Source organism: Trematomus bernacchii, unplaced genomic scaffold (assembly GCF_902827165.1).
Source record: "Trematomus bernacchii unplaced genomic scaffold, fTreBer1.1, whole genome shotgun sequence".
In the NCBI taxonomy this organism is placed as follows: Eukaryota; Metazoa; Chordata; class Actinopteri; order Perciformes; family Nototheniidae; genus Trematomus; species Trematomus bernacchii.
In genome coordinates, this window is record NW_022987313.1 from 2,573,777 (window position 1) to 2,716,775 (window position 142,999).

The 142,999-nt window shown below is 39.7% G+C and overlaps 11 protein-coding genes and 1 long non-coding RNA gene across 18 annotated transcripts; 6 read left to right on the top strand and 6 right to left on the bottom strand.

Moving 5' to 3' along the window:
• The first annotated feature begins 1,224 nt into the window (after positions 1-1,224).
• On the top strand, positions 1,225-4,751 carry yju2 (YJU2 splicing factor homolog). Its single transcript, XM_034125877.1, has 8 exons — positions 1,225-1,338; positions 1,630-1,730; positions 2,338-2,482; positions 2,646-2,780; positions 2,869-3,050; positions 3,184-3,337; positions 3,768-3,939; positions 4,054-4,751. The coding sequence occupies exons 1-8, from the start codon at positions 1,315-1,317 to the stop codon at positions 4,173-4,175; spliced, it is 1,035 nt and encodes a 344-aa protein (XP_033981768.1). The 5' UTR covers positions 1,225-1,314; the 3' UTR covers positions 4,176-4,751.
• Positions 4,752-5,830: 1,079 nt separating this feature from the next.
• On the top strand, positions 5,831-13,734 carry shda (Src homology 2 domain containing transforming protein D, a). 3 transcript variants are annotated; one of them, XM_034124843.1, is made up of 9 exons: positions 5,831-6,040; positions 7,309-7,567; positions 7,744-7,845; positions 7,993-8,155; positions 8,726-8,983; positions 9,072-9,246; positions 10,820-10,939; positions 12,612-12,822; positions 12,875-13,734. In XM_034124843.1, exons 2-8 carry the CDS (start codon positions 7,313-7,315, stop codon positions 12,796-12,798), a joined length of 1,260 nt encoding a protein of 419 aa, XP_033980734.1. In that variant the 5' UTR covers positions 5,831-6,040; positions 7,309-7,312; the 3' UTR covers positions 12,799-12,822; positions 12,875-13,734. The 3 variants fall into 3 exon arrangements, with proteins under 3 accessions (XP_033980734.1, XP_033980725.1, XP_033980741.1); XM_034124834.1 differs by having other exon boundaries at positions 12,612-13,734; XM_034124850.1 differs by having other exon boundaries at positions 7,309-7,558; positions 12,612-13,734.
• Positions 13,735-15,693: 1,959 nt separating this feature from the next.
• On the top strand, positions 15,694-18,630 carry theg (theg spermatid protein). The gene is given in 7 exon segments (XM_034123894.1): positions 15,694-15,760; positions 15,834-15,895; positions 15,990-16,047; positions 17,019-17,262; positions 18,078-18,237; positions 18,313-18,424; positions 18,427-18,630. Coding segments are annotated over 7 exon segments (825 nt in total). The 5' UTR covers positions 15,694-15,698; the 3' UTR covers positions 18,554-18,630.
• Positions 18,631-19,287: 657 nt separating this feature from the next.
• Positions 19,288-45,054, top strand: LOC117476801 (interleukin-6 receptor subunit beta). Of its 2 annotated transcripts, XM_034123555.1 has the most exons (16): positions 19,289-19,447; positions 28,356-28,514; positions 30,228-30,387; positions 31,167-31,220; positions 32,050-32,219; positions 32,301-32,470; positions 34,083-34,266; positions 35,451-35,533; positions 36,197-36,428; positions 37,479-37,667; positions 37,799-37,903; positions 40,522-40,668; positions 41,257-41,388; positions 41,529-41,625; positions 42,291-42,372; positions 43,291-45,054. In XM_034123555.1, the coding sequence occupies exons 2-16, from the start codon at positions 28,457-28,459 to the stop codon at positions 43,951-43,953; spliced, it is 2,526 nt and encodes an 841-aa protein (XP_033979446.1). In that variant the 5' UTR covers positions 19,289-19,447; positions 28,356-28,456; the 3' UTR covers positions 43,954-45,054. The 2 variants fall into 2 exon arrangements, with proteins under 2 accessions (XP_033979455.1, XP_033979446.1); XM_034123564.1 differs by lacking the exon at positions 37,799-37,903 and having other exon boundaries at positions 19,288-19,447.
• On the bottom strand, positions 21,080-26,482 carry LOC117476811. 2 transcript variants are annotated; one of them, XR_004555284.1, is made up of 6 exons: positions 26,089-26,482; positions 23,865-23,999; positions 23,182-23,236; positions 22,989-23,071; positions 22,732-22,821; positions 21,080-21,826 (listed from the first exon to the last, which is right to left on the bottom strand). It is a non-coding gene; the product is annotated as an uncharacterized LOC117476811 (long non-coding RNA). The 2 variants fall into 2 exon arrangements; XR_004555285.1 differs by lacking the exon at positions 22,989-23,071.
• Positions 45,055-49,831: 4,777 nt separating the features above from the next.
• On the top strand, positions 49,832-66,689 carry plpp2a (phospholipid phosphatase 2a). Its single transcript, XM_034122683.1, has 6 exons — positions 49,832-50,106; positions 61,370-61,521; positions 61,624-61,886; positions 62,472-62,529; positions 63,622-63,798; positions 65,507-66,689. Exons 1-6 carry the CDS (start codon positions 50,046-50,048, stop codon positions 65,675-65,677), a joined length of 882 nt encoding a protein of 293 aa, XP_033978574.1. The 5' UTR covers positions 49,832-50,045; the 3' UTR covers positions 65,678-66,689.
• A 1,144-nt stretch (positions 66,690-67,833) lies between these two features.
• LOC117470711 (TLE family member 5-like) lies at positions 67,834-76,606 on the bottom strand. Its single transcript, XM_034115581.1, has 7 exons — positions 76,217-76,606; positions 73,517-73,614; positions 72,918-72,981; positions 72,415-72,459; positions 72,255-72,317; positions 71,942-72,016; positions 67,834-71,399 (listed from the first exon to the last, which is right to left on the bottom strand). Exons 1-7 carry the CDS (start codon positions 76,241-76,243, stop codon positions 71,160-71,162), a joined length of 612 nt encoding a protein of 203 aa, XP_033971472.1. The 5' UTR covers positions 76,244-76,606; the 3' UTR covers positions 67,834-71,159.
• A 1,556-nt stretch (positions 76,607-78,162) lies between these two features.
• gna11b (guanine nucleotide binding protein (G protein), alpha 11b (Gq class)) lies at positions 78,163-101,794 on the bottom strand. Of its 3 annotated transcripts, XM_034124885.1 has the most exons (8): positions 100,673-101,794; positions 90,322-90,506; positions 89,408-89,562; positions 87,717-87,845; positions 86,660-86,788; positions 84,270-84,399; positions 83,964-84,117; positions 78,163-83,201 (listed from the first exon to the last, which is right to left on the bottom strand). In XM_034124885.1, exons 1-8 carry the CDS (start codon positions 100,806-100,808, stop codon positions 83,011-83,013), a joined length of 1,209 nt encoding a protein of 402 aa, XP_033980776.1. In that variant the 5' UTR covers positions 100,809-101,794; the 3' UTR covers positions 78,163-83,010. The 3 variants fall into 3 exon arrangements, with proteins under 3 accessions (XP_033980776.1, XP_033980793.1, XP_033980784.1); XM_034124902.1 differs by lacking the exon at positions 86,660-86,788; XM_034124893.1 differs by lacking the exon at positions 87,717-87,845 and having other exon boundaries at positions 100,673-101,790.
• A 449-nt stretch (positions 101,795-102,243) lies between these two features.
• LOC117478016 (protein ALP1-like) lies at positions 102,244-105,754 on the bottom strand. Its single transcript, XM_034124872.1, has 4 exons — positions 105,486-105,754; positions 103,979-104,527; positions 103,724-103,884; positions 102,244-103,079 (listed from the first exon to the last, which is right to left on the bottom strand). Exons 1-4 carry the CDS (start codon positions 105,648-105,650, stop codon positions 102,650-102,652), a joined length of 1,305 nt encoding a protein of 434 aa, XP_033980763.1. The 5' UTR covers positions 105,651-105,754; the 3' UTR covers positions 102,244-102,649.
• A 419-nt stretch (positions 105,755-106,173) lies between these two features.
• On the bottom strand, positions 106,174-109,121 carry tpgs1 (tubulin polyglutamylase complex subunit 1). The gene is made up of 2 exons (XM_034122485.1): positions 107,751-109,121; positions 106,174-107,063 (listed from the first exon to the last, which is right to left on the bottom strand). Exons 1-2 carry the CDS (start codon positions 108,137-108,139, stop codon positions 106,412-106,414), a joined length of 1,041 nt encoding a protein of 346 aa, XP_033978376.1. The 5' UTR covers positions 108,140-109,121; the 3' UTR covers positions 106,174-106,411.
• Positions 109,122-109,407: 286 nt separating this feature from the next.
• LOC117476098 (inositol-3-phosphate synthase 1-A-like) lies at positions 109,408-118,792 on the bottom strand. The gene is made up of 11 exons (XM_034122473.1): positions 118,637-118,792; positions 117,141-117,265; positions 116,888-117,049; positions 115,907-116,036; positions 115,387-115,580; positions 113,454-113,603; positions 112,620-112,835; positions 111,758-111,922; positions 111,556-111,669; positions 110,593-110,810; positions 109,408-110,329 (listed from the first exon to the last, which is right to left on the bottom strand). Exons 2-11 carry the CDS (start codon positions 117,252-117,254, stop codon positions 110,134-110,136), a joined length of 1,659 nt encoding a protein of 552 aa, XP_033978364.1. The 5' UTR covers positions 117,255-117,265; positions 118,637-118,792; the 3' UTR covers positions 109,408-110,133.
• A 15,100-nt stretch (positions 118,793-133,892) lies between these two features.
• On the top strand, positions 133,893-141,692 carry LOC117477588 (programmed cell death protein 10). Its single transcript, XM_034124293.1, has 8 exons — positions 133,893-134,082; positions 135,786-136,008; positions 136,260-136,313; positions 137,520-137,637; positions 137,821-137,947; positions 139,376-139,454; positions 139,555-139,637; positions 140,827-141,692. Exons 2-8 carry the CDS (start codon positions 135,919-135,921, stop codon positions 140,906-140,908), a joined length of 633 nt encoding a protein of 210 aa, XP_033980184.1. The 5' UTR covers positions 133,893-134,082; positions 135,786-135,918; the 3' UTR covers positions 140,909-141,692.
• Positions 141,693-142,999: the final 1,307 nt, after the last annotated feature.

Sequence of the window (142,999 nt, forward strand, 5' to 3'; positions counted from 1 at the left end):
GCAGTAATTGTAACCGTTACTTTTGAAAGGTTAGATTCGTTTTAGATTAGTCTTTATTGTCCCAGAGGGAAATGTGTGCATGCTTCATGGAGCTACAGTAGCTACAGTAAAGTATACCTACAGTATAGCTTCGGTAGCTACAGTAACTATAAATTGTGAAAGTAAAAGGCTAAATAACTACACAACATGTATAGCCTAGCCTATAGTATAGTATAGTATAACATCACTTACCAACAGGGGATGAGCCCTGAACCATGAAAATAACTTAATTTATCTGTTAGTTTTTCTTTTTCTTGAAGCAGCCATTTTGTAAAGCTTGTAAAATGGCCTAAGTCACAAGACAATTATCTTTTTTAAATATATGGCCTAAGTCACACTCTTGACATAGGCCATTATACTATCAGGGTAGGAACAGCACTATCCTTTCAATAAGGATAATAATTTTACCAGAGGTGGCCAGCATCAAGAAGATGATGATTTAGGCAAAAAAAACATTTTCTCCAAAATATGACTTAGGCCATTAGTTTAAGAAGGTGACGATATTATATATAGGCTACATATGTATGTGCCAGAACAAGCAAGTACAGCAGGCTATGTACTTTTGTAACTGAATTTTGAAAACTGATTTTTTTCATCCACATTTTAAGATGTCTATCATGGTAATGTGATGGTTTTGAGTGGTTAATGGTTTTACAAACGCCAGTATTGATTTTATTAGTAGAAAAGACAGTAAGGTGGATGTTTTTGAATTAAAAAAAGGTGACTCAATTATACTTTTAATCAATGTAACATGTATTATATGGATGAATGTAATTGTGAACCTAAATAAATAAACGCGCATCTTATCCTGATTAAATATGAACTGAAACCTGTTGAAGGAGTCATTCAAACAGACAAGATTCAAAATTCAAAGGTTTAATGTCCTATCATATCAGTGTAGTTGTGTAATAAATGAAAACTGTGGGTCACAGATTCCTCAACAATGCAATTACAAGACATTAAACAAATTAATATAACAAGTCAATATTTCTACTTAATACACTTGTTTAAAACAAATCACTTCCCTGTGATTGTCTGCATGTATCTGATAATTTCCCTATCCCCCTGCATTTTGCAAGAATTCCAAAATCATTTAATGGCTGTGGTTGCAGTTCCTCACTCCCGCCTGCAGGGGGGCAGCAGCACACTCTGAAGCTCCGGAAGTGAATAATGACAAAACCGGAAGTGCCCAGTGCAGCTAGCAGTGTTGTGGAGATAATTCTCAATCTTTTTTAACGTTTCATTGTTCAGGTTGGGTTTCTAGCACAGGGAACAATGTCTGAACGAAAAGTATTAAATGTAAGTATATAAACAGTCTGCCTCTCTTTTTAAACAGTTTGAGCAGTGTAAGAAACCAGGCTAGTGTTAGCTTTGAAGCTAAGTGCGGTGTTAAGATAATTACACAAGCTATTAGCATTAGCGATGAATGTGTTAACTTTGCGTTGTTATGATTGTTTCAACTTTGCATTTGTGACATCTTAAGTAACTATTGTTACCACTGACGTTTTTGAAATAATAAAATGCCTAAAGAAATAAAATAGCGCCACATTGGCTTGTTATTCACTTTCATCTCTGTTTTGTGTTCCGCAGAAATACTACCCCCCGGATTTTGATCCATGCAAAATCCCAAAGCTTAAACTCCCCAAAGATCGTCAGTATGTGGTCAGATTGATGGCTCCATTCAATATGAGGTATGTGTGTTTCATCCATGCTTCACAGTAATGTCAAAAATATAACATTACACAGTCAAGTGTGCTGTTTTCAATACACACAAAAAAAACAACACAGTACAATTGATTTAAATATTTACATCCTGGTGCAATTCCATGATTTGATCTTAATAGCTTGGGGATATAAGGTCCGTACACCTAAGTGTCTTTCATTCTCTTATCCTGCAAGTGTAAGAAAGAAAGTGAGCAATTGTTCGATTATTTAATTTGCTGCCTTAATTGTGCTCTATTTACCTACTTTCACAGTTAAACCTTAGCCTGTGACATCAAATCACAGGTTCTGTCTATCCATGTCCATTAATGGTATAATTCAGGATAACCCTCTACCAAAATGTGATTATTGAGGCCAATGTCAATATTGAACAATAACATTTGTTAGCTACCATGTATTTATATTCACCATCCAACCCAAAGAGATTCTGATAAGCTAAACTTGGTAAATAATGTCATCTTCAGCTCTAATTCTGAATATAGTTTAAAGAACGTAGTACACTGAAAGGGTGTTACAAATTGGTAATGAACACATTGACTATGGTGTCTTCAGTAATGCTTCTCTGGTTGTTTGCAGGTGTAAAACATGTGGCGAGTACATCTACAAGGGGAAGAAGTTCAATGCACGTAAAGAGACCGTTATGAACGAGCTGTACATGGGACTGCCCATTTTCCGTTTCTACATCAAATGCACTCGATGTCTTGCTGAGATCACATTTAAGGTGAGAGTATTTAAAAGACTGATTATCACTGTAATATTTATTCAAATTAGACAAATACTTCTACATTAAAGGTTAATGTAGAGCTGTGTCAGTGCTATTTTTATCAACTTACAAGCATTATGCATAAAATAATCTCTCACACTTTCTTATCACGTGACCACAGACTGACCCTGAGAACACAGACTATGCAATGGAGCACGGTGCAACGCGGAACTTCCAGGCAGAGAAACTGCTTGAGGAGGAGGAGAAAAGAATCGTACAGGACAGGGAAGAGGAGGAACTGAACAACCCCATGAAGGTCAGTGTTCAAATGGAATTTACGGTTTGTGTGTTTTTTTATTTGGCAATTGGAATGAAAAGTTAATGATTTCCCAATCCTCTTCCAGGTGTTGGAGAACCGCACAAAGGATTCAAAGATGGAGATGGAGGTCCTGGAGAACCTGCAGGAGCTGAAGGAGCTGAACCAGAGGCAGGCTCAGGTGGACTTTGAGGGCATGATCGACCGCTACAGAGACTTCGAGAAGAGGGAGAAAGAACGAGAGAAAGAAGAGGATGAGCGAGAGACAAAGTGAGTGAGGAAAGGTTAAAATACACAATGCCAAATGCTTTAGATACATAGAAACTTTCATCCTTTAGTCATGTGTATTCTTCTTATAATCAGTGGGAATCACTTGAAACTGAGTGTGTGAATTGTTTCACAGAGAGATGTTGGATCGTGCCCTCGTAAAGAGACTCAGAGACTCTGACTCTGATTCAGAGAAGGAGGAGGAGGACAGCAGCGGCCCGCAGGCAAAGAAACCCAGCACAGACAAACCCACAGACATCCTCACCACACTCAAACCCACAGAGGCATTGGTACGATGACCGCTCACATTCAACAAATGAATCTTCTATACTTATATATATATTGGTCATAGCTTGTTTAAGCCTATTTTTTGTTATACTCCTCAAGATATCCATCCTGTTGCATGAAAGTCTTCATCTAAAAACTCATTATGCTCTCTTTCTTCTCCTTCTTTGCCAAAAAAGAACCATGTCTTGTTTTGTATACACATCATTGATGAACTATTGCCCTTAGTGCTGAACACTGTGACACAAACATCGCATTACCAGCAAAGTTATAATAGTTTCAATGAGTTTTAATTTAGATTTAATTGGAGAATGCTGTTTTTAGTTTAGTTCTTGTTTCTATATTAGCTAAAACATTTACTGAAATGGGTTTAACAGTAATGCTGCAGTGTTGACAATAACAACGATGCAAATACTAAATGCCATGTTTTCACAGGGACCCTCAGCTGGAGGAGTGAAGAAGGCCAAGGTGGAGACTTGGGAGAGGAGTGTGGGGACACTGGGAGGTAAAGGGGCACTTGGGTTGGTGGTTGTGCGAAAGAAACCAGCAGCGATTTTCCTCAAACCCCATCCAGTGGCAGCAGCTTCAGCCCCCACTTCACAAACAGGTAAACATCAGTATCTCACACAGCGTAAATTAAAATCTTCTGATATATAAGCCATTATCTACTTTATTTCTTCATTAAACCTATGAGCACATCTTTGTGTGTTTTGTCTTTCAGATTCAAAGGCATCTACGACTGACTCTAAGAATGCCTCCAAGCCTGTTACCACACAAAATGGGTCATCGTCTCTCAGCCTGCTGGGGGCGTATTCAGACAGTGACAGCAATGACAGCGAATGAAAAGTTGCTCGGGTGGTTTTTGATTTGATTGATTGACATACAATTGTATAAATGATGCATCAAGGATATTATGATGTGGACCTTTTTGTAATCTGCACAGAAAGCAGCGTCATATGTTAACCAGTCTGTGGGTCTATCCTATGAAAACCTTTCTATAAAGAAGTTAATGATGAAGTCAATGTGTTGGCAGGCATTCATTAGTGGGAATTATATTGTCTGTGGACCAAACCCAGTGAACAAAACAATGATTTCTTAGCCAATCCACTGTTTCATGGACACGTTGAATCCATGCAAGTGGTATTCGCCCTGTGAGAATATCAGATTTAAATTGTAATGTTTATTAAAATGGGTTGTATTCAACCCGGTGTCCTTGACATGCTTTGACGTCCTTTAATGTCTCTCATAAAACTTAAATGTGGAATCTGAATATGTCGTTTTTATATTGTTGTGCCACAAAATGTCAGTTGGCACACAAATACATTGATTTATGTACGTCAGAGACAGGAATATAAGAAGAATCAACTATAAACTTGCAATGATTCCAAAAAATTAATAAAAGTATTATGTAATTCATCATTCTTTTTGCATCGTTGATTGTGATTTTATATTTTATACGGCTGGGTTAAATTCAAAGAGATAATGTCTTATCTGTTTGTCACATGTACGCCATTTTCCTCTTATAAAACCCTCCTGGTTTAGTCTGAATACAGAGGGGAATCTCCAATGTCATATTTTACTTTACTGTAGTCAGTTTCTTACATATTTATATTTTGTGTAAAATATTGCCTTTTTTTACGTGTTACAATAGTCTTTAAAAATAGTTTTGTCAAATAGCTTTCATAATAGTACTATATTTTGCTCCTTTCTTTAAAATCCTTTCTTTTCCTGTAGTATAAATCTATTTATGTTGCTGTAGTATTTTGGTCTTTTATAGAACATTGTAATTTATCCAGAATATTATTACTTTTATTATGTATTACTTGTGATATGTGTATTTTCTACTGTAGATATGTTTATATTTGCTGTTGTTTTTATTTGTATTATGTTAATACTGTATTCCACCTTTTAAGTATGTTAATGCATGAACACACTATGTACTTCAGTATTTTCACATTATGCTACTTTATACTTTTACTTCACTACATTTTGTAGGCTAATGTACCTTTTTCTCCACAACATCTTTTTTTACATATATAGTTACTAGTTTCTTTGCAGATTTAGGTTATTAATACAAGATATAAATCAACGCACACTATATTATAATAGTATAGGTTTAGCTACCCCATAGTAGTGTATAAAGTCATTAAAGTAAACCCCACCTTTACCAAGTGCAACATTGAAGAGATTAACACGTTAATGCAGCAATCATGTTTTAAAACAAACTAGTGCTATCTGGTGCTTAAAATGGCTATTTTCAATAACGAGTACTATTACTTTTGGAACTTATGTTAATGCTAATACTTTTGTACTTTGTCTTGTAACTGAGTATTTGTACACTAGTATTGCTACTTTTACTTACTTCTTTCCACCAAAAACAGTCCACATTACGGTCTCTGCATCTGTAAAACAAATGGTTGTAATTGTGGATCAAGCCACAGTGATATCTGCATTAATGTCGTCACAGTTAAAACATCGCAGTGTTCCCCTTTAAGCCCGCCGTCAGTGAGTGTTGTGTCTCGGTCTGCTCCACCGTCTTGTCCGGCTAACATTAGCTGACTGACCTGCTTGGCTCAGAGGCAGCAGGACGGATTTCACGGATAACAATGTTTTATTCTTAGTCCTAAAAACGTGAAAAAAAAACGAAACGCCGGATGGTTAGCAGAAAGACGTAACTGGACCGGGAACCGTCAATGCAACGAAAGAGGGTGAGCGTGAAGAAGTAAAGCCGTTAGCAGTTAGTAAATGGTTGGAACGCTTCGACGTTAGATGCTATCCGGCTAACTTGGCTAAGCTAGTTTTGGCATATTAACAACAGTGTTGACTATCAGTTGTACGACTCATAATTCTTTAACCCTTTATTTTTTTTAAATATATAACATAACATAAGCGTTTGTCAAATATTACGCTTGGTGCTGATACTTTGAAAGGAAATCTTGAATCTGCTGTTATTAATATTTGATTGATTGAATCCCCTAATTTACCCCCTGATGCTAACTAGCTATTGTCAATGGTTGTTGTGATTTTCTGATTTAGCAAGATTGCTAGCGCTGACCTTTAAAAGCTCACTGTCATCTTGCATTTAATAATGTTAAGTCTGAGGTGCTGGACATTTTATTTCTCCTGGACCTGTTGATTAATGCCAATACCTTTTTATTTCTCAGGGCATTGCCAGATTTTAGAGGGATTTAACAACTCTAGCCAATGATATGTATGCTAACTGAATACAAATCTCGTTGTGATCATTAGCCTGCTTTACTCAGAGGTGGAAGAAATACTCAGATTATTTACTGAAGTTAAAATAGCGATACCACAATGTAAAAAATACCAAGTTACAAGTAAAAGTACTGTAATCAAAATTGCACTTAAGTAAAAGTACACAAGTATTGGCATCAAATATATACTTTATGTACCACAAGTATTTGTTATGCAGAATGGCCCATTTAGGCACTTTTATATTTTTATAATAATATATTATAATTAGTGGTGCATTAATATGTTCATCACTTCAATGTTGCACTTGATCTGGATTACTTTATACACTACTGGGTAGATTAACCAATGGAAATACACGATAATGTATTAGTCGATTTATATTTTATAATAATAATCTAAATCTGCAAAGTATCTATATCTGTAAAATGAATGTAGTTGAGTAAAACAGTACAACATGTGCCTATAAAATGTAGTCTGGTAAAAGTATAAAGTAGCATAATGTGAAAATAGTCAAGTCAAGTACAAGTAGCGCACTCAACGGTACTTGAGTAAATGTACTTAGGTACATTCCACCGCTGGCTTTACTTATAAGACTTTAATTCAAGGTTACAGTTTTACCATTTGTCTGGTATTTAGTTCATTGTTCTCGATACCATATATCCATCATTAATTAACAGAAGCAACTTATATTGTCCCAATTGATTATTGAAAAAGATAATGTAGATTATTCTAACATATCTATATGCCACTTCATTCCCAGATCCATGGCAAAGTGGCTGAAGGACTACCTAAACTTTGGCTCCAGGCGTGACCCTCCGCAGGTCCCAAGGCCAGATTACAGTGAGAGTGACATTTTGAGGGCCTACAGAGCTCAGAAGGAGCTAGATTTTGAGGACCCGTATCAACACTGTGATAAGGAGCGTCAGAATGGTGGTTTCAGCCCCTGTAAGGCCACAGTGAGCCTTCCCTCTTTCCCTGCATTCGACTCAGTGCTGCCTAGCGGTCTGGAGGTATGGCATGTATGTTTTTACAGTCATTTACGTGAATACAAAAAAAAGTTTGCATTTACAGCAAAGTTTCATTGTCTTGAAAATGTTTTACCAGATACTGTTTAGATGTTGACAATGTAGACTTTCATCTCACTTGGACAATGAGTGTTGAAGATTAATTTAAAGTTGTGTGTGTTGTGTTTCAGGTGAAAGTGGTATCTCCCAAGCACAGACTTATTAAAGTGGACTCTCAGGAGTTTGGCTGCAGTAAAGTCCCCCTCAGTCCTGTGACTATACAGGAGGAACCTGTAAGAACCGTTTTTTTATTTGTGATCAGCTTTCATTTTTTCTGGCACATCACCCTCCTTGCTTTTTCCCTTTCATAATTCACAAATATACACACACACACAGCACACACACAAAGTGAGATGCTTTGTTCCTCTCTCCATTTCAAGGTGGTTCCCTCTGCCCCAGCAGCGTCGGACGTTGAAACCGACTACTCTGATCCATTTGATGTCCGTCCAGACCCAAGAGGCAGACCAAACTGGGAGCCAAAATCTGCACCAACCGACTGCTGCAGTTATATGGAGCCATTTGAGGCCCAGAGGATTATCTCAGGTTTGTTTTGCGATCTTTTCCCCCCTCACATTTTAGGTTCCTCTTGGAATATTTACAATTTTAGACTATATTCACAGTGCATGCATGCTTTTTTTCTTCTGAAAGTGACATTTTTATTCTCAGTTTCTACTACAACAAACACAGTGTTTTCGTATACTGTCTGTCTGAATATATCTGTATTCGCCATCTGTCTGAAAAGCTCAGTTTTATTTCCCGTCTCTTTAATCCCCCTCTCAAAATAGCTCAGTCTGCTCTGATTGGTCAGTGTTTTTCCAAATATGCCCTGTGGCCTCTGCTACATCCATGCAGCCAGGGAGTGATTATAGCAGCACTGGAGTGGCACTTCTACTTATTTGTAGCATAGTTGGTATAGTTGGATATCACAAAGTTACAGAAGTCTGGCCTGTTTAAAGCATAGACTGTATGGGTTAAAGGCACTGTTTCTAAATTAGCGCTGCGTGCACTTGTCATTTTTGATTCAAAGTATTAATTTATCACCTAGTCCTACCTTAAAAAAAAGGGACCTTTAAAATTGTGCTGGAATTAATGTACTCTTTGTTTACTGTGCAGAGCTGCAGCACAGCATGATGACTAACAGGTCTGGGAGTGGAGATGGGGGCCAAATCTACGATAACCCGTACGAGGAGAGGACTCGCCACCAGCACCGAGCCAATCCAGCCACACAGCAGCTGACTCAGCGCGTTGAGGGCGGTCTCCCCCCGATAGACGGCAGGGAGAGCAGGCTGCCTCAGGATGATGAGAGGCCGGCGGACGAGTACGACCAGCCCTGGGAGTGGAAGAAGGACAACATCTCAAAAGCTCTAGCAGGTAAACTCGATGTCTCAATCTGTATCTGTTGTCTTGAATACTCTTTTTTTTCTTTTTTAACATACTGTATGGTTCTTTTTGGCCATAGTTCAGTTTGAAGGGGCAGAAAGGGAGCGCTCGCGGGCTCAGACAGATCAGACCAGGCTCACCAAGACGGGCACTTGTTCTACAGCGTCTGAGTCCACTACACTGCGTCTGGTGGGAGACACTCCTCCTCTCCTGGGAGAGAGAGTGGACCCGTTTATGCCGCTGGAGAGACAAGTGTAAGTGTACATCTGCAATGTTCAAAGATCATTTCTGCTGTTTTTATTTCAGTGCCATTTTATTTGATAACCTCACCCACATCACATAGATTTAAAAACCTGGATTATTGTTTTGTTTTTTCTCCCACTGGGTAAACATTTTTGAAAATATAATTTTTTAGAGCTTCTAAAAGACTTACTCCTATATAAGTTGATTTCTAACACTTTTCAAACAAAGAGGAAAAGTGTAGAACATTGGGGAAAGAACTGCATAAAAAAGAAAATGTAATCAGATTTAAAAATGAAAAAGATAGTATACTAATGCATTGCATAAATTAGACAAGGTATATCAAAGTTCAGCTGAGATATCAACCAATCAAAACAACAGAGGAACATGAGAGTTTTTAACATATGTTGGTTTGTAATTGCACATACCAATGGAAGGTAAGGACTTTAGGCCGTATTACATTCATTTTTCAGCAAGAATTGTGTGGCAATTTAAGCAAACATGCTGCTGAGAAAACCTTTCTGGCTCCAATAACACTACTGTATGATGGTGATGTTTGAAGGGTTATGGATGATATTGATTTTCTTTCCCATGGTTCCTTAGTGGGCTTTCTGTGTCGGTGGGGAAATGTGGTAATGTGTTATTCATCCTTAGTGGGGAAATATTAGCTTTTAATGGCTTCATGACTCGACATATGAGCATAGAGAGGAAATGACTTTACAGTGTGATATTGATCAAAATAAAAGGTTTAATTTCTTTATTGTTTTCTTATTACATGTTTTCCTCTGATTAATTTTTTATTACAATGATTGTTCAAGAGCAATTATCATCTTTCTTCACTTTTGTCGTACACTGTTATTTCTCCATTTTGTTCTTTATGGAAATCAACTGTGTGTGAGCTTTATGGTAAATAAAGGAAGCTTACTTTTTGCAGTCTCAGATAAAACTGTTGCAACATAGTGGGAATGCACATTTACCGGATACATGAATCACCAAAATCACTGCCACATATCGCAATGTCCAACAGTCAGTCTGCTATTTAAGCATTCAAACGACACATTTAGACAGAAAATCAGTGAAAGTTGTTTTGACGCTGCTGAAAGCTTACCTGTAAACACGGGTAGATGTAACACACTGAACACTTCACATGCAAAGTGGAAGCTGCAGTAACTCCTATGGAAATCCAAAATACTTGGCACATATTTAAGTGGGATCAAGACCTGCTTGCTGTTTTGTTATGTTTCATTAACTTTTCTTCACAATATTTAATTTGCTCTAATGAGTTCAGCATCCTTTTGGGAGGGGACTTTTCAATTACGTTTTCCATTGCTAGGAACAGCTTACCGTACCTTTTTTTTAATTTGCATTGATACAATAAGATCTGTTGAATTCAAGAGTTGTTTTTAAAGTATGTCGACTTACAACTCCTTCTTCTTTCATGCCTGTTGTCATCGTCGTAGTGTATTGCAGACACACAATGTTTGTACCATGTAGCGGTTTCAGTATTGAAGCAACTTAGCTAGCAATAGTCCCTGAGTTACACTGCATGGATCTCAGTGTTCTGTTGTTTCCTCCTGGTCTCTGCAGGTGGTACCATGGAGCCCTGAGCCGCTCGGAGGCAGAGAGTCTGCTGACTCTGTGCAAGGAGAGCTCGTACCTGGTGAGGAACAGCCAGACCGGCAGGAACGAGTACTCGCTCTCTCTCAGGTAAACTCTCCTTCTCACACTCTCACAGTCCAGCTGCAGATCGTTGCTGTCCCACATTCGTCCTTTCAACGAGTTTAATGCACATTCTGGGTCTCATTTACAGTTGTAGCCTCTTTTTGTTTTATTGCAAGCTGTACTGGACTCCCCACCCCCCAAAAAACTGCTTCTCATATTGTCTCAATTCAAAATTGCATTCTCTTAAAGGGGAATCCTATTCCACTGTAATGTCTCCAAAATGATCCGATTTGCCTCATTTGCTTCTCTTCTGGTCTGTGGGTGGTGCTAATCTTCTCAGACTTGAGCCCTAAGGCAGCTTTTCATTGTTCGCCCTTTTCCCTTTATCTCTCTTCCCATATAGGCGCTTTTATCTGTGTTGCTTTTTCCTTCCCCCATCCCCCACTCCTCTCTGCAAGTGTGTTTTACTTATGAACACTTATGAATAATTAGCATGAAAGCAGCTGTTTTTCCAGTGATCCTCTGCGTGCTGGGACTTATCTCTCGTCTGTACTCATTAATGTTAGTGGATTAAACCAAGCTGAACGCTCATGTATGTAGCCAACCAAAACAAAAAGGCATGAATAGTGATCGGAGGTGTCCAGTGAATAGATCAGATTACAAATACAAGATGTTTCTAGGATCTCTGTGGATTATTTTCTAGTCCAGTGTTATAATAATTATGTTCAACAATCCTCTAAAGAGCCAACAAAGCAGTAAGAATGTTAGATAAAGTTGATAAGACATATTCATCAATCTGAGTTTACATCAGTGTTATAAATATTGATGACATTTCGCAAACGTCATAGGAGATGAATATAATAACAACTAGGGCTGTGCGATTATGGCAAAAATCATAATCACGATTATTTTGGTCAATAATTGATATCACGATTATTAAAAACGATTATCCATTTACTTTGAAAACATCCATTTATTGAAAGAAAAAATGTGAACAGTATGTTTTTAACAGTTGATTACCCTGAACTTTAAGTATAATTCAACTGAAAAACCAAAAAAAAAAAAAAAGTGATTACATTTTTTTTTTTTTTTTTTAAATAAAAATAATCGTTTTATTTCGATTACGTTGTTTTCGTAATCGTTGCAAGCCAAAATCGTAATCGAGCTTAAAATATGATTAATTGCACAGCCCTAATAACAACATGGTAATGATTCATGGTAAAACTCTCCAAGCTAAAGTACATTTGTTGCAAATTACAAACAAATTCATTCCACAGCCATTTGGGACCCCACTGAGTCATCATTTTTTATTTCGGGTAATGTATGCCTTTTAATAAGGGAGCAGTAGTGGAGAGATGACGGGTAACAAGTGGCATGAAAATATACAACAAAGCCCCCTGCAGTATTTGAACAAAGGGTGTTGTGTTGATGTTTCGCATATACATCCCAGCCTAAGCCATAGGGACGTCCTAACAAGATTAAGAACATTGACACATTTTCGGTAACAACTTTCGTCTTTCCCCAGAATAGAATGCGTTCCCATAATTGTTTTCAGAGGCATACCTTGACATGTCTCCAGATGGTTTTACTCGCTCGCCGCAACACTTCACTCCAAGAAACCACATTTGGTTTTAGGAATGTGTGTTCCCATAAATGCCCTTTTGTAAATGTCACAAACAACAAACACATATTAATCCGTTTCCCTCCTTCTTCACAGGAGCTTTAAGGGCTTCATGCACATGAAGTTCACTCGCTCTGCAGACAGGCGCTATGTGCTCGGAGAGAACAGCCCTCCCTTCTCCACCATCCCCGAGGTCATCCACTTCTACACTACACACAAGCTGCCAATCAGAGGAGCTGAACACATGTCTCTACTGTATCCCGTCATAGTGCAGACCCTCTGACACTGACACACACACACACACACACACACTCACACTCTCTCACACTCACACTCACACTCACACTCACACTCACACTCACACTCTCTTTCTCCTGGTGCTACTGAATACGATATATACTCAATATTTACCTACTACCTTCCTGTTCTCCTACATGCCTTTTCATCGCCATTCTACCTGCACTGCCCGCAAGAGATTGGACTGTTTGGTGCCATCTTCTCCTTTTACTATAACCCCAGTAACTACACTGGCAGCTCAATAAAACATCTCAGTGCCTCATGTATAATCACCTGTGAACTGGTATTGTCACTGAAATCCCCTTATTTTAATACTATGGAATCCTCAAAGCAGCAATCATTCAAAGAAAGATTGATAACTAAGTACTTTAAAAAAAATGTGTCCTGAGAGAGTAGGATCTACACTACATTGCATGAAGACTGGTCTCTTTTACTGTAGAGCAAAGAGTGACTGTACCACTAGGTCACTTAAAGGATAATGGAACAGGTGTTTTTCTTGGTATAGGTAAAGAATATCAAGCAAGATGATGGATATGGGGTGTGGGCTTTTAAACTAGATTTCGACAGTGTACAAAGCAGTTTAAAAAGTGCTCTGACTGCAAAACAACTATTATTATCATCTTAAGTGTTAGTTACAGTATCAACCCTTTATCCCTGGCCTGTGATTTGTTATATAGCTGCTTCCTTGCAGTGTTTCCCTGAGTTCATGTTTCCAGTGAACAACACAAAGTGACAGCATAATGTCCCAAAGACATGACACGTCACTCTCTTTGCAATACTAGTTTAGAGATCAATAGCAGTATTATACCGAAAGCTTATTGCTTTGTGATTATGACTATTAAAGGAGCTTTGGTAGACTATGGACTGTGCTGTTTTATAAGATTTTAAATGTGTGTTGAAAATAAAAGTGTTTGTTTTTAAATAGTCTGCTGGTTTTTATTTTTGCATCCTGAAGTCGGACTGTGAATTTTATATGAGCATATTTTTGATTGTGTCATATAAACAGATGGTTCTGGCAAAATATATATTTAAGTTATTTCTCATCTAAAGGTGAGGTAAGTTAAAGGTGGGGTAGGTAATTTTGGAGAAACCGGCTCGAGTGCGCTAGAATTTGAAAATACACAACCGGAAAAAATCTGCCACTTCCTTACAGAGCCCCTCCTCCAACACACACGAACGGCTAAAATGATTGGTCGTGCTTTTTACAGTACTACGGCTTCCACAGATTACATTTTTTTATGGATTTTTTGTCAAAGCACTTAAGATATTCATTGCTATCGGGATGTTAAGAGCATTCCATGGAATATAACAAAAAGTGTATCTCGAGCCGGTTTCTCAAACTTACCTACCCCACCTTTAAGGCGATGACAGGTAAGTTCCTATTTAAATATTTACAACCAGAGAAAGATGTTTTCTATTCTAGACAACACATGCTTATTTATTGCTTTTTTAATGTGTAGTTGATTGAAACCACCTTTTGGATTAATTCATTCTCAGAGATAGCTGCAACCATGCAAGATGCAGTTTCTTTACAGATGTGTTGTTGAGATCAAAATGAAGGTTGAGGTGGCTCAGGTGTGGTACGTTTTGCCGTTGGTTGGTGTAATAAAGATGGTCTAGTGCTTTGATGCATTTTATTTTATTTTATTTTATTCAGGAAACCAGGAGAAATGGAAACTGGCATGTACGTGGCCCATAGAGATAAATCTGGTAAAAAATATTTTAAACTTATCATAGGAGCTGAGGTTGAACTTCTAAAAAACAACCATTGATAAAATGTATGGTTCTTGCATCAACACAGACAAAATGATTGGGAATTTGTTTGTTTTTTTAAACCTAAAATATCCATAGTGATGCCTTAATGCGGCACACAGTAAAGCGGAGTGGGACATCGCCTCTCCCTGCCCATAGAGGATCTTTTGTTTTCTGTACCCACCAGTGTCACCTGATATACAGCCTATACACCTGATCCCCTAGCAACCAGCAGGTGTCGGTGTCACCACGAGAACCAATAGTACAGGTAAAAACTATTATTGCTTATAATTGTGTAGTTACTTTTACAGTAGAGAAACAGTAACGTGATTAGTTAAAGATAAATACATTTGTCTCTATGTGTTATTAATGGGGTCAGCTACAGATGAAATGTGTGTGTGGTTGGTGCATTGAAGGGTTAAGCCTCAACAGGACATACTCAATATTTATTTTCACGGGCTACAGCACTCTTAAAATGGATTAGCCATTACCAATAGAGTGTATTACATGGCAAAAATGTTTAGCTAAATTAAGGATGCAAGTTATTATTATTACAACTTCCTTCCCTTTCTATTGGTGTTTTGTGTTTAAATTTGTTGTGTATAACTCACAGACTAAATATATCTGAAAAAAGCAATTAATCCGTACATTTAATGTTTTAAATGTCTGCTAGATACATTAGATATGGCTTAAAACCTACACACAAATATTGAGCTTTGAATTAATATGTGTCTGATGTGGGGTTTTTTTCTCTAGCGAGAAGATTCAACTATAGTTAAAACATCAAAATGACTTCTACTTATTATACATCATTAAAAGTATTCAATGTAACCTTTACTTATGTAAAAAATAATATAAAAGTCAATCCTGAATAGTTGGGCTTTACAGTTTTTATGTCTTAGTATCAATAATTGTTTCAGGGCTATTTTATTCGTAATTTTGAAACTGAAATCACAGAATGACATTTCTACTCTTATAATAAGTAACACAACTTTCAAAGCCTTCACTTGAGTTGTTGTTGGCACACTGTGTAGTATGTGACAAACAATGTTGTTTACTGTCATGTTTGTGAAGGACAATGGCATTGTGATGACTATCCTCTGCTTCCCTCGCCAGCCAGCTTCAACTATTTTCATGGCAACTTTCACGAAGAAACTTGCTCAACCCAAACCCAACAGACTCAGATATCCAGACCGGTAGGCCCAACTGAATCCTGTCTTTCTCTCTCTGTCTCCGTTTGTATTCTGAGTCCTCTCTTTTATTTTCCAGTCGTTCTGTTTACTGGCTGGATCAGATGCCACCAGAGAGTACTGGATCCATCACCAAAATCGGTACATCATTCACATCTCTCCAACATTTTCTTCTATTTATAACATGCCCTGAACTGCTTTTTTGTGATGTGTGCATACATGTTTTTCTTTTTAGAGTTAACCCCTCACTGGTCGGAGCTATGTAGAAATAAAACATTCTACAGTCAAGTCACGTAAATATGAATTTATGCATTATACTAGTGATGAATGAACTGCTTATGCATGTGTGATTTGTGAGAGGCAATGAGAAAAAAGTAAGTCCTGTGATGCACTTTGTAAGTCTGGTTTAAATGGTTTTCTCTCCTGTGTTTATGACTAAAGAACACATGTGAATACAGGTTTTGCCAGGAGAATTTAGACATACAGTAAATACATTTTTACAATTTACATTTACCATTTACAACAGCAATTAATTGGAAAAAATCCTGACAAAAATTACTACCATGAAGTGTTTTCCCCACTTGCCAGGAAACACAGCAATGCAGCTGGTAACAATGTTAAATGACAATAATATTTAAAGGGGACCTATCATGCAAAATGCACTTTTGTACGTCTTTTATACATGAATATGTGTCCCCGGTGTTCCAGGGAACTCACCAAGTGTCAGAAAACACAACCCTCTCTATTTTCCTCCATACCCAAATCTCTAAAAAAGGGGCTGCAACGGATCTGATAAAAACTGATCCAGATTTGAACACTGTCCTGACGTTAGGACAGTGGCGCTACGGCTATTGGGCCAACTCCACCAATCAGGAGGAGATAGCCACGGCCATTGCCGTTCGAAAGCGCTGGAGACGCTGTAGTACATATGCCAGGCCTGTAAATGGTGCTGTTCTCACAGAATCAGCCCTTGCAAAAACAGGGGTAAAAATGTGCAAATTGAGCGAAATGAGGCATGGCTAAAATGCATGATCTGTTTGGTATTTTGAAAAAAAAATAGTATAAATATGCCTTATATAGGTATGGTCCTACACTATATTATTATAATATAGCATGATAGGTCCACTTTTAAATAACTTTATAAAGATTTAATGAGGAAAAAATCAAGTTGTTTAAAAGAGAAACCTCGCTGTGAACTTTTTAGATCTGAACTCATCTCCATCTGGCTTTAATGTTCTACTTTCTCTTCTTGGGTTTTTGCTAGTGTCTTCCCCCTACCTTCCTTTCCCTTCCTCTTCCTCTTTTATGTCTTATCAACTTCCTTTTTAACTTTCTGTATCCTCATTTATCCACGCTCTCATTACTCTCTTCCTTTCCTCAGAATTTCTCCCGAGTGGGCGGTGAGCGGCGCAGCTCTCCGGGCCGTCCCCTCAGATCGCCTCTGTGCTCTGGCTCTACCTCCGACTCCTGCGGTCGGCTGGCAGCCTGAACGCCCTCTGCTTAGCCCTGTGAGTAACACACACACTATTTCCTGAGGAAATGCTTATCACGAGGTAGCTGGCCGCTTTCCAACTGACCTGTCGATATGTCTTTAAAACTCCACAGCCAACGGTGTTAGTAAGGCAGGAGCATCAAGTATTTAGGAAGACGACTGAACTTACACGTTTTCTTTGAGTCCTCTGAGTGTATTGCTTATTGGCGTGTTGTCTCCTCGCCCACTGTTGTTCCAGTGGTTTGGTGTTTTCTTGCCTGAAATGCCTCCATTGGCCTCCTTGTTTTATATCCGTAACATAGTGACATCAGTATGTAACACTTGTACGTCTATTGGCTAGCGCTCCAACACATTATACGTGATATGCTAAGGGCCAGGACATCTCTAAGCAGTTGACCAATCACAACAGAGTCGGCCAGCTAACCAATCAGAACAGACAGAGGGTGAAAAGAGGTGCTGCAGCATAGGCAGTATGAGAAAAATAAAGAGCTTTTTGAACATTAAAACATGTGAACATGTCACAGTCGAGACACAAAAAACATACAACTTGAGTTCATACATACAAAATATGACCTTAACTTTAAAGTTGATCCCTTTTTAGGTTGACGGCAACAGAATGAGTGAACTAAGAGTCTAATAAGTGGCAGCAGACTGGATGTAAATTACTTTGATAAGATGTTCTCTAAACAAAATGTATCTGTTGTTAAACCTTCTTCACTGCATTGAGAGTAAACAGCAAACTTATGAATGTACATTTGTTTGATAGCTTCAGAGCAGCTCCTGTCTGATATGGTGCTTGTGTGTGTATAACCTCCTTTATGATGGTTGTAGTTGAACAGAGGGACGCAGACGGCAGTCGCCACTTCACGAATTTGCCAGCTTGCCCAACCGAAACGAAGGCCAGTTCTGGAGGGTTGTAGCCCCAAATCTAAACTTTTACCTTTGACCCACATACCCTACAAAGCATCAGCACACATAGAACTACTGGCTAGTAAGTATTTCAATTGTTTATCTATCGTGGCATTGTTCTACTTGCTGTATGACATAATTGCTTTTATGTTTTCAGCCCCTAAGCACGACCACCCTAAGTTTGAAGGGCAGCGCTCCGTCTGCTGGCCCGTCTCCAGAGCGGCGAGAAACTGCTCGGCCAGCCATAGACTTCTCGAGCTGTGCGGGCCCAAAAGAGGAAGGCTCTGTTCGAGGGGTACGACCCGAACATCGTTAGCCGGGCGGCCCGCTCTGCCAGCCCCTCGCCTCGGATTCAACAGCTGTGTCTACCTCTGCCTCGCAAATGCGCCTCAAACTAGGAGGGATGGGGTTTGATTCCAAAAATGTGTATTGTTCTCATTTTCCTCATTGTGATAAAAGTAGTTTTCAGTCAAAATCAAATGCCTCTTATTTAATCATATACCAGGTTTTCTTGGCTATACTAAAAACTAAAAGTTGATGGTTTTATGGGCATCAATCAAAACCAGTTGTAATGCATTACACACACCAGTGGTTGTTGTAATGCATTTTTAATAGTGGTCTCATGGGTGCCACTAGTTGGCTACATTATGAACAAGAAGACCCTGTACCCCTCATTGCAGTCACTTCATTGTTAGACCATGAGATAAAATAGACATAGAGGGAGATATTGTTCACAGCAGCTGAAATTGTTTTGAGACGTCCTGCAGCGCACATCCTGCTGCTCATATCCTTCACATCTTATTTGTTTTGTTATTATTATTGTTATTGTGAACACAGGCCAATGAGTCAGCTCTGCTGAGAAATGCTGAACTATAAATAATACATTTCCAAAAGGCTTAATGAGCCATAACAAAAGACAGCTAAGTCATTTTAATGTTATATAACACGATCACACACCTAAGTTACTGAGTGAGTAATAACATTTAGTTTTAACTGTGTGCAATCTACTGAAAGTGAGGGTTTACTTTATATATATCCCTTAAAAATAGATTGTTTTGTTTATCTTATATCACGTGGATGGAAATGATTGTAGGCTACGATAAAACTTGATCTATAAAAGCCTAATATCGGACAACTCCACGGTCCTCCAGGCTCCAGCGGTCCGCGACCCGCAGTTTTGAAACCTCACAATTAACATGTGTTGACGCTGGAAGGCGGGTGTTAGTAATCCCTCAGATCCATCAAGTCGGTCATTGGACTCGGAGCGGCGCGTGTTGGTCGAGCTCGCACCGGTAAGTGATTTTGACTCAAACCTTTTCATGTGTTTTATTTAGCGCTCGTGTCTTCAACTTTTCCGTGAATGTCTCGCGAAGCCTGAGTGGGTTGTGTGTGTAAGTGAAGTGTCAAAACTATTCAACAAGTACATGTAGTCACAGAAGGACTCACTCAGACATTCAGATGTGTATTCCTAATATAGCTTGCTTGATGTGATGGGAAGTTGTGGGGTTTTGGATGTATTGAGATTGCTTTGACTGTAATTAGACCTGAGAGGATACGTTGATTAATCGACTGGTTGATTGAAATATAAATTTATTTTTGCGACACTTTGTATTTATATTGTCACGCAAAGAAATGTTGGTTCAAGCTTCTACACTGAAAAAAAAGTGGAGTGACATTTACTTAGAAAAACCTCTGTAACAATATTCCACGCAGAAATTGTAAGTAAATTTAACAACCTATATTTCAAGTAAATTCTACTTACAGTTCAGAAGTGTTTCTAACAACAGGTACACAAGTAAACTTTACTGTGCTTTCTGTTTTTGTTATTTAAGTGTACTCACTATTGCATAGTATTTTTTACTTAAATATATAAGTAATATTTACATAATATTTCTTCTTCTATTTAATTTTACTCACTATTGCATAGTATTTTTTACTTAAATATATAAGTAATATTTACATAATATTTCGTCTTCTATTTAAGTGTACTCACTATTGCATAGTATTTTTTACTTAAATATATAAGTAATATTTACATAATATTTCTTCTTCTATTTAAAAGTGTACTCACTATTGCATAGTATTTTTTACTTAAATATATAAGTAATATTTACATAATATGTATTCTACCTTTAACAGCAATACCCTGTTAAATATGGGCATACAAAACATGAAACAATGTACTCTTTAAAACAGCAACTTTATGTTTTGAAACACTGGTACCAGCCAGGACTAAGCAACAGTTTACAATGGTTTAAACATATGCAATCTGGTGCACACAGCACCTACATCGGTGCAGCTAAACAGAATGGTTAGAACACTTTTTACCGATAGTCTCAGTGAAGATGAAACATTCTTAAAACAACATTCTCTGGCTGATCCTGAGGACAGAATTCACAGTGATCTATTTCAGTACATCTCAGATAAAATGTCCAATGACATTTACAAAAGTGTCATTTTTATGGAATAGGATTAGGGCCATGCTCAAAACATTAATTATTTTAGTTTTCAAGTCAGAATTCCGACTTAAAAAAAATAAATCACATGTGGCCCTGATCATATTCAGCACATCTATACAGTACAATGACTTTGCAAGAAAACTAAGTGCAATCACTCATCCCTGACATCCCTTGCTTTTAGTGTTATAGACAGGGGTGCACATAACTGGTACGCAGGTACGCATGCGCGGCAACAATCTGAAATGCGTACCGTCACATGTGTCACAAAGCGCATTTGCGTACCGACGTACATGTGAAGCTTTTCCAGAAGGCGGTTAGATCACCGTGTCTCCGTGTGCACAGACAGGGCTGCTGTTAACGTCGGTCTGTACAGCAGCCCTGCGCTAAAACAGCTGATCACAACGTGCACACTCTGTAGCTCCGAAGCTCTGTACTCCACTACCCCCCCCCCCCCGTTGACAATCGCCAGAAGTTGGAGTACCAAACACTGACTCCAGGTACTCATCTGAGTACCTCACTGAGAAAGTTGTGTGCACCCCTGGTTATAGAGAATAATTACACAATATGAAGTTGTACAGTGGCCCTGAGAATTCAACGCACTCAAGAAAACATACAAAACACAATCAAATGAAGAAAAAATCTTCACCAATTTGACAAGTGCCTCATTGAGCTGCAAATACTCAAAGCACAACAAATGAAACTGTTTCCAGGGGAAACTAAAAAGTGCTGTGTCAAGAACCCCCTAAACAAGGTTTTGAAACATTATCTTAACAATATACAAAACATGTAGTTGTACAAAGTGGGCTCAGGCAAATCATATGAAAAAGGTCACTGTTGCTCGACACCATAAATACCAAGTATTTCCTCTGAACTGCAAGTTGAAGAAACACCTTTGCATACACTTAGGCTACAAGTTTGTTGCACAATGCATGGACTTTTGGAGACATCTTCAGGACATTTAGCTCAAGAAAGAGCTTCTGAAATACCTCAAAAGTGTATTTCATCTTCGGTGGATAACTTAAGTTCATTGCATATATGAAGCCCATGAGCAGAAGGCAAGCCTTTGACACACATCTGCAGTCATCAAGAACCTCACTTCCCTCGATGATGATGGACACATCGGCAGGGCCTTCGTGTGCTGCACTTCCACGGAGGACAACTATTTTCATGACGTGCTCAGCATAGTCCTCTGACGATTTCTTTGCTCACATCCTGTCAAAACATGTGAATTGGTGTTGAGATACACTATACTGTACATGTTTTCTTTTAAGTGACTGAATATGCAAAAGGTGATTCATTAGGTTAAAGTGCTGAACAATCAATCAAAATGTTATCGAAACTGCAATATTGCCTACAACAATTTTCAAATCGCAGCAGGTGCGATATTTGTAAAAGGAAAAATGTGTGTCAAAGTAGCATTTTAAATGTAATATTGTCGTGCTGCAGAGATGCCTACACATCATATTCTACAGTCTAAAGAAAACATTTTTGTTTGCTACAAATCCTCGCAAAAATCACACCATGATCATTTAAAAATGTTTCAATGAAAATGAGAATAATGATGATCATTTCCTGATATCGCAATTGCAATATCAGTTAAAATAATTGCAATTACATCTTTTTTTTTTAATCGTTCAGCCCTAGTATTTAACTAACTATTGATTTTATAGTTCCTTTCCTTTTGTAGATAAAGACGAGGTAAGTTATGTAGGGAATTTGTAGTCACTTTTTATTTCTTGGTTTAAAAAAGCTGCTCTGTTCCAAGCAGGAAGTAAAAGCTGGTATAGTACTGGATTCAGTTTAGCAAAAATGAGGTGGGATCGGAGGTTTAAAGGCTCAAATCTTCAATTCTACTGAAAACCAAATTATGAATCAGAATGTAAAAAAAGATCATTAGAGAAAGAATGAAAAAAAGAATGAATGGAATAAAGTAAAATGTTTGCTTTTATTTTAAATATATTAAATACCAATTTATTTCATCTAAATGTTAAACTTAATTAAAAAGACATGCCTTTTCCACATACTAGCATGAGTCACTAACCTGTAGAGATATCCATTTACAAATATTGAAGAACAGACAACATGTTTATGGATACAACAATCATCAGAACATTTACCTGGTAGTCTTTGATGAGTTCCTCTGTAGACTCTCCAAGGAACTCCATCAAGCAGCGGATGATGGCATCTCGTCTATCTTCTACATGTAGCTGTTAAAACAGACAAGTACATTATTGTAGAGAGAAAGCAAAAGATGTTGCGTAATGGTCAATTGAACCTGCTACAAAAGAAGTCACCAACTAGGTGCAAGGATGCAAAGCAGGATCAAGCTGTGCATACAAATGAGTTGATAAACATTTAACTTAAAACCAGTTACATGTTTTAGCCTGTAGTGCTTTAACAATCCTGTCCTTTTGTTAGATTCAAAGCTACATGTTTTGCACACCCATCTAGTGGAATCTGAAAAAAACACAAATTAATTCAATCTTTAAACCTCTTGAAACTAAACCATGTTACAAAAACATTTATGTCAACTTAAACTTCTAACAGTACTGAGTTGATCAACTTACTCTGCATTAGCTGTCGAAGACAAAATTGCTGAATGACTCAATTTCCCTTGGTAACCTGTGAAATATATAGAAAGTACATTATAAATTAATTATGTAAATTACAGAACTTACTGTCTTGCAATTTATTGCTTAAATATGAACACATCAATATACATTCAGAGCCATTTTTATCATGTAAAATGTTATTTAAAAAAATAATTCTATCACACATGTATACATACAACTTGTCACTGCATTCAAGGCTAATCAATACGCAAAGTAAAAATAACGTAATAATACTTTTATCCAAAATACAACCCTTCAATACAATGACAGACATCCGGTTCTTCATAACTGCTTTATCCATAGCTTCTTAACCTCCTTGTGTTTTTCAAATTTGAGTAAATGTATCACTACATTTACTCAGACAGCAGAATTTATACCTCTCTGAGCTCTGCCACACCATCTCCCTTCCTCCGCCACCCAATGCACACTAAACGCTACTTAAAGGCTGTGCTAATCTGCTATTTTTCGACAGTATTTACATTTAGCTTTGTTTGTATGGTGTTGGCTGAAGACTAAGTGTGACCACATAACTTATCGATGTGACTGAAATTTGGTCGGTAACAGATTAAGAATGTTGGTTTTGACGACTTTTTTAATTTACCTAGCCCTACACAATATACAATTATTTGTAAAGTTACCTCCATGGTCAGGTGTCTTGTCTTGCTGTTGTAACTTGATGCTGTTGTACAGTGAGAGGGCACTGTAATTTCAACAGGCTGCTGGAGGAAAACACCAACCATCAAATGAAATGTTGCCTAAGAACAAAAACAAAACTGAAAAGGGAAGGGAACAGATAAGCATGATTAGCTAACATAATGCAAGCACATCTAGTTAGCCCTATATCATTAAAGTCACTGTTACTATAGAAGACATTGCAATTAATATAAAGTAAAAAAGGATGAATATATATATATATATATATATATATGAAAGGATGAATATATATGAGACACAGAAATAGTATTGTTATCAGTGGCGGCTGGTCAATAAAGGGCGCCGACCTTTTCCTCCCTAGTGGAAAGTGTTTTGTTTTTCAAATAATGAAATAAATAAAATGAAATGTCACTAATCATCAGAATGTAACTTTAATGTACAATAATGTGTTTTAAACCGTAGGAATACATTCTCTGAGTATGGCGTTATTTTTATCTCTTGTCCTGGGTGGCAGATTACGTCACTTCCGCCGCCTAAAACCCAGGAGCTAATGGTACATTAGCAAAACAAACGCAATTTGTTTGTGTGCAAAAGGTGCACGTTCCCCTCGACTGTTTCAATTGTATTGTTTACTCTCAGTACAGCACCACTTTCCGAACAGGAAATGCACGCTAATACAAAATAAAATCGCAATGACACTTATTATATATATATATATATATATATATTTTTTTATATAAATAAATAAATAACGATATCTTGTATAGTTACACCCGCTAGACAACAGTGGCGGGTTCGACAAACAACCGTGTTGGCCGGGTGCACCGCGGCGGAGGTGGGGAGGTTCCAGCCCTGAACCTCTACCCCGCTGCGGGACCCGTGGTGGGACCAGTCAGACCGTGCGTCGTCGGCCGGCCGGGAAGGAAGAGACACGCAAAGTGGGGGAAGTCCCCCACCCCAACGCAGCACACCCTCCCGGTCATCAGAGTCTAACCCGCAGTTCGGAAGAACCAACCGCCAGAGCAGCAGAACTAGGCCGTGGGCATGGTGGGTCGCGTTTGCCATTCGATCACAGAGCGGAGAGGAGAAAAATGCAACAAAACATGTCAAAATCTGTTAATATATGGATGAGTGGGAGGGGGGGCTGGACACTGGCCGTGGGGGGACACCCGGACCGGGCAGTGTCCCAGTTAGAAGGAACCGGGTGAAATAGCCAACAAAATAAAAATGAATAGAACCGGGGAAAATGTGAAAAAAAGTGTCCGAAAATAGGCACTCGTGAGGCGGGGAGAGTCCCCTGTCAACTCCCGTTACATTCTTCCATGGTATCATTTGAGCGAAAAATGGCTTTTACGAGAACCAGGCTGGGGGGGTCAAAAGGGCTTGACCAAGGCCGACCCAAAGTGCATGGTGAGCGGACTCATCACCTCCGTGATGAGTCCTTCGGGGGGCCGGGAAAAAAACGTGTTCAGGATCGTCACTTCCTGTACTGCAGGAATCTTCAATAGCCGCGTTCACACCGGAACATCAGCCGTTAGCTGTTAGCACTCAGAGCTCACAGCTCCTCATATTTGTTCAGAAACTAGACAAAAGTGAAACAAGTACAAACCGCAGACTTGTCAAAGCATTAATTCATGGTTTTTACTAACCGGTATCAGTATGTTGTTACGGGCCGGGACAAACCAAACTGTGCTAAGTGCTGCACTGGAAAAGCGCCAACAGTGAATCCATCGAGGCAAACACACAGACACACTTACCTTTTAAATCGCGCTGTTCATATTTAATTGCAAATATAATATTCCTTGACCACTTTGTCCTTCTCTAGGCTGCAGTGAAACTGACCGCATCACGTAGCGTCGCACATACTGTTGAGTATTTCTTTTGTCGAGCTGGAGCCATGAACACCCCCCTCTCCCGAAATAAAAAACTATTCAAATTTTAAAAAGTGCGCCATAGTTTCCATTATAAACGGCGAATGTTGTCGTAGCCGACAACTTTGAAGCTTCAAATAAGCCATTAAAAAAAATATATTATATCTGATGTGTGCAACTTGCATGAAACCGGGCTAAGTTTGCTAGCACGATAATGAGCTAGTTAGCCAGCTAATGTTAGCTAACTTAGCCTTACATTTTTAATAACCAAATACTGACTTCAGTTGACAAGCTAATAGGAATGTAACAAGTTAACCAAGCACATAAACATACTCACATGACTCCACATCGATGAATATTCAAATGAAATGGTCGACCAAGCAGTCTTCAAGTTCCACTCAAATGTCAACCTTCTGAGTAGACTGTCCGTGCATGTCTGCGGGGGCAACGTGCGGGAAATACTCTCCTATGACGTCACCCACAGTTAACTTGCATTTCCCATGTACATTTTAATAGATTTAACAGGTTGTACAGTCAATACAATAATTTAGGTAATATTTACTTGGTGCTATTGTTAAAATTCACTTATCAAAATGAAGATTCAAAATTACATAGAAACACAAGTAACACATTAAATAAAAGGAGACATTTGGAGTAAAATTACTGAAATACTAATGTATTGTAGAATTTAAACATATAATCAAAGTAATATTTACAAAGCCAAAAAGTCCTTTTTTTCAGTGTAAGATGTTAAGATTTGAGACTTGTTATATAATATATCCTTTCAAATGTAATGTACTGCTAGTCTTTTGGAGGCTGGTTTGTTGGAAAACTATTTAAACATTTAAATATGTAACACTCTTTCTGGTTTAACTTCTCCCCATTCATTCACCCACTCACCTGTTGCACAAGTAGTGCCATACACACACCTGTCCGCTCAAAAAAATGACATGTAGGAAGTAAAATTACTCCTTAAGGCGACATGAAGTAGGAACTCAAATGCTACACATGTATATATATATATATATATATATATATATATATATATATATATATATATATATATATATAAAAGATAATGCAATAGTTATTGTAAGTAATAATACAACTTTATTTGTAATTCAAAGAAAATAATGTGGATTTTTCCTACTCGTATATAAATATGTGTCTACAATATAGTGTAAGGTTAGTAAATGACCTCAAAAACACAATGTGTACATTACTAAGATAACAGTTTCATTTTATGATCAAGTAGCTTGTGATGGGAATTTGCTCAGAATACTCGTTTAACAAAGAAAAAAGTAGATGAATGTATTAAAAACGATATATTGCAGCTTTAATTGTACTTATTAAAAATAGAAAATTCAATATACATATATTTCTGTATATATGTAATAAACATCACCTCGACCAGCTGCAAAATAAACTGCTGCTGAAATGTGCAGTAATAATAATCCAATAATATGAAACAGGGGTCATTCGTTTGTCCAACAAGTGCTCTGAACTTTTATGGTGAAAAATTATAAATACAGGTTAGTCGTTGTATTTCTGCTTTTAAACAAGAAATAGATGTGAGTGTTTTATAGAAAGAGAGAAAAGGTGTATACTTGTGAAGCTTGCAGTGCTCTTGTTTTGTTGACACTGTATCAAATAGATGTAGGGGAAATAAAGGAAAGTGTCACCAAGCAGTCCAGTACAATTCTACTTTAACCAACATCTCCAAAAAAGAGTTGAATCAAGATCTTTCAGTGTGGGGTTACATCAACCGAAGCGTTACAAGCTTCACAAAGATTGGATTCATTGAAGAGCTTTTACTTTAGATTTATATTATTTATATTACACCTGTCCTTGGGGATGATCCATAATAAGCCTGAACTCTCTTGAAGTTAAAATGCTAATAATCATAAAAGGTTAGACCTGATGTTTAGTCTTTATTATGATGGATGAACCAGAGAATTGTAAACACAAACACCCTTTAGACCCACCATAGGAAGTCAGATAGTCTCTTCTTGTACAAACTGCTGCATTTTGTATACTGACACATTTCCTATGTGGCAACGCCAATTTGAATAACAGCTAGGGCTCAAAACAATCCAAATGTTGTAGTGAACTACTACACAGGAAGCTTTACAAGCAAAATGATGAAATGTATCCTCTACACTGAGTCATTCTTGGACATCTGGCCCTTTCACCGGGTGAATCTTTGTCAAATTTGACATTATGTTCTCACTGTTGGATGTAAGGTAAATGTATGTAAATAGCATCTTTCAACACAAGGCGATTCAAAGTGCTTTCCAAAAATAAAGAGAGCCTTAAGATATAGTGCAGCGGAATCACAAAATATAAATTGACATTTAAAATCGTAATTTAAAAGAGGTGAGAGTTGTAGTAAAGTACATTTACTCAAGTTTTGAGTAATAATAGGTTAAGATCAGCAACAAAGTCACTTAAAATAGCTCCACCTTTAGCTGTGATAGACACATTAACGCATCAAAAATCTTGTGGGACTTTTACCTGTAACAGTATTTTTACAATTTGTTATTGGTACTATAAGTAAAATATGTGATTACTTCTCACACCACTGTATGTATTTCCTGTTCTAAGATGTTCAACATGCAGGGTGTTTGCGCTGAGAGCTTGTTGGTGGGATGGCAGACAGTGAGTGAGCAGGACTGAACCCCCAGGATATACGGGGGGGGGAGTATATGGAGTGGCCCCGGGCCGTGCTGTGGACCTGCCTACTGGGGGCCGGACTCACTCTGGGTAACATATTCCCTTTTTTTAAATCCAGAGAAAAACATGCAACTATGGAGATATTTGGGACACTGCCATAAGAACTGGAGGATGCAAATCCTTATTATTTGAGACGGGTGTTGATTCATTATGTAAATTAGATCATGTCAGCAGGCTGGAGGGTAGTTACTACCACAACTAATCATGGTGCTGTCTGTTTTTCTTGTTTTGACACGTACAATGCATCAATGGGTTGGATAAACACCGCCTACCTTTTCATCTGGTTTTAAAGATGCAGTTCATCAGTGTGTCTGGTGAAAAGAAGCTTAGCAGTTAAGCCTAATAGGAACGTTGTGACGCCAAATTGCCCCAAAAATATGAAATAGTTTAAAGAGCAGTTTACTTCTCAACATTTTAGAAATAATTACGTTTTTTATTTTGATTCTATTTCAGAAAATTATGAAAAAGACAAAAAGCGTGATACTATTAAATATTGACCATCAGGAATAAATAAAACATTACATTGTGACACAGCTACAACTGAATATTTCTAATTGTGAAATGACTCACCATCTGAACATTGTCAAAATGCAGAAATCTTTCATTAATAGAATACATTTGTTTAAAAAAGGAAAACTATATTAAAATACCCGTTCGTTAAATCGTCACGCAACCCGTGCAGTATTAGTCTTATTTACCAGTCATATGCTCACAACTTCTCAAACTCATTTGAGAGTTTTATCTGTTCACTTAGGAGTCATATGAGAGAAGAAAAAAGAACACTGGTAACACTGGAGGAATTGATTTATAAAAATAGTCATAGCGTTGGTTAATTATTCCTTCAACAGCAACAATCAAATTATAAAGAAAAACAAAGAAGTAAATGGTAGCAAATATTGACCACCAGGAGCAAAGGAAACACGTTGAAGTTAAATCAGGGTAAAAAGTATGCTCTCAAGCAACTGGTTTGTAAAGCGTAGTATGATCATGTTGTGAAATGAAGGCAATCATCTTGTACAGTCTTGTCTAAGAAGGCCTCAGGCCAAAATAGCAATGGCATTCTGTGCACAAGTATTTGACAGAATATGAATCATGTTCATCCTACGTGCCTGATTAGATGGAGATAGTTCTCCAGGGGTTTGTTTCAATAAGTTTGTGGAGGATTGAAGGGCTGCCGTTTAGCAACAGTTGGATGATGACACAGATTCACAGACACCTTATCTCTCCCAAGTTTCTCCTTCTTTTGTTTCTTTATTTGCTACCAGTTAAACCCACGTTCTCCCCGAAGGTGTTTCCTATGCCAACGTTCTCATCAATGACTTGCAGAATGTTCCCCTTAAAGACAGATTCTCTGTCTGTTACTTTAGATGAAAATAAGGAGCCACTCCCCACGCCTCTCTGAGAGATATATGGTTAAAAAGAACACAATGGTGCTCTAGGAGGAGATTCAGGTGATAAGGTGGGGGGGGGGGGTTACCTTGGTTGGTTATTGGCTAATGGTTACACAAGCCAAAAAAATCGTTGTGACATCATAAAGTGGCCAAAATCTGATCAGCTCATTTTCAGACAGGTTTTTATATAAATGGATCAGGACAAAAAGTGAGAGAATCTTTTTTCCTGAAACTTTCAGAATCTCTTTACACAGAGGGGACACATGTTTATGTATAAAAGACATGAACAAGTGGATTTTGCATAATAGGTGACCTCTTAATGTCGTTAACTCCAGCCTCTCTCCATGTCCAGCGTTGCCTCCAGCTTTCTCCGTTACGCCCCCCGAGGCGCACCCCCACGCCCCGCGGCTGCTCCGCTGTGTGTTCCTGAATCGGGCTAACGTCACCTGCCACTGGGAGGCCGGAGACAACCACACGACTCAGTACACTCTGCAAGTTCAACTGGTCTTTATGTGAGCAAAACATTCCTTAAATATGTTGGAAGTCATGATCAGCTTTTTGTTATAAAATGTTTGTTTTTATTGTCTGGGGGATACGGTTGTTTTCTAGTCAATGTGTGACTTTAATGGGATAGGATTATTCAGTCAGACGAGGAGAGACTGGTTTTCTGATGAAAGATTATTTATTGAGATGATATAAATATAAATATTATTTGACGACCCCATTTGAGGACCCCATTGTGATATCATGTATCTGGGTAGAATAGGAAGAATTTGTTCTTGAACTGTCTCTCAATTCTTTTCCCCAATTTGTCAGCAACACACTTTTCATCCTAACCTTTCTTAATTTTTTTTATGACCTATCATTTAGTTATGTTTTTTCTAAAGAGTGTTTAATTCATTATCATCAGTAACATGTGCGACAGTGGATGCAGATACCACAGAAAAAATGACAAACAAATTACATTTTTTAACATTTTACTTGATAAACCGCTTCCATTTTACATTTCTACAGCCTGTCAAGATTAAACGTCTGAAACGAGCGTTTTTTAAACTGAGTGGCTGGTAAACAGGAAACACATAGTATCTGATAGTGTCTCAGATGTACCTTTGATATCAGACAGGATCTGTCTATGCTGTACTTGGAAATCCTTTCCACTAAATTAATCTGATTGCTTCATCGTAATGTACCCTAAAAGCCCAACTCACCTATCACCTATTATGCAGATAGCTTAACTACTCTTCCTTCCAACCTGTACCTTCTAACCCAACATTTATTTTTCTGCCTGCAGTTCGACACAGGGCATCCTCTCATCAGACTGCACAACAGATTCCTTCCTCCGGCTGTAAGACTCCTCAACTCATCCTCCGTACTCCTGCTTAATATTAGTTTTTTGTTGTTTAGCATCATGGACTAAAACTTAAAGGGGCCATATTAAGTTTTGGGGGGGGGGGGTCCCCTTTTCTGTAGTGTGTTATATAGGTTTTTGTGCACATGAGAGGACTGCCAAGGCTACAATCCCAAAGTTCTTTCCAGTGGGAGTTTCTCCCTTTCTAAAATAATTAATGAATTAATAAATACAATTCAAGTCTTTAGTTTGCGTTCAATAGTATGAACCCCCTCTGCCGCCGTCAGTTCTCTTGGGAGGCTGTTCCACATTCAGGGGCCGTAATAATTCCGTACGAGGGTCTTTGTTTTGAACTTGAGGCATGATTAAGGCCCGCACCAGAAGACCTGAGGGTTCTATAGGGTTCATAAGAAAAGCAAATTTGATTTAGTTTGTGTCTGCATTTTAGCTTGTTATTATTCTGTCTGTTACATGCGAAGGCCTCAGTTTATAATCTGCTTTGAATCTCACATTGGTGTGACTGTTGGTATGCTGCACTGAGATGATAAGAATCACACAGCGTCCACATCAACTCTTCAGCTTTTTTTTGGTGCCAAAGTGAATGTTGCAACATTTCAGATGGTATTGAGTGGGAGACATGTGTGTGTGAGCAGTATTGTGATGTGTGCAAGGTAATGTGTGTGTGACTGACAGGGCTTGTGGTTTTGTGCCTGTTTGTGTGTCTGCTTGTTGACTTGAGGACTCGGATGAACCTTGTTTTTAAAATGCTTCTGTTTGTGTTAATGGGTATGTATTTCTATTTGTATGTGCATTTGGGGAAGCACAGACCACCAAACAGCTCTGACAAAAAGTTCACCTGCATCACGCCTAACACCCGCTGCACGGCGGCGTTAGAAAGTACTGACGTGAGGAACTGCTTCTGCATCAGCATCACAGCACACGGCCCCAAACATAACATCACGTCCCGACCCCGCTGTCAGTTAGGCAGGACTGAAGGTGAGGCCCTTGTACTTCTTTCTACTAACTATGTTATTTTTCCTCTTTTCCATCTCACTGATTTCTCCCTTTCTTTCTCAGTGATGTTGCCTCCAGCGGATTTGACAAGCACAAAGTCAGTCGGCGGAAGTCCTCGGTGTCTGACTGTAACCTGGAGACGCACCTTGTCCGTGTTTCCTGTGGCTCCCTCTGAAATCAAAGCGGGAAAACTGAACTCCCAGATAGAGTTCAACTTCACAGCACAGGGGCAGGTCTGACACTCCCAAATACACACAAAACAAAATGACACTTGCATAAAGGAACACATTCAGCAATAAAGTTAAGGGGCAGGGTGTAGATTTTTTTCAGAAATGGAAACATGTTGCTCAAAGTCGAGACCAAATTTACAATATCTAGATACCATGGCAGAGTGTGGGAGAGAAACTCAGCCTTTGCAAAACCCTATATAACACGGTGGGCCTCTCCGCTCACACGGGGTTCAATGAGGGACGGAAAGAGCAGGGTTTGGGTGTAACACAGGGGTTTATTGTTAAACATACACAAAACACGTTGCCCGTGCGGGATCCTTCACAGGTCCTTTGGCGTCCTTCTAGGATCCAGCTTACTGCAAGACAGACCAGAACCAGGTTACCACATGCTTTTATTCAGTGACTGATTACCTGATTCTGATCAGCTGTCTGGCCTCCGGCCGAGCCACTCCCTTCACTCCAGCAGCCGGCGCCCTAACCACACCCCGCTGCCACAAACACACTACAGGAAAGGGAAACCCCCAACAAAGAACAATAGGGCCCCTTTAAATGTTTTGGGATAGATCCAAAGGATGTCCCAACAAATCTAAGAAACTGGGACAAAATGTAAAAACCTGTTAGGCTTCCTTGCCTGGTTAGTTAAAACACTGTTAAGCTGTTTTATTAATAAAGTTAAGTAGTACTGTTTTAAAATAAAGACTAATTTAAGGAAAGACTAAATGTGAAGCTTCCTCTAACGCGCACCTTACTTTTCCGTATTATTTATCATATCCTCCAGAGACCCACCCATTCATTTTTGTCCTCTGTGGAGCATCTTTGCTTCAAGATGTGGTTTTTGGTCCATTACTTTGAGGTTATACATGCCACAGCATTAAGTCCAATTGTACTCCACACAGGACATCCTGGGCTTTCCAAACATATGACATATGTGGGGGTGTGGCTTTGAAAAAGATAATTTCATTGTATTTCAAAATGGCGTCCATCAACACAAGCACTGTTTATAGAAAGAGAAATGGTAAGTTTGTAATTTTGTAATTACCAGTGTTTTGTGAGTTCAATATTTTTAATTAATTATAGTAAGGGAACATCTTAGGAGTTAGTGTAGTGAGTTTTCAGAGCAGTGTAATACTTATTTGATCTAAAACTACATGTTTTTATGAATGTCCTCTGAGGAGGACATGGGGATTTGCTAACTTTTTATTTCCCCCATTTTACACAACACAAATGGAGTCCACTATGGGCCAAAACGAACACTTAGGTTTCTGTAGGGTTCATGGCAGACGGATGCAGTGGGAAAGCATACATCAAGTGCCTCAAGTGTCAGATGTATCTCTGCATTTCAAAAAAGGATGGAGTACTACAAATGAGGGCTCAATATGTGTTGCATTGAGTTGTTGTGCTCTAAAGTTGTCTAAATGTACTTGTATGTTAATGTTGTTTGTATACTATGCTTCACATAACTAACACCCAATGTCCTCTACAAAGGACACACAATAAAACAAAAATAAAAATATATATTTTTAGTTTTTGTTAGTCATAATGTTTATACCTCCCTAAAGACTTGTGTGATCAAAAATAAAAGGAAATTTGAAACCTTTTTCTTTCTGGGTCTCAGGAGGCTATACAGATCCATCCTCAGGTCCAAAATGTGACGGTGACAGGTGACAGCGTCTGTTATGAAGTTTGTATCTTCAGGCCGGACACTTTGTACAACATCCGGCTCCGTCATCGCTTCAGGGGCCCAGAGAGTCCCTGGAGCCCGTGGAGCAACACCTGCCAGGGGAGGACAGGAGAGGACGGTGAGCGGAAACTGACTTTACAAAATGGTGTACCGTGTGTTGAAACTCTTTATCGCTGTAGCTCCTACTCTATAAGAAAGCCAGTAGAGGATATTACGATGAAATAGTTAGGGTTGAAACTACAGCTATGCTTGCAGCTCTGCGGTTAAAGGTCAGCATGCTAATTATGTACTCATTGGCTGATGGTAATGTCATGTTTCTCAGGTATTTGGCCATAAAACCAAGTATTTGACAAATGGAAAATCTGCCCAGATATAATGGCAGGAAAGTAAATTCATGGATGTGTGCCATGTTTTTAAGGCAATTAATCCAGCACACTTACTTATTAATCCAAAATTGTATTGGCTACATTTTAAAGTATTTTTAACCTTACTAAAATCCAAGTAAGGTTGGATGCCACAAATGTTTTAACTACTATCCAAATGTAGTTGAAACTTTTGTGGCATTCCCTCTTTCCTCATTGATGCTGTCTTTTTAATAGCTTTTTGTCTACGTGATGTGTGAATACTAAGTCCTCTTTAATCCGTCCCAAAGAGACATTCCCCATGAAGCCACAAATGTCACATCCTGTTGATGCTACGTTTAGGACTTCTCCTCTGGACACCATGGGTGTTTCTCAATGTCGAGTAAAGCTGCTCCAGAGCCACTATTTCAAGCATACTACGTCATCGAGTGCCGCCGAAGGACTGTTCCAATGTCCAGGATACTTGGAATTCTACCGAGCCCGGCGTACTTCGTAGCGAGAAATTTCGAGGCTGCACATGTGTAGACTCCGCAGTCTTAAAATCCCCCAAATCTGTGGCAGAAAATGTAAGGCGGGGCCTCTCATATGACGCACACCTGCACACTTGCTCGCCTGTTCCACTCTTCGTTTTCCGAATGCCAGGAAATATTCTTGCCTCGCTTCTGAAGCAAGACGCTCGGCAGACATGTGCTACCAAGCAAGCATACTCGTCATTGAGAAACACCCCATGACTGTCTAGAAAAGCCTGTGCCAAGCCATTCAGTGAATGTTGGCACTAGAGGAAGTCCTCACATCAGCAATGTGCATAGTCATCAATTTTCTGTGGAACTGCAGGGTGGGGTCCAGAACAATATAATATCTGAACTTGTCTGAACTTGCTGTTATCTCTTGACACGTTCTACTGTACCTTAACTTATAGTCCCCTTCTTCCATTTACCAGCTCCATCTGCAGCACCAGCCTTCTGGAGGCAAGTGAGACAGACAGACAAGGAGGGTTGGAGGCTCATCACACTGCTCTGGAAGGTGTGTGTGTGTGTGTGTGTGTGTGTGTGTGTGTGTGTGTGTGTGTGTGTGTGTGTGTGTGTGTGTGTGTGTGTGTGTGTGTGTGTGTGTGTGTGTGTGGGTGTGTGTGTGTGTGGTGTGTGTGTGTGTGTGTGTGTGTGTGTGTGTGTGTGTGTGTGTGTGTGTGTGTGTGTGTGTGTGTGTGTGTGTGTGTGTGTGTGTGTGTGTGTGTGTGTGTGGTGTGTGTGTGTGGTGTGTGTGTGTGTGTGTGTGTGTGTGTGTGTGTGTGTGTGTGTGTGTGTGTGTGTGTGTGTGTGTGTGTGTTGTGTGTGGTGTGTGTGTGTGTGTGTGTGTGTGTGTGTGTGTGTGTACATTTGCATCATGACTGACTCCTTTCATTGCTTTGAGCTTTAGCGTTTTTCGTTTTAATAACTTTCGGATCTGATTAGTTTTTAATCACCATCACTACATCTCCTCAATGCCAGCCCCTAATTTGTTTTCTATCTGAAACTACCTTTTTATTGCGTTATAGTCTGATTCAACCAAACTGAAATAGCTGGAGAAAGAGGGAATTTAATTTCATACAATCTCTGTTTATATATAAGGATATTCTGATTAAACCTCCATCATCTCACAGCTGCTCACATGTTCTTCTTGCTTGTTGTTTTCTCTCATGGTTTACAGCCTTTGCCTCACTCTCTAGCAAATGGCAGAGTCCTTTTCTACAACGTGACGTGTCAGACAGAGGGCTCTCACGTCCTGAATGATCACAGGAGCTGCAGAGATTTGCACCTTACGAGTACTTCCTGTAGCTTGCTCCTTCCTGCTGGACGGTGCTCCTGCGCCCTGACGGCCTCCACCTCGGCAGGGGCCTCGTCTGAAGCCCGGATATGGTTCAGTGGAGCCTCTGATACAGGTGGGGTCGCACTATATCAACCATGGGTCAGAAATCAAGGTGTAGACATGGATACTTCATCACCTGAGACTCTTAACACTCTTGTTGACACTTTGGTCAAATGTATTAGTAAATGGACTGCCTTTTTTATATAGCGCTATTTCATTCTTTACAACCCCTCAAAGTGCTTTTATTAAAGGTCACCTATTATGCAAAATCCACTTTTTCATGTCTTTTATACATAAACATGTGTCCCCTCTGTGTAAAGAGATTCGGAAACTTTCAGGAAAAAACATTCTTTCTCTTTTTGTCCTGATCCATTTATATAAAAACCTGTCTGAAAATGAGCTGATCAGATTTTGGCCACTTTATGATGTCAGAACGATTTTCTGGCTTGTGAAACCATTAGCCAATCACCAACCAAGGTAACCCCCCCCCCCCCACACCTTATCACCTGAGCACCATTGTGTTCTTTTTAACCAAATATCTCTCAGAGGGGCGTGGGGAGTGGCTCCTTATTTTCATCTAAAGTAACAGACAGAGAATCAGCACTTTTGAAACAGGGCTGAAACGGAGGGGTTTATGGGATGCTGCAATGATCTGTTTGGTGTTTGGAGCCAAACACTTCAGAGGCATGTTTGTATATATCTGAGACCTATAATATATTGATGAAAAACAGTATAATAGGGGACCTTTAAGTCAGGATTCACCTATTTACATTGGGTTATGTATTTAGTCCAAGAATACATTGACATGCTGATTATAGTGGCCACAAGAATACTTTGTTACTTTGATACATTTAAATAGGTATGCTTGCTTCAAGATGGGAGTCAAAAGGAGGAAAATCCATTACAAAATCCCATAAAAAGTATTTTTTCCACTTTGTCACCAGAATAGTTTCAGTGCTACTTTGCATAGATTTCCAAGTCTCTAGAACTCTACTGGAAAGATGCATACTTTCTTCCATTGGGATTAATAGAAAAAATACTGAAATCAGAATATTAAACCTCTTAACGTTCATTTTTTACAGTTTATAATGCCTTTTTCATTTTCTTTCTTATTTCTCTTCAGATCCAGCAGCCCCGAGCCAATTCACTGTAAGTCCCCTAAATGACAGTGGATTGGATGTTCGTTGGACGGCTCCAGTGGATCCGTCCATGAATGGCTTTGTGTTGGAGTGGTTTGCAGTCAGAGAGAAAAACAGCAGCGTCCTACACTGGGAACTGCTGAATCGCTCCTTTACACAGCGGGTCATCACAGGTAATCCAACAATACCTCCAACAGTTAAACGAGTAAAACATGACACGCCTTTATTTAGACTTTTTGGAGGGATACATCTTAGAATCTATGATTGCCAACTGATTAGTTATTTCCTCTCTGTGTTGCTTTAGAGGGAGTGAAGCCCATGGAGTGTTACGCTGTCTCTGTCAGAGCGCTGTATGGGGAACGAGGGGCGAGACAGAACAGGACCGCTCACGTTTATACTCGCCAAGGAGGTACGTGATCTACAGGAAATTATTTTTTATCTCATTCCAAGCTGTACAAATAGATTCAGACCAGGACCGCACCATTTCCTTTGAAGGTGAAGGTACCTAGGAAGAGACATGAAATAATAAAAGAGTAAGCACTGTAAGCATACCTGTACCGACTACCAAGGGAAAGGTCAGAGAATTTAAATGAATGTCTGTATTCATGTATCATTTGCCAAGACTTAGAAGGAAAGGGATAATGTATGTATGTGTATGTGAGCAATAACGTGTAGATTCGAGTGAACTGTAAACTGAGGCAGGTGTGCTTTGTATGTACATCTCCATTTATGTTATATATTTGTGGAATAAATACAAAGTTATAAAAAAAAAAGTAAGCAGACATTAGTAATTCAATAAAAACAAAGACAAATAAGTAGTGCACAACCATGGCTAAAAAATGAGTAGCAGCAATTTAAGTAAACTAAGTGTCATAAATACAGCAGCATTGAAGTATTGTGACCTTAAAATAATATAGGTTTGTAAATAAACCTATTTTAAATCAAGGCATACTATTGTTCTTCTTAATAATTTAACATCAATACTTGATGATAAAAAGTTGCCTCTAAATGAGAGATTGATTAGGGCTTAGTGTTCCAATATATTAGCTGATCACCTAATACTGCTGCTGGTTTAAAAAAGCATCGAATGGTTTAGGGCCAAAATACATTTCGGATCTCCTGCTAAATTATGAACCATCCAGAACTGTCAGGTCTTCTGGGACGGAGAACGGAACACGGAGAAGCAGCGTTCAGTTATTATGCTCCAAATATCTGGAACAAACTACCAGAAACATGCAGGTCCGCTGCAACTTTTACTATTTTTAAATCCAGGCTGAAGACTTTTCTTTTTGCCGCTGCTTTTAATTGAACTAATCATATCTTACACTGCACTGTAACTTTTATTCATGTATTTTATACCTGTGTTTTTCACGTGTTATGTTTATCTTTGCTTTTGAATGACTGTTTTTATAATGGGTTTCAGCTGCACGATTTCTTAACGTCTTTCATTTTTGTAAAGCACTTTGAATTGCCTTGTGTTGAAAGGTGCTATAATATTAAACTTGCCTTGCCTTAATGTTGTGCAATGAGGTGGTTATGAGGTGATTCAATTAGAGCTCGACATCTGTTGATTCTTTATCTAATGGTCCCAGTCATGAATTGTTTGATTCAATAAGAACATCTGCGAGATGTCAAACATGACAATTTAACTTCAGAGGAAGAAAACAAAAACAAGGAACAAATGGTTTCAAATGAATTCCAGCTGGGGTTTAACTTTAATTGTATTGGTTTCCGCCTCTGCTGCAATTGTGATCACAAAGAAAACATCACAAAGATCCTGAGCATAACATCTTGTTTGTTAGAAAACAATAAAACTGTTGTTTAATTGTAAGCCGATATTGTCAGATCAGACAATATCCTCACAGCCGGTTGATGCAATACCATACAGAGTTGGGAGGGTAACTTACAAAATGTAATCCTTTACAATTATTAGTTAACGGTGTAAAAATGTAATCAGTACCCTGATCTGAGGATCACAATATAAAAGTAATGTAACCTGATTACTTCTGTTACTTTTGGATTAGCTGAATATCAAATGCAATGCAAGTGATTGCCAAAGGGAAATAAATATCAAGTGTAAATGTAAGAAGAGAAGAATCTCAATTTAAAAACCTGCCTTTCATTAAGCATAATTAGGTAGTAGTCTATAAACAATCCCAAAAATAAACCAGTGAAACTGTAAGGGACAGTTACCTTTTTGTGTAACCTAATTATCCCTCTACATGTAATCTGTTACTCCCCAAGCCTGTAACCACATCAGTTGTTGCCAGAGGTGGAAGAAGTACTCAGATCTTGTACTTGAGTAAAAGTAGAAGTACCAGAGTGTAGGAATACTCTGTTACAAGTACAAGTCCTGCATTCAAAGTCTTACTCAGTTAAAAGAACAAAAGTATTATCATCAAAATATAATTAAAGTAGCAAAAGTAAAAGTAGTCATTATGCAGAATGTCCCATTTCAGATGAATACATATTGTATGTTTTGATTATAATTATTGATGTGTTTATCAAAGCTGGTAAAGGTGCAGCTAGTTTTAATTACTTTGTATACTGCAGGGTAGCTTGTGAACTTACTCCAGGTGGAACTCTTAATTTTTTTGTTGATTATATTTCACATTTGTAATCCAAATCTGCAAAGTACATGATTTACCTCTGAATTGTAGTGGAGTAGAAATACAAAGTAGCACAACATTGAAATACTCAAGTACAAGTACCTGAAAATTGTACTTAAGAGAATGTACTTAGTTACTTTACAGACAGGGATCCAGTCTTATTCTCACTACATTGAGATTGTTGATTGTTGTTATTTTATTAATGTCTAAATGTGTGCATAATAAATGTATCGGTTGATTGTGTATATATATAGGTATATACATATTTTTTAATATATCTTTGTTATTGTATTCGGGATTGTGGGAAACGATATTTCGATCTCTCTGTCTGTACACACAAACTGAAAGATTGACAATAAAGTTGACTTTGCCTTTGACTGACTTTGACATGTCCTGTGTCTCTTGTCCCTCTCTGTAGCGCCCTCAGCTGGTCCTAAAGTGTCGGTACAGAAGATCTCCGGCAGCAAAGTGGATCTCACGTGGATCCCTGTTCCTGTGGAGCTGCTCCACGGTTTCATCCGCAACTTCACAATCTTCTACATCACACCAGACCACTCAACTGAGAGTGAGTGACACACACACATTTAAAGTTAACGCAGGCCTGCACTTTACACATGTATGAATACAGTTGAGTGTAAAAGGAAACACTTTACTCTAACAGGCCTGTTGAAAGGGTTTGTGAGTAGGATGATTACACACTCAATGGCTCACACTCTTTTTTGTCAGTGATCTTATTTCTTTACACTTCAATTGTAGTTCTTTAGGATTAAGTATGTAGTTTGTGTCCTTTCCATTTGCAGTTGACTTGAAAGATAGATCACCATTAAGTTGACTGTTAACACATGTGTATTGTTATGTTTGTGATGCATTCAGTGCATCATTTTAATCCTATAATACATCTCCCATTATTCTCAATACTAATCTCAATCTAATATCCAATTTCCAGCTTTAAGAATAGAAACAGAAAAGTTACAGATGATATGACACATGTTTCTAAACACAATGATATAGACTACATGTAACCTGTCAAATGTTTTAAGATTATAGATATTATTCTTATTTTTGTGTCCTTGTGAGGGTAATTGAACTTTGTTTATAGATATCAAATTTCATTATATGTTGTCACATGCTCTTTCTTTTCTTTTTAAATCAGGAGTGACTGTGCCTGGTCAGGCTCTCGGGTACACTCTGGAGGATCTGTCACCGGGGAACTACGACATCTTCATGCAGGCCAACACCGACGCTGGAGCCGGAGCAGCTGGACCCAAAGCTAGAGTACACATTGGTGATTACCACACACACACACACACACACACACACACACACAAACACACACACACACACACACAACATCACCGTATCCTCAAAATAAGAGAACACACATTGCTACTGTATATCGTTAACTGTGTGTGTTTGTGTGTGAAGGCTCAGAGGAAGTCTCCATAGTGCTGTATGTCGTCCTGCCTCTCATCCTGACTTCACTGGCGCTGGTGTTGATGGCCTGCCTGGCCCAGAGCAAGAAGTAAGATCTCGACACAAACACATACCCAGAGGTGGGAAGTAATGGAGTACAAATACTTCGTTGCTGTACTTAAGTACATTTTCCTGGTATCAGTACTTTACTCCACTACTTATTTTTCTGACGACTTTTTACTTTGACTTCTTACATTTTCAAAACAGGCTGGTTACTTTAGTTTTAATCTGTGTTTGGTTGCGTGATCATTATTATTTAGAGTCATTGCGTTTGATCTTAACACGATCCGTGTATCCATCATTACCTGACCAATGAAAACGTTGTCATTTTGCCGTTGTTCAGCATGGAAACATTCATTAGCTAACGATGACATGATTATTCTATTAATATAAAGGCAGGTCAGTTACTTTTTAAAACAGTTGGTAGTTATGGGTACTTTTTACTTAATTACATTTCAAAGCCCATACTTCTTTACTTTTACTTGAGTAAAGAAGTTTAGTCAGTACTTCTACTTTTACCAGAGTATTTTTAAACACGAGTATCTGTACTTCTACTTGATTAAAGGATGTGCGTACTTTTGCCATCTCTGCACATTCCTACTCCAAGTTCAGTGTCACACTTTTACTGGTTGGCCTACTTTGAATATTTGTTCATCATTTCCGGTAATTATTTGGTTGATTCTGTAACGTTTATCCTAACAAATAACCTTGCAGGGTGAAACAGAAGCTGTGTCGAGACATCCCCAACCCTTCCAAAAGCAGCTTGGCCCGCTGGAGCCCCAAAATTAATTTTGAGGTAAACTATAAACCCTCTCCTATCAACTGTCTGCTAAATCCTAACACACTATCAATGGTGGACTTTTACTCTAGACATTTACCCAGAAACATTTTCGAGGAACTTGTACTATACTTAACAATAATAATAATAATAATAATAATAATAATAATAATAATAATAATAATAATAATAATAATAATAATAATAATAATAATAATAATAATAATAATAATGCAGTTTATTTAGCGCCTTTCAAGGCTCTCAAGGTCGCCGAACGAAATACAAAAACACAAAACGAAACACCAGCAGAAAAACAGGACAATATAATCAATAAGAACAGAGTGTCATGTGATCAGGGGTGGATATGCCAGTGGGAAAAGATATGTTTTGAGACGTGATTTGAAATGGAGAGAGATTTCTGTAATGCAATTTCAAGTTAGTTATAGTTTGACATCAGGATTTTTACTTGTAGCAGAGTATTTCTACACTGTGGAATAACTCATTTACATAAGTATAATATTAATACTTTGTCCACTGCTGCATACTGTAGGCCCACACATTAAGAACTGCTTACCCACCACACTGACATAGTTGGAGACTAGTTGTCCAACAAAGTGGATAATTTAGCAGCTGACGAGCCACATATTTCACTCAGAATTTGGTAGAGACCAAAACACGAGGTAAAACAGAGTGCATTGAAGTCACTAGATGGCCAGAAGCAAATTTCGAAATTAATAACAATCTTTTCTCTGTAAGTACTGGATGTGTAAATATGCAAACATGTTTGCAATATCAACTTAAAAGGTACGATAATAAATAAAAAAAACTGTAATGTTGTGTCACTTGATTGTGCTGCTCCCTGCTTATTGCAGGTTTAACGAGCAGAAAGTTAAAAACTGTTAACCCCCAAAAAATCCTTTTGTCTCTTCACCTCAGAGTATTAAGCGGCCTACGATGGCGGAAAAGGCTGAAATCTTATACTCTGAAGTTATTTTGCTGGATGAATGTGAGCTACAGAGCCCGGACACAGATCAGGACTTCGACTATCAAAAAAGTCTCCAAACGTATTTCTGTCACCGCAACTCTTCGCTGCCAGTTTCAGGAGCTCCGACACCTGGAAACACCAGAAAATCTGAGAATGACTGTATCAAAAGCCCAACTAGAGCCAGGACGACCTCTGACACTGATATATCCTCCATCTACGCCAAAGTCGTCTTCCCTGAGATGCTCCAAAGTGTCCCTTCACCCCTCACATATCTCCAATCCAACACCTGGCAGCACAGCTCTGTCAGCGTTACTGACGTTAAGCGGCAGCTAGGTGGAGACAGTGAACCGTCTGTGAGCTCCAGGAGATCTGAGTCCCCTCCATACCAAACAGATGAGCTGAAAAACGTCCCTCTTCACAAACATCAGAGCCCTGTCTCCTCTCAATCCTTCTCAGCCCAGGGCACAGCACCCAGACACCCTTCTTCTCAAAGTCTGTATAAGTCTGTCCCCTCGCTCCAGGCCTGCCCTCATCTCGATGACATTTTGAGTGTGTCGGGATCACCTTCTTCCCACTCTATTTTTGTCGATTTCTCCTACCTCCCTGCAGTGTGACCCATCTCCCCTGCTGTTTGATTTAATTAAAGGGAAATACAACTTTAATTGTTTGATCACAGTGTCAATTGATAATATGTACAACCCCATTGACTTCTTATAAAACATTTCTTTGCATCGAGAGTGAATCAACATTTTTAAATGCTCAGTATTATGAATGTAGAAATAACTGAGAAGACTGGATTTTGGATTAGTTTTTAAATTCAAATAAGGGAGCTAAGTATTGTGATTTTTGCACCCTCCCCAATGTAAAGTAATGGTGTACATTTATTGCAAACATACTCCTGCTTTCTTGCCAAATAATAGGTTCCACAGGTAAAAAATGTAGTATGAACTGTGAAACAAAGACGTTTGTAAAAACAATCATTTGTGGTACAATAGGTATTTTTTTATTTACCTTTGGACAGAGGCTGGCTGTTTTCCCTGCTTCCTCCCTGTCTTGATGCTAAGCTAATTGTCTGTAGAAATTGTATAGTCATGACTTGACGTCAAAATACTATTTTAATTACAGTCGCGCTGTATGAGTAAGACATGACAAAACATGAAAAGAATCAAAGTTTTATTTGTAAATGACTTGTGATACTTTTAGTTTGATCCACTGTGAAGGTTGTATAATGTGTTGTGGACATTGTGCTACCAGAGACTGCTGATTCCTATACTGGACAGTTTGTTTGAGACATACTTTGAATACTGAGAAATGTAAATAAGAAGAATGCTGCTTGCACGCAACAACATCTTCTGTAAATACTGTTTACACGGATGTTTGAGAAGGCCTGTTTTAACTTTTCGTGCTAGTATGCAGCGAAACCCAATAGGACCCACTGTGACACAGGTGTCACATGACATTTAAATGTTATGGAAAGTTCCTCATACAGCTTTAGCCTTGTTTCTATCTGATGAATTCCCTAAGTGACACGCACTGAACAGTCTGGTGGGTCATGGGCCAGGTCATGTGATTTTGTGTTCCCATAACAACATGTCCAAGATGTCCATGTTTCAGACTAACACATGTGACAGAACTAGCTACATTTCGAAAGCTTTTTATTTTTCTTGCTAAAGGTAAAATTCAAGCCATTTAAGAATTAAAATACTTACATAACATGTCCTTTATTACATTTAACCTGTTGTGGAAACATTTCTTGATCAAATTGATATGAAGCAAATTAGATAAATATCGCTGTGACACTGGTGTCACATCGGGACTTTAACCCTAAACTTTCGCAGTAAACCCGGAGTGACATATATGCACAATTAGAAATATGATTATGATCTGCTCAGTTAAAGGACAGGCGTCATGGCCATTTCCACTGATCATAATTACATTGTTGAGGTATACTAAAATAGATTTATACTGTGCAATTGTGTATTCAGCAGTATTCACTCTCTCCACTAAACGGCTCGTTGGAGCTCTTGCCCCCCCCTCTCCCTGTGAGCCTAGTGTGCTCCGATTGGTCAGCTCGGCCACTCTGTTCTGATTAGTCAACCACCAGAGAGGCTCCGCCCATGTCTAACAGTGCTTTTTTTCGGCTCGATCTGAGCGGAACATCAGTCTTATAATGGCGTCGGTACAGCCGTATATTTTATACGCTAACTAACCGAACTGTACCTACAACTGTTGTTATAGAAGAGTAAGTTATTTTTACCTGTAATAAACTACTACTGTTTGATGAGAAATCAAATCATGGTTTGCTATATATCAGCGGTTTTCAAAGTGTGAGGCGCGCCTCCCTGGGGGGGCGCCAGAGAGCTTCAGGGGAGGCGCAGCATGAGAAAAAAAAGTAACGAGAACAAGATGAGTAAAGTGTCACTTGCACACTTTTGGCTGTCTGTGGAGACCGAGTTCCCCCACCTCGCCAAAAAGGTTGTAAAAGTGCTCATACCCTTCACCTCCACCTACCGGTGTGAGTGCGGGTTTTCCGCATTGACTTTGATCAAAAGCAAGTACCGGTCAAGGCTGCAGCCAGAGGCTGATCTGCGTTTATTCCTGTCTACATTGCATCCCCGCCAGAGTCCTGCACGGGTCTGATTTTCAAGACCCGCTCACGCCCCGCACCTGCAACGTGCAATACCGAACCCGCCCCGCCACCCGCACATATTGCCAATTAGTTCCGCAAACCGACCCGACCCGTCGGCACAAGATCCGCAAACCGACCCGAACCCGCATATCCTAGGAGCACTGAAAACATGCAATTATTAACACACGCAGTTGCGTATTTGGCTCAAAAAGCGTGGGATGTTGGTTATTTTCTCCATGACACCAAAAGCCTCCCAGACGTTGGATTTCGCTCTTGAGGAAGAGTTATTTACAATGCTGTATTCTCCGCTAGAGCTTCACCTCAGCCATTTCGAATGTGGCGCGCTCAGCAGCAGATTGATGCGGTGCAGAGGTTATGATTATGCGCGGTCCCGCGGGGAGAGGTCTGAGGAAACTTACCACCCGCGAATCACTTTTTTTGCGGGTCACCCGTCGGGTACCGACCCAATGCAGGACTCTGATCCCCGCAGGACTCTGATCCCCGCAGGACTCTGATCCCCGCATCACCCGCATGTGCGCATCAAAGACGCAGACTCATTGTTCCCAGCACTAAAGTAGGGGTGAGTGTAATAAGGAGGCAAAGTTGATGTTCAGTGTGTTGCCGGGAGCATATAAGGATTCATCCACGATGTTGAAAATGTAAAAAATGTTTAAAACACATATTTAAAACATAAAGATAAAAAGGTTTTAAAAAGTTATTTTTTAATGTTTTTAGGAGGTGATGCTACTCAGCCATTCAAATCGGTGCAGTCAGTGAGTCAGCACGATAGATTCAAACACACAGAGACGAGACAAGAAGAGAGAAACAGTTGGAGTAACTTCAAATGGCGTGCTCAAAAAAGAGAAAGGTAGACAGCGAAAACAGAGCATTTAATGACATTTGCTCTTATTGGACCTCTTTGAAATGCAATTGAATACCCCTGCATTATAGCAACAACAACAATAATAATAATAATAATGATAGCAATAATAATTGGGAGGGGGGACGCGGCTGTTCTCATGTTCTCTGAGGGGAGGCTCACCTTCCCAGACTTTGAAAACCCCTGCTATATATGAATGATATGTTATAGGAGCAAATAATTCAGGGAAGAAAGGATAGGCCTACTAAGTATTTCCATCAAACTTTATTTTTAGAAATGTACAAAATGAACATAAATATACATATATACACGGTATATCATCCATTCCTCCCCGTTGTAGGCATCTTGCCTATCGCAGCCGGGGCTTTTTAGGACGATGCATCAGTGTGGTAGTCCCGTCATGTATTGTCCGCCAGGATCTGGCTGGACGAAATCAAATGCAAATCACAAAATATTAGAGAAACTTAGTTGTTTTAGATTCGTTAGTAGTAGTTGTGGTAGGAGTGTGGATCTAACTAATCCATCTATCTAATCAACACAGTAAGCTTGCCAGCTAATATGCTAACCTAGCTTTCTTGTTTACCTTGGTAGCAAACACGATATGAACGGTAGCTCGGAGGAACGGCAACTAATGTAGTGTAATAAAACTATGAACAAAAGCTAGTGGTTCATATTAGGCTAGCAATAACGTGTTTATAATTGCAATCTTATACGGTTAGTCTGCTACGTTCGGTCATTCATTGTAACTGGCATGAATACAATGTTTTCCGCTAGCATGTATAGCTAGCCTCGTTAGCTATACATGCTATCAGCGTAGCTCGGAGGAAAGCCAACTGTAATGTACTGACCATACGGTAAATCACCCGGAGTATACTGTCTATGAGTATTTCGTGTGTGAATGCAGACATTCTCCTGCTATGAGATACATGTATGTAAGGCCATCTGCTGATATTAGAGTTGATATATGGAAACGCTAGCAACTTAGTTAGCACTGTGTCAATGGCTTAGCAGTCCGACACACGTTTACACATTTAAACAGTCTTGTTTGATAAATACACAAATAACAATGCAAACTTACAGGTTGTGTACCCGAATCTTCCGCTGCTCCAAACGGTCGAAACAAACTAGGAATAGCATCGTCCTTCAGTTTCAAATGCTGTGCCGCTGGGTGTGGCCATAGCTCTTCCGGATTGGTCCATTTTGTTCCGGGTACCGCATGACATCATGCCATACCCGGAAGAATCAAATGGACAGTGACGTATCTCCAACGAGGCGTTTTGGGGAGGTATTTTCTGTGTTAGAGTTTTACTCGCTACAGGGTGTACTTTGAGGGTTTTGACTCTGCACACCGTTTACATGCATAAAAACCTTCATAACACACAAGGGGACGGGTAATAACCGGAAAAGCATGACACCTCTCCTTTAATTTAGCTGATTCAATTATATTTAGTTAATATATTCTTTATTCTTCAATTCAAAGAATGTTCAAACACATTTGAAACCAAAAAATCATCCTCATTAATTAAGTTATAAAGAAGAGTTACTTTACCATTAAAGCCCAATGTGACAATTATGTCACTTTTCAGATGTTTCACACTAGGGGGGGTTACTTGTCAGAAATGTGTTCTATGTGGTCTAAATGATGTTCCCCTTAATTTCCCCAAAAGTAAAAATGGGTCTGGGTTCATATGATGCTCCTGGAAGCTTCACTTTTGGTAATGGTGAAAAACCAAAGGCAAACTAAAACCGTTTTACAGAAATGATTACTTTAAATTTGAAGTAACTTACTGAACACTGCAAACAAAGAATATTTAAAAGTCTGTGTAACAGCATCTCTCATCCTCTAAACGTCATATCCATCATGCCCCTGCTGGTCAGTTTCACATATCATTTGTATAGTTTGTTTGAATGTTAAAATGTGCGGTGAATGCATGTACCACCATTTCTACATTTGATCAGAATGCACGCTTTGTGTAAAAGTTTGGATTCATAACTTATTCACCCTGCATAACACTGCTCCATTCGAGTGTCCCAGTGAGCTATGACAGTGTGACAGGAACCTGAAAATAAATGGATTTCAGCCCCTATTCTCATTATTATCTACATGCTTCTCCTACTGTGACAGGGCGATGCATCTCAAGTATGAAAGTACAATTATTTTTTTCTATAACTAGAATAAATAGATAGCTTTAAATCAATGGATTAAAAATAAATGTCTTACAAGCAACTTGGAACACGTGGCAAAAAACTGTGATTAAATACTGTGACAGATCCCCACTGGGGCCAAAACGTCTCTAAAGCTACTCACACTGGATTGATTTTTGGATTCATATTTTTTCTGAGTTTATCAGCAGAATGCAATATTAAGATAAGCCATCCACTGTTATATGGCCATATTATATCAACTGAGCCAATATGGAAGCACTTTTCTGCAAGAAATACATCTCAGGAAATACATCTGAAATTTGCTTTTCTTAGTTTTATGACTTTCTGATGCTTTTAACCTCATAATACCTTATGCCTTAATATAGCATTCTTACTTACTCCATAATTATGGACATGAATACATGCTATATCTCTCTTCTCTCTGAAAAGCTACACATTTGCCAATTGTATTAAAACATTGAAAGCCAAATCAATCAAGTAATGAGTGACCTTTAAATATGTATTGTTCCTATAGTGGAATTTAAACTCTTCAATCTGGCAATTTTAGTAGGACATCTACAATTAAATTATTTTCATATGGTATTTTAAATGCGTGTCGTTTACCCACTAAAGTTTAAAAACTTGGTTCGTTTGCCTTCTGAATCTGTACACCCAAATCCAGAAGCGAAACCAGAGAAAGGGAAAGTCGAGAGAAAGTTGGGATTTTCCCTGCAGTGCACAGGCAACATTTCGGGAAGTCAAATCCTTAGTGAGTACAGTTCAATGCAGCTTGGTTTGTACGGAAAGACGCGCCCCCTTTGCGTAAAAAGGCAGGACCGAGGGCGCGCAGCTCCAAGTCCCGTCCGATGCTCTCACCTGAAGCAGCCGACACACACACAGGTAGAGGAGCCGGAAGAACAAGTCGACTCGTCCTCATAGCATTGCTTTCCATAGTAATTTAAGGCGTTTCTGAAATCAAAACTCCGCCGTCTACTTTGTTATGTTTTAAAAACGCGATTTATTTATGAAAGTGCAGCGGCATCGGAGGAAACATGACAGAGCAAGGAAAGAAGTTGATTCTGATCGTGGTGGATATTCTGTGTGTCTTTGTTGGTGAGTGACATGCCCTCCGGACAATATGGCTGAAAACATATGACTATAGTTTCAGGCTGTGCAGCTCCTCTGGTCTGCGTTAGTAGGCCTATGTGATCTGTATTGGGTTAAATCAGAAAACAATTAATCGATACTTTAAAAAAACGTTCTTATGAAACAATTGCATAGTGACGCATGGGATTGCCCAACACAAACACACACAAACACAATTTATAGATGTTTGACAAACAATCCACTTCATTGTTTTATGAAGAAACTACTGACATCTATATAAAAGGTGACTTGCACAATTTATTTTCTGCAAAAAGATGCATATTAGACTCATGACTTGGCAGTTATTGCAGTATAAATAAACGTTGTAACTCGGCATTGATCTCTATCTTGTTCAAACAAGCCAAACATTGTTTCCCAACAGTGAGTGAGAATGTTGCTGTTGCTTTCTGGCTGTCACTTGTTCTCTGAAATCGTTTGGGTTCATATGGGACATGTTCTCCTATCTTTCCTACTATCTGGTGTGTGTGTGTGTGTGTGTGTGTGTGTGTGTGTGTGTGTGTGTGTGTGTGTGTGTGGTGTGTGTGTGTGTGTGTGTGTGTGTGTGTGTGTGTGTGTGTGTGTGTGTGTGTGTGTGTGTGTGTGTGTGTGTGTGTGTGTGGTGTGTGTGTGTGTGTGTGTGTGTGTGTGTGTGTGTGATGTGGTGTGTGTGTGTGTGTGTGTGTGTGTGTGTGTGTGTGTGTGTGTGTGTGTGTGTGTGTGTGTGTGTGTGTGTGTGTGTGTGTGTGTGTGTGATGTGGTGTGTGTGTGTGTGTGTGTGTGTGTGTGTGTGTGTGTGTGTGTGTGTGTGTGTGTGTGTGTGTGTGTGTGTGTGTGTGTGTGTGTGTGTGTGTGTGTGTGTGTGTGTGTGTGTGTGTGTGTGTGTGTGTGTGTGTGTGTGTGTGACACCCCAATTGTCAGGCTCTGTGATTGCTTTTTCAGCATACGTTTCCTCTTGCACCCTGTGGCCCCCTTCTTTTTAAAACATAGGTTTAGGAGGAAGAGCAAAGATCATTGTCAATGAATCTCTCTGTGACAGTTAAAATCCTGTTTTGGAAACTGGAGACCAGGTGTGTGAGAGTACGGGGCTCTTTTTGTGTATGTGTGTGTGTGTGTGAGAGAGTACTATACAGCGAACACAGCAGCTTGTTGTGACTTGTTTCTGGACTCCGGTGAAGACACAAAGACCATTAACAGAAATGACACCTTCCAGCTGTTTGTCACATCTGCTCACATCCCCGACACTTGGATGCTGACAGAGGTTATAATTGAGATGATGAAATATGGAAGGGCATCAGAGATGATCATTTATTTTACAGATTTCCTTTAGATGTTTTTTGAAGGTGAAATATGGGGTTAAAATAGAACTTGCCTGCAGTTAAAACCATGTGAGGACAGCTACAAACGATGAATACTTTTGTGGATCCATCTGTTGACTGACAGGGAGGAATGATAATGACCACTCTGCTGTGAAACCCCCTCCTCACGCTAGGTGTATTTTCATGTGTGTGCAAATCCAAACGTCAAGTCCACTGTCAACACCCTGCGGGTCCATTAGAGGGTTTTAAGCTTAAGGGATGAGCTCGGTTTAGGAAATGATTGGCTGGTACAAGGCGAGGTAGAGCTGTATAAGGCATGATGTGCTACTTTAATTAAGAAAACAAGTTGTGTTTTTCCCAGTTGGTCAGGACACAAATCTCCAATGCAAGTGATTGTTCAATCTAAACAAGTAATAGTTGTGAAATCATAGATGTGATGATTAACGATTTGTCAAAATAACATTCCTACAATTTCCTCGACTCACTCAGTTCACATATTAATCATCCCACAATTGCGGTTTTTCAGAAATGTGAAAGTGTGTGTCACTTTTTGAGGTAAGTTAGTCACCAGCCTTTATAACAGTGAAAGTATGATAAGTGGATCATTTTGGTCAGAGTCTCAGATGTGGCGTGAAAATATATATTTTTTCATTTATCATATTTCCTATGAATTCAATTCAGTAGACTTTTTTCAGTTGAAACGATCAGATGAAAATCAGTACTACTGAACTCATTGAAATGAAATACCTCATGAGTACATGATCTTAGGGAAACACTTGATTTGTAATGTGACCAAATAAGAGCTTTGAAAAGTAGTTGATCGCAAGAAAATGAACTGGCAACCATCAACTTGCAGGCAAAAATTACAAATATTTGATCATCTTAGTCTTTGAAAAGTCTAAATTTAGACTCTAGTTTTAAGAAAAAAGTTTGATTTTATAACCTGGGGCTCTAGGAAACTTTGATTTACAGATGTGTTTACTCAATATCAAATACAGTGATTAGCTATTGCACAAGACCAAGGCTAATGCTTTGCCTGCTTGTGTTTTAGGTTTACAAGCTTGTTGTACAAAACTAACACTTTATCACACATCATGTTTAAAATGTCCTTTTTTTTTAAACTGTTGCATCTTTTAGTAGGGCTATTCTACTCCCTTGTTGCTTTGTGTATGTTTTTATCATGATTGTGATTCCCCCTCATTTGAAAAAATGGTGGGTGGGTGTGATAGATATGGCAGGAATGTGCTGAGTGATCAGATGGTAACTGATTCTGTTTAGTGTTTTATTTCTCCCTCTTCCCCTCTGCAGTCAAATGGCCATCCTGCCATTATTCTTTATCACTGCACACAGTAGATACACACACACACACACACACACACACACACACACACACACACACACACACACACACACACACACACACACACACACACACACACACAAAGCAGAACATATTGTGTTACATTTCTATCAAGGCAGTAGTTACATGTACTTTTATCAGAACGGACTGCTCTGTTTCCTTTGTTTCACTTTTTCAAAGGCAATAACTCTAGCCAGGCTACTACAGTTTGTGTAACATTGATCTTATCATTTAGTGTTTTCTTATGTTAGGATTACTTTAATTTTGGCAAAATAAGCATATTTGCTTTCTTTGGCGTGACACAGATACCCCTTTCTCATGTCTGTGTAATGCATGTCTGACTACAGCCAACAGTCGATTATCTTAGCCTAGCATTAAGGCTGCAGACAGCTATCCTGGCACTCTGGCCAAAAAATAATCCAAAACATAACCCCCCCCCCCCCCCCCCAAACTAAGTTTTGTTTTTACTTTATACTGTACACTTTGTTCGTTGTCCAAATTCAACACAAAACATATGAAGTGTTACTCAGGGATCTATAGAGATGCTAGTAAGCAGATTTGGCTAACTTTAGAAAGCAACAAGCGACCCTGTTTGTAGATTTTGTGCTAAGCTAACTGTCTCTAACTGTTTATTTTTAAACACAACTATTCTGTTTAGAAAGACTTCCTGTTCCCACAAAGCTGAACAAATCTATCTGAAGAAGCAGTCTGAACTTTAACACTGGTTTAATGCTGATGGTCTCAGTTTTAATGGTGATTTTACATTATGGGATACTGAAGAGCTGTTGTCTTTCCGGCTGCCTGTCAGCAAAACTAGCGGGTGATGAACTCAAGGTCACTGGATTCATAGTTTACAACAGTATTTTCATTTATATTTCGGTTCAGGTACTTCGATCTGTTCCAGAGTCTAATATTGATGCCAATAATATGCCATAAAACGCATTTTGTCCCAGTTTTGATCTCAGGATCTACACTCTACACCCAGTCCGGGATATGGGAGGTCAGCGACCTACTACAACTGATTTCACGACTCACTTCCACATCAGTTAACTGTCATTTTTATAAAAGGGAGCATCATTTAAGATAAGATAGTACTTATTAGCATTAAGACGTTTTTCACCATAATATCAATTTCACCGCTTATATCTTTTGGATTATTGACTAACCCATTGAAAAAGTGTTTGAAAGCTTTCTAATATGATGTACTGTATTTTTGGCTAAAACAGGATGTTGGTTCAAGACAACTTGAGGTTAGACAGTTAAACACTGCTTGCTTATATGATGACATGTAATTGAAAGAGGCAAAAAATAGTTTAACATAGAGTTGTTTCATATGAGTCGTGTTATTAGTGTGCGATCTTTTACAAACCTACCATTGGATCGTAGTTAAATAACATGGAAGTGGTGCTTGATTTTAACCTTTTATTTTGCACATAAATTGAAGACATTATTTATTAGGATAATTGTTTGTCTAGCCAGGCAATAGGAACAATGGCATAACAAGTTCCCATAGTGCCATAGTTTTGTTTTAACAAATCAGCATTACAAATCCCTCCAAATACTATGTACTGTAACAGCAAATATCACAGCGCTAGTGTTTAACATGATTAAAATGACTAACTTATTAATAAACATGGTGCACATTCATTTTCTGTCGATCTGTTAAGCATTGCAACTCCTTCAATTGTTGTTGGTCAGGTGAGAATCAGCAGTGAGGAAATGAAACCGTTTTTATTTAGTGTTCTTATAAATAAAGCCACACACGTTTTCGTAACAGAGCTGTTGTGCTGCAAAAGCGACACAGCGAGCGACCGAAAACCGCAGTTATTTATGTGACAATTTAACATTTAGCCACAAGTATCTGCTTCTGCCAAATAAGTGTCAAAGTCAAGTGGGAAGTGTTGACTTTTGCTTCCTGACGTTCCTGTGTGAAAATGTAAAAGAGATGGTGTGTGTGTGTTAAAACGCACCATCGTGTAGTTGAATTTATTAACCGTGGTGGTTTCAGAACATGTTTTCAGTAATGAAGTGGGTTCATGTGAGAGTCGAGGTCAAAGTGAAAAGTGAATTGTTCCTATTCACACACTTTCGAAAAGTGAATTGTTCCTATTCACACACTTTCGAACAGTGAGTATGTTCAGATTATAGACATCTATAACATAATGTCAACTAGAAAGTATTTGCAACCACATTCCAACCAGCTTTAACCACAAAGTGACTTGATTAATATAATCATGGGACAAAAGAGATAGATTTCTTTCCTTAAACTGCAAATCTTCAAATAAGAACCAGGACATTTTGGAAAATGCTTCACAATTTTATTTTAAAATGACAGGATCTGGATGCACACCAACAATTGTATTACAAGTTTTGAAACACATTTGACACTGAGATTTTCTGCCAACTATAAACCGCACAAATGAATAAATGTATAAACTGCTCCTTTGTGTGACCATAAATTCGTACCGAAGAACAATTCAAACACAAAAGTATTAAAGGGAAAACCCCAAAAAGCATAATAGGGCCTCTTTAACCAACTTCAGACCCAGTCTCCATTGTAATGGACATCACATGTTTTTGGTCTAAGACAATGACATATGAACAATAAATGTCTATAAAGTTGGACATACAGTTCACTTTGCCCGGTCAGCTAGGGTCATGCAGGACTTTCCCAGGAAAAATCCCCGGCCTCTCAGGAAATGATGCACCTTCTTCCCAACAACAGTTTCAATGTATTGAGTAAAAGGTCAACCCAGTAAAAAAAGAATAACAATGATAGCCATTAATAGGCGAGTTCACACCAAGTACTTTGCCGTATTTAGTGCCGGCACTCAGTGCCCCGGCACTTATTACCCCAGGGCAATTTAGTACAGATCGCGTTCACACCGGAGTACTTTTCCCTGAGGGAAGATTACGCAAATGAGCCGCTGACGTCACTTCGTCTTCTTCTGCTTTGGGTTTACTGGCAGGCCGCAAACAACTTCACGGCGTATACTGCCACCCGGAGTCCCTGGCCGGAAGTCCCCGGAGTTGGGGACTGGCTTCAGTAGAAGCTGCTGCCGAGTAAATCGCCAGAACGCCGACACCTCCACATCTCCACCGCTCCCATGTTTTATTTTGTGTTGCCATAAGTTAGTCTCTCTGCGTTTGTGCACTGGGCGAATGCTAATGCTAATAATGCTAATGCCAGGATAATAAAATGGCGGCTCTACAAAACATTTCAGAGTTGTACGGGGCGTGGTTTGCAATTCGCCCAGCCAATCAGAACTGGGGCACTTTTTTCCCCCAGGAAAGTACCATCTCTCAGCAGGCACTAAAAATGGGGGTAAAAGTTCCCGAGATTAAGTGCTCTTTTTGGTGTGAACGCGACATAAGGGGTACTAACGGAACTAAACGCGAAAAGTACGGTGAAAAGTACTTCGGTGTGAACACGGCTATTGACAGAACCGACAAAAAAAAAAAACACTGCTGAGTCCCCACAGCGATGAGCACCAAAGTTAAGCCAAAGTAAACAAAATAAATAGTTAAATATTGGATTTCTGAGCACCTCAGTGTGATGTGAAACACTGCTTGTGAATCCCCGCTAGCTGCAGACTCACAGCCGTCTGTTGAGATTTGACCTCAAATAAATCCTCACCTTCCACATGGTGACCTGTTTCCATTTCCTATCATGTTTCAGTTATGAGGATGAAGACTCATCTTGAGGGCTGAATAACAGGAACACTTCCCACTTCCCGCTGGGGTCAGGGGGAAGTTGTACTTGTGTCTGATCCCAAATTCCATCATGTTTATTTTCTCAAAGGGGAATCGGGGGTTTGCTCTTGCCAGAAGAGATTGTGAAAGCGTAAAACAATACTTTCCCTTCTTCCTTTTGTATCTCCCCTATGGACATTTTGTTAGTGAAGACAAAAACTGTGTGTGTGCGTGCCTCTTTGGAAAGAGAGAGGCTGGAACTCATTTCTACATTGTTTGCAGCTGTAAACGTTCATCGAGGAGAAGACACTCAACAGCTACATGTAAAATGTCAGAGTAGGATGATACAAGCTGGGAAAAGCACTAGATGTACCCAAAACATTTTTCTTTTTCAGTAGTTCTCCAATGCTTCACTCTATTCAAAGCAATTTCAACTACAAGCAAATGTCATCCAGTCAAAGATTCACTTTGAGGTTCGGCATACGGTTTTGGACATTTCAATTCAGTTAATGAAGGAAATGACAGATGCAAGGAAAGACAAAAGCAGGTAATAGGAATTGAAATAAGGAAGTAATGAAAGTCTTACACAGATTGAGAATATCTTCTACAAGATCAAAAGTGTGTGGGAGAGAAACTCCCTCTGGAGGGAACTTTGGGATTTTAGCCTTTGGAGACCATTTACATGCACAGAAACCTGTATAACGCACAACAGGTAAGGGAACCCCCCCGCAAAAAAGCATGATAGGACCCCTTTAATGTATGACAGTCATTGGGATATCTTGAATAACATTCATCCAGTCAACTTTGCACTTCATTGGTGCCAGCAGCCCTGCTACAGTCCAAGCAATCAGCCTGTTTTGTACGATTGTTTATCAGAACGTTAACTGTTCCTAATCCTTCTTAGTTCGGCCACTGAGCAAGAATAAACTGTACACATAGTTTCTGATAAGATATCACGTATTTTCTGTCTTTGTTTTTGTCATGGAAACAAAGACAGTTTTTTGAGTAATTTTGGGGAATTAACCTCCTGACGGTCCCCCTCAGCTCGACCTGGCCCCCAGGAGGGGAGGCCCCCCCAGCACAGGCCTATAAAAACATACCAGGTCTTTTGTAATAATAGAGCAGATAAATACAGTCGGATAATAGGAACCCTCCATGGGCTCGGCTCCCAGAGGCTGTTGGAGCATGTTTGATGCAAAGTGAAATCGACTTCCTCACTGATTCTGTTGTTGAATCAGCTCAGCGGTGGTTGTTCTCTGTGTGTGTGTGTGTGTAAGGCCATTGCCCAACTTTGTCCTCTCGCATCTCCGCCCTGGCAGCAGTTAGCCACCAGAGACTTGTGTCAAACAAGCAGCAGCCTCTTATCTAAATGTTATCCTTGCACCCTGCAGAATAAACAATGGTGGGCCTCACTTCAAAGAGAAGCTGGGAGCGTGCTCGCCCTGCTGGAATAATGAACTCCGAGATGTAAAGAGCAAGGGAAGGGCCTTTCATGAAAATAAATGATCTTCAATGAGGAAACTGCTTGTCATCAAATACCATTAGTGTCACTCAGAAAACAAATATTACATATTAGGCAGTTCCTTAGCGGTGTGTAGTGATCTAAACTAATGGCATTCTACTATATACTGAGACAGTCAGTGGAAACCCAATAAAGCAATATCATAGGTGTTGGTGTATATGTAACTTCAAGCAAGAAAGCTCTCACTCTTACTTTTACGGGTATGCTATTAGATTTTTTTTCCCGATTTCCAATTGTTTTACTTCTTCCTTTGGTTTTAAGTACTTGAAGTGTTTTACATCAAACTGGTAATATACAACTTTGCAACTTTCCCCCTTCAAGTGTTTCCAAGTGGTTTTATTCTTGGAGCGGATGTCGCAAAGATAACCAAATCACTTTCTGTTTTCATCGAAGCCTAGCAACCAACGACAACACAGGACTATGGTGGCCAAATCATTTCGATTTAGCCACTTTCAGGAAATGCTTAGCCAAACATTTACTGAACATGAATGCACAATGTCATCCCCAATATGCAATTGAGCATATGACATTATCTGGCAACTTTTAGCGACTATAGGAGCTATCGCTTTCCATGTTGTTGGGAAATAGTTGGCAACACTGGACAGGACACACATTTTGTTTTCCTCAGAAACTTCAATTGTTCCACCTCACTTGTTGACGTACTTCCTTTGTGCCATAAATCGAGCATTAGCTTTCCCAGGAGATTTACCCAATGGCAGACAGAAAATCATATCGAAAGCAGGGTTTATAACTAACTAATCAAAATTCAGCAATTTACTTTGAAATGATGAGTTAAAGCAATACAAGAACTTAATTTGCCACTTTAATATTCTTGTGTGAAGCAGCAGGTAGACAACGGAAAACACTGAATGTTCCCAGCTGACAGGCTGCCACAGTGTGTCGGACCCCAGACTTAATTCTCCTGGCCTGTACCCATCCACATTTGGACTCATGACATCATGTTGGAATTACCTTTCCAAAATCACCCATCCTGAACATGTTTTCTTTTCTATGTTTATGTGTCTTCATGTGGTCTCATTTAATCCTGCCTGCCACACACTGGAGGAAGGAAGCTCTGTGTTTTCGGAGAGCCACTCGTATGGCATTGCCCGGTGAATATACAGTAAAACTCCTGCTTGCAAAAACAAACAATCCTCACTCTCATTAACTGCAGCAGTTCAGTGACAGGCTCTTCAAAAACAGGAAAAGAGGTTCCTGACATCAATCCTGTAGATTCCACTATTGTTCCTGCTCAGATTTAAGAGACAGCTTTATGTGTTTCTGCTTCTGTTGTGCATCATTAAACTCAGTCTTTTGTTTGCACTTGCAGAAAAACACACAGGGTACTCACACTATTTGTTAGTTCAGACTATTGAAAACATGCATTTCTTTTATAGACCCCATTTGTATCTGTCAGTGAGCATATGGTGCTCTTTGTATGAATGTGAGTGTGTGTGTGTGAGTGTGTGTCCCGGTCCACTCCTCAGCTCCCAGGCCCAGCGTTGTGTAAACGGTGCCCCAGTGTCAAAGGTCATGGCTTTCCGCTCCCCGTGTTTCCATGGTGACACTCCGAAGAGTGACCGCGGCCCGTAGAGGTGAAGTTGTTGCCACTGAGCTCAAGAGATGACAAATGAATGGACTTGGCAGAGTGGGACCTTCTGCCCAAAGCTGAAGGATTAATCTATTGGTGTGTTTTTAGCTGTTTCCTGAACTCACTCGTCAACATAGAGCTGAGAGTGATACACAGTGGCTCTCAACGATTGAAGCATCAAGGTCTCTGAAAGTTTTTTTTAAATCATCATGGGACATCATTTTAAAAGCTCAGTGTACTCGCATAATTTACAATTACTTTCTTTATGAAGTGTGTATGACACTTTTCATGACATGCTAAACCATGGCATTTGCAATTATTTGTTAAGCATACTATAAACTGACTTTTTGCCAATTTTATGACATAGTGTTCAACAACACTCTGGATGAATATTATGGCATACTATAGCCTACTCGGATATTTTTTGTTAAAGTTATTTGCATAATTGAAATCATTTCAGTGTTAGCAACAGGGCTTTTCACTTGAAATATTTTCTTAAAATCATCTGTCATGTTATGCTTGTGATCCACTTGTTTGTACATTTTAACATGCTGTGCCATTGGGATGAAAAGTATGTGTCGCATATATACAGTGGCGGCTCCAGGGTATGGCTGGGGTAGGCCAGAGCCGTATAATAGAATTCTATTCTACGGCTCTGGGGTAGGCTACAGCCATACCAAGAAATGGCTTAGCCCCACGCCCCCACCATGAAAAATTATGTTAAAGTAAGCAAAAAAAAGTCCGCCAACTCGCGCCGAGTAAATTGCACAGACAGCAGCTAGTAAGATTGATTTCAGTAACCATTTTGTCACGTAGTGATCGTCTTCTCAATAAAATATCTTGGCCAATCAGAATCACGATAACGGCGTGGTGTTGTTGCAGGAAGTCCCGACGGAGAATACTTTTGCAGAAGAACTTCTCTTTATACATCCATGCAACATTACGTGTTGATAGAAATCAACACGTAATGAAATAATAAGACCCCACGGTTTGATGATTGATAGGTGGGCTGTCTTTCATTTTGACACACAGAACAATGGGGGCTATCCACCCTTATCCACAATGTAATGTAATTCACACAGCCTCTTCCCTCTTCTCTCTGTGAGGTTCAGCTTTCAGAACAAAGTAACAAAAAACAAAAATGGCATTCATTTTTTTAAATATGTCGTGTAGTAATAGAATAATTTTGTTATCTTCTCAAGAGAGTAGCCTACCAGAATGTGTATTTTATGTTAGTATTTCAAAAAATCTCCTGGGGGACAATCCCCCCAGACCCCCCTGCAGGGGATGGGTTTTCAGCATGTCAACTCTTTCACCTGTGGGGAAATTGCAGGATTGGCTCCAGGTCGCCCTTTTTTATTTACTACAAGACAAATGTGCCTTTTTATTTCATACAGTTTAATTTTGATTGAGACAGGGAAATAATCTAAACCTCGCGCATGGCGTTTCACTGTCAAGGGGGGCGATATAGCGTGTATGTAATTACATTGCAAATACTGACCTGAGCCCCACCACTGTATGGGTTAGCCCTACCATAGATTACCCAACAAAAATACTCTGGAGCCGCCACTGCATATATACCATGATTGTCTGTAAAAAAACTGCTTTGGTGAATGTCCATGCTCTCTGATGCCCTGTACTTCAACATTAAGAAGGTTTGATGTGGTCATTGTATAATTTGAATGTCCTTTTTTCTTTAGCAGTCGAGTGAATTTCATCCTTATTGAAGTTGTCTTTTCTTCCTGCAGCGGCTCTTCCCTCAGCCATCCTGACGCTGAGGTTCATTCCATACCAACGAGGAATCTACTGCGATGATAAGAGCATCAGCTATCCCTACAGGAGAGACACAATCTCCCATGGAGCCATGGCGGCCGTCACCATCACCTGCTCCATCGTTATAGTTAGTCGCAAAGTTTTGTTAAACAGTAATATAAACACATTTGACCTAACATTTTTCCCTAATTTAAGTGAAAAACTTATTTGGTCTCTTTTCTCTGCGCAGATCACCACTGGAGAGGCCTACCTTGTGCACACAAAGCGCCTGCACTCAAACTCTCAGTTCAACCAGTACCTGTCAGCTCTTTACAAGGTGGTCGGCACCTTCCTGTTTGGAGCATCCGTCAGCCAATCACTGACCGACATGGCCAAGTTCATTATAGGTCGCCCTCGTCCGAACTTCCTGTCTGTGTGCGCCCCGCTCAGCTGCAAGGGCTACATGCTGCAGATCAACTGCACCGGCTACCATCGCAATGTGACTGAGTCCAGGTGACCATACAAACCTTTATTATGGAGAGAAGTTTGATATAGATTAAAGGTCACCTATTATGCAAAATCGACTTTCATGTCTTTTATACATAAACATGTGTCCCCTCTGTGTAAAGAGATTCTGAAGGTTTCAGGAAAAAAGATTCTCTCTCTTTTTGTCCTGATCCATTTATATAAAAACCTGTCTGAAAATGAGCTGATCAAATTTTGGCCACTTTATAATGTCATAACAATTTATTGGCTTGTGTAACCATTAGCCAATCACCAACCAAGGTAAAGGCTTTCAAATGTATCAAAAATACACAAATATTGTCTTAACACTTTGTTTTTGGCAGGGTGGTATAATATGATGTAGACATTAGCCATGCAATAAAATGATACGTGTATTTTTATGGTGTTAAGGACAAAGGATATTGATATATGCAAATCACACGTTACTACAGCACATTACATTTCTTATAAGAGCTTGTGTTGTTTGAAAAAGACATGTAAACCTCAAAATACTAATACATAGTACTTGAATACTCAAAGCAATTTAGGTGAATTGTGTTCATGAGTTGTATTTGTTTCTGTTTTGTTCCTCAGGTTGTCGTTCTACTCCGGCCACGCGTCCTTCGGGATGTACTGCATGCTCTTCCTGTCGGTGAGTGTGTCTTTGTCATTGTTTGTGAGACTGTCGCTGTCTGTGAAATGTCTGTTTTACCAAAAACACACAAAAGTGACTCAAAACAGGAGGGGGAGGGGGGGAGTCAACACAGACGCACGGCTGATGTTTGGAAACATCTTTGTTTAATGACAACACTGGCCGGAAGATGACGGATTCAACAGTTTAATCCCTGTTAGGGTTTATGAGGGAGTGACTGGAGGTCATTTTATATACGGCACTGTTCTGTAGCTGACCTCTGACCTTCCTGTGGAGGCTGGCTAACGGGGAAAAAGACAATAAAATCTCTCCTTCAGCGAAAACATTAAATTCTCATAAGTAGGAGAAGAGCACATTTTCAGTGTATGAAATACCTTTTAACCTTTTTTCATTCAAAATAAATCATAAAAATGTCATGGTATAGTATTTTATAAAAGTGCCATACAAAGTATATATAAAAATCGATACATTAATACAAATATATATATATAAATCATAGCATGTCACAACATGTTTTTCATCATATAGTATGTAATTGAAAAGAAAAAATGTAAAAAAACGTTTCTTAACATTTATTAAAGGTCATAGTATAGCATGTCTTAAAAAGTCCAAATAAATAGTTTGTAAAAAACAAAAGAACCATGGTAATGTCATAAAACAAAAAAAAGCCATAGTATGTCAAATAAAAAACATGTATAATGGTTTGGCACAACTTTTTTTTTTTAATGTTATACTATAGTCTATCGTATAGAATTCCTAGTAAAGTGGGTCATAAAAAGTAAAACAAATAGCATGTAACGAACGTTTAATTAGGTTTAAAAAAGTATAGTATATATATCACAAGTTTAAAAATGTCGTACTATAATGTGTCATTAAACATAAAAAGATCATAGTGTTGTAGGTCAAATATTTGTATGCATTATTTTGATTTACAAAATTACTTCTTAGTAAAACATATTTTTTGTGTACTTTTAAATTGTAGACCAAAAGAATGTTAACAGTAGTCTCCTCTCTCAGTACAGTACAGTAAATACCAGAATTTACAAATCAATAGTTTTAAATCCAGACATGAAATTTTGTTTGTGTGTGCAGCTCTACGTCCAGGCCCGGATGCAGGGGAAGTGGACACGCCTCGTTCGACCCACAATCCAGTTCTTCCTGCTGCTGTTCTCTTTCTACGTCGGATACACGCGCGTGTCTGACTTCAAACATCACTGGAGTGACGTTCTGGTGGGGCTGCTGCAGGGAGCCCTCATCGCCGTGCTCACTGTGAGTACAACAACATGTATCTGTGACGTCTGGACTGAAAGACAGATTTTAAAATACAAAGTGGTTGCAGTTGTTTTAAAGCCCCCCCATGTGCAGGATGTTTATTTGATTATAGTGAAGTACAGTGTATGGTCAGAAAACTCAAAATCCTATGGCTTCTTTTGGTAAATTCAAACAGTTTCTAGTTTACTCACAGAAAGTTGCACCATACTCACAACAAAGTATTATCGATTTCCGATTTTAAATACATAATGGGAAAAACCGAAATGGTGTACAAGTTTATGAAAAATATATGCATCAACTTCCATCAATTACCAGTGCCATCATCATTGTATTATTTGCGAAAGATTGCCTAGGCACTCCATTTAAAAGAATAACTGGTATGCAATATATTAAAGAAATGCTACACACACATTTCCTGCGCTCTATATAGAGGTAAAAATGCTGATTTCTTGCTTCTTTTGTGTAAAGTGGGACAGGTTTTGTTAACTTAAAGGTAGGGTAGGTAAGTTTTGAGAAACCGGCTCGAGATCGCTAGAATTTGAAAATACACAACCGGAGAAAATCTGCCACTTCCTTACAGAGCCCCTCCTCCAACACACACGAACACGCACATGACCAATGAGGGCACGAGATAAGTTTGTGCACAGATGGAAGGCTGACAGGCAGGTAGGCCATCCAGTTACTTTAGCCGGGCCGGCTAAAATGATTGGTCGTGCTTTTTACAGTACTACGCCTTCCACAGATGACATTTTATTATGGATTTTTTGTCAAAGCACTTAAGATATTCATTGCTATCGGGATGTTAAGAGCATTCCATGGAATATAACAAAAAGTGTATCTCGAGCCGGTTTCTCAAACTTACCTACCCTACCTTTAATGTAGCATCGTTTGTAGTACAACGCAGACCTTGAAACTAGAAAAAACATGTATTAATCTACAAAAAAAATAGAAACACCTGCAAACAATACATACTTTAACTGTTGGTGAAGACTCAAGTGTTGGTTTTAAATTGGACTCTATTCAAATCAAATGTCATTTTATGCAACCAAAAATATGACTTAAAGGTCACCTATTATGCAAAATCCACTTTTTCTTGTCTTTTCTACATCAACATGTGTCCGCTCTGTGTAAAGAGATTCTGAAAGTTTCAGGAAAAAAGATTCTCTCTCTTTTTGTCCTGATCCATTTCTATAAAAACCTGTCTGAAAATGAGCTGATCAGATTTTGGCCACTTTATGATGTCATAACGATTTTTTGGCTTGTATAACCATTAGCCAATCACCAACCAAGGTAACACCCCCCCACCTTATCACCTGAATCTCCTCCTAGAGCACCACTGTGTTCTTTTTAACCAAATATCTCTCAGAGGGGCGTGGGGAGTGGCTCCTTATTTTCATCTAAAGTAACAGACAGAGAATCAGCACTTTTGAAACAGGGCTGAAACAGAGGGGTTTATGGGATGCTACAATGCATGATCTGTTTGGTATTTGGAGCCAAACACTTCAGAGACATGTTTTGTATATATCTGAGACCTATAATATATTGATGAAAAACAGTATAATAGGAGACCTTTTAAGTTGAGTCAACATCTCTGTGACTGTGGATGTATTACAGGACTGGGAGCAGCAAAGTTGTTATGAGTTTTATCAGCTAAAACCTCAGCTCATCCTATACTCTGGCATTGATTCCTCTTCTGTCCTTTCAGGTCCGATATGTGTCCGACTTCTTCAAGCAGCGCGCCCCCCCCTGCACACACACAGACACGGCGTGCACACACACAGACACGGCGGAGATCGAACATCTTGAGCGCAAACCGAGCCCCCAGCCTCCCGACCCTCAGCACGGAAACCACTACAACTACACCGGACCTGTATGAGCCCCTCACAGCAGCTCCTCTTACTAACCTGGGCCTTCAACCTCTCCCACAGCAGCTCCATTATCCACGGACCTGTGACTTACCCACAATGCAGTAACCACTAGCCAGGAATCCAGACTAGACCTGCTCCACTCGGCGACAGCTTCCCGACTATTTTTACAGCTTTGAAAACTCAAGAGATTCCCTAAACCTGTTGGAACAGCAGCTCCACCGTCTGTGTCTGTCACTTAGGGCGTGTGCTGCGGAAATATGTGATTGTGTTGTTCTGTTTGACGGTGTGCAATGATATATATTGTTGTGTTGTTTTTAATTCTGTGTTGCATTTATGAGCAGAGTTTTTAGAAGTTGATGCTGTGAGTTAAACCGAAAAGTGAGCAAAGACTGCGAAAGAGATCTGTCAATTTCAAAAACACCAGCCAAAGACTTTTCTGTCCTTCAGAAAAAAACCTTGGAGGCATTGTTTTCCATTGTGTTGCAGTCAGATGAGAATTGTATTTGAACTACACTGGAGCTAGATTATATCTGCCTGTCTCTATAGTTTACCGTCTTTTAGAAGATAAGCCTGTGTAATGGACTGTTTTAACTAAATACCTGATTTTATGTATTACTAACATTTTCATTATGTGTATTACTACTGTATCTAATAAACTGTGTAGCTTTTTAAGAATGGCTTACCACTGCTTTGCTGTGACGTTGCAACACAACTTTTAGAGCTGGCAACTTGATGATTTCTTCTCTTTATAGAGACTAACTTAAACACATAAATAATTGGAAAAGGACAGACAAAACAAATGAAGACGTTACTGGGGAATACTCATCCGATAAACCATATTTTCTCCAGTTCTCTTGAACCTCAATGCTTATACAACCACAATTTCAAGTCAAACTGGACATCTTCCTTACATTTATATAAGATGTGTAACCTATTGTGAAACAAACATAATGTAAACATTTATTTTCTTCAGCCTGTCGGATGTTTTATGTAATTCTTTGCCATAAATGTTAGCCAGCATGATGTCTACGAGTGCTTACTTCAACTACAAGAAAAAATACATTTCAAAAGAGTCTTTGTGGTGAGCAAGGGAAGGTTTCTTGTTGAAAATACGTGTACATAACACCCTGACGCAGGGTTCGTGTCTGGACCTGCAGCTGAGGGCTGTGGGATTCCTCAGAGGCGCAGGAAGGAATGGGGCTGCTGGGCCACGTCAGAGGTGTTCTCACTTTAATTGCTTCCAAGTTAACACACTTGCTAGATCAGAGTGCTATGAATATATATTTTAAATTGTAGGTGTATCTTCTCATAGATTTTAATTTCATAACCATGCCAATATCTGCTTCAAAAGGGTCGGTTTATACCTCTACTAATGTAGTCGTGTAGATAGTTGGAGTTGTAATCACCTTTTGGAGTTATCCGTTACACTGGATAATCAACACGACTTGCTGATGCTACACCGATAAAAGAAAAAACAATCAAATACTTATTTTAAATAACAATATCACTGTTAAAACCTTTGTCCACCAGAGGGAACTGACATGTTTATCTGCCAGAGATACTTCCTGCTTAGTCCTTAAAAAACATTTTATTATGTTTTCTTAGTGTGCTTCAGTACAGCAAGTTGACATGAGTGTGTAGGGTTTAGTTTTGTGTGTGACTGACTATGCGTAAGCGTGCATTCCTTAGACTTGAATAACCAAACACAAAATAGTAAGCGAATATCAAAATAGTGAGAGTTTGTATCGCTATAAACACTTTGTTTATAAATGATGTGTTTCTATTATTTTGACACTGTTAATCTACACTTCTGTTTCTAGACATTTTTTTATCTGCCATTTTAGGTTTTCACATTTTTCCCCATTGCATTTGAATTGAATCCCTTTTTTAATTTTCCTTGCGAACAGAGGTTGTCTCTTCTTCCTTACCCTCTGTCATGGGATCGTACATACAACACCTCAAAATGGATACACTCAATTTATATCATCTAGTTGCAGAGGAGTTGACTATCAAATAAACAGTTTATTATCAGTTTCCCAAAAGCTACATTTCATGACTAAGCCTCAATGAGTCATTACAATGATTTGGATGTTCTTTAATGTTTCCTTGTTGTCCTTCAGACTTCTTCTATTCCCCCCCATAGACACCAACCAGAGACAAAGGACCACTCTCAATCACATCTTTTATTTGTAAGGCACCAGAGAAGCTTCCTTACTGCTAAAAGGTTGATTCATTCTCATTAGAGTACACAGTTGCTTGTTTACATCTTTGTATTTTTTTTTTTTTGCCCCAGGTATCTTAAAATGAGACCGTGTTCATAAACACATTAAACTGTTTTTTCGTTTGCACAAAAGAAAAAGAGATACATTTACAAACCTAGAAAACAATGTTAAGTGTTACTGCCTACTGAGAGAATGGGGGAGGAAAAACAGGAAGAACGACATGGTATACAACATTGTGCCTCTCTTTAACTGTAGGCTTGTAATGCACACATACAACACCAAAGTCTTCCATGATACACACACGTTAAAAAGCAGCTTTGAAACATACAAAAATGCTTTAAAAAATATGTATATTGATATATTCATATGTATACAAATTGGCCCTTCACAGCAAAAACAAACACACATACCATTCATATGTCTGAGTTTTGCCAAAGGAGGTTTTCTACAGAGACTGACGTCAACATAGGGAGTGCAACTGATGTGTTCTCGCACTCCATATATTAAGGTCGAATCTCCAGGGAGGGAAAATCATCAGCTCCCAAACACTAACACAGACAGGAAGGAGAAAAATAAAGAACACTGAGCCACAACTTGAGTGGCTTTCAAAATAAAATACAGGAGAAAAGTTCTAGCCGACCTCAGACGTGCTCAGACGTTACGGGGTGAAGTGTCAAAGCTCTGGAAGCATTACAGGACAATAACAGCTCGATCAAAGTGAACCTGGACCTCTTTAAAACATCTGTCCTGTGAATGTTACCCCATTATACTGATGATCAATGAGAGAGCACTGCTGCCCTCTGCTGCCCTAAATATGAACATTACTATTCCTCAAAACCTCAGCTGTCCCAATTCCATACTACCGACAGTGAATACCAGACTGTTTTGCAGTTAGTACACAAAGAAAATCAATATATTTCATAGTTTTATACTTACGAAAAACAAACAAAATGTGCTCCATTGTAGGTCAACCACTGCATTTGGAAATGAACATGAAAATGTATTTTCCAAAAAGAATTCTGAGATGTTATTGGATCTTTCTTATTGCCAATAGCTTACATGTATCCAGCTGTGGGCAAACGTTCCGCATTTCTTCTGGCATTGCATTATGGGGGATAAGAGTCCATCAACAGCACTATACAGAAATCAGTAAATATATCTTAAGACCGTATTTGAAAGAGTTCTTATAAAGACTTATTAAGGACTGGTAGGATTATTAGGAATGGTAGATGTTATCAACGTGCAATGCTTTAAAAGTTGATGCCAGGAATTGTGGGGCTGCATTTTCTTCTTTCTTTTCAAAAAGTTTAGAAAGGAAAGGAAATAACTTTTCTGAGCAATAAAATAATTAGAGCAGCTCTTTTTATGGCTGCTAGTTAAGATACTTACGGGTTGTTTCACTTCGTAATAGAAACTCCAAAGCAACAAAACCTTTGATAGCACCATGGTGATACTTCTTCAAATAATCAATGGCATTGATAGAGAAGCAATTGTTGGACCATCCATATATATATGTATATATATATATATATATTTTAGTGTGGCCTAATCTTTATAATGTGGGGTGGTTGCAATGGTAACTTAATCAAATGTTGGTATATCATTTGCATGGCACCATTATGTGTAGCCCAAACATCGTCTTATTAGGGGCTGTATTTAAGTAAAGATTCAGTATACTCAAGCCCAGTGTACTTCATAGAATATGCATGTAGTATGGATTTGGGAAAATGCTCTTAATATAAATCCAGCTTGAGTTATTTTGCAACAGGAACAATAAGTTGGTTACCAGGACAAATTCTGACTGTGAAAATCTCATTTAATACGCTGTTTTCAGAGGGAACGCTTGTTTGAGTTGCTTACAGAGCTTTAGCAAACTCACCCCGGACACATTCTTCATTAAAACAATGCAAAAATAAAAAAAAGGGGAGAGGATGTTCCCCTGACAATCACACACAAGTTAAACAAGACAGGAAAAGACAGGTGCTTGATACAGTCTCAGTATAAACTGAAGTGCTCTTCTAACTTACAGAAGTTCAGTACTCGTAAGTCTTTTACGACTCTCTGGTTCTGAAGTTTAGATCCTGTTCAAGTTTGTCTTGGTCCGTTAAAGAGTGGACCAGCACGAGGGGGGGGGGGGGGGGGGGGGGGGGGGGCAGGAGCAGGGGGCGGTGTGAGGACAATACAAAAGGTGCTTTAAGAAAAAAACTAAGTTAAATGAAACAAATGTTTTCTTCTCTCCGATCACATTCACCCAAGCACACAGACACATTGTAATGTCTAATTAGCCTGTCTTTAACTTCACGAAAACCACATGTCAAAATAAAGTCAACTTTTTTCAGAACTTTAATTATTGTCATTTGAGTCATGGTCCGTGCCTTGTAGCGTGCGCAGCAGCAGCAGCTAGGCCTGACACATTAACCCCCCAAGATGGGTATACTACCATTTGTACAAAAACTTTAATGGAATAAAAGCCCATTTATTGGGGATTGAGGTACAGAGCTAAGGTAATGCATCCAGTGGTTGGTCGTATGAAAATGCAAGAAACGGTGATAAGTTAATGCTTGAAGGGTTTGAAAGCAAATGTCCCTTTGAAAACATCCCATTAGACTAAGATTCAATTTGGCTCCAAGTACATCAATGAATGGTATGACTCTCCACACAGCTCAACATTTTTCTTTTGGGGGAAAAAGGGAAATGGAGCTGTACGTCATGAGTGAAGGGACAGCGACAAGAGGAAACTGAGAGGTCATTAAACTGCTTACTGTGACTGGCAGACGGCCCAGTAAGAAATCTAAGGGACAGCGGAGGACATGATCAAAAAACACGGGATCTGATAACAAAAAGAGTTAAGAAATATAAACCAGTGAGAGGCAGATCTGTGTAAGGGACAATGCTGTTAGCTTTCATCCTCAGCTCTCACTCCAAATGGGAAAACATTTACCTTGGTTAAGCCTCGCAACAGTGGCTCACACTTAAAAAAGCATCTATTTAAAGTCTAGAAGCCTGAACTGATTCTATTACCACTAAATAATAAGAACATTTAACTCTCACTCTCAGCCATTCAGCAGTTTTTGTTCTCTGCACATCCAAAAGTCTGTCCTCTTTGCTCGTCATCATCCCTGCAGTGACTCTTCTACATCAACACTCAGCAGCCAGACTTACATCAATCTCCATTTACAGTTACAGTTTTACCTTTCAATTTTTTATTTTTTTTTTGTTTGTAGACACTTCACCCCACAACAGCCCCCTCCAAACCTCCTCGTCGGCACTAGTCTGATTTGTCCCCGTCCTCCCCTCGGCTCGCTCTCTCCGCAGCTTCCCGGGCCTTGTCCTCCTTCACCGCCTGGGCCTGGCCGTGGGAGTAGTTGGCCAGGATGGAGGAGAGGGAGAGCAGGCCGGAGCTGGAGGAGACGGCGGGCAGTGAGGGGGGGGTGAGGCCCAGGGGCATCGGGGCCACAGGTAAGGCCAGGCCCTGCAGCTGGGACAGGTGCTGCACCTGGAGCTGTTGCTGGAGACACAGGCATGGTACAGACGTGTAAGTGAGTTGCTAATAATGCAGCAAAATGATAGGGTTTCCATTCCGTATATCCCATACTGTGAACCATTTCTGCAAAAACCCTACCCCTCTAAAGCAGCTCAGCTCTAACTCATAAATACTACACCTTGTATTTTTCAGAGCAATTTGTCATATTCTTATTTAAAGTACTTTTTTGTATATTAATGTTTCTTTTAACACTTTAAAAAAAACATAATAGTTTTATATTTGCTCTTATTTTACATGCTGTATTCCTCTTACTGTATTTATGTATATATGCATCATAACAAGCCAAACTTGCATTTGTAAACCTCATGTTTACATGATTTTTTTCCATTCAAATGTATAATTATTTGATTTGTAAATGATTTCAATAACTTTTGTCATTTGAATTTTGAAGTAACTTTGCCGTCTTGACAATGACTGGCTTTACATATGGTTTATTTCATGTTTGGCATGAGCCACGATTCCCCCCCCCATCATCTATAGCCGCTTGCAGGGAGAAAGAAGCTCACCCGTATAATGGAGTTCATCTCAGGGGGCGTGACTTGCTTGGCTCTATCGATGGCGCCCATGACTTGCTGTTGATGCTGAAACAAAGACATCACATGGTCACGCACAACTAAACATGCAACTACAGGAACACGGCAGAACATCTAAAAGGGTAACTTTGGTATTTTCACATGGACATCAATTCCCATGTTTTTATGTCCAAGTGACCGATGGGAAAAACATTTGGGTCAATGTTGACCAGAAGAGCTTGTTTTGTAAATTTAAAAAAGGCATAAAAGCACACTGAGAAATATTCAGGAAAATGTGTGTCATTACCTCTTGTGACAGGTAAGGCAGCACCTGAGCACAGATTCCATTCAGTCTCTTAACTATTTCAGCCTGAAAAGAAAAAAGGGAAGTTGAAAAAGGTCAGACCATCAAACTATTGGATCTAAGCTACAATGAAGAAGTATAAATCGTAGGGGGAAATTGTTACCTGTTTGTGCATTTCAATATTCAGCCCGTAGGACATTTCATAGTACTACAAAAACACAGGAGAAAAAGACACACATTATAATAAACTGGAGCTTTAATCTTAATGTACATTTTTAACACACAACCAGAATGCTTCTATGTAAAGTACAAAAGGGCAGACAAATGCATACATTTTTTTTTTATAGGCACGGTTCATGTATTATTCAATGTGGATTATGGAATAATATGTGTAGTTGTCATGAGATTTGTAACTGATCATTGGCTATGACAGAAGCTTCAAAAACATGTATCAGTTACTGATCATGTGATGAGTGAACACGAGGAAGCCCCTCAGTGTAACTCGATTTGTCATTATGTATGACTGAACTAATAATCAGCCACTACATAGACATTCCTGCCTCCATGTCTATGCTTATACTGCAAAATGTACTTTAGTCGGTATATTAGAGGAGATGAGATTAAACAAAGCCACATGTCACTGACAAGGATTATTAGGAAACGTACCATAATATAGTGACGCTGCATCTCTGACTTTTCAGAAGCCAGTTTATCACACTCCAACTTCAAACTGCAAATAACGAACACAAGTATTAAACAAAGGTTAGTGTAAAGGCAAATCTGTCCTGTGATGATAAGTAAACGGTAAAGATAACAGTAAACTAAGATGACCTCTGGCTTGCTTCGGCTTCATGTTTGGTCATCATATTTCCCACAAGATAACAATGTCTATCAAATGTAATTACTTCTTGGTGAGGCTCCCAATACTAGTACTAATTTGCCTCTAAAATCAATTGTGATTGACTGGATTAGAAAATTATTTTTGGGCCGATGCAACAAATCTGCTCTTGTTCCTAATTCCGAAGACATATCTAAGGTAGAGCAGCTGACGTGCGAATAACACAACAGTTTTAAGATTTACACTCTTAGAAAAAGACAAACAATAGCTTAAAAGGTAGACCAAGGCAAAAAGAAAATGAACTCTGCAAAAGGCAGAAATGCTGGCTTACAGGGAACTAAAACAGCACTGAAGTGATTTGCATTTGGCATAATAATAAACTCCGGAAGTTAAATTAAGTTAGGCTATGGCAGTGTTCGCTGCATACCTGTGGTACTGTGCTTGGAGGAACTGGAACTCATCCTTGATGCGGTCGCAGGAGTCAGAAGTGGTGAACTTGAGAGGTTGACTGGACTGACCGGATGCCTGGAGAACAGAACATGATCAGCCTCTATGAATTCACACAGAGGCATACATTCATTCGAACTGAGCCCTGCATCCAGGTACATGCACTCAGTCTAAAATGAAGATGCACTGATACTGATTTCGGGCGGACTCAAATAGCTGGATCGGGGATCGATGACAATGGGGCAGATATATCAAATGAAATGCTTGGTTTGAATTCTGTCTACAATATACTGAAGTTGCAATTCCTTCTTAAGGTTTCACCAGCCGGTGGATCCATCCCGAGTCTGAAACATTACATTTGGATGGTTAAATAGTTGCCGAACAATTTAGAAATAAAGGAATTACAGAAGACCTTTGCCATTTCTGGTTAAGTATGTGTTTGTTTGGAGCCAGTAGTTTGACCTCTGAGATTAACCCTTTGAGAGGATAGTTAAAATGAAGGTCAGCCTACACTGGGCTTCATGTCTGAGTGCAAGTGTAAAGTATAAATTGAGACTTAGAACACTGCGCTTACATTTGACATCAAATTGTAACCCAGCATCTGCCTTTAAAATACCACGGTCCAAAGCATTTTAAAGCCAACAGAGTGCGTTGATTGAGGAAATGTGTTTAAAGAAGGAAGATTATAATGTGCTACTGCTGACCATATGTGAGACGTATTAAGGCGCTGCATTAGAAGTCTGGTTATGTATAGACTACACTTAAACCATCAATCCAAAGCTGTAATCCTGGGGTTTATCCAGTTCCCTAAACCTCATTACTCTCTAAATAAGTGGCACAAGAGCAAGAGGTTTCCAGTGGGATTATGGGACTGGACCGAGAGGACGGAGTGACCCTGTAGACAGTGCACGAGTGTACTGCGTTTTAGAAGCACACAAATATAGTATAAACAATTGATTTTACATTTTAGATTGTAAAAAAAGTAGCATATATTCACACTAAGAAGTTGGAGTTTTTAGCATCTTGGCTTGAAAATGTGCACAAAAGATAAAGCAATAGTCCATCATATTGTTGATTAGCTATTATGATTATATGTTTTTAGTTCTGTAATTCATCAACTGAAATATGCTTAGCAACCAATGTAGTAATCATTTGAGTATTTTTCCAAAAACAGGATTTTCTGCTTTTCTTTGTTTTAAGTCCAATCTGGTTAAATAAAGGTTTGATGAAGTCAATTGTAAACTGGATATATTGAGATGTTTGCCTGATGGTACCTTGGAAGAGGTCTCCTTGGACTTTGGACAACTATGATAGGAATGTATCACTATTTTCTAGCACTTGCCAGTCCAAATGAGTTGTTTCACCTCTATACATTTTTACAAAATATTTTAGTGATTAGCATGTGAACTGCTATTATATGCTCAACTATGTTGCGTTTAGGAGTTTCTTATGTATGCACATCTTAACTGACTTGTTTATAGTTTGAAAATCACATTGTTGTTGACAAGAAACCGCTAAATTCAGTTTGTTGGCATGAATTTGTCATTACTTCTTAGACTGTTTTTATCAACATATTAAATGTTTTGCCTGCAGCTTCTTTTTGGTGTTAAGCCATTGTTTTGTTTAATTTTGCCTCAAATTCAACCCTTACAAGACTCTTTAAGCTCACTTACAGACACAAATATTACTTGAAATTCGTACATTTATGAAGTTTTAATAAAATATTTTGGAGATAAAATGTTCCATCCAATGCACACCAAATGATTTCGTCAAAGTCGTTAGTAATGTTATATAAGGACATTTGAATCATCCTCATATTTATGCTACATGGTTTGTTCACAGTAGAAACACTAATGTTAGCAAACCAATGCAACATATCACGCTCACTTCCTCTCCAAGCCATGAACTCAAATGAGCTGTTTTGACTAAAAGCCAGAGGTGGAAGAAGTACTCAGATATTGTACTTAAATTCAAGTAGAAGTACCACAAAGTAGGAATACTCTGTTAAAAATACAAGTCCTGCAATCAAAATGTTACTGAAGTAAAAGTAATCTCAGTATATATATTATATTTTTGGATTATAATTATTGATGCATTAATTAGTTTATCAAAGCTGCTGCTAGTTTTAATGACGGTGTGTACTGCAGGGTAGCTTGTGAATTGTACTCCAGGTGTAACTTAAGTCTTATTAAAGTGCTGTTTATATTTCACCTTATTAATCCATATAAAGTAACTAAAGGTACAAAATAAATGTAGTGGAGTAAAAGCACACTATTTACCTCTGAATTGTAGTGAGGTAGAAGTATAAAGTAGCTTTAAATGGAAATACCAAGGTAAAGTACAAGTACCTCAAAATTGTACTGAAGAACAATACTTGAGTAAATGTGCTTGGTTACTTTACACCACTGCTAACAGCTAGCTAACGGCAGACTGTGTCTGCAGTCAAAAACAGGAAATAAAGTGCTACACCAGTATTTATATTAATGTAAAAGTACTATTTGCTATGTCTGCTTTTAATATTACGGTGCTAACGTCGTGAGGAGATGCAGAGAGGCTTTGTGAAGCTGACAGCTACTAACAGCACAGCTAGTATCAGCTGTCGGTTGCTATAGCTAGCCGTTAGCTCGTGTTGCTAGGTTGTTTAGTTTCCTACCGGGACAAGTTCAACCGGCCAACTTACCGAGTGCCTTGATTGAGGAAACATCATGTCAGCAGTGTGTTTCGCCTTTTTCCCTTTGGTCTTATCGAATCACCGGGCTAGCTGGCTAAGCTAACAGGTCCCCAGATATTATTAAATGATTGGAGACGCTATTCGCACTTTGTACTCTGTCATCGTTTAAAATAACGTTAGCTAACGTCAAAGCAGCGGGAGCCAAAGATCGTTTTCTTGTCTTTACAGTCGGTAAAAGAACCGCTGCTTCCGACGATGAATATGCTAACAAAAAATAAAAAGGTCTTCAAAGGAACATCAGTTTTTTTTGGAATAACGTTAACGTTACACCTCCCCGGGGAAACCCTGGATGTTGACACATGAGCCCCCGACTTTCCTCTGCTTTGAAGAGAAGAGCAGCATCGAAGAACAAACCGATCCGCGGAGGAGCGGGCGCCCCGTGCGACACAGCGCGGAACTGAAGCCTCGTGCCGGGCTGGGCTGCTGCAGGGCCGGTGGGAGGCTTCTGGGGCCCCGGGACCACGTGTCCAACTTTGTCCGAGACTGCACAGCATTTTTATAATTTGTCCCACAAATTGAGATATTGTCCCCCCCTTAGCTGTGTCAGATATCAATCAATCAACAACGTGTATTTACTTGTGTAGCAGTGGAGGGTGATTCCCAAATAGTTTTTGTGACCAGAATTTTTATCTCAAGCTCATGACTCAGAGATTGCAAAAAAATATAATGTGGACATGTTTTGTTGGAATGGAGGACACATGTTGGATGGAAAACAAATCCATTCAAACCAAATATATGCAAGTCCTTTACTTAGTAAGGAGCATATTTGTTCAATCAAATCAAACTATAGTCAAGCATTGTGATTCATATTCATAAGCTAATATTTCCAATTGAAATGTAATTTATTTTAGAGTTAAATGGACATTATTGAAATCCAAACAAGCTTGTATTATTGCAGTAACACTTCCCACATGGCTTGTTGGCACCTTGTCACCCTATGAGACAAGCTGCAAAGGTGGAAGAAGTATTCAGATCCTGTTTTGGTCCTACTGTCAGAATACTCCCATATGAGTAAAAGTCCTGCGATTAAAATCTCACTTGGGTACAGAAATATAGTCAGAATGATTCTCATCAGGTATCTCAAGTAAAAAAGTAGGCTACTCATTCTGCTGTAACATTTCCATATGTGAAATGTTTTATATTTATTGTTTTACACAGTATAATGTTATACTTCCTTACTTTTTTGTAATATTTAGGTTACCTCTTAGTAAACCGTATTCTACTGGTTCAATCTTATTTATTTTTTGCAAAGTTTTAATCTGAAAAGTAACTAGGGATGTCAGATAACTGTAGTGCAGAGATACATTTACCTCTCTGAAATGATATGGTCTAGAATTATTGAGAAGCAGAAAATGGAAATAATCTGGTAAGAGTACAAGTACTTCAAAATCGTACTTTCAGTTCAGTTCAGTATTTGAGCAACGGTACTTGGTTGCTTTCCAACACAGAGTTTGATAGAGGGCCGGATTATCAACAGGCTGAGCAAGCATCAGGGGCCCCAAAGATCCCAAAATCTAGCTGACGCTCACATCTACTCAACTTGGTTCTTCATTCACCTATAACATATAATTGTTATACAAAATTGTAGATTGAATTACATAAACAAGGCAATCAAATGAAAGTGACCTTTATATTGATTAAATTACAGATTTCCTTTTGAGTAAACATTCAGGGTTATGTATTTACACAATTCAACAACACACCATAGGTCAAAACGTTTTAGGAAATTTGAATGTACAAATGCAATTTGAAATATTTTTTTGTTAAATCTGAAATTATAATAAAATCACAATTCCGATACTTGTTACCATTACAAAATATAAATACACATGATCAACTCAGATTTCTTCAGCTACGTTTTAAAGCATCATGAAACCCACTCAACACACACACCATGAGCAAGTATAGGAACAAATTTATTTCAATTTAAAACAGATACCTTGTCATTATGTTTCTCTCTTAGAAGGCGGCAATGATCATAAGTCATGTTCATGTTTGAATGAGGATCAGGCAACAGTGGTTGAAACAAATACATGAAACACATAAAAAAATATGGCAAGTTATGTAAATCAATAATCGATAATAACCAACTGATTGAACCCCCTTCATTCAGGGCTCCCTGCTTCAATGAAACATCAAAGCCCTCACTTCCAACACAAAATAAACAGCACATGCAATTATAATTACAGTTTCTTAAAAAAACAGCAGATTATTTTTTAAATCTTCAATCTTAAATACAGAATAAAGTCTTTGTGTGTACTTAATCAACTATCCTTTTAGTCTCTGGTGTGTTTTATTTAAAAAGGGGAGACCATCTCAGGTGGTGGTCCTCTGATGATGACCACAGCGTTGGCACTTAGAGAGAGCCTGGCTCTACAGAGAGTGGGGTTGGCACACTCAGTATAATACATAATTTACATTTGGTTTACATACAGAAAAAAAACAGCATTTTATACACCACTACACAATTGACCTTCAGGTTTAATTGGAGTGAGGAAAAACAAATCAAGTGGTCCTAAATAATAGAGTTCTGGTAATGTTTTCTTTATCATACAGGAAATAAAAAAACACACAAAAAAGGGAATAAGATTAACGTTTTGAATATGCACTGACTCCACACTGATGTTGAAAGATAATTTTGATTCCACTCATTTTAACAAGCCTGCAGGAAGAGAAATCACACAACCACGGCCACCCAAGAAGGTCACAGAGCGAGCTCCGAAACCATCAAGGGCCGGCAACACCATCTTTCATTATTCAAGGCAATGAAAGGCAATAAATAAGAGTGTGTGGTCATTGCTCAAAACAGACAAAAATGAGAAGGAGGTTGAGGTTTCTTTACAGTCTTGCCTTCCCTCTCTTCAGCGCATATATGTTGAGATAAAAAGTGTCAAAAGCACACAGTGCAACACTCGGCTGCTAAACTCACTACCAAACCCACACTAACAGCCAGTCAGCCCTTCACCATGTGCCAGAGTTGTAGTGTCAAGTTTTAAAATACAAGATGGTTCTTCACCATTAAAGTGAGCTGCACTCAACACACAGTAAATCACAACTACTGATAAATACTTGGGTTATCCATACTGGTATATCGCTCCACTTAAATACTGGCATCCTCTTTATGACAGCAGTGTTAACAGTTGGCTGTCTGCTTTCTTACGCTCAAGGTTAGTGTCATTTTCAGCAGACATAATGATAGTTAAAGACCACACTGGTGCTTCGAAATAACATATTTTAGCCTAATTAACATAGTGTTCAAACTTTAAATTAAGTGTATCGATTGATGCTCTTCTTTTCCAATAGCTTCTGGAGTTAGTTCATCTTCAAAGTGACAAACTGGTTTGAAATAGGCCACAGAGAACATTTAGTCATGTTTTAGTTTGAATGCAGGTAATGTAGTGGATAGGAATGATTTTTTTTTTTTAAAGCTGCAAGGGTGCACCAATCCAAAATACAAATCGGTTATCCATTTTAAAACCAGGGTTATAATGGTTCCACACAGTGTGGTATACAGATTTCAATTTGGTAAAAAGATTGAGGGATATTATTGGATTGGTACTCTGACCAGCTAAGAAGAAATGTACCAACTCAAACGTTTTCTCTCCTGGTACAGAGCGTCTTTGAGTGCAATAACAAGGAGTTTCTGAGGCACAACTACACCAGCAATCATTGCACAAAGAAAGAAAAATGACTAAATGTCATCTGTGGCATAGATTCTCTCTCAGAGTCAAGCCTTACTGGCATGAACTGAAGCCATAAGCTGGAAGTAGTAAATCAATTTAGGAACTGGAGAAATGGTCATCAATAAAGTACAAGGTTTGTAGCTAATCGGTTAAAACATGCAGAGTCCCGAGAATGGTCATTTAGTCAAATACTTGGGGAAACATGCAATACTTGTCCTGGTAGTGGTGTCTTTAGTGATACGTGTCTTTATACTGCATTAGGTGTTACAGGTAACACTGTCATACCAAATTATGTTAACCAAAAGGCCAGATGCATGAAGAAAGACATAAAGAAAAGGGTTTTAGTGTTGGTAATCTCTCAAAACACACATCTTCTGTTTACATTAACACCCTGCCTATACTTCTTATAGCACATACTGCAAGTATTCTCCATTTATAAACAAGGTTAAGTAGTGGATGACTTGGTTCACTGTGGTCCTATACTCCACTCCCCGCTGTCTGATGCCTGATGCACTGTGATAGCCCTTAATGAGGATGAAGGATAAGTCACCTGTAGAAAAGGTCAAAGACCAAAAAAGTATATCTGCACTTCACTGGCACTATCAAAGCAAGCCTCAAAAAACTGGAAATCAACAATGCAAAAACGACAACAGAAGTTTTGTGTTAAATTACAAATAGCAAGCATGGACCGCGTGGGTCTTCAATCACTGATAAAAAAAGTCCACCTACGTTCGTACTGTACATTTTTCTAGGTATGCATTACAGCGCTGCGTCTATAAACCGAGAGGAAATACAAGTTTTTTTGTTTTTTTTTCTTCCTTTTTTTAAAATCAAACGAAACAAATGTGAGGGCTCCTAAAGAAAACCAAACAGTATTATCATGGATGGAGATGTGATGGCGAAGTACAACTGGAAATGTCTCAATAAGAAATAGAAAGCAGAGATAAAGTCCTTACTATACCAGACATTCGTTTTTTTTTTGTCGTTTTTTTTACAGCAGTTCAGACTCAAGTAGGCTCCGCCGTGAGAAAAGGAGCACTTCAACATGACAGAATCAAAAGCAGTCAAATTATCAACACCTTCAAACCTGGTCCATAAATTAGATAAATAAAAAAAAAATCTTTAATTACTCTTAAAATCATCTCATCACCACACTGTGAAGATTTTTACCAGCCCTAGAGAGTACACTCTGGAGCCAGCGCTGGAGCTTGAGGCTGTTGGTGGAGCCTCTTCTCTCTGACTACTGCTCCATCGTTTCCTCAACAGCTCTGTGTAGTCCTATTAATAAAGTGAACAAAATCCATAATCACAGTATAACTACTACCATAAATTCATAGGAAAAAACTGTATGCTAATGAAAGAAGTTGATAATTTTTTCTTTTTTTTTTGTTAGTTTTTTGCCAAAGATGGTGTACCACAGAGCGTTTTTGTACAGGAGTGTTTCGTGTATATGTATTTACAAACAAATATACACAAACAATGTTTGCAGACTTCAGAGTGTGTTTTCTGTGAAAGGTTTGCCCCCCCGCCCGCCCCCGCCCCACCACTCAAAAGCAAGCAATCTTTATAAACAAAGTGACTATACAGTAAAAAAAAAAGTTAACAGAAGCACATCCTGACGTGATGACTATATCACCGCCAGGGAGTGAGTCTGATTGGACGGCTGAGTGACGCAGGTGTGACGTGTCAGAGATGTTACCGCATGGATCCCATTCACATCCGGGGTGTGAGTGCGTTTCATTTACAGCTTTCATTTAGTTGAATAAGCTACTTGCAGCCCGAGCTGCAGATGTGCTCTTTGGGCTGATAAACACTGATGACATCACGCTCCCCTCAACAACTGCTTCCACCAATCAGAGCAGAGCCTGCGTTGAAAGCAGGGTGCTCTCTTCCGCTACTAGTGTTTTGTAATAAGGGTGTCGGGGTGTATCAGTGGAGCCAGATGCTGTGAAGGTCACATGGAAGATTGTCCCAGTGAATCTATACAGAACACATCTGGAGGGAAGCGATGTGATCGACTTAGAAAAACAATCCCACAGAAACTTTTAAAGGATACTTATGTCAAGTACATTTCTGGTTGCTTCTCTCTCAAATGTCTTTAGTTTAAATGTTTTTTATAGATTTTCTTACCACTTCTCATCATCATTCCATTTAGCCATTATTTGTTAAATATAAGTAGACGTAGCAACACATTTCTATCATTAAAAACATTTTTTTTAAACTCAGCAAAGAACAGATTTTTGATTAGCTATGACTTGCCCTCTCGTGCTTTTTGTCTTAAGTGTGTTACATATGCATTTACTTCATATCTATTTATTTTTTTTGCGATTGCGATGCTCACACTGTTGGGTACATTCATGGATGCGAGATGGAGACAGAATCCTCAGCCCCGACCCCTTGTGTCCGGTGTGCAACCTCACTTCCTGTCCGGGTCACTCTGTCCCAAGAAGCAACTCGCTAGTTCTTAGTAGGTTTCAGGAGAAAGAGTATTCACCTCCTTCCGCACCGATAGTAGCTCAGAAAGGACGAGGATCTTATCTCACACCACAGAGGGTCAACTCCGAACGGCCAAAGAGTTTGATGCAGTTATTCACCAAAACTCAGCTCCTCGCTAGTCAATACTGCCCCAAATACACACACGTACTACACACACACACACACACACACAAAAACAAACACCAAAGTCCCCTTAAGTCACTGTACAGTCCGTGTGAAAGGTTTGTGTGCCAGATGAAATGTGCCAGAGCCAGCAGCCGAGGCCAAATCTGACACGAGAAGCAGCTTTTGGGGGGGGGGGAGCGGGGACTCTCACGCAACAAGCTGCCGAGCGACAGAGGAAGAGGGCGAGCTTTGGTGAAAGAGGAGGGGCGGCGTTTGCATGTGGGAGGTTTGCGAATGTTCTGTAGTGGAGAAAAAAAAAAATGGTAAGGATTCTGTTGGTGTGTGTTTGTGTGTGTGCCGGCATGGTGTGCTGTGTAATGCATGTGAACTTGAGTGCACACTCCCAAAGAGGTGTGGATTTGTGCAATGGGGAGGAGATGTGCGTCGTACGTAGGGCCCTCACACCAGGTTGTACTCTTTGAGATTGAGCTGTAGGATGGTGTCTTTGACAGCTGCAAACACAAAGCGGATGTTCTCAGTGTCCGTGGCACAGGTGAAGTGAGAGTAGATGATCTTGTCGCTGTCGGGGTTTAAGTCCACAAACATCTTGAGGATGAACTCCCGCGCTGCCTGTGCATCTCTCTGTGGACCTGAGAATCAGAGATAGGCAGACACATGCAAACATATATTATAGTATTATATAAACTGATTAAAAGGAGTAGGTCAGCAGTTTGGGAAATAAGCTTATTTTGAATTGTTAACGGCTGTCCTTTAAAAGTGATGATTAGCTTAGCATAAAGACTGGGGAGAGGCGGCTAGCCTGGCTTGATCCTACTCACTAAAACCTAATAATTATCACATCTTATAACATTTGTGTAATAAGCACATTAACATAAATGTAAATATATCAGAATGAGTTTTTCAAGGGAGTTAAATGCTATCAGCATTTGATAACAAGCAAGTGACATTAAAATGTTCCATCTCGCTGAACATAGATAGCAACCCGTATTATAAATACTGGCTAAATGGATAAAATATTGTGTCAAGAAATGTCTAAGACTCTGCGGACCTGCTCTATATTTAGATACGAAGGGCTCATTCTGTGTTAGCAAAAACACGATTCTTAGTGTTTGGTCGTTTTACATTATGCCCCAACCTTCTTATAGACAAATAAATTGATAAGGCAGCAGATAATCGACTGGTTGGTTTAAAAGTAGGAACATCAATAATATTTTATGGGTATACTCATTTCAAAGTGGTGTTTTATCATTAAAAAACACATTCACATAAACTACAGTCATTTATCTAAGGGGGCGACTCCCAAATGTACATTGCTAGATTATTCAACAGACCCACGCAAGCACACTCGTATACACACTCACAGATATACACACGTATAAAAAAGGACCTACCATCAAACTCTGGGAAATAGTCCACCAAGTGTGAGTAGGAGATCTTCTCCTCTAGCAGGTCCTTCTTGTTGAGGAAGAGGATGACGGAGGAGTTTTGAAACCAGGGGTAGGTGATGATAGTCCTGAACAGAGCTTTACTCTCCTCCATACGGTTCTGGTGTAGAAAAAACAGTCATGTTTAGTATCAATGGTTGAGACATCTTGTTTAGGTGTAAGAAGTTCACGACACATTACTGCAATACTGTTTCTATGTTTGTGTGTGAAGATACGTTTTTGAATGAATGGTCATGTGTAACGTCCACCTACCTCGTTGTCGGACTCCACCAGGACCTGGTCGTACTCGCTCAGCGCCACGAGGAACATGATGGAGGTGACGTTCTCGAAGCAGTGAATCCACTTCCTCCTCTCTGACCTCTGACCCCCTACATCCACCATCCTGACGGCAGGATGAAGGGGAATGGTTGGATAATGAGTGAAGAATCAAAAAGGGGAAAACCTTACGAGCATTTAGCTCGAGGTTGGCTAGCTTTGTTTTAGCTAGTAGTTCACATCGTCAAAAGGTATCGCCAATTTCTGGCCTAATGGATAATAATTGTTTTGAAGGGTTTGAATCCATCAAGATATATTTACAGGTAGTTTTGGACCTTATTTATTCAAGTATATTCCACATATTGAATTATGCTTTGTGTAAAACAAAAAGTGTATAAAGTTCCTCTATAATAAAAGGAACATTTTAGTTTCATGTCCAGCTGTCCTAAAGACATTCTCTGGCGTCTTCCTGAACATATTTAGCACATGACCTAAATAAAGATATAGTCTGTCACTCTGGGACATATGAATCCATCATTTGGTCCTGATTATCTGTTTAAAAAGAACAAAGAGAATATTCTGCAGTCCTATAGATATTTTAAGCAAACCTTTTGGAAAAAACACCTGATGGATTCAACACCTTTACAAGTGGATTAATCAAATTCAAACGTGTGCAGAACTCTATATTTGGCAGGAAACTAAAGAAACAACAAATAAACAAGAAACACATGTGCAGTGTGAAGATGCTTTTGTCCTTGTAAATAGTTGAGCCATGCATGCCACCACAAAGATGAAAGCTTCCCGTGTCAGAGCGATTTAGGATCAGTTTTACATCAATGCCACTCAGTTTAGGAATGATTTACATTGTTTGTCAAAAGCCCAGTCACAATGTCTAAGCAGAAGCAGTTGAGAACATTTTTAAAAAGCGCGGAGCAGCCGCTTAGCAGATTGTCTGTCAGATTGTGCAAATAAAATGTGTAGGATATACATTTTCTAGAGAAATATATGACTGGTTTTCTTAAACCAAGTGGCATTTATGTGGTCGTGGATCACATCTGATACTAGATCAGTCTGTACTTCTGTGCGTGTGCTATGGTGAAAGTGGAGGGTCATTCATTTATCTACTAGACAGCTTTCTCAACCTTCTCGGGGCTGTGTGATAAAACACCACACAAAAACATTCTGTGAAGTTTTGAAAAACACTTGTCAAAAGACAAATGGGGTAAAAGGAAGAACATAAAATAAAAAAAAGGACACAAAATGACATGGAGAGGGGCACAGAAACTAAGATAGATGACAGAAAGAGGACAGGAGGCAGAGTTGAAATGTTGATGAAAGATACAGGGGGCACCTCTGATGGTGGGATCCTTTTCATTGTAGAAGAATGCCTCCTATGTAACCCAATGAGAAGCTACAAGCTGAAAGAATGGCATCAGAAGAAGTGTGGTATATATATACATTTTCTTAAAGACAAACTAATACAACTAACCTAGCAAAATACTGACATAAAAGCCTCAGCACATGAGCCTGAAGCGCCAAAGCCATTCATGAACAGCAATCCTGTCTGAAATACTTCCTGAATCCTCCAAAGGTTTCAGGTTCCCTGAGCTTCTCCTTCACAAGGTCACCCTTCACTCGTCAGGGAGTTAAGGTCCCAGTTTCATTAAGCGTTCATTTGTGACAACCGATTCAATAGAATATTTCCGGTCAAGAGCCTTTAATGTCAAGCCATTACGTAAAAAGGCATATGGATAGTTTAAAGGCTATCATTCTGTATAATGTTGCACCTTTTGAATGCACTAATGCAAACCCCAAGACCAGGTGCATTATGGTCCTTGAGAGGGCTTCACAAAGTGAATATAATTCACAAGGCAATGGTGCCCCCTGGTGGTGGCCCAGTCCACTGTGGTCCACTGAGACGCAGGGCCAATATAGGCCCTGCAGGACCTGCTGCCCAAAATAACACTCCTCCACCGGAGAGGACGACCTCGTTTCTTCTGCCAGCCGGAGAGGAAAGGAGGAGAGGAGGAGAGGAGGTGACCCATTTACAGAGACCGGGCACCAGAATGTAGGACTTTGTGATCATTAGGGGGTTGTGTTATGTGTGGTACCATTGCTGTTGGTGACAGGAGGTAAGTGTAGGACTGAGGAAAATGTTAACTGGCAATGACTTTCGTTTACATGATTAGAGGAAATGGTTATGAAGCAAGAATGGAATAGAGACACTTAAGTGCGAAAAGAAAGCATAAATTAAACGGTAACACGTTGTTTCCATTAATTGGGAGGACAAAAGCATGGTTTATGTGGCGCTTTTGACAAAACATCAGATGGCGTATGGGTTAATGATGATGTAGGACGGGACTGAGCCAAAACAGGCGTCTTTCTACCTGAAAATGATGCTTTGCAAGTCGAATGGGTACTCTATGATTCCTGTAGTGGGGATGCGCACCCTGAGCACATCCTGCTGAGTGGGAAGATAGCCGGGATCTGCAATACGATCCAGATCGGAAAGATAACTACAGGCAGGCCGGTCGAGGGGAAAAAGAGAGATAAAGAGAAAAACAGACAGAAAACAGTTATATAAAGCATGACAGGCAATTACCGCAACCCCCCCCTGCCATTTCAGGAAGTGTGGATCAGTCCTGTTGAGGAAGCTTCACAGAAAAGGCCACAACTCAGAAACATTAGGGTGTTAGTTAGGGTCACTGCTCCACCACCACTCTGTCCAAAAACCAACACAAGCTGTTAATTTGCAACTGCAGCTTTCAAATGTAAGACTATTTGTGCGTGTTGATTATTTTACAGACGGTGAGGTGGCAATAGTGACTGTAGTAGCAGTGACTTCAGCAGCAGAAACAGCAGCCCCTTCGTTAGATAAAGAAGGACAAGTATGATACCAAAGATAGAAGGAAGCATGATCCATACGCAAGCCATTCTAATCTAAAAAGTTGTAATTGTTTTGTATTTCAAACTGTTTCCGATAGCTTCTCTGATTTGACAGCTGCTTCCTGGAGAACCTTTGACATCCCTAATCCTTCTTCATCTGGTATTTAGAGGGTGCTCCAAAAACGCTAGTGCAGCACGTCTGGGTTTAGTTTAAATCGTGGAGCCAGAACATTAGCATTTTACTGAACACAAACCACTGATATGTTAAGTCAGGTTGACTGATGTTGCTCATTTGATCTAAACACAACATCATCTATATATTTCTCTGTAGGACAATGTTTATTTTTTAAAGAAAAGTAAGGGCATTTTAAAGTTTGTAATCGCATTGGAATAGCACTGACAGGCTCCAGGGATGTGAACTCTTGGGTACAAATAGTTTAGTAGTAATTCACAAAAGCTTAGCCCCTGCTTAACTGACGAGTTAATGTCCTGACAGATATCAGTGGTTTCTGTCCTCTAGACCACTGTGATGCTGCAGTCCTGGTGCCATCGGGGTACCTGAAGATGCAGTTCTCCAGGTCAAACGGGTACTCTATAATACCCGTGGTGGGCACACGGACCCTCAGCACATCCTGCTGGGTGGGAACGTATCCCTCCGCAGTCACACGGTCTATATCACTAAGGTAACTGGAGATATACATGATAACAGTGTGGATAACACTCAAATAAAAACATATTTAATTATTTCCTTTTCTTATTCACTTATACACACACATGCACAAACAAATAGCCTGCATATTTACCATAACATAGACATTTACACACATCATATATCAATGTCCTCATTTTACCATTGCAGATGTTTGTGCAGAAAGCAGCTTTCTTCTACATTATGGTGATATCATTTAAAGAAATGTCTAACATCTATGCTGGAGGGGAGCACAGGACCCTAAATAACTTGCTATTCCCGCTTATATATGTACCTAACATATGGAAATATCTGCAGCTGTTAAGAAAAACCACCCCTAGATAATTCAAGACAATGATCTCAAACCGCCTCACTCAAGTTTGCAATGTTTTCATTAAGTATGTGCCTCTTTTCTTAATGACTTTGCGTCATTGCAAATGAGGAGCACCTCAATCATTTGTACATATTTAATTGTGGCTAGATGGCAAGCACACCTGCATTCATGCTGACTTGAAGCAGCATTAAAGTGTAGTAATACAAATCCACAGCCAGGGGGCACTAGAGAGTGAGTAAAATTACTTTTAGCCATTTAGCCCTGGGGTCACATACATTATTACAATGCAAGTGTGGCAAACACACAAAGCCATAGAAGAGGCGGCTGACACATTTGGCTAAACAAATAAAAGGGCAAACTTAAATAACAGCCTTAAAATTACATCAGTAAAAGTTACCCTCTAATAGCTGGTGGAGACCGGGTATGGAACCCAAAATACACATTGCACTAACAAATTAGATACAAATTATGATATACTAGAGATAACGTTCAAGGTGGACAATACCCAACAATTAAATAGCCAAATAGCAGTGACCTAATTTTTCATATGGGATTGTTAAATTGTAAAATTGGCTGGTGAATTTGGAAACTAGTCAGATGTGTGTGACAAAATGCTACCGTGTTGCATACATTACAAAACACACAAGGAAATGATACACAGGTAATTAAACACAACCTGCAGCAACAACACCACATCCTAGTTACTAAAACTGTTGTGACCTGATCTCTAGGAACAACTCGGTTTCTGTGCCACAAATTAAACTAAACAAATATTTACACTTAACTGTGGGTTATCTAGTTTCAGAAATCATAAAAAATGCAATTTAAAATAAGGCATTTGAAAAAACAAGTCAATCGCTACATTTGTGAACAGAACTAGTGTGACCAATATATTATTCTTTCTTGATGATGGGGACCTGAGCCTTTAATAAATGATCTGCATGCATGCACGTTGTCATGTTAATTTCAGCAAAGACACACCTACATTGTACAAATCCTGGATGCATTTGAGGATGCCACAAACACGCTAACAAAACGTTTCCACATAACTCATTTGTAAAAAATTCTATCCGTTTTACACAGATTTGGGAACAGATACATTACCAACTGTTGTAACCTTTAATTGGCAAAGGGATCCTAATTAAATCATTGCAAATTCAAATAAAAAAAATCTGGTAAATCTGTATCAAACTCACAAAAATAACATTCGAATGCACGCAGACTTACTATTTAGTGGAGTCAGAGAGCTGGTACTCCCGGCGGCGGTCGTAGGCCTCCTGGATGCCCGGGTCGGACCAAAGGCATTTGATAGCTGCAATGAAGTGAAAGTCAAACCCACTGATCTTCTCGATGTCCACCTCCTTGACGATCATGGCGTTAGACTGGAAAACACAGGTAAGGGGGAAAAAAGGTGAGATAAAACAAGATAAAAGGACAGTGGGGAGGAGCAGTGAGAGAATAGGGCAAACAAAAAAGTTGTTGCCAAGATTTTGGACATATCTGTAATCCATCTTTTGTGGAGAAAGTATTGTTTGCAATGTATTGGTAACAAAGATCTAATCTAACGCTTAACAATAATATATGAAACAAACTAATATTGTTCTTCATCTACAACCAATATTACATACTCCAGAAGGTTGTGATTTGTTTTAATGAAAATATTTTATTATGGGCAACACATTTTTTTTTAAATGTAAATGTGAGGCTATTTTACTGTCAACATTAAATAAGTGATGTCATCTACACTAATTGATCTGTGGATGGCAACAGTAGAATGCATCTTATGTCATCCATTTGCCAAATATTGGTCCTTGTGAAATATACTGCCGGATTTCTGTCCTAATGAGTGGTGGGCTAAATGAACCTTGCATCTCAGGTGTAAATCAGTCCTCAATTAGAAGCTCACAATAACAAACCAAGTCAGCTCTAAGGACTGAAATGGAAAACCACTTTAGCATAAATTGATAGACTATAATTATGTCGTTTTATTGTGCCCCCATTGTCAGTATCTAATTCCATTCATTTGGAAAATAAAGTATATTTTGTTTAAGAGGCCACCTTAAAAATAATCAAAGGGGACTCAAACAACTGACTGGAAGAAAGTAAAGAATATTGTCTTATTTCTGTGATTGTGTCCTTACCCGATTCTGTTCAAATTTGTAGGGGATCTTGAGGGTCTCAGTGGCGCGGATCATGGCCTGCATGGAGGTGAAGATGTTTTGGTAAACAAGCCGGATGAAGCCTCTCTTATCTTCGTCTGAGTACCCGGCTCCATGAATGATCCTCATCTGCTTGATGAAGGTGCTCTTGCCACTTTCTCCCGTACCTGGACAGGACAGCGGAGACGTACAGTTAGAGAGAGCAGCAAACTGACATCTTGGGCACAGGAGGAGGGAACGGCACATCCACAATACAAACTGATTGAGAAGACCAAGAAACATGCAACAGGGGGTGTCATGTTGGATACAAGCATTTTAGACGATTCTGTTAAGGTGCTTTTGTTACTGACAGTTTTCAGTATGTTTAGCATAATGAGCTCTACACACAGTACAGCCTTACATTCATTTATCAATGATACCAAGATAATGGGAGGAGAGCGAGACAACAAGTGTGGCAAGACACTTTCTGTTTCTGTCCATTCTTCAGAAACCTACAGAATTGTCCATGGCAAACTTACTAATACTGTCTCTTATCCATGATTTTTATTTATATGTTTTACTTCTTCATGAAAACGATTTGATTAGAAATCAAATCGTTTTCATGAAGAAGTAAAACATATAAATAAAAATCATTTCAAATAAATATTTGGTACTTTACATTTTTTTTTTTTTTTTAAATCAAGCGCTTGGTAACTCATCAATTTTGGGTAATATTGGTAGCCTTAAAGGTGGGGTAGGTAAGTTTGAGAAACCGGCTCGAGATACACTTTTTGTTATATTCCATGGAATGCTCTTAACATCCCGATAGCAATGAATATCTTAAGTGCTTTGACAAAACATCCATAAAATGTCATCTGTGGAAGCCGTAGTACTGTAAAACGCACGACCAATCATTTTAGCCGGCCCGGCTAAAATAACTGGATGGCCTACCTGCCTGTCAGCCTTCCATCTGTGCACAAACTTATCTCGTGCCCTCATTGGTCATGTGCGCGTTCGTGTGTGTTGGAGGAGGGGCTCTGTAAGGAAGTGGCAGATTTTCTCCGGCTGTGTATTTTCAAATTCTAGCGATCTCGAGCTGGTTTCTCCAAAATTACCTACCCTACCTTTAAGTGTTTCACATCCTTGTGTTAAACATGTATAGCATCTGAGAGGAAGGAAAGGTCAATGAGTACAGAGAAACTCCTATCTCCGCATTGCCTTGTTCAAAAGGTATAAACAGAGTTTTACAGCACTGCATAGGACTTTGTACTCAAGAAGCAATATGACCATGACTCCAAGATCTGATAAAACATTTGCTGATTTATATCTTTAATAGACACAACATTAGGTACAGCCCAGCCTCAGACACAGGGGTCTGGATAATATCAGGTTATAAACTGTGAGGCGAGCACATGGTCAACAGAGATTTTTCTGTACCGTTTAGATATATCCTCTTAATGTCTCTGCACGTGTTAAAGATCCCACTTTATAGTAATTTTGACGTATACTGTGATCAGAACATTATTCCTATTGACCACTTCTTTTAGGCACCAGCCACCCATCCTCTACAAATCCCATTTGTACATTAGGGGAACAAGCCAAATCTGTGACCCGAGACACATGCTCCATGAAAGGGAAAAATGACCGAAACACTTGGATCCCAGTTGAGGACTTCAGAGACACTGCAGCCTGTTTGTGTATTTGACGTTTAGTGTTCATTCATTTCTGTTATTCCGCATAAGCTGGTCAAAATAAAGCCAGTAATGGTATAATACTTCAACTTGATTAATGTTGGATGGCCATCCGAGTCAGTTATACGCGTTTTGAAATTCCAAGTTGATTAACTAAACTTGTTACGACTGCTGATGCATCACAGATTCTTTGTCCGACATCAGGATGTTATCCCTCAGTGTCGAGAGTGAGCAAATCAAAGATGTTTAAACGAAGAAGAGGAGAGATGATGAGTTCTGGGAGGGGGGGGGGTTACAGGCTAATTTAATGAAGATAATTAAGACAACTTGCCCTACATTCAGGTTCTAACATTTAAGTGCCTCTGCCAAAAGGTGACGGCAGGGGTCGTTGTCAAAAGGCTGCATTCCTCCAGTGATCCTCCTCTGCCCTCTTGAGTCCATATCTGGCTGTAAGATCATCACTTCAAGTGGTGTCAGGTTTCCAGATTGACACATATGGCGAGGATCCCAAGAAAAGGCTTTGGATTATAGGCATTTGCTTTAAAACATGTATTCTGCTTCTGTTCACCAAAACCCCTTGATTTTAGGGGGACAATCTGAATGTCTGCATTGAGTACAACACACGTTTTCAAGCTTTTTCAAGACCAACAGCGATTGCCAAATAAACCCCCACTTGGCTGGGGGGGGTCTGTTGGACCTAACCCACATTTCACACTAGCCCTCTATGTTCCTCATGCCCAGAAACACCACCCTGAGGCCACAAAAAAAGAAAGAAAGCTGATGGCATTTCAGTTCCTCAGTGACATCAAAAAGGATCCAGCACATCCATAATATCTGCAAAGCTGAAAGGGAAAGACGAGGAGGAAAAACACACATACACTCATCTCACCACCACCTACATTCAAGGTTTTTGAAGAGCAGCCATATTTCTGTTACCATAGCAACCCTTCCTCTGTCTCCCTCTCTTTTTCGTTCCTGTGTTGTTTTTTTTCCAGCTTTTTTTTTTTTTTTTTTTTTTATAGATTTAAACCCCTCCCATCCGCCCCTTTTCTCTCCACTCTTTCGTAGTAGACAGTAAATATAACTGCGAGCCCCTCAGGCCTGCTCTGTGCTCTTCATCTTTCGGTGTAGCACAGAGAAGAAGGGCCGTGGCTCCACAGAGACTATGAAGGTGGTGGGGTAGGGGCTGGTCTGGGGTCAGTATCGGGGGCTTTCTAACACCAAGGACTGTAGAAATGTTCGGAAGACATAGCACCTTCTCCACTGATGCAGGGAGAAAGGGCTTAATCTCAGAGACAAAATGAGGGTTTCAACACTGTGTCCATATGGGGAAGTGACCCTCCTCCGACTTATCATCCTAAAAAAATGCCCAATTTTGGAGAACAGAGATTAGAGAGATTATGATTCACTGAAAAAGATCTTTCTCCTTGGTGAATCAATGCTTTGCGGTAAAAAAGTAAAGACCGGTGCCTACAAAGACGGCAGTCGGCCTAATACAAATGATTGGAGAGGATATTCTTTGCATTGGGCAGGCACTAATGTCCTGGTAGAGACTGCAGACTGCTTTAGCAGAAGGAGCAAAAGGATCACTCTCCAGCTGGATGTCTGATTTATTTCTCGTGACCCCGTCACAAGATCTCTCTCCGCTGTGTTCTCTTAACTGTCGTGTCCCTCTTTCCCCAGACAACACACTACGAGCCTCTGTCTTCCCTTTTTTCCTCCCCAGATTATACCGGCACCAGCCACAACCATTTATGTGCCACCAGCCTCCCCCCACCCACCCTTACAAGTACTCTCTCTTCCCTCCCCTTCTTCACAACCCCTCCTAACCTCCCTAAGGCTAGAAATATGCCTCTCCATTCTCATCCCTCTCTGTCAAGAATTTTGGATATTCATAACTAGAATCCATCCATTCTTTTTTGGTAATGACCTAGAAAAAGGAGGGCACCTTTTAATAGCTCACACACTACTTGGGTTTGATAACACTCTACTCCAGGTAGGGTTGTAACGGTACACTGGTATGAAAATTGAAGGTTACAATACTATTTGTTTATCTACTGTACTGAAAGAAACTTGAGTATGTTTTAAATTCAGGGTTACAATTCAAATGCTGTTGTTTTTCTTAAAAGGGTAATTTATCTGCTAATAAATAATATATAAGAAATAAATAAGAAACGCAATATTTTCATTATCATTCTATGAAAATCTCATACCATTGCAACCGTAGTTCAAGGTAGCTATGAATGTGTGATAAATAAAAGAAAATCACAAGAGCTTAGATTCTGCCCCAATGCAACAGAGCAAGGTACACCACACAGCCCACACACACATACTGGTCCTTTGTGAAGCTCATGCCTTTCTTGGAACAGAGAGAGAACTCTCAATCCTGGGTAGCCCGACAACAATGAGCGTAGCAGGAACATTTGGTTCAAATAGCCCGATAAAGAAGAACTACTGAGAATAAAATGGTTTCTAAATTCTAACATGTTAAGATGCCAAACGTGTATCTTATTACCAGGTTAGCTTTCATAAGCCTCTACATAACGCAACTGATGTCAGCTTGTGACACAACACCTGATGGACTTGACACAAGGCTGTCTTGGTGAGGCTGGGTTGTCAGTCTATCAGGTTATGTTAGTGTGTGAGCAGGGCCTGCTTTGTTTACACTAGCTGCTCATATCCTATATTTTCTTTCATTGTGCTTCACACACAGGCCACTAAACGCCTTGTCCTCAAACAGGACTATCCCTGCCAACCGCGGCTTCCCTCTGCAATGCCATGAGGATTATCAGCATCATGGCTAACCTGCATGCAAATACGCACATAAATATAATGGCCCATTGGTATGACCACTGTTGACTTATCTGTCCTTTCAGGCAGCGATTTACAATGCAATCTCTGCGGTGAGAAGACATTTGCATAGACACAGCATTTAAGAATCATCCAAACCTCAACATTTGCATCAGCCAGATGTTTGGCTTTTTTCAGCACCCTGGAAAGATACTTTATGAATCAGGCAGTCACAAGGCTAACCAAAATATAGCGTGGGTCTTAATCTTTCACTAAATTCATCTTGGAAACTGGCCTCTTTCTGGCGTACAAAGGAGAGGGATTGAGCCAAGGCAGCCCGGAGCTACACAACACACACACCAGCTGCCTAACCAACTGTGGACACACGGATCCTGTCGTCAACCTCAAGGCATGGATGTTACCTTCACTGTGATGGCCCATTTTTCTGTCTTTCCTTTTCCTGCCATGACCTGGGCTATATACACACACACACACACACACACACACACACACACACACAGTACAGGACTCCAGCAGACACACACAATAATAAAAACAAAAGAAGGAGAAATATATCTCTCTCAGCTCTACAGCAGCTTTCCAACATGAGTTGCTTGCTGTTGCATGTCAGATTCTGTGCTCAACACAACTGCTCTGTGCTCATGTCTCTGCCGAGTGCTCCATGTAATGTGCGTGGGTGTCAGAACTGTAAATGTAATATACATTCTATAGCATGCACATGATACACACACACTTGTGAACTTGCACACCTACATTGGACCAACTTAGGATGGCTTTGTCTGTTCACCAGTGAGTATGCGCTGAGTGCTGCTCTCGTCGAGTGGGTGTGGGTGAGCAAAAAAAAAATCTAATACAGGCTTTACAAAAGATTTGGAGCAAGCAGCCGTATTTTAGTCTGCAATACAAACACTGTGCTCGGCTGCTATTAACTAGAAACAGCCAAATCCTAGATGTTGACATTATTTCTTAAGCCATGGCACTTATTTTAGAGGATCTCCTCTTTGAGATTCTATGAGATAACATCACTCCATGTCCGCACATGGGCATATGCACATCTCGGGTGCGCATTGACTTGGACTACACTAAAAAGTACAACCTTGCAAGCCTAACATCCTGCAAACAAATTAGAAGTGTAAGCACGGTTCATCATTCCAAATCCAACTTGAAAAAGATGAAGTGACAGACGTTTAAACGTACGATCACAGAGCCGTGTGGGCTTTACTGTACGCAGCAGCTGGTGGGAGTAAACAGCAGTGAACATGCCACCCTGTCAGCAGAGCGACTGAAGATACTGGCAGTGAACTAAGAGGCAGGCTATGTCCCCGTCCTGTCTGGGGACCGAGGTAGCGGCAGTATGTGGGACAGTCACCATCTAGCCTCATTCACCCTTATATCTCCAGAGAACCAGCCATGACCCCATTTAAGTATGTGTGCGTGTGTGTGTTCACATGTGCACTGGTGAGCAATACGAACGAGTGTGTAACAGACACCGTGTCGTAGAGAGAGACAAAGAGTGTGTGCAGGGCTGGCTATGTTTGACTACCTGAACATTTACAGAATGTTCTGTGATACAGACTGTGTTTGCTTACTACACTGTGACTTCAAGATTACAAAAGTGAGGGAACTTTGAATTAAAGTGACTTGAAAAAGACAAAGACATTTCAAATGTTAATCCTACGGCTAAAAGACCATGGAAGAAATATCGAATTGTGATTATGTTCACTGATATTGCATTTCTGATATGATATAAGGGGGAATTAAATGTTTTATATAAATATTCTAATTCTAATTATGGTGTGATTTCTGCATAGGTTTATATGATATGATGGATAGTCCTTAAACAAATATTACATTCTGGCGATTAGACAATTATAGTATGGCATATTGCAACTTTGATAAAGATACAAATAATTGTTAAGCCCCAACTTGCATAGTTCAATATTATAAGTCATTGTAACTGGCCACTGGTGCCACATTAAACCCACTTTTATGTTGTGTCATCACCATACGTGTATATACTGTAAATGTGTTTATGATTAAATCATTTTTAGTAAATATGGATTTGTCCCATAAATGTAGCCTCTATTTTGCTGCTTGATTGATTCACAAAATTATTTTTATAAATGCATGATACAACTGTGAAAAGGGTCCCGCCCCAAAAACATATAATCAAAATTATTATATATTTATGTTAAAAAATATACAAATAAAATAAAAATTATCAAAAATGTTATCAATTACTTAACTCCCAAATATTGCAAACGCCTCTCATGAGGGTTTCCATTTTAATAGGTGTTAGATCGGACCATGATAAAAGGGGATTTCAGCAATAACTGGCTATCCACATAGCTGCACATTCACTGGCATTACAAGTCGGGGATCACACAACCACCGAGGAGTAGAGCTAGAAGATCCCTATTGCCATATATGATCAAAATAAGACGGCTTGGCAAAAGAAGGGAGGTCAGCAATAAACATCTGAGCCTAACCCCCTGATCCTCTTCCTGGTTCAATCAGACTGTTGCTCTAAAGGACGTCTTAAACCTGATAACAAGACGTACTGCTGAGAGGGGGAGGATCAACAAGAACAACACAATCAATGAGGACTTGGAAAACGGCTGTACATTAAACCTCTGCCTGAGAGGGTGTGCTAGCGAGCCATCCACACGGTTTGCCCCAGTCTGACCCCTTTCTTAAACACTGTGCTTAAAATGCCTTTCCAATATCTGTCTAGGGATTTATCCCAGATTGCCAGGCATTCTGTTCTTCATATTTCATGTCAAACCTTTATTTTCCTGAAAAGCGAATGCCAACTGGTACACTGACAGACTGGGAGCTTACACTTTGCCTCGGTCAGCACTTTGGGAAACATTAAAGCGTCTGCCCTTCCATCTCACTTTACTGACCGTTTGCACGCTCCAGCAGTTCATTTACCCGATGCAGCAAAGGCCACAGCTCCTGGTCCACTGTGTTTTGACCAAGTAGAGGCAAACCACTGGTCTGTGGAGCAGGAAGCTGTCGGTATGGCCTGATATGGCCTCAGTCCCAGGCAGCCAGACTGTGGGCACCGCTGCAGCCCTGGCAGATTGGGTTTTTTCTGACCATGTGGCTAAGCATGATGTTGATACAGCTTTTACCTACATAACTGTCTTTCACCTCATACTTAGTCTGGAAATGTAATGCAGGTGTCTGGCATGAAAAGAAACCAAACCTGAATGTTTTGTCAAGACACGGCTCTTTAGCATGCACTCTGGCCATTTAGTAAACCCTTCCAGGAAGGGAGAGGGACACAGAGAAGACGGTGAACCCGAATAATTGCAAGAAAAACCCTTTGTTCAGGGAAGGCTAGAATCTATCCATCTGGAAAAATGCCTACAAACACTCTCTGGATCCAGCTACTAAAATGTGAGAATTTGCCACATCTGCATTTTCATTTCTGTAAACTTATTACATTTTGGACATCTTCACGGGCAAAACATGCACATTTTAGACACATTGAGCTTTTGGAAAGTGTATTTTTTTTAAGTTTCAAATGTAATGCCATTAACTAACTCTCTAATATTTTAATGCATCTGTAATCTATGAAATGTCAGAAAACTTTGAAAAAGCCTGACACAATTTCCTTACCCCTTAGGTGACATCTTCAAACATTTTGTTACAATGTTTGTGCTGTAAAACCCCAAATATTCAATTTTAAATAATTAAATTAGGAACAACTCTTTTCACTGGAGAACCGGAAAATAGAAGCCGACTGCACTTTGCTTAAACAATGATTCATTGATTTTCAGATGATCAGAATTGCTGTTGTATCATTTTATGATTAATATTCGATTAATAGTTTCATTTCCACCTTGCATGAGTCCTTCGGAAATAAATACAGATACAAAACATGAGATGTGAGCACAATTATGATACATACAATAGCTTTTCCCAGTATGCAACTGAAAACACTCAAATGTACAACTCATCTGAACTGCAGGCTAGCTAATGATTGAACAATTCCTACTACATTTAACTGAGGCGGATAATTGTCCAGTATATATACATAATATTGCAGCTCAATATCCAGCTTCCCCTTTTTCTTTAAAATACACTTGATGGAGCATGGTTATTAAGTGTTCAGCCACAGAAGTTGTCCTTTTCCTCCAGTGAGTTGTGGAGAGGCCGGCATCTCACTGAGGGCAGCAGGCCTGAGAATAATGCCAGAGGATAATAGGAGTCAGTGACATCTCAAAGTCTCAGCAGCGGATGTGTTTAACCAAGCCTATTAAGACCTGGACTAATCCTGCTTTACACGTCCTTATCCAGGCGTCCACTGACAGCCTTAACTCACACAGGATGGGCCACTTACAACATGACTGACTGCAGTTCTTGCTTGCTTTCTGCCTTTCACTCACTGACACTTCAAGTGTATTTTGATATATGCTGTCAAAACCATGCATAGTTAAAATATAAAACACCACAGACTCCAGCTATGTTATGTACAGAGCGGAAATCATCACCTTATTTTCTTCAAAATTCTGGAATCACTTTGTCAACCCAAACCCTCCATTGATCATCTGGCCAGAGAAATATAATTGCAGCAAAGAAGCAAAGCATTTCTTAACTGCGACACAAAAACAGCACTTTTACACGCTCACCTTGACCACCAGGTAGGACAGGGTGCAAGAGTGAATAAAAGGTTTAACAAAGAATAGAATGTGTCCCATCAACAGTACGGCTCTAGTGTGGCCTACTTATCCGAGCTGAGGTATTCAGCAGGGAAATGAAAGGAGACACACATGTCAAATAACCAGGGCTGCTTTTGGTGGGCAAGGAAATGGGAGCAAACGTTTTGAAACGAAGGATGCAACCTAGATAATTCTAATTGTCCTAAAAATTGACGCTTTTTCCAAGGAGCTTTCACACCTCTCTGTTGTTTTAAGTGGTTGGCTGGTCACATGCACACACAACTACAAGTTAGCCTGTTAAAAAGCTGCATGCACAATACATTTTCCTGAGAGCAATGATAGTACATTTGTGATAAAGCAGAGCCTAATGTTCCTTTCTGTGTCCACAGAACTATGAATCAATGCAGTACTGAGCAACTTATTCAACAGCAGCTCCCACCTGCCCACACACCAGCTATAAAAATAGCTAACCTACTCAGCTAGACTCCAGGATGAGGGGTCAAATCCCTCAGTATCTCTGTCCTCTGGACGGGTGTGACACTGGGTGCAAATTAATAAACAAGATAAATAAATAAAAAATGAATGAATGGGCACCAGGCATTGTATAGCTAAGGCACCTGAAACCTCACCCATTTGTACAAATGTTATGCAACCTGTAAAGCAACAGTGTAAAACAATCCAAAGCGGGTGCTGCTGCTGCTTCTCCTATTATCAAGTGACCATCTTCACCTTTTAACAACCATCTTCTAGCTGACCAGAATGGCAGCTTTGAATCTGACCGACTGATTAGCTTTAGGGCTAGTCAAAATTGTCAAACTGGCCCACTGACAAGCATGTGGTAGCCTGTAAACGGTGACATCTTAGTAACTTCGATGCCAAATGAGCGGTGGTCTGCACATCAATGCAAAGACAAAACACACGAGGAAAGACCCATAATATGTGACTGACCAGTTCTTGTAGATATGCACCCAATATAACCAGCGAACCCTTGTTTTACTCAGCACGCTACAAGACAAACCACGCATTTTGTAAATCATGCCATAACGTTACTCATACTGAAACCAGGCTAGCAGCCTTAACTAGTAGCATAGGAGCTAGCATTGACAAGAAGGCCCAAGTTTTCCTTGCAACGACACAAGAGGTGGTGATAAACATGTATATGAAATGTAGCATGCCACATACCGAGAAGAAGTAATTTCAGCTCTCTCCTGGAGTCTCGCTTGTCTCGGCGGAGTTGTTTGTCAATTTCTGCATTGATTCGTTTCGACTCCTTCGCCTCTTCGCTCAGGCAGCAAGCCATCATGGACTCCAGAGTCATCCCCTCTAGTTTTGGCAGCCCGGTTAAGACGGGACCTCGGCACACGGTTTCAGCTTATCCCGAATCCCCGGTCTTCGCTTCGATCTCAGGGGTGAAGGGGTGGGTCTGTCGGGCTGGACGGATGGATGGGACTGGGGGGAGGGGATACTAGCTAAGGGGCCTCGCTGTCAAGTCGTCCCCCCAAGCCGAGAGCAAATGCGACTTCACCCGGGTGTTCTCAGCAAATCACGGGAGATTCGGACAGGGGGAGGGAGTCAGGAGACGGTGGGGCCTCCCAGAGATGCTCTACCTTAATACGGCTAATGTTAAAATTACTGCCGCAGATTAGCCACTTAGTTTATATCATTAACACCTTCTTCTCATTCGCTCGTCCAATTCTATCTTTGCATCTGTCACTGTTGTCCAATTTTTTCTCCACAATCGCCCAAAACTGTTTCAAAACTGCAGTGTCTTGACATCCAAACGCGTAACAGTTGATTTCTGTTGAGTCTCGTTAGCTAGCTAGTTAGCGCTAGTGAAAAGTAGTGCTAGTAAGCTAACGTTAGAGTGATTGCCGTTATTAACCGTTATTGCACTATTTACGCCGCAGCAATGCGTCCGTTTTTGACTAACTACATTAGCTACCGTAGGATAAATTACACGGAACGGCAACAGCCTTTCTAGCCCGCTAGCTCACTTAACAACGCCTCAGCTAATGTTGTGTCAACCCGCAGTGATTGGAACAGCGAGCTGGTTGAAGGAATTTGTCCGCCTAGCTAGCGATAGCAGGGCAGCACCCCATCACGCCCTGGCTCATTTTCACGGTAAAATATAAGGCTACACTACCACAGCCCTGAAAGAGGGGGTTAAATGCGTGCCCGGACCGGTGGCTAATGCCAAAAATGTATGCGCTGCAAACAGCTGGCTTTTTGGGGTAGCTCGTCGCTGGAACAAGGTCGGCACACACACCAGTCTGATGCCAGGCAAGGAGGAGGAGAAACTGGGGTGTTGAGTGACAGACGGAGGCTTGCATGAAACAGGTTTGTGACAGACCAATTGAATGGACGAGGCGGGTCCTCGGGGTGGGATCCGACAGTGAGCAGCACACAAGTGAGAAGATGCTAAACCCGATGTGTATAAATAAGAAAGAGCTGTTTTTATATATCAATGCATGTGCAATCATTGCTAAATTAAGTGCTACACAATCCTCTGCACTGCTGAGAAAGATCCTTGGAAGTGTGGTGCATCGTGGTAATAGATCATCAGGACATTTCAATAAGGATCTGCTTTTTATCAATTCATCCTTAACTGCATTATACTGCAAGCAGCATCAGACAAGACACATTCTTAACGATGGCTGTGGTGGCCTTGTGCTGTGGTAGCAGTGACATCTTGTGGCCTTAGAGTTGAGTTGTATGTTACACCTGTTCACAATGTATTCATTCAGTAGGGTTAGTCCATTGGTTCATATTGGTTTATATAGTTGTTGTTGTTATTTTCTACATTTGTACGTACATTTGTACAACATATTAACATTATACATTGGTTACAAACAAACAGAATCAATGATGAGATAACACGACACAATATACAACAAACGTACCTATTCATTTCACAGAAATACACTACGTAATGAAATTGTTAAAAAAAAAACACTTGGGTAGTGTCTTGATACATAGAAAGTCATAGACCCTTCCAGATGCATCACTAATTACACAATAAAGAGCTAATGCTTTGAAGTAAAAACTACAATGTTTCCCCTCTGAGATCTGAAGTATGAAGTAGCCTGAAGGAAAGTACTGAAATTACAAATACTTAAAGTACATGTACTTAGCTTAGTCTTTTGTGTAGATTTTTTTTTTTTAATTATTCTGTTCTTCAAAATAGTCATGGAAGAGTTGTCGGACCTCCTCAGCCTGACTTTGGTCGATGCTGTGGGTTAAAGGCTGTTTGTGTGTGGGCTGAGGGCTCTCTGCCTCTGTCACCTCCACCTGCCACTCCGCCCTGAAGGCGTCTCCATGGGACTCACACATGTTGTGCAGGATGCAGCAAGCTAGAATCATGGTGGGCACCACGTCCAGTCCACAGTCGTTCCTCTTGCTCAGACACTGCCAGCGTGCCCTGAGTTTTAGCAGTGCCTCCTCAGACACACGCAGCGCTCTGGTGAGCTGCCCATTGAAGCGCCGCTGTGGCTGGGTCAGTACTGTGCTGCTGCCCCTGCCCTTTTCCTCAGGATAGGCCTTCATTAGCCAGCTCTGCAGAGGGTAGCAGGCCTCCCCCAGCAGCACATACCTGAACACAACAGATGATTTTTACATGCAAAAATGACTACGCATTGCAAAATGTAAGCTCTTATCCAGCTTAAACCAGTTTGGTCGGATACTAATTGTAAATATGTTGCATGTTTGAGAGGATTGTGGCAGCACTAACTGGTCTGAGGTTCAATTATGGCGCAACAATTAAAATCCTAAACACAATGGCCTTAAATGTGTAGTACTGCACATTTGTGTATCGGATGTTGTAGTAGAACAAGTTAAATCCAAGAGGATCCATTAGCCTAACACCTTACCAATTGAAAATACTTGCACCGACTTGTAGTTTGTTGGTGTGAAACTGTTTATGCTGAAGTGTTTTATATAGTAAAGTTTTAGAATGTGATATAAGTGTATGGCCATTGTGAGCAATGGCACTTGAGACCAAGTGTGTAATACGACTTGGATTATACTTTACGTGATGTAGGAAATATGTAAACAGATGTTTTTATAATAGTATTGCTGTTCGTAAACGCAGCCCCTGTTTACTTGAATTTATCAAGAATTTAGCTAACAAGGGTTGGATCATTGAGACAAAAGATCATTTTGTTTATGTTTGTGAGACATGTGACCTACTTAGTACTGAATTGAACCCTGACTCAACCGTCATGCTTTTAACTTTACCGGAGTGAATTTCCCATGAAGACAGGTGGCAGGGCAGGCGACAGTCCTCCCTCTGCAGCTGTGGCACACAGCGATGAGTTCTGGAAGATGTCAGCTGGGTCCGTCCCACCTGGGAAACTGGCACATACATCCCAGAATTGCCCCCGGCCACTAACAGCCACCTGAAACACAAAAGACACAGAAAGAGGCACAAGGTCAAAATCTGAAAAAAAGCAAACAAATATTTTCAACAGCACTTTTGGACGCCCTCTCTACCTGTGACAGCACTGAGAGCCAGCCTGCAGGGTTGGCATAATCGGACGCGTTGTTTGATGGCGTGATGATGGCTGTGTGGAGTGTTGCTACGGCAGCGACACAGTGAGGGAAGCCCCAATTGGACAGAAAGAGCCGAGCTGAGTCCTCCATCTCCTGCTCACTGGGGGGCCGCAGGTAGATGGAGCTGAGGAGTGCCACGATGGCGTGACACATGTCCCTAACACACCTGCACACAGTGGACTTCCCCACTCCAAACAGGGTACTGATGGTGCGATACTCGATGTTGGACGCCAGGCGCCACAGAGCCACTGCTACGCGTTTCTCCACCGGCAGCGCCAGGCGGAAGCTGGTGTCCTGGCGAGCCAGACGGGGCCTCAGCTTGTCACACAGGTAGAAGAACGTCTCCCTGCTCATTCGAAACTTATCGAGCCAATCAGAGGGCTGGAATTCTGTCATCACCACCCGCTCCCACCAATCAGTGCTTGGAGTGGTGGACCATGGACGTGTGCGGACGCGGACGTTGGAGCGCATACCTCCTGCTATCATCATCTGGGGAAAAGAAGATTAATAATAAAAGTTACATTTTTCTTTAAATTAATTCACATAATTGTATCTCACTAGTCACAACTCTCACAACATTTGACAACAGAATGGTGTAAGCAGGGAAATCTAAGGCCATAAATATAAAAACATTAAATATAACCTGCTACGGTTAGTACAATAACAAACTATACTTCTTCTATCATTGCTAATATAACAAACAGATAAAGAACAGATGTCAAAACAATGCATTGTTGTGTTTTTTTTCTGCGCCTTTGTTGAGATCTATGCAGCCTAGCACCTGGCTTTACTTTTTATTTTTGTTTGTATAACTGCCACTTTTCTGGTATTTTAGCAGAAATAGATATTTTTAAAACCAGTAACCAATCTTTTAATCCTGGCTCTGTTGTAGGGTTTTATATTTTAAAGTTATACTATTCAGAGAGATGTCATAATCATCTTTATGATTTATTTTGACTATATTCTGTGAATGATCATGACTTGTTTCATTTTATTTAATTACCATGCAAGTCCTTGCTTGTAAAGCACTCTGAAGAGCATTGATTTGTTTGAAAGGTTTATCTGTTGCAGGATTTTGGTTTTATTTTCCTTTTTTGTAATGTATTATCTGCAGCTCTATTTCAGTTCCTCTTCCAAGAGATACTCTATAAGTCTGTATTTTCCACAGCAGGTTGTTAAAAAATAAGTGGAAAGAGGAAGAGACAAACACTGGACCCAATTGACTGTAAAATGTGAAAAGTTAATCGGGAGGGGGGGCTTGGGAGGGTCTCTAGCTTACTTCAATGAATAAGTCTCACACAAATAGTGTTTTTACAAACCACAAATCTAATGTTTATAAACTGTTGTTGTGCCATGTAATGTAGCCTGATTGAATGCCATATTTAGCCTTTACATATGACGGTGAATATGCTTGGATATGAAAAGAGCCAGAGAGGGACTGACTGACCATGAGCATCCTCCTCTGCCTCTGGAGGAAGTACTGCCGATGTCTGATGCGTCTCTGGATCTCACCGCGCCTCTGAGTGTTGGCGTTGTTTAAATCTCTCCTGCGCTTCAGCAGCATGTAAGTCATCAGGAACATGAAGGGCCGCAGCTGCTCCTCTTCCTCCATGTGGACAAGTGTAACCACGAGGCAGCACGCACGGCATTAAGGTACAGTGGTGACAGTAATGTAATGTAAATGAAGAGCCTCGACACAGCTAACGCTACTGTCATTTCACTACAAAGCGTAAAGTGGTGTACTTCCGCTTTCTTTCTGTTTGTGTCGGTCTTCAGCCTCTGCTGGTGCTGCCATCTAGTGGATGAATGTAAGAAGTGTTGTCGATTACTGTATGTCACTACCTTTATATAGAGTCTGTTGGTTAATATATAACTCTTATAACAAATACAAATTAAAATATACACATGTAAATGGAGATTGGGCCTATTTGTTGACTTTTGTTTTAGCATTCAGTATAAGACATAATACATTTCATGAAAAGTGTATTGTTAGTCATTTTTCTATATGTTTTCCAATAGCTGCATGCAATAGACAGGAATGCATTTAAATATTGTTTTAAATGATTAATATTTGTACCCAGAATAATTTAATGTCAAAAGAATACACTGTTAAATGATTACATTTCAAATTGTAGTTAAATTAAGATCTCTTCCACTTTATTAAGTTAAATTATAGACATCAAACAATATGTTTTACAAGTGTTATCTTCCAAACAATGGAATTATAGGGTTGAGTGGCATTCTTGAGCAGAGGTAATATATGTAAGTGTAGATTTGAGGTTACAGGAGGTGCACAGAAGGTATTTATTAACTCTAGAACATACTTCAGATTGTTTTACATTCATAAATTATGAGAAACGGGCAAAAAAAAACCTAGGACAAAACTTTCACCCGAGTGATAAAGAGCTCTGCGGCTGCGTTCTCAAATTCCTTTGCATCCATATTCCCCCTGGGGCCCCTTGTCTGGGCTGTAGCCATGGCCTGACCAAGCTTGTATGGGGAAATCTTGGCACTGGCCTCCAGGTAGCGCTTAGCTTTAACATTAGCCTCCAGACAGGAATTAGATTTAGTATTAGCATTAACACAGGAGTTAGCCTCACTGCCTTGGGAAGTCTCCAGGGCTTCCCTTAACGTCCCCAGCACGGCCAGGCCAAGTGCCCGCGAGGCAGGCCCCTCGTCAGGGCAGCACACCTCAGCGTAAAGCCTCTGAGCCTGCCGGATGTAGTCTGAGAAAACTGCACATGTGAGCACACCGTGACGGAAGACATCATAAGGGACGGCCTCGTGGTCTTGGCAATGGAGGCGTCGAAGGAGCGGGGCGGAGGTGGAGGCAGGGACTCCACCTTCACTGCACAGGCACTGCAGAGTCTGTGTGTAGAGGCCTCCCCTCACTCCCCCTCCCACTTCTGTCTGGCTGTCGGTACAGGAGCCTTCAGGGCACTCAGGAACCTCAGCTGGACGTCTGCGAGGCCCGGTGCTGTTTAAAAGGTCGTAGGCCACACAGACGTTGTTGCTGAAGGCAGATCTGGGTTTAAAATGAGAAATGGGATCAAATAAGATAAGATACAAGATAAAACAACACTTTTTGTTCATTCTGAAGGAAATTATTTTGCCACAGATAATGCAAAATCTCTATTTCTGTTGAGTGACTGACAATAAACTTAAGTCTTTAATGGTCATTTATCACGTTCTGTCAAGGCTTCTTAAAATATTCCAAGGCGGTAGTAAAGATAAATTGTTAATAAATCAATCAATTGCGCAGTTCCATCTAATTGGTGAATTCAAAAGATACAAGAGTAACTTAAGTGTCATGGTGAAGGAGGATAAACAGTAAATAATTTACCAAGGATTAGCCATTTGTTACACTATAAAACTTACATTTCGCAGTTTCTTATCAGTGCAATTGACTATGAAAAATAATTGACTACATAGGTGGTCACACAGACCCAAAAACAACAGACTTCTACAGTCTCTCATAAACATGCACAGAGAGCAATGATTAATTTGTTTTATCTTATATCACTATAGAGGCTATAGAGGTTTCAAAATGACACTAATGTAAGATTACAAAGAGCAAAAGATAACATTTGCTTAATTAAATAGACTGCTGAAGTATAATCATATGTTCTATTAGAATAATATTTGGTTCATTATTTCAAAAAAGCAATGTCGAAGGGTTGTGGTTTAGGACCGTAAATCTCTGTGCCCTGACCTCTGGGAGTGGTGTGCCAGCCGCAGGTGCCACAGAGCCCGATTGAGATGCTGCTGCTCCTGCGCGCTCTGCGGCCCGTTGTTCATCTGATCCGCATCGCCGCATCCAGCTGTGCCGGGCTCTGTCACCGAGGCGAGGTTACAGAAGTGGTCGGCTAGGAACCCGATGGGATCGTCCGACCTGGCCTCCACCATCTTCAGAATGGCCCCGCGGAGCAGCTCTCCCACCCCGGCCTGCGACAGAAACTCCCTGTCGCAGTCCGATTTGGTGGCTTTCCCATCGGGCATCCCTGGAGGAGCTGCCCCGGACCGGCGCTTCTCCTTGTCCGCCATAGCTGATGACGTCCCGTGATGCAGCAACGGAAGTGATTTAATACCGGTCGGGAGCATGGATGTATAATAAGAACGTCGGGAGACAGGAAATGGACCGGTTTATTTCGGTGTTACATATCGCAAGAAAAAGCAGCGAAATTATCCGATTTCTACAACAGCCGAAAGCCTTAAAAAAGAAGATCTGTCTCCAAAATCACTCCGCTCTGTCTGCTGGTTGCTAGGGACGCAGTCTGACGCGTCAAATAGTCCGTTCTGGGGCGCGTAGGGATTCTGATCCCTAATGTTAAGGTGCTCATTAATTCCCATTCCTCTCACTCTTTGTGAAATCCATTTTATTTACTGAAATAGAATCTGAACACGATGTTGCTGTTAAGTGAAACACAGATTAAGAATATGGAATAATAACAACATTCTAAGTTGTTACACTACCACAGTTAGGAATCATTTTACATACTAGTGCAGATACAATACAGGCTAAGATAAAGCACCAAAACAACAAACCAATACTTTTTAGTTATACATTTCTTTGAGGATAAGGTATATGTGGAAGCTAATGTTTGTACATTTGTGTACAGTTTAATTTTTTGTTTGAATCAGAAACTGTTTGAGGAATAGATGTAAACAAATAACATTTTAAAACAGTAGATGACATTGTTCTTACCCATTCTTTTTTTACCATTACCATGTTTTTTCATATGGTGTGTCATATTGCAACAAACGCCATTGCTCGTTAATGCAAATAAAATACATGTAACTTCAGATGTGGCTCAATAGAGGGAAAGGTACATTTAAAAAAAATGTAAACAACAATTAATGCCTCAGAAATGTTACGTTTAAAGGGGACCTATCATGCAAAATGCACTTTTGTACGTCTTTTACACATGAATATGTGTCCCCGGTGTTCCAGGGAACTCACCAAGTGTCAGAAAACACAACCCTCTCTATTTTCCTCCATACCCAAATCTCTAAAAAAGGGGCTGCAACGGATCTGATAAAAACTGATCCAGATTTGAACACTGTCCTGACGTCAGGACAGTGGCGCTACGGCTATTGGGCCAACTCCACCAATCAGGAGGAGACAGCCACGGCCATTGCCGTTCGAAAGCGCTGGAGACGCTGTAGTACATATGCCAGGCCTCTAGATGGTGCTGTTCTCACTGAATCTGCCCTTGCAAAAACAGAGCTAAAAAATGTCAAATTGAGCAAAATGAGGCATGGCTAAAATGCATGATCTGTTTGGTATTTTGAAAAAAAAAAAGTATAAATATGCCTTATATAGGTATGGTCCTACACTATATTATTCAAATATAGCATGATAGGTCCACTTTAAGCAATATTTTAAGGTTTAATGTATAGAACATGATAACAGCCCAGGTTATTGCTAAACAAAACGGTCAATACAGCATCCATATTTTCATCATCTATCTTTAAACAAAACATATGGATGTCTACATAATGGCCGTGATATACATACCAACATACAGTAAGTTAGGAAGATGGCCTTCGATCATCAAACAACAAATACATCATTTATCAATAACGTTTTTTTTTAAATGGCTGCACGATCAGTCTCATGTTTGTTAAACATATGAACCTATTTCTAAGAACGTTACTGTACAATTGGATATTAAATATGCATTGCACACACAAAACTACTTACAAGCAAATAAAAAGCTTTTACTCGTTAAAATATTCAGTACATGGTTAACTCTGCTTAAAAAAAACAGATATTTTTAACAAAATAGCCTGCTTTGAACACTGTTACGCCACGTGGAGATTATTGAAGTGTACTCCATATATGCCTCTGTTGATGCTCAACAGCTATAGAGGACGACTGCATTAATGATATTTAAATGTTGCAGCACCATGCCATTTTTTTTTAATAGGCCAAAACTTGTTGAATACCTATGTTGTTAAATGCATCCTACATAAATGTCAAGTTTACTTTGAAAGTTGTAAAACTAGTGTTATTGTTTTTTGCAATGATAGACAAATCAACTTTACAGTTAAGTGTTGTTAAGTTTCACTTGTTGGGCTGTAGTGTTATAATGTCATAATGCAATGTCTGCGTCACCGCCTTGTGCATGGATGCCATTTGTTTGCGGCACATGGTTACCGTTGGTGAGGACTACTTTCTTTGAAGCAGTCACATGACCGTTGATGTAGGCTGCTTGTGGAGGCAGGAAGTTCCTCTGCAGCTTGTGCTCCAGCAGCATGTGGTTCTGGGGAGGAAGGCCCAGGCACGCTCTGAAAAAGACAAGGCGGGAGACTGTTATCAACTTCTGTCACCGAATGAAACGCATAAATAGCACACCTGTTTATAAGCATTGTAACACCCAATAGAATAAGCTCCTGAAAAATCACACCGTAACCTTTGTGGATGTGATAAAGGATGTGATAAAACCCAATGATGATATAACTTGACCAATAATGTAATAAAATGAAAAGAGGACGTTGTTGGCAAAATGAAAAGAACATTTTATGGAGATTAAAGCTAGCCCTGTCCATACCTCATGATGTTTATTATGCTGGCCCTCTGGCGGAAGAATGCGTTGATGACCGGGGTCCCTGATGGGACAAGGGGGGCCTTGCAGAGGAAGGAGAGCAGGGCCAGGACACTGTGGAAGGACTGGAAGTCCTCCTCCCCCTGGGGTCTGACAGCAATACGCTCACAGAGCTCCGTCAGGATCACCAGGTCCAGGATGATCGGGCTGGCTAGCAGAGAGTCCTGTTGCAGAAAGTGACAGGAAGAAAGACAGTTGAGTAATGGTGTAATCGAGGGGGAACGGAGAAGTTGAAGACATTTATTTTTTCTCAACCAACATAATGTGCACTTGCAGGAATAGCATCTATTCTACACTATAGCAGTGACTTTTTTAAGACTACCACTGGGAGTCACCAAATCAAAACTTTTCATATCATACAGACTGGCATTGGTGCCAACTACACTGATGCAGATAAAATGACACCACATTGTTTCAAGCGTTTGGCTGTTTTTTTAAACCATGATTCGACAACTTTAGTTGTTCTAGTTAACAAAAAATTCACCATTTATAAGATAGGAAAGTAGTTATTTTCAAGCAACTTATGTGGAGCATTTTTTTAACACATTGTGTTCTCTATAAACATTTGGTTAACCTGGCATAGTCATGCAACCAGAGTAGGTGTTTTCGTGAAGAAATGGTGGTGGATTAAAGCAGGTAGGCCAGTGAAACATGAAATAACTTTGTAAATGACGTGAAGATGTCTCTTTAAATTAGCTCCAAAACTTGCTAAGAAGGATTAACAGTAAGCTCTAGCACTCCTGAGCCTCCGCCACCATAACCACTGTCAGATAAAGAAGAAACGCTTTGAACGTTGTGTTGAGCAAGCAATTACAATTTGAACCCTCACATTGGAAATTGCTCTGATATGCCATATTTTACAATTTTTCACTTTCATGTTTTACAGAAACAGATTTAGCGGCCACTGACCTCGCAGGTGTTGTGCAGTGCGATGGTATTGGTCCCTCCCATCATTATTTCAGAAGTGTATTCATCCATGGCGCGCTTGCTGTCGGCCACATAGGGGACATACTTAATCACCACCTGAAAGAACAGAGACAGTTAACAAGTGTGTTGTCTTCAGTCAGATTTTACATGGAGCTCATTCACTTTCTGAGTCTGAGTCACTCACACAGTGGTCAGGTTTCTCTCCCGGCTGGTACAGGATGGGGTTGGACTGCACCATGTCATCCACCACGTTGCTCTTGGAGATCTCCTTGGAGCGGAACTGCTCCGGAGCAGACAGGTTTTTCCCATCGTTGTTGCCGAGGTGATTGTAGCTGACAATGGATTTCGGCTGTCGAGGGGGGGGGGGGGGGGGGGGGGGGGGGGGGAGGAACTTATTGAAATGTCTTTGTTCAGGAAATACAGTGTAGTGCAAGTTTCAAGCTGTCATCTTATTTTGTGTCTGGACAATTCAACTGGAGCTCTCCCTTAGGGTTCGTCCTCTTTGTTTGACCCGTTATGTTTATCCTAAAAGGAACCCAGATTATAAATATATATTTTAAAGCCATCGCAGGCATGATTGTGAATTAGGGCTCGATGAATTTAAGTGATTTACTGAAGTTGCTACATTCCAAATGATTAGATTTAAATATGTTCACGGTGCTTTAATGTATAAGTATGTGTCTTGAATTGATGCGTCTCTATTTTCTTGTAAACATCTGAGATTTGATGTGTGTAACCAAACCAAAACTATAAATGCTGCAGTGTGTGGCATTGGTTTATTCTACAGAATAGAATAATTATGTCCCCATACCTTTACACATAAACATACAGAGGTTAATGGGACAAATATAGTTATCTGAACCAGATGATATTTGATTGTTTCTGAATTTTTCCTCTTGGATATAAAAACATCTCTGAAATCATAAGCCCCCGTATTTTAGCCTATATAGTTTTTCGTGATTGTTACAACCACTCAATCTGGTTGATATCAGATCGTTACTTCATTAATCCTCCTTCCTTCTATCAGCGCACCATTTTTTTCTCACCTTGATACCTGAACTGACCAGGAAGTCAACCAGCACTGACTTGATCTTGGTCTGACCGGATTTGAAGTCGTCTCCTCCGATGAACACTCCTTTCTGCACGGCCAGCTCTATGGCTCCAGGTACAAAGGTGTTCTGCGGGGAGCCGTTGATGTAGGCACAACCCTCCAGTATGCTGGCAACTGCAAACAGAGTGGAGGGAGAAACCGCTGCTCCAGTCTGACGATGTAGAGAAAAAAACAAAGAAATCATGTCTGTAAACGAGTGCATCATCACAGCTTGACTCACGAGGCGTTTATTTCCCCCGAGACTCTCCTCACATCGTCTTTGCGGCACAATTCTATTGTTGCCTTCATGCCTATCTGAAATTGAGCTATTTGCTGAAGATCACAAGTCTGTGAAATAGACTATTATCGTTGCTGACAGCAGTACAAGCATGCTGAAGACGGGAGATAAAAAAATAAACTCATCCATGAGGAGCAAATCATAATTTCCTTCCCCTGATCTGATATAAAAGGAAAAGCTGACTCATTATGGCATTTCATCTACAAATCCACAGTGAAGTGTTAGGGGAGCTAATCTCCTCATCCTCTAAGCTTTATTAATCACTAAATGTGATGAAGGATTACTGTTTGGTCCTCGGCATTAGGAGGAAATTAAAGTTGAATTCATGACTACTGGCCACCATCACAATTTAGGTTGGTTTCTAGGACAATTTAAGTTAATCTCTGCTGTAACACACTTAAGGATCGGTCTCTTTAGAGTTTCAACTTTGGAATATATTTTATACGTTTGGAAGTTTTCTGACCAAACTCTGTTCACAGCTCCGGCTCTCACCTTGATGGCAGCAAGCAGGTTCTTGGCAGTGTCATTGACCCCAGGTATGATATCACAGAAGCGCTCGGTGTTGGCGGTCCACAGAACAATGACTTTGTCCACACCACTCGACTGACGGAAGTCTCTGATGTCAGCTCTGATCTGCTCCATCTAGAAAAGCACAGTCAGATAAGACATTAAGGCCTCCTTCACACGGGAACGTTTGCGTTTATGCACAGTATGCGTATTCAAAAAAGTCTTCCGTTCACATGCATTCGTTTCATTTAACGTGTCTGTTCAAACGAGACCGCTGGAAACGCTGTAGTACATATGCCGGGACTGTAAGTGGCGCTGTAACTTCCGCCAAAATACACCAAAAGCAGCGAAGAAGACCAGCCTGGAGCAGCCCCGCAGCAATGTTGCCATGGCTACCCTTCTGTTTATGCCCCGCGGTGTATTTAGCAACATGTAGTTCATGTAATTCTCCATGTCCACTTGTTGCTGATGGTTGTGGTAGAGGAGCTGTAGATTTTGCACTAATATCTGTAGCATGGTCAGTAGCAGTAGCACTAGCAGTGGCTACTGACAGGAGGAAGTGTGTGTGGCGATTGCTGGTATTCAGCGGGATATAGTAATTTCCTCAGCATATGGATAAATGCAACGGGGAAGTTAACTGAAAGAAACCGAATCTGTGGATATTGCATCGACCGACCAAGAAGCACGTCTCTGTGGAGAGGACGGCTCAGAAAGAGAGATATTCTCTACAAACACCGGGTGAGATCGCTCCTTTGTCAATATAATGGATCAATGCATGAAATCTGACTGTTTATTTTGTTTAAGGAGTATATTGGGCGTTAACAATTCTGGTTTGCCTTTTATAATATTATTTCGTTCAAGAACCCCTTGTGCGTTTAATTAACACAGCTATTTTTGATAGTTGCTACAGCAGTGAGCAGGAGAGGTGGGGCTATCGTTATTTTTTCAGGAAATATTCGTATAGAGGTGATTACACGGACTCGGTTGACCCCCCAGAGCGTTTCGTTTGCAAATCTATCCACCTTGGGACCCGTTATCGTTTGTGGGGTCAGTTTCTATCGGCCTCGTGTAAATAATAGGGCTATACGCACGCGAAACTATGCAGATCCAAGCAGTTTTCTCCTCGTGTAAACGGCGCCTAAATGTGAAAGGACAAAATGAAAATGCTAATAAAGAGACTTGCAGTGCTTTCACATATTTCACCTGTTTGGTTTAACTCAGGTCTGTTTGATTGGTTAGTACGGTTCATTTTGTCTGGTGTTAAGCTGTCATTCAAACCTTAGAGTGGACAGGACAACTGACTCTATTGCAGTTTGTTTGTAAAAACCAACCAAAGGATTTCAAGGAAAGCAGATGTGTGATTTTGGCAACATTTCAAAAGCTTAAAAACTAAATCCATCTAATGATCATAAAATCTAATTAGGAAGTGATCTTATGATGTATCTGTATAAGGAAGTATATACCCTATTCATGCATATCAACACTTAAGCGCGTCAGCAGGGGTATTTCCCTTGAGTAATGGGTCAAAAGCTGTTAAAACTGCTGTGCATGTATCCGACTCCATGTATTTTATCAGTCCATTAACTCCATTAAGAAGTGTTTGACGCAATCTCACAGTAATCAGCCCCCATTCATTACTGTATGCTTCATGTGCAGCTTTTGTAGCCTAGAGCCTCGCTAGCCTAATAGTCGTTTTGCAGTCTAATAATACGATTAATGCTTATAATCAGTTATTCCTTGTGACACCAAAGAACATTAATATACAAATCAGAAGCTTTAAAGAGCTGCATAAATGTCTGTCAATGTGAACATGAACCAGCCAAGAGCTATAGTGCAACAATATTTTATTTTCCCCTTGGTCTGGACTAAAGGTTTGAAAGCACCCTTAAACCTGCTGGTGTAACAGACCGAGGGTTACCTGCTCCGCCATGCTCCCAGTGAGGACGTTGTCGGCACGATCCTCCTGGTTTGCCGCGATGAAATCAGGGAAGTAGATGGAGGGTCTGGGTTTCAGGCCGCTCATGTGAGGTCTCAGCTGCTCTTGCAAAGACCAGTCGAACACCTGAGCTCTCTCCATCGCACTGCCAAGATCCATTGAGGAAATATCCCAGCCTAAAAACACAAACCCACTTCAAAGTTAAAAAAAAACACTGAATTCCTTCAAATCTAAAAGGGCTGACTTATGAGAGTCATTACTTTGATCCTATAAAAGTCTACAGAAGCTCTATGAATAGATTACCCTGTTAAAGCTATTCCCTTATGAAGTAACAGACTACATTGCAGTTAAGGACACCTCTGACCATCTTTACCTCATGGAGAGGCTCTCCATGAAGCTGCCCTGAGGCCAGAAATCCCTGCTGTTAACACTGCAGTTACCTCACTCTCAAGTTTTGTATCAGTTCTTAAACCTTGAGCAGAATATCAGTAATTGTCCGTACCGTCAAAGACTATATCATTAGGGTGCGCCATGGGTAGGAGGTCACGGAGGGGCACGTTGACCTCGCCCTCTGGCCCTGATCCCAGACAAACAGTAGACGCCTGCAGGAGGGAGCCGAAGTAGTTCGCTTTCTGAAGAATGTGAAAGATAAAGGAGATAAAGACACTGGTTAAATTCCCTTTAAGGACTTTTTTATTTAAATGGGTTTAAGGTTTTATAAGTGTATTAAATCCAATGAACCAGAGGAACAAGCTCATAAAGGCAACAATGTATGCCCATATAAGGGAAATCCCTGAGCCCAGACTCAGTTAAGCCCTTAACACTCTATTGAGCATGTCAGCATAACCAGCTTATAATGAGTCTGTACCACTGTATCGGGGGACATATTTATAAAATAGGACAAAAGTTTCTCTATTAGCTTCTTACTGGCAGTCAACGGTTTCTCACATCACATGATAGTCTGGTTATAAAGATTTCATTCACAATCTAGACGTTTTTGTTGAAAGAAGAATAATTGCAGTGTTTCATGATGTAGCTGCAACACTACAAATGTAAGCTTTATACAAGAGATTACTATTTTTCAAGCAGTCAGCAACTGGTTTGCATTCCTTTCTGTACAGTATGGTTACATAATCAAAGCCAGGCGTGTAACTGTCAAAGTTAAGTGGTTTTACAGGGTTTCTTCAGTTAAGGTTCATTAGATTTAAGGCGTCATCATTATCGAAGTTAAGAAAAAAAATTGTACGCACATTTTTCCAATATCTAGATCTGTGTGACATTATAAGAGATGCATTTTGTAATTATTCTTTTTTTATGAGTTGTGAGACAATATTTTGGGAGAAGACTTTTAAGGATGCAGAATAATCCTGTTTAATGTGGAGTAACCATCTCAAATACAGCACATCTTAAGTCTGTGCCACTGGTTTCCCCACACTTTTCCCTATTTGTATTTATACAGGTGTCTTTCTGTAACTCATCTAACCTTCATTCCCATCTTGGTTCTCCAGGTGAGATCCAGCTTGTTGGCCAGCACGGCTGCAGTCACTGTGGTCCCGTTGTTCCCTCCCCATCCCACCAGCATCACACCCAGCTTGGGCACACGTCTGTCTGTGCGGAAGGTCATCTTGGTGGTGCGGGGAGTCACCTGTTTCCCAATAAAGAGAAAACTTTACAAGGACACTGTACAGATGCCAAACACTGATGCATGTCTCAGGTTGTCAGAAAGGTCCACTTACTGTGACTCTGTTCCCCTCTTTGTGAACGGATGAGGTCTGGTACTCATACTCGGACTCAATGTGTGTATCTGTGTACCTCACATTAGGGCTGTTGACATCAATGTTGAAAGACATGGCTGCAGAATCTGCAAAAAGAGAAACAAAGATAATGTGTTTAATGTCTTCCTCTGTATCTGGAAATATTTAAAATCGGTTTGCAATACACATACACACATGTTATTGTGTTTATTAGTGTATACATGTATTAAAAATGTATCCAAGATAAGTGGTAATATTTAAGATGAATCTAAAAAGTATCTTGCCACAGTTTACAGGTAGGCCTATGTATACATTTCCAAATTAGATGGACAAACGTTACAGTATAGGAATCATTGATGGCCAAAGTCAAGATTTTAATCAATATAATTTTTGAATAGAGCAAACAAGAGGCAGTGGCACTATAGTTGAGGGTTGTTGTCACTGACTTGCAGCGGCAGCAGCTGGCTTTTATTGTTTTTCAGATAAAGCTAAGCTAAAATATGCTAATACAGTTTGGCCCTTGTTGCCATAGCAACATGAAGATGTATGCAGTTGAGGAGCAAGACTGTTTCCAGATTACTCATAATAAATCCATGCAAAGTATGCATGTTTCACATTTCATACACCAGTGCAACCCAACAAGTCAAATAAAAAAATTAAAACACATGATTTAATATTAAATCTACTCCAGTTATTACATATCAATGATATCATAATCAAACGTAAATATTCTTATTGACAGGTAATACAAAATATCTATTTACATGCAGTTGAAAAGTAAGTAGTGAGTGTCCTGCAGTTAGCTGGACTGCCCCACGCTATGTGTCGCAGCCATAGACTGTAAAGGTTGCAGCCCAAACTGGCAACCCCATGAATAACTTTCCGTTACCCCGGACCACGCCTCTTCAGGAGACCTGAAGCAGTTCTGAGTCGGTTACAGATTATGACAAATTCTTTATCTTTACAGACAACAAAGTACCCAGGCCACAAGTCAATTACCCTTCGAACACGGCCACGAAAAAATTGACATTTTATATACGATTACATTTTCAGGAAAAGTACGTCATTTTAAACAAAGGTATCAGTCTCAGGAACAGACTCACCAGAGATCTGGCAACGCAGCACTTATTTTGTACAACTTTGTCAAAATGTTAAGGCAACATCTAATGAAAAAACGTGTTAGTTATAGTAATTAAGCTTAATCCATTACTTTTGTAAAACAGAAATATTTAAGACCGAGCCAACAAAGGGACAGGAAGTCCCAATACTTGTACGCCACTCGTAAATGCGTCACCTAAAATCACAGAGCATCGTTGGTTGCCTCTACTCTGTCCGGCATCCCTTAATTACAAAACGGAATAGATTTTCTAAGCAATTACTGTCAGACCACCTAGTACTATTTCTGTCAATGAAAAACTAAGAAACAGATATCAAATGAATGACTTGCTCATTTGAACTAAACCCGGAAACACACCCACCTTCTTCCTCTTGGAGTTTAAAAATGACTGTAAGTATCTTTGTTTAAATGAAGCAGGTGCTGGTGTGTGTCGCTTGCAGGAAATGTCCAGTCCTTTTCCTCAAAAAGAAAAGGTATTGCCTGCTTGTCTCACTACGCACATATGATTATTCTCTCTTTAAACTGCACTGCTCAGACGTGTTCAGGGCTCCGGCCAATCAGAGGGCTCCATGCAGCTGGTGGTTTGAAGCGCTGGAGCGAAACAGCCAATGTGTGATCACGTTGAGAGAGACTTTGGGCGGGACTTAAGAACATGTCACATTCCTGAGACTCTGAAAACTGGAAAAGGCGATGAAGAGTTTATATTAATTGATTACAGATTGGGGTTGTTTCCTGCCTGTAGAATGATGAAGGATGACTGTAAGGAATATCCTCATACAGTTGAATAAAATAAATGATCTACTGCTGTTACCTGCACTCTAATTACTGTTTTATATAATCAGGGCCGGTTTTTGGCATAGGCGACATGGGGAGTAGCATGAAGCTGCAGCGTCGGAGACTGCAGTTTCAGGACGCAGTCCTGGGACCGCACTCCTAGGAGTAGGACCGTTATATATACAGTCTATGAGTAGGACCCTAGTTGTTCGTGACACTGCCACCTAGCGAGTGCAGTGTTGCCAACTTGGCGACTTTCTCGCTAAATCGGGCGACTTTCCAAACCCTCCGGCTACATTTTTTTGTCAAAAGCGACTAGCGACAAATCTATGGGATTAGTTTTGTTTCATAAAGATAAAGCAACACTTTCTCAGAATCAAGCAAAACTAAGAGTTTAAGAGAAAAAAAACTGAGTCAAGCAAAATAAATGTAATTTAAAAAATAAAACTATAAATTGCAAACAACTTTTTGTTTGCAGTTCTCTTTGCTTCTTTCTCAATGATCAGACTTTTGCTCTCGCTGCAGCTCTTCTAGTTTGCGCTCCCTCATTTTTTGTTTTCGATTTTGACACAAACGTCCCAGGTGGGCGGGAATTTGGCTACTACATTTTTGAGTGACAGCCCACTACACCACATATCATACTTTTGCGACCTGGCTCAAAAGGCCACAACAAAGAGGAGACACAACATGTTCACGGGTAGAAAAAGATGTTTATTTAAACAAGTAGTTCAAATTAACCAAATTAATCAAGTGCAAAACTAACATGAGGCATGAGGTGTGAATATCAGTGGTATCAGTCGTGTAAATGCAGGGTGAGGATTGTATGGACATGTATGTGTGAGAGTGTTGAAGTGCACAAAGTGAAGCAACTAAGAAAACTCATAACATACTCAACAAAACCAGAGGCCTGTACTACGAAGCTGGTTCAACCTAACCCGGATATGTTTGAGTTAGCCGGTTGGCCCAATCCAAAACATACGCGCTCTCGCTAAGCTGTACTACGACGCTGGTTATCAAGTGGATCGCTCAAGCCAGCCGTGTCCTATCTAGTAAGGTGCGTGTTCACATGAAAGGGGTGGTATTTGGAGCATTCTACCAATCACAAACATGGACAAGCGTACTGACAGCGCAGCGTCATACTTCCTGAATGAAAAGTGAACTTTAATATTAGTCAAATATGAAGAAGTTAAACTTTAAACATCCATGATGTGAGTGACCACTGTGTTGTAGCCACAATTAGGGACACTAATGGCGCGTTTCCACTACAGCGCGCAGCCCGGTTTAAGAGGGCTGTGACGTCAGCGGCCCGTCTTTGGTTGCGTTTCCACTTGGCCTAGTACCGGCCGGCGGGTCCTAATTCACAGTTTTTCTGGCCTCATAAAATCGTGGGTCTAGGGCCAGAGACAACGAGGCTGAGTCGGGCTGAGTATGCTAAACTAGAGAGAGAATCGCTGGCAAGGGGGCTACAACTACAACAAGATGGACATATTTGACCGTGATTTAATTGTAATACACGTTTCAAAATGATGCCGAAGTAACAACATACTGATACCGGTTAGTAAAAACCATGAATTAATGCTTTGACAAGTCTGCAGACAGACGGCAGGCGAAAAACCTTTTAAAATGCGTGTTTTCTAAATGGAGATTGGCTAAGCTAACGCAGTATATGCTCCGACCGTCCACACTCACAACAACGGCCTATACAGACATAAATAAAGCAGCGACTGTATTCGCCATGACACAGGCAGTCTGTGGTTTGTACTTGTTTAACTTTTGTCTAGTTTCTGAACATATATGAGGAGCTGTGAGCTCTGAGTGCTAACAGCTAACGGCTGTGTTGTTTTTCTGGGGTTCTCATTGAAGATGACGTCACGGCTCCGCCTACACTGCGTTACTATAGATACTACCCCAGTTCCTAAACTGTAATGGAAATGCGCCATAAAGTGAGCCAGTCCTAACGAGGCCCAGCCATACCGAGCGGGGCCGAGCGAGGCCGTGTAGTGGAAACGCGCCATAAGGTCCAAAAGGTTAAACCCCGTATTATTATTAAGAGACACATAAAACATTTTGTGGAGCAGGGTTTTGTTCATGATCTGTTTGGGTTTGATTGGGGAAAAATCGATCTGTGTGCTGATGTTGAAACTGCATGGTCTTATTTTTATCTTGGTTTTATGGAAATTATCGATAGACATGCACCCCTACGTACTTTTAGAGTAAAGGGACGAGACAATCCTTGGTTTTCTGCTGAACTGTCCAGTCTCCTACATGAGAGAAACAAGGCCTGGGCAAAGGCTAGGAAATCAGGCTCAGAGGTTGAATGGCTGCGTTTTAGGCAACTAAGAAATAGCTTCACTTCACAGGTCAAAAGTGCTAAGTCGAAGTACTATTTGTCAGTTACTACAGAAAACCTAAATAATCCTAGGAAATTTTGGAAAGCCATAAAATCGCTATCCACCGGTGAGATCCGAAATGAGCTACCTCCGTGCATTACCACAACATCTGGCTCTATATCGGACAGGGCTACTATGTTAAATTGTTTTAATGAGCATTTTGTGTCCTGCGGTTCTATGTTTGATTCTGTGACTAACTCTGCTTCTGTGAACACCACAGTCGGTGACTCTGAACAATGTGGTCTGGAAAACCCTTTCAGTTTTACTCCTTTTACTGTTGATGTTGTTCGTTAAGCTTTAACCAAGTTAGATCCTAAGAAACCGGCCGGCCCGGACAACGTGGAACCTTTCTTTTTAAAGATAGCTGCAGATTTTATTGCTCCACCTCTCACTACTCTTTTTAACCTCTCCCTCAGCACAAACACAATTCCAAAACTGTGGAAGTCAGCGTATGTCCTGCCTTTGCTGAAAGGAGGGGAGGCAACTGTTTTAAATAATTATAGGCCCATCTCTAAATTGTCAGTTCTGGCTAAGGTTCTTGAACGCCTAGTGAGTGAACAGGTAAAGGTGTTTTTATGTACAAATGACATCCTGTCTAAACATCAGTCAGGCTTCAGAAAGCAACATAGCACCATCACTGCCACAATGAAAGTGGTGAATGATGTGGCGAGTATTTTAGATAATAAGCAGAGCTGTGCAGCTCTATTTATTGACCTTTCCAAAGCGTTTGATACCGTCGATCATCGTATCTTAAAGCAGAGGCTACTCAGTATTGGCTTATCCAGCCATGCAGTGGGGTGGTTTGTGAATTACCTCTCTGAAAGGTCCCAATGTGTTCATTTTGATGGGCTGTCTTCTGAGTGGTTAAACATTACTAATGGTGTTCCTCAAGGTTCTGTTTTAGGTCCACTTTTATTCTCCATCTACATCAATAGTTTAGGTGAAAATGTCGATGGAGCAACCTTACATTTTTATGCGGACGATACCGTTATGTACTGTGCATGTCCCTCCATTAAGGAGGCTGTTGTTGAATTGCAAACTGCTTTTAACATTATTCAGACTCAGCTCTCTGAACTAAAGCTTCTTTTAAATGTTGATAAAACCAAGGTAATGCTCTTTTCAAAAGCCAAAAAGACACCAGAGCCTGTTTTAGATATTTTAACTACGCAAGGAATAAAACTTGAAGTGGTTGCCTGTTACAAATACCTTGGTATCTGGCTTGATGATTGTCTCACTTTTAAACGTCATGTCAATAACCTGCTTAAAAAACTGAGGGTTAGACTAGGTTTCTTCTACAGGAACACGTCCTGTTTCTCGCTCGAGGCCAGAAAAAGGCTAGTCACTGTGACCTTTTTACCTGTGCTGGACTATGGTGATCTGATTTATATGAATGCACCTGCCAATTGCCTGGTCAAGTTAGATGCTGCGTATCACAGTGCACTGAGATTTGTGACAAACTGTAAAGCATTAACCCATCACTGTACCCTGTATGCAAGGGCTGGTCTGCCTTCACTAACTGCACGGAGGCTCAGTCACTGGTACATTTTTATATATAAAGCCATGTTAGGGAAACTTCCATCCTACATCTGCTCCCTGATCTCACGGCGAATTGTAAGTGGCTACTGCCTGAGATCGCATGCTGTGGTTTTATTAAATGTGCCAACTGCTAGGACTGTCTTAGGGAAAATAGCATTTAGATGCGCAGCTCCACTGTCCTGGAATAGTCTGCAATTAAAATGGAAACTGAGCAATCTGTTGCCACTAAATGTTTTTAAAGCTCGGTTGGATGCTACTGAATCGGAAGCTGTTGGTACCTGTGCATGTGGATAGTATGTAATTTGTAATCCCTGTAATGCTACTGTATGATGTCCTTTTGTTGTTCTGTTTATGTTTTTAATGTTTCATGTGGAACCTACTTGAGCAGGTCTCCCTTGAAAAAGAGGTCAATGATCTCAATGGGATACAACCTGAATAAATAAAGGTTTGAAATGAAATGAAATGATGATTTAAACACTTTATCCAGGATAAAAGCCACATAGCTGCACCTGCAAGGTGAATACAGCTGGTAAAAGAAAAAGCGTTTGAATGCGTACATTAACAGGTTTATGATATCACTGCCCCGTTAAGACACGAGTGGATCTGACTTTAATTACATTTGACTCGAGTGTTTCGTCAACTTAATGTGTTGCTTAAAATAATACTTCTGCATACAGTATGTGACACTGTGAGTGTTGCACGGCCAGATACGGCTCAAGAAGCTGACTCAAATAAGGAAATATATGATATATTATGATGTGATATGATATGAATGATAATGGGACACATCGACGTCTGACTGTACTTAATGTTACTCTGATCCGGTTACTTATGTTGTGACAGATATTTAAGTAAGCTTTCTTAACGCTAATGTTATAATAGTCAGATTGCTCTGAAGATGGGAGGGGATATTCTATTAATTTTCACGTTCACACAGTCAGTTGATTTTTGCCGGCCGTCTTTCCTGCAACGGCAGTTTTTCTGTCTGTCCTCTATCCTGTAATATGACTTGATAGCTTTAAACTCCGCACACGGAGCTCTGATTGGTCAGCAGGCGGTGCTTTCACTGAGTTGATCTCTTAGCCTGCAACCTAACCTCCTCCCGAGGAGGTTAGCCGCTCAGCATAAGTTACCATGGAGATCTAGCCCGCTAAAAAGAGAACCAGCGTCGTAGGACCGGAAAGCCTGAGTTTTCCCTGAAGTCAGCCGGCTAAGCGAAAATCCGGCTTCGTAGTACAGGGTTGCGGTCGAATAGTCCATTTAGCTTAGGAACCTTCCTAACGGAGTGAAATGACCCGGAAGTCCCTCAGTGGCAGCCATGATAAGTGCCGTTCGAATTCTCTAAATGAAAGGAAAGGAGGTTTCAAACTTCCTTTATAACCTCCTTTAGCTTAGGAACTGGACCTCCCTAACCTAAAGGAGAGGAGAAAATGCTGCCCCACAATGCCTTGCGGCCGCGGCATTTGCCTTGCCGTCACACAACAGTCGGCCGTTCACGGAAACAACCGATTATGACCGAGAAATGATATCATGAAAGTTACGGTGCTTATTAAGCATTTTAAAACGTATGTGGTAAGTTGCCAAAGTGCTTTGTTTTGAACGTTCATCAGTATTATAATCAAAAAGAGAAATATGAACGTTAGTTTTTACTGAAATGATCAAATAAAGTCAACATTTCACAGTCTTTACTGAGCTGTGTGGGGTTTGTTCAACTTTTAAAAGATGTTTGAATGGTGATATACACAGTGATAGATGTTAAGGACTAACGTTTATAATAAATACATTTGTATTGATTTTAAGATCTTTTCATACAATCATACGTAGGCTATTGGGATCATTTGTATTAATGTGGACCGGAGGGAGAGGGTGACGAGCATAAGTTTCACTTTCCTTTTTTATTTCAATTCCAACTTTGGTCATGAAGAATATGTTTCTCTGTTGTCCACGTTCATAAAGCATAAAACAACAGCATCAGAGCACGGTGCAGAGTCTCTAGATGAGTTTACAGTAGTCCCTCGTTCTTATTAAACATCCATGTTGTAGTCCGCTGTATAGAAAACTGTAGTTTCCATAGTTTCCCCACAGCAGCAGACGCACATTTATGACCTGCGCTGGCGCATCATAAACACGTCGGATAGTGAAAGTGCAGTCGGATTCTCTAAAGTACCGCAGTCTCTTCTCCTAAATCCTTTTGAATTCTCCTATCCACTATCCCTTAACCCCGTGACGTTTCACTCAGAGGTCAAGGAATAGACGATAGGGTTAGAATTTAGGAGCTGATTTTTTGACTATTCGACCACAACCCAGGCCTCAGGTGCCTGCAGGGAGGAGCAGAGAGGCTTTAAATAGCTCCAGGGCACCAGACCCAGGTGTCCTGAATCACTGCAATCAGTGCAGCCACACCCTCTCCACTGATGATCCCACAGGGGCATCACAGCAACTCATGCAGCAAACTCCGGAGTCCACTCGGCCACGTTAGTGTTGGTGTCTCCTGGGGAGCTTTCATGAAAATATCGGACTTATCTTATGGATTGCTGTGCATTATACTTGTGTTGTGTGGTTTATACTTTATTCCGACTTTAAATATTTTAATACCTGAACACACTGCTGCTGTAAAATAATTTCCCATTTGGGATTGATAAAGTGTCTGTCTGTCTATTTATTTATTTTATAGATTAAAAAAACACATCTATGTATTTTCAAGCTAAAGGTGATGTAGGAGCTATGAAACGTGTATATTAATGCAATTTGTTTTAATATAAGATATTTGTTTGGTCACTATTGATTGGTTGACTTGGGTCACATGGATATGGGCGGCACTCATTATAATCCTGTTCACCTGTGTGAGGTGTGTGTGTGTGGAACAGAGGGGGTTGTTGTATTTTTTGTTGACCGCAAGTTTAATGATTGCTTTGATTATTATAACAATGTCTATGTCATGACATGGCAGGTGTAGAATCTACGTTGACAGAGAAATGCCTTGCTCGCTGTAGTTCTGTTGCTATTGCTTCCTTTGTTCTGTCATCCATCAAACCATTAAACTCCTCACAGATACTTGATGACAAGTGTGATGCCCCTGTGGGTCCATCATTAGAGAGGGTGTGGCTGTCCTGTCTGTCCTGTCTGGGCTGGGCTGTGTTGATTGCACTGATTGCAGTAACTCAGGGCACCTGGGTCTGGTGGCCTGCAGCTATTTAAAGCCTCTCTGCTCCTCTCTGTGGTCTCTCTGCTTTTCCCTACAGGCCTCCGGTGTTGTTGAGTATATGCTGTTGTTACTTTAGTTGCTTTACTTTGTGCACCTCAACACCCTCACACATACACGTCCATGCAACCCTTACCCTGCATTTACACTACTGATACCACTGACGTCCACACCTCATGCTTTACTTATTGTTGCACTTCATTTGATTTGGCTAATTTGAATTGTTTGGTTAAATAAACATATTTTAGTAACCGTTGACATGGTGTGTCTCCTCTTTGTTGTGGCCTTTTGAGCCGGGTCGTAACCAGTCCTACCACGTCCCCTCTGGCCAAACTTCTGCAAATGATCCTTTAAAAATGGATCAAACTGCGCGAGCAGCTCCAGGATTCCCAGGTAGTTCCCGTTATGTGCGGATCCTAAAAGTTTGTAATTTCCCCGGAAAGGAAGCCCCCTTTCACTCAAGAATGTAATCACCGCAACTACACGTCTCAATACATCCTTCCAGTACTGACTTTCTGTGTCGACCTGCATCCCTAGAGAAGCATCCACAGTGCCCATGAGTTTAGTGCGATACATAAGTGAAAGTATGCATTTTCTGTGCTCACCACTCGTCTCATGTTCCGTTATCCTCTCGGGATGCTTCCAATCACTAAAGCCGAGAACAAATGCATTGCTGTGGCTGTGAGTGGATACAAGTTTGCAGGCAAAACAATAAATTGCTCCGGTAGAGAATAAATAATCCAATCGCGTTGAACGATTTCTCCATTGTGAAGCTGTCTGGTCAGCATATCGTTGGTCAGTGAGCGTGTCCGGCTGCTAGCATCGGTCTCCCTCCGAGATGCTGGATACTTCGTTGCCCAATTATGAAAGTATGAAACCCCTTTCATCAAAGTCTCCTCCCAGACATTTCCAGCAATTAATCCCCATTGTGCAGAGTCCTGAGAGACACAGGGAACTTCTGATGAACTCAAACCTTCACCCTGCTCTGTGATGTCCTCGTCAGACTCGTCTTCATCTTTTTCCTCCTCTTCTACCCGCTGCGTTAGCATGCTAGGTTCAAGGCTAACATTGCTCGCTAGCTCAACAACATCGTACGTGACCGCCGCCACTGTTCCTTGTGGTTGTTGCTGGCCTATTTCGCCACTTTTTGCTTTTTTGAAAAAGCTATTTATTGTTGGGACATTTTTTAATGCAGCCGCCACTCTCTCTTCTCTTTCTTTCTTTTTCTTTCTTCTCGCAGCCCCGCTGGGCGTTTGGCTGCTACCGGCACCATCCATTTTTTCAGCTCACGTGACAAAATGTGACATGAGTGAGGGTGGGGCTGTGATTTGGCTATACACCGCCGCCGCGTAGTAATAAAGTTGAGCGCATACATAGTGAGACCTACAGTACAAGACGGTTTAGAAAATATATTAATTTGACCCTATAGAAAAGCTGTGTTATTTATGGCGAAGAGTGAGTGTCATTTAAAACAATATATGATGAGTAAGGTTGTGCCCGAAAAAAAAAAATCTTGTTACTGAGGGCCCTCTTTGCTCTAGGGCCCCTGGGCACTTGCCCAGGTTGCCCATATGTTTAATCCGGCCTTGCCCCTCACACACACACACACGCTTCAAATCATCAAGTCATCAAGTTGCATAAATACGTTTTTATTATAATTACTGTGAAATGTATGATGTTTTCGTCATTATTACAACAAATACACACTTGCAACCGATAACACTGGCAATGATTTAAATATTTATTAGACTATTAAAAGAAAATCATGCTTAAAAAAATGGGGGCTCCAAATAAGTGGGGGGACGGCGATCCCCCGCGTCCAACAACCACTACACCACTGGTAAAGATGATGACCTTACGTGTGTAAAACATTTTTCTTCTTTGTGGGGGTCTGCCCCCAAAAAACAGTTTAAAGTCCTGAGAAAGTCAAATAAGACACTGCCCAGCCAAAAAAAAGTAACCAATTTTATTTAACTAGGCCAGTAGGTAAGGACTTTCCACTGGATAATAACTGCAGCGATGTATATGTTTTAGCTGAATACACGTTTTTTAACCCTAACTGATGCAGTTCGTCACTTCTTTAATGTTTGTTCTTTCTGATGTAAAGTCAAGGTTGTAACTGTTTGCAATGAAGTTGTGGGGCGCTGAACTGTTCTTTTGATTCTTTTGATATATGATAGTAATTACTTGTCTTTCAAATTTGAAGGAGGGTGAGCAAGCATCTTGAGGAACATTCATCATTAACTCCTCCAAAAAATATAGTTTATTTAATAATAAATGAATATGTGAATCATAAAAGTGATTGACAGCTGATAGGAATAATATGATTGTTAATAGTATCATATTAATTCAGACAAACATCGACGAGACAGTTAATTAATGTACTTATTGCAGCAGTCTGCATAGATTTGGTACCCCTGCTGGTCTAAGAGTGAAACAAACTCATTCAGTTATTGTTCAGTTAAAATTCATTCAATTATGTCTGCCACCTTACAGTATATATTTCTATGTAAGGCTTTACTGATGTGCCACAATAATGTCACCTAATGTTATTGAGTTAAAATATAAATATTGTGGCTTTCCAAGTTAACATTGATTGATATGACTGCGATTAAATCAGCATATACTTCTGCCAGGGGATGCCACCCCTCAAATTCTCCTGCCACCCTCTTGCCACCCCATGAATATTTTTCTAGATCCGCCCCTGGTATCAGACCTATAGTTTTTGCATATTTTTACTACTAGTGTCCACACCGTATATATCTGATTTATAATGTTTTCACACACACAAATGTAAATAATAATATGTACACATGACCAAATATGCATGTTCTTATTTTATAGTTATTTTATCATTTTTTTTTTTATCTTTGATTTTATCCCCACGGGAATTTCCCCACTGGGATTAATAAAGGTCCATCTTATCTTATCTTATCTTAACACCGTATTCATTTCTGCTTTAATCTATATTGTACTGTATTATATACCTACTACACCATACTGTACATACTTAACTAAGTATAATGTTCATATTTCACTATTTGTCCTATGTGCATATGTGAATATACACTGCATGTTACTGCTTTACAGCATTTTGTTGTCTCAGTACTTAATAATAAAGTTTAATCTATTCTAATGGTATACATTTATACAATCAGTCATCAGTATTTGCAGCATAGTTACTTGCGTATTGCTAGTGATGTCCTAAGTTTTGGTCTGGGATAGACCATATAATAGCAAAGTATTGTATTCTAACTGGCATGCATATGCACATATCCTGTTTGCTTTGCTCATAAGTAAGACAGTTTGTAAAAAATATATATTCATATATAATTTGTTTCAATTTCAAAGATTGTATTGCCATATGCACAACAGCTATAGTTGCATAGTTAAAATACCCAGGCCTCTCAAAAAATGCAACATACAATATTAAGCATTCAAAAGAAAAACAATGGTGCAGTAAAATATTGCATTTGACAAAAAGTAAAATATACAGGCCTCCATGCAAAATCTAATAACAAAATGCACAATAAATGCTCCAGTAGAATAACAATACTATCTATTGCTTTAATATATCAATATTTGGTCTGTAAACAGATGTTGTTTTACATTAATGCTTTCCCTTTTTAGAGCAGTCCAGTAACCTTGGACACCCATGTTGCTATCAACAGCATAAACCTCATGGTGACATACTTGTTTACATTAAATGTGCTTTTCTAGGATGAGGCCAGGAGAAGATTGAATCTCTAGTGCTTTCAGACATATTGCCTGAAGGCCTCATCCCATTGGAGCCTGCCTGCATTCCTCTGATGGATCGGAGTGACATTAACCCACTGATCTTACAGCGTGGAAGATGACCTCTACATTCCTCTGAGAAAAGAAAGACAATCAGAGTCAGACCCTTGACCCCTTGACATATGAAGAATGTAACATGCAGATCTAGATCCCTCCGCTTCGCGTTGGGCTCCTGATCAGCCTGTCGGTGTTCTTTTCCCCATAATGACCGCGTCACTGCACATTATCCCGCTTATTACATGGCCACATTCTCAACAAAGTAATGATATGACTCCCACTATTAATTGAAATGCTTTTATGGATTTAGAAAATGATTTTATTGATTTAAAAAATAGTTGTATGTATTGATTTAAATTGACATGCATCCGCTAAGGAAAATAGTCCATTGTTACCGTTTGAAAAAAAAAAACGAAGCAACCCAACGGCAGGAAGGCGGAGCTTTTTGATTACAGATTTGAAAACATCGTTGCTTGCTTTAAAATTAGCACAATTCATTATGTCAAACCTTGGAAAGTATCTAGATATCCCTGCCCTAATGCCAAAGTAACTGGCAACTGAATATGTGTCGCCGTTTGATGTCTATGTCTGGACCGCTGCGTAAAAAGGAGGGTTTCTGCCCGTTACTTCTCCGCTGTTTTCTTGTCGCTCTTGTCTTGTCAGTTAGAAAAGCAAACTGCATGCTCCTTCCTTTTGGCAGGATATTGTTGAATAGAAAATATATATCTTCAAATTAAATATTAAGGATATATATATATATATATATATATATATATACTGCATGCAGTTTGCTTTTCGGCCAAACTGTATACAGTTCAATCGACCGGACTTGTTTGTGCAGATGTGAGCGTCCTTAACAACGGTCAATAAATCCTTGACAGCGGTCTGTCTGTTCTGGATTAACAACGTGTCACGTGTTCTAAATTGACCAATCAGAATCGAGTATTCAACTAAGCCATGTAATAATAAGGTTTAAATGTCTATAATTACTGAACAATTGTATATACATTGATCAATGATCATCCTGGTGAAATAAATATTATTATTATTATTATTTAACGTACTCTTTTTTGATAAGTATGACCTTCATATTTCTGCTAACAGAATCAAACAAATATTAAATTGAGTTAGATAAATATGAGTTCAACAGGTCTGAGTAAGGCCTTGTTTTGAGGCTACAACTTAATTTTGGTTTTTCTCAGCAGTTTTTGTCATCAAAAGTTAAGTTAGACGCAAATAACATCTTAAAAAGTATATTATTTGTAAAATATTGCATTTGACAAAAAGTAAAATATACAGGCCTCCATGCAAAATCTAATAACAAAATGCACAATAAATGCTCCAGTAGAATAAAAATACTATCTATTGCTTTAATATATCAATATTTGGTCTGTAAACAGATGTTGTTTTACATTAATGCTTTCCCTTTTTAGAGCAGTCCAGTAACCTTGGACACCCATGTTGCTATCAACAGCATAAACCTCATGGTGACATACTTGTTTACATTAAATGTGCTTTTCTAGGATGAGGCCAGGAGAAGATTGAATCTCTAGTGCTTTCAGACATATTGCCTGAAGGCCTCATCCCATTGGAGCCTGCCTGCATTCCTTTGATGGATCAGAGTGACATTAACCAGACCATTGATCTGACAGCGTGGAAGATGACCTCTACATTCCTCTGAGAAAAGAAAGACAATCAGAGTCAGACCCTTGACCCCTTGACATATGAAGAATGTAACAAGGAGATATTAAGATTTAAATGTCTATAATTACTGAACAATTGTATATAAGTTGATCAATGATCATCCTGGTGAAATAAATATTATTATTATTATTTAACGTACTCTTTTTTGATAAGTATGACCTTCATATTTCTGCTAACAGAATCAAACAAATATTAAATTGAGTTAGATAAATATGAGTTCAACAGGTCTGAGTAAGGCCTTGTTTTGAGGCTACAACTTAATTTTGGCTTTTCTCAGCAGTTTTTGTCATCAAAAGTTAGACACAAATAACATCTTAAAAAGTATATTAACCATAAAAACAACAACTATAAAAGGTTTAAAATATTTATTAGTGAATAAGTGTTACACTATTCGGTACCACTTTACAATAAGACTACCCTTATAAAGGGTTTACGAATAGTTTGTAATTCATTTATTAATTAGGTTGTGAACACTTTATAAATCATTAATAAGCTTTTATAAGACATGAGATAAACAGGGCAACTGTGACCGGTTGCTTGCCAAATAGTGAGCCCACATTTATCTGTACTGCTAAGTCTTATATTGGCTACCTAGCTTACTTCGTCCTCTTCATCAGCCAGCATCCTTGGTATCTGTTGTTCACTGAGTTGATTCTCGCTAAGTAGCCAATATAAGGCTTAGTCATCTTGCCAAATAGTGAGCCTGTGTTGATGTATAGAACTGGTTTATAAATGGTTCTTAATGATTAATAAAGTGTTTACAACCTAATTCATAACCTAATTATAAAGCCTTTATGAATCCTTTATAAGGGTATAGTCTTATTGTAAAGTGGTACCAACTATTCTGAAAGAAAGACTGTCACAAGCAATCATATCTTTTTGTTTGTCAGATACTTCCAAACTATTGTGCCAGGAGGAATCCGAATGTGTTATTGTTTTTGACTTGTGATTAGAAGTTGGATATGGGTGTGAAAGGAATTTACAATTTGACAATTTGTAGCGGTGCTAACCCATGACATACAAATTATAACAACTTTTAAACTGATGGAATTTCTGTTCATGTCTATGTAATCAATTATTGAAATTAGTTTTGTATAATCCTCTCACCATAATTTTCTCAGAATAAATAACATACAGAGCCTTTTAACATACCTCTGACAATTAATATGAAATAAGAATATAAACAGACCTTTCTATATCGTATTTATTACTTAATTCAATGTATTTAACCCTTGTATGGTGTTCATATTTTTGTTACTCAGCCGGTGTTAGTGGGTCTGCCTTTTTGGGCTTCAATTCAACACAATCAAACTATTTTATGTTAACAGATGTTTACTTCATTACAAGCAATATAAACAGCATATATGGTTAATATTTGCCCTTTTACATTTGTTAGATCACATTAATGAATTAAAGTGCTACTTTTTTTGCCCGCTGACCGGCTGGTCCTGTGGTTCGTCTTTTTTTTGTAACTAGCTGATGCTCAATCTCAGCCTCTTCTTCAAAGTCACTGTCAGACTCAGAATTCTCAGAAAAGTGATCCTCACATTCTGAAACATCTTCCTCTTACTCTACATCATCATCAAATGGTTCTCTCTCTTCCAAAATCATTTGCAAGGCCCTCTGAGCAGAGAATCTTTTGGCCATCTTGATCAGTTGTGTTAAGGACCCAAACTGGCGAAGCTTTATTTATTGTGTCTTGCCCCAAATTTGCAGCTGGGACAGAGTGTGAAAAAAATAAAGATTGGTTCCCCGCAAAACGGGAATGTGAGAGCAGACAGGTGTCGGTGCTTGAATTTATCAACAATGTTGCAACCTTGTGCGGGACCGGCAGGGGCAGAAACACAAAACACACACACACCACACACACACACACACACACACACACACACACACACACACACACACACACACACACACACACACACACACACACACACACACACACACACACACACACACACAACCCCGAACAACCTTGTATGTAATGTAAATGTTTAGGGGGGGGTACAGTGGGTGGTCATTGAAAATGTGTTCTGATATATGTTCTTCACAGAAAATGAGCCAAGGCCATTGAGTGTGGGTTTGAAAAAATAATTTATCATATCATTTTTCTTTAGCTAAATAATATAAAACGGGTCCCACAGACCCGAATACCATACAAGGGTTAAACGTCCATGAAGAAACTAAAACATGACACAATAACAGGAATGCATTCTATTTTATTTAACGTCACAGTTTCTGTCTTTCTCCGCCCTCTGATTGGACGACGTGTGTTTACGTAGCAACCGTCCGGAAGATGTCGCTCACGCCAGTCCTAAAAAACTTCCGCCTTAACTTGTAAAGAAAACATAGCAGCTAAAAGGCAATCGACGGCGTCACCAACCCATTTAAGAAGTCAGACCAAAGGTAGATACAAGTTCAAATCTGACACACACATACCGACTTACACATGCCCTTTAGTAGTTTGTTGACTCGTGTTTAGCTCAGCAGCAAATACAAATGTCCAATTTAGTGAGGCTAGCAACGTAAGCTACGCTGTTGACGGCTAGCTGTTCGCTACCATCGGTCTGGTCGGCCATAGGCCTCAAATGGGTGTCTTTACGGCTAGATCAAGATAAATCGCTTGCTTTACCAAGACAATTGTCCTTCTGAGAATTGGTTTTGAACGGCTGTTGCCGTAAATAAAACGTCAAAGATCAGTTAAAGTTAGATCAGCTACTTTGTTAGCTATGTCTAGTTAGCCGCCTAGCTGTTACCTGGGGCTGAATGTATCCAGCTTGCTAGTCCCTTTAGCCTGCCAGTTAGCCAACCATCGGGTCAAAGAACACTAGTCATATTATTGTTTATCTTACTGGAAACATTAGAAATTGCAAAATTACTTAATAAGCCAGCCAAATACATAAATGCTAACATTAAACTGGTTAACGTTAGCTAATTATTGTCGTATATGTCTTACTGTAGTATATGTCTTACTGTGATGTCTTACTGTAGTATATGTCTAACTGTAGTATGTCTTATTTCTAACTGTAGTATATGTCTTACTATCTTACTGTAGTATAATGTCTTACTGTAGTGTATTTCTTACTGTAGTATATGTCTTGTGTCTTACTGTAATATATGTCTATATTTCTGTTGCTGTAGTATATTGGCCTTTTATAAACATTCAAATTCATCCAGAATATTTTATATTGTATATTATGTGTGATATATGTCTCTTTTACTGTAAATATGTATATATGCTGTTTATGTCAGGTTTTATTATCTATCTATATATCTAATAACAAAAAAACTAAGCTGCACTGCCAACTCTTTGTCAGCACTGTTTTCTTGCTCTTTAAATTAAGAAAAACATTTTAAATCATTCATATCGAAGTGGAATTTATTTGTAAGGGCTCATAATTGTTTTCATAATTTTTAAAATGACTGCACATTTATTATTGCTGTTGTTGCACATTGCCTTTGCTGTCACCGGCAGGTAACGCATAGCTGTGCCACTCCCCTCCTTTATGTTAAAACATACCACCAAGTTATCTCTTCCTGATGTTTGTGGACTACTTATCGTAGTAGAGCCTATATCATTTAAGATATACAGTACTGGTTGCTATATATTAATATCACTGCATATGTTGTCTGATAAGTATGAAGAAAATGCAGTAGAGCAATGCCAAAGATACGTTTTAGATGAATGTCATGGTTTGTCCACCAGAGAGTGTCGACAAGTTTACATTTTAACTGTAAAATGTCCTGCAGCATCCATTCAATACCATTTCCTTTTCATAAAGCTTTCCCAAATTTCACATCTTCATACCTCAATGCGAGGAATCATTGGAACCATGATTTAATTAGGCAACATGAGGCTGTGACTGAATGAATGTAAGATAGATCTGAAACACTGCATTTTAAATTGACACTCCAGCAGAACCTGTTTACATCATGGCTAGTATCTGAGCCATTTAATCAAAGGAGGCTCAGCGATACAGTTGGTCGGATCATTGCATTCCAAACTGTTACCTACATTCTCAATGTTTTGCCATATAGACAAACAACATCTATGAAGGCCTTGAAATAGTCAACCCATGCTTAATCAGCTTTCAATTTCCTTCCTCCAGACGCTTGTTTCTCTGGAGCTTGTGTGGTTTTCAGAGTGTGTGTGAGTGTGAGTGGGTGAGTGTATGTGTGAGTGTGTGTGTGAGCTGCAGATTCCTCCTCACCTTTTCACCAAGAGCCGCTCCTCCCTGGAGGATGACAATGGAGGAGATGAAGAATGAAGCGGAGACAAACTCCATGGTATCCATGACACTGTATGCAGTGATGTACCCCGTTTTCAACGAGGTAAAACTCTAAAAAAATATATATATACAGTCATCATAGTTTAGGCAAAATGTAAATGTACGAAAAACAACTGCCATTAAACAACAAATGCTAAAACACACTGTATAATGTTGAAGTGGTATAACTAAACTTCCAATTTGCAAAACTATTTCCAAGAAATGGGTCTTCTCAGATGCTCGGAGACGCAGCTAAAGCCAAATGGGTACAGAGTTGCTTTGATAATGACTGTTTTCTATTTTGTTTTTCTTTAGCTCGAGAGGATCAACCTATCAGCAGCCCAGACGCTCAGAGCGGCCTTCATAAAGGTACAACTATGCCTGAATCAGATGACCTAAATGATAAAAACACAATATTATCACTCCCATGACCTTTCAATACTCCATGTCACATCAGCGTAGGATTACATCTAGGCTGCATCCCATTTTCACATTTATCTAATGTTCTTACAAATATTAGATTAATTTCCTTCCCTAAGGACATGTGTACACACTTTAACTTCCCAGTTTGACGATGACATAACAACATAGCCAACCAAGATGTTTCCTGGTGCAAATTTTTGTTTATGTAAATTGATTGAAAAATACCTACGCATGAAGTAGACAACTCCAGCCAACAACAGCTGCTTTTTCCTGTGTAATGTGTAAATTGCCAGTGTTTTCAGATTAGTAAAATCACAGTTTTTTACATCGATGTATTGATTTCCATCACTAGAGCCACTGACTCTATTTGTTGTGATAACATGTGATCATGATTGCTGAGACATTGCTATAAATGGACCCAATGGACTAGGGATATCCAGTGGCATTTTAAATGAATGATCTATCTGATTAAAATATTTTGATTTGGTTTTCTTCATAGCACCTTTTATAATAAATAATATAGTCAATTATTATTAATGTATGGTTCATTCATATATTCATAATGCTTGTGCATCTCCAACATTAAATGATTAATATTCAGTGTTTACTCATGTGCCATCAATATAAAATCAAAGGTTATTTAAACTAAGAAAGTAGTCATCAAAGAGATGTTCTTCATGTCTTGTTCATCTCTTCTTTTTTTTTTTAATACACTGCTGTGATTGCACCGGAATATTAAAAGCTCAGTGGCCATGGATCACCTCTGTAGCAGTGTACCGCTGCGAGCAAAGATAAAATATTAATGAAGGAGAAGTAGCTTTGCCGTTATCCAGACCAAAGGGAGATGTGATCACCTTACAGCTGTTTTACTATGACATTTGTGGGTCTTTTGTTCACTTGTCTCAGTGATTGGTCTCTCTTCTGCTCCCACTGCTTCCTGGCTGCTGTAACTCAAGGCTGAATTATTCAGGAGAAGGGCTTTTGTGCGTCAGTCTAAACTGCTCACCGCGGACATCTGACATTCAATAAAGTTCTGCCACTGTTCTCCGCAGATCAAAGCCTCTTCTTGCTTTTGTTAAATACAAACTGCGCTGTGAGTTATTTTATTCACTTCTCATCCTCACCCTGCTTGCCTACATTTCCTTTTGTCAGGCGGAGAGGGAGAACCCTGGCCTGACTCAGGACATCATAATGAAGATTTTGGAGAAAAAGAATGTCCAGATCAACTTCACAGAATCCCTACTGCGAATGGCAGCGGATGATGTGGAAGGTGAGCATATGAGAGAAGAGTGTACTATGATAGAAACTGTCTTTAGTGAATCTGAAAACCAGGTTTGTAGGTGATGCCCATCCTATCAAGCTGTTCTCTTCTGTACTGACTTAAGGGGCCCAGTTTTATAAATCATTGAGTGTCTTGGAATGTGCTGCTGAACACCCTTTTTATTTTCTGCAGAGTTCATGATTGACCGGCCCGAGCAGGAGTTTCTGGACCTAAATGATAAGGCCAGAGCTTTGAAACACATCCTCAGCAAAATACCCGATGAGATCAACGACAGAGTACGCTTCCTACAGACTATCAAGTGAGAAGACACACACACACACACACACACACACACACACACACACACACACACACACACACACACACACACACACACACACACACACACACACACACACACACACACACACACACACACACACACAAAATCACTACGGATTATCAAAGACCCCCATCACCCCAGCCACAAACTGTTCTTTCTGTTGCCGTCTGGCAGACGTTACCGCAGCATCCTGGCAAGGACAAGAAGATTCGGAGACAGTTTCTTTCCCGCGGGCAGTGAGACTGTTAAAAAATTGAACTGTTAAAACAACTTCAAACATTCATCTGCTACTCAGTAGTATGTATCTAATACCTAATATATATATCATTCCAATAACTTGTATATAGACTCTATTGCACTATTCCACATCATAACTTTAGTTTATTTTATAACTATTATTCTTTTTGTATTGCTCTTGCTCTTATTGTTATTATGTTATTATGTTGCATTGTTGGAGAAGCCTGTGACATAAGATTTTCAACTACATAATTACTCTGTAGCTATGTCAGATTGACAATAAAGAACCTTGAACACACACACACACACACACATACACATACACATACACATACACATACACACACACACAAAAAATATACAGCAATCTTCACAAGCCCTACCAGGGATTTACACATTGCGAATAAATGCAGATTTAGTAGTCAGGACTTCAGTGGCTTTAACCTCTTCATTAGAATTGTACCACATTTTGTTAACATCCAAAGCATCTGTTTATGACGTCAAACTAAAGATATTCATCAGATTGATTGAGTTTGTCTTTTTAATTTAATCAACTCATCAGTGTCTGCCTCCCTTTTGTATTCTGCAACCACATTAAAAAATGAGCCTCCAACAAATATAGATTGATACAGAATACTTTGGTAGATGAAAACATTTTGAGACTTTAAAAAGTTGTGACTTTTAAAAGTTATTCAATATATCTTTTTTTTAACAAATGTCGTCTTTTGGAATTTACAACGCTCTGGAGTAATTGTTAATATTTGGATCACACAAGAAAAAAAATGAGGTTTAGTTAATTTAATCGAACCCTATGCAGCTACCATCTAATTCTAGAAATAGTATAATATTATTAAAATAAGTGTATCCCAATCTTTAACTGAATACAGAAATACTGGTCTTTTAAAAAGAGTGAATACTCATGCAAGATGTTTATTTAAAATTCTACTGTGCAAAATATGAATACAGCTGTGAAGTATTGGGTGCAGCCCTACTTTGCATGACCTTGCATTAGAAAAACAGCGAGGATGGTGAGGACTGTACAAAGAACACAATGCTGCCTTTTTTTTTTACTGTCACTGTCTGTTTCGTCACCGGCTATTACTCCTGTGAAACCTGGTTATGAAATCCTCTGAAATCCTCACTTGTGTTGCTGTTGGTTTCCTACAGAGACATAGCCAGCGCCATTAAAGAGCTCCTGGACACAGTCAACAACGTCATTAAGAAATATCAGTACCAGAATCGCAGAGTGAGTACCAGAGAAAAACAACAGACCTGTGTACGATTCTCATGTTCCTTTTTCCCTTTTTATTAATCATGTTCCTTTGTTTCTTTTCTTATTTGTTTAGGCTCTTGAGCACCAGAAAAAGGAGTTTGTGAAATACTCCAAAAGCTTCAGCGACACCCTCAAAACATACTTCAAAGACGGAAAGTACGTTTAAACCATCATTTAAACCATCACCTCATATTTGAAAGTTGGGTTATCAGTGATTCTTTTCAGACATGAATGCTTTCAATGGCTTATTTAAGATGATGTTTGTTACATTAGTGAGTTGATTTGATCACTTTTTGCATTCTTAATAATGACCTGGCAACCCCCCAGTGAAAGCAAGACTCTAGGAAGCCAATGCCAAGAAGTAATCCAGGTTTATTCAAAGCGTGACAGCCAGGCCAAGTGTTTTACTCTCTGCGCTAAAATAAGCTAACCAGCAGGAGGAGGTAGCTTCATGTTTAGCAAACAAACATCAAGAGTAGTAATCATCTCATCTCTTTTCTACATAAAAAAGCAATAAGCGTAATTCCCAAAAGGTTAAACTATTCAGTTGGAGTAGGATTTCTTATGTAGAGAAGGAGGACATAATTACTTTTATACACACTGTATGTTGTAACTTTCTGATAGAGCTTCAAATATGAATCAATTTACCTTTTTACTTTGTCAACTTTTATATTATCCGTCTTGTTTAGGTAATGTTTTAGGGAGAAAAAGGGAAAAATCCACTTTCTTTTCTTCTCTGGGACACTATATTTAAAAGCTTATTCTTACAACATTTGAGGATGTTATCTTGAGCGTCGGGAAACACTTCACCACCTTTTTTGACTTTATTCCGACAATGTACAAACCATTAACCAAGAGAATAATGAACAGATTACTCTACTACAATGGAAATAATCGACATTTAAAAGGTAATAAAAGGAAATAAAACTAAATAAGCTGACAGCGCTTGTTATCGTCGTGTTGATGTCATTTGGTCTTAGTGACATTGTTTGTTTTGGCAAGCTTGAGTTGATTTATGAATGCTTCTGTTACCTTAGCAAATAATAAGCTGGTTGAAGCAGAGGTAATCGGACATACTAACATTATTTGTTTGAAATCATTCAACCTCTCATTCCTAATAACATTTAATTATTTTCCATTATGCCAGGAACCACGGATGTTTAGTGAGAGAAAAAAGGAGTGGAGGAATGTTTGCAGTGACTCTTTGTGACGTATTTAGTTAACTAAACAGGCTGCCTAACGTTGAATGTCCTGACCGAACCAATGTCCTTACTTGGATATAGTTTGCCAATCGTTTAGAGAGCACCTGCGAGTTTCTTCTCATTTTACCCTTCTTTGTTTCCAGGGCGATAAATGTCTTCATCAGTGCAAACCGGCTCATCCACCAAACCAACCTCATACTGCAGACCTTCAAAACCGTGGCCTAGCCCCTCCCACAGCACAGAGGTCCCCCTGTCCTGGGGGGGAGCGACTTTGCGAGGATGGAGGAAGCTTGAAGAGCGCCTGACCCATATATGTAAATTAGAAAGAGTTGATTTTAGGGTTGGGGGTCGATTCCATTGGGAGTCGAAATTCTAGATTCCAGTTCAAGAGACTGAAAAGTGCCATTTGTTTTTTTTCAATGAGGATTTTCCAGTCTTGAAATGGAACTGAATGGGCCCAAAGTCTTGGTTGATTGATTTTATTTGGACAGTTTTAATTTATAACCCTGGTCTTGTTGGGAGTAGGTGAGGCGAGGTGTTTATTAAAGACTAATTGCCATTTTTTTTTTTTCTAATATATTCATGTTGATCATTTTACTTTTAGCTTTTCAAATCATGGCTACACATCTCGGACGACGTTCAGTAAGGGGTGTGTCTCAGTCGTCTATACTGGATTTCTCCTCTCGGCTCATATTTGTGTCATTTTGCCATTGTCTGTACGCGCAGGATCTAGCTGCGGAGAGAGGAGAGGCAGCAGTTTTTTTTGGACATTTGAGAGGCAGACTTAGATTTAGTTTCTCTTTTATTATCAGAAGACAGAAAGCCAAATGACTTCCAGCACAGTGTGCGCCTTACCAAGTCCTGTAACATTCCCTCCTCTCAGTGTAATGAAGTGGAGCCAGTCCCTGCTGTTGGGGGATGTAGAGAGAGACATGACAGTTCTGTATTTAACTGATATCTGGTTGCAAATGTTCAATAAATAGTTTCCAAATGATGATGCTTTTTTAAATGTGTCCGAGTCCAATATGTGTGGGGTGAGAGACACTTCTTTGATCAAATGGTTAGGTGAGTCATAACAGGCTTTGCAAAGATCTTCAGAACAGTTTTAAATGTTGGGCTGGTTTTCAAAGGTTGCTGACTATGTATTTTTTAGTACATCCAATGCTCAGCTTTGTGACTGCAATGTGATGGAAGTCTATGAGGCATAAACTAATACATGAATTTCCAGTTTTACTGAGAATAACTCTTACATGAGCCAAAGATCATCCTCCTTCATTAGGAACCAACATCTGAAAAGTTATCTAGAATAACTTCTGAAGTAACCTTGTAAAATATCTCAGTCTAAAGAGTTTTATTATGTAAACCATGCCTGTTATCGCCAAGGCCTTTTCTCCTTGATTTGATTAGCGTGCACATCCTCACCAGCAGATGCTTCCTAACTGTCGGTTCATTTCCTCGATAAGACTTGTTTTCAGCTGAAAGACAGCTTTAGTTGCTGAGGTCACTCGGACATATCATATTCAGCGTTGCCTGGAAACAACAAAGCAGCAAACCATGAACCTGCAGAGAGACAGAGAGGCTCCAGAAAAGCTCTGTTCAAGAAAAGGAGCGGTCTTATTTCCCCACTGCCTGGTGGTCGGACTGTTAAAACCCCTGGTTTTCCTGTTTTTCGGGCGAAATTGGCTGTTTAAACGGGTAAAGGAAGTATTTAGATCCTTTATATTAATAGATGGAGCAAGTATACAGTGGTGCAATTTAAATAAGTACATTTACTCAAGTACTGTACTTAACACTTGTGTGGTGTTCATATTTTTGTTATTCAGCCAGTGTTCGTGGGTCTGGTGGACCCGCTGCCTTTTTGGGTTTCAATTCAACACAATCAAACTATTTTATGTTAAAATACTCAACAGATGTTTACTTCATCGCAATAACAAGCAATATAAACAGCATATATGGTTAATATTTGCCCTTTTACATTTGTTAGATCACATTAATGAATTAAAGTGCCACAGGACCAGCGTGTGGTTCATCTTTTTTTTGTAACTAGCTGATGCTCAATCTCATCCTCTTCTTCAAAAAAACAAGTAGCACTTTAATTCATTAATGTGATCTAACAAATGTAAAAGGGCAAATGTTAACCATATATGCTGTTTATATTGCTTGTTATTGCGATGAAGTAAACATCTGTTGAGTATTTTAACATAAAATAGTTTGATTGTGTTGTGTTGACAGTGACTGTCAGACAAAGAATTCTCAGAAATGTGATCCTCACATTCTGAAACATCTTCCTCTTCCTCTACATCAGGGGTGTCAAAC

Coding starts and splice junctions, on each gene's coding strand:
- shda (XM_034124834.1), top strand. CDS start 7,313: ATGGCAAAGTGGCTGAAGGACTACCTAAACTTTGGCTCCAGGCGTGAC. Junction 7,568..7,743: donor GCGGTCTGGAGGTATGGCAT/GTATGTTTTTAC, acceptor GTTGTGTTTCAG/GTGAAAGTGGTATCTCCCAA. Junction 7,846..7,992: donor TGACTATACAGGAGGAACCT/GTAAGAACCGTT, acceptor CTCCATTTCAAG/GTGGTTCCCTCTGCCCCAGC.
- gna11b (XM_034124885.1), bottom strand. CDS start 100,808: ATGACTCTGGAGTCCATGATGGCTTGCTGCCTGAGCGAAGAGGCGAAG. Junction 89,563..90,321: donor ACAAATTTGAACAGAATCGG/GTAAGGACACAA, acceptor TGTGTTTTCCAG/TCTAACGCCATGATCGTCAA. Junction 84,118..84,269: donor TGGTGGAGTCCGACAACGAG/GTAGGTGGACGT, acceptor TTTCTACACCAG/AACCGTATGGAGGAGAGTAA.
- LOC117477588 (XM_034124293.1), top strand. CDS start 135,919: ATGACAATGGAGGAGATGAAGAATGAAGCGGAGACAAACTCCATGGTA. Junction 136,009..136,259: donor TGTACCCCGTTTTCAACGAG/GTAAAACTCTAA, acceptor GTTTTTCTTTAG/CTCGAGAGGATCAACCTATC. Junction 139,638..140,826: donor ACATACTTCAAAGACGGAAA/GTACGTTTAAAC, acceptor CTTTGTTTCCAG/GGCGATAAATGTCTTCATCA.
- LOC117470711 (XM_034115581.1), bottom strand. CDS start 76,243: ATGATGTTTCCTCAATCAAGGCACTCG. Junction 73,615..76,216: donor TTCCTCAATCAAGGCACTCG/GTAAGTTGGCCG, acceptor TCTGTTCTCCAG/GCATCCGGTCAGTCCAGTCA. Junction 72,017..72,254: donor TGCCTTACCTGTCACAAGAG/GTAATGACACAC, acceptor TCTTTGTTTCAG/CATCAACAGCAAGTCATGGG.
- yju2 (XM_034125877.1), top strand. CDS start 1,315: ATGTCTGAACGAAAAGTATTAAAT. Junction 1,731..2,337: donor ATGGCTCCATTCAATATGAG/GTATGTGTGTTT, acceptor GGTTGTTTGCAG/GTGTAAAACATGTGGCGAGT. Junction 3,051..3,183: donor GAGGATGAGCGAGAGACAAA/GTGAGTGAGGAA, acceptor ATTGTTTCACAG/AGAGATGTTGGATCGTGCCC.
- tpgs1 (XM_034122485.1), bottom strand. CDS start 108,139: ATGCTCCCGACCGGTATTAAATCACTTCCGTTGCTGCATCACGGGACG. Junction 107,064..107,750: donor CTGGCACACCACTCCCAGAG/GTCAGGGCACAG, acceptor TTTTAAACCCAG/ATCTGCCTTCAGCAACAACG.
- plpp2a (XM_034122683.1), top strand. CDS start 50,046: ATGACAGAGCAAGGAAAGAAGTTGATTCTGATCGTGGTGGATATTCTG. Junction 61,887..62,471: donor CGCAATGTGACTGAGTCCAG/GTGACCATACAA, acceptor TTTGTTCCTCAG/GTTGTCGTTCTACTCCGGCC. Junction 63,799..65,506: donor CCCTCATCGCCGTGCTCACT/GTGAGTACAACA, acceptor CTGTCCTTTCAG/GTCCGATATGTGTCCGACTT.
- LOC117476801 (XM_034123555.1), top strand. CDS start 28,457: ATGGAGTGGCCCCGGGCCGTGCTGTGGACCTGCCTACTGGGGGCCGGA. Junction 36,429..37,478: donor CAGTGGAGCCTCTGATACAG/GTGGGGTCGCAC, acceptor ATTTCTCTTCAG/ATCCAGCAGCCCCGAGCCAA. Junction 42,373..43,290: donor GCCCCAAAATTAATTTTGAG/GTAAACTATAAA, acceptor TCTTCACCTCAG/AGTATTAAGCGGCCTACGAT.
- LOC117476098 (XM_034122473.1), bottom strand. CDS start 117,254: ATGTCTTTCAACATTGATGTCAACAGCCCTAATGTGAGGTACACAGAT. Junction 117,050..117,140: donor AAGAGGGGAACAGAGTCACA/GTAAGTGGACCT, acceptor ATTGGGAAACAG/GTGACTCCCCGCACCACCAA. Junction 111,923..112,619: donor TGGTCAGTTCAGGTATCAAG/GTGAGAAAAAAA, acceptor CCCCCTCGACAG/CCGAAATCCATTGTCAGCTA.
- LOC117478016 (XM_034124872.1), bottom strand. CDS start 105,650: ATGGAGGAAGAGGAGCAGCTGCGGCCCTTCATGTTCCTGATGACTTAC. Junction 104,528..105,485: donor GGCAGAGGAGGATGCTCATG/GTCAGTCAGTCC, acceptor TCTTTTCCCCAG/ATGATGATAGCAGGAGGTAT. Junction 103,080..103,723: donor TTCATGGGAAATTCACTCCG/GTAAAGTTAAAA, acceptor TGTTGTGTTCAG/GTATGTGCTGCTGGGGGAGG.